Source organism: Eleutherodactylus coqui, chromosome 4, assembly GCF_035609145.1.
Source record: "Eleutherodactylus coqui strain aEleCoq1 chromosome 4, aEleCoq1.hap1, whole genome shotgun sequence".
Lineage (NCBI taxonomy): Eukaryota > Metazoa > Chordata > Amphibia > Anura > Eleutherodactylidae > Eleutherodactylus > Eleutherodactylus coqui.
In genome coordinates, this window is record NC_089840.1 from 98,882,497 (window position 1) to 99,026,675 (window position 144,179).

Sequence of the window (144,179 nt, forward strand, 5' to 3'; positions counted from 1 at the left end):
TGTTAGGATGCCTTTCTCGTGACCCTCGCGTTACACGCATTCTGGTCACTACGGATTACTGGGTGTACACACTGCTCGACCCACGGTATAAGGAGAGCCTTTGCACTCTCATTCCCGAAGAGGAAAGGGGTTCGAGAATGATGCTATACCACAGGGCGCTGGTGGACAAACTGATGGTAAACTTCCCATCCGACAGCGCTAGTGGCAGAAGGCGCAGTTCCGAGGGCCAGGTAGCAGGGGAGGCGCAGAGATCAGGCAGCATGTACAGCGCAGGCAGGGGAACATTCTCCAAGGCCTTTGCCAGCTTTATGGCTCCCCAGCAAGACTGTGTCACCGCTCCCCAGTCACGGCTGAGTCGGCGGGAGCACTGTAAAAGGATGGTGAGGGAGTACGTAGCCGATCGCACGACCGTCCTCCGTGACGCCTCTGCCCCCTACAACTACTGGGTGTCGAAGCTGGACACGTGGCCTGAACTCGCGCTGTATGCCCTGGAGGTGCTTGCTTGTCCTGCGGCTAGCGTCTTGTCAGAGAGTGTGTTTAGTGTGGCTGGGGGAATCATCACGGATAAGTGTACCCACCTGTCAACCGACAGTGCCGACAGGCTTACACTCATCAAGATGAACAAAGCCTGGATTTCCCCAGACTTCTCTTCTGCACCAGCGGACAGCAGCGATACCTAAGCAATACGTAGGCTGCACCCGCGGATGGAAGCATCGTTCTCTCTCACCATCCAAAACGGGGACATTTCTGCTTCATCAATCTGTGTATAATATTCCTCCTCCTCCTCCTCCTGCTCCTCCTCCTAAAACCTCACGTAATCACGCCGAACGGGCAATTTTTCTTAGGGCCACAAGGCTCACTCATATAATTTTTCTAAACAATTTTTATATGTTTCAATGCTCTTAAAAGCGTTGAAACTTTAACTTGAACCAATTTTTCGTTAAACTGGGCTGCCTCCAGGCCTAGTTACCACTTAAGCCACATTAACCAAAGCGATTAATAGGTTTCACCTGCCATCTTGGTTGGGCATAGGCAATTTTTCTGAGGTACATTAGTACTGTTGGTACACCAATTTTTGTGGGCCCTCGCCTACAGTGTAATCCAATTAATTTTTTGCCCACCTGCATTACAGCTGACGTTACATCAGCTGTGTTGGGCAATGCAATGGGATATATTTATGTACCGCCGGTGGGTTCCAGGGAGCCACCCATGCCGTGGGTCCACACGGAGTTGTAACTACATGTGTCCACTTCTAAAGAGCCCCAGTCTGACTGGGGCATGCAGTGTGGGCCGAAGCCCACTTGCATTAAACATGACATTACCTCAGCTGTGATGGGCAATGCAATGGGATATATTTATGTACCGCCGGTGGCTTCCTGGCACCCACCCATGCTGTGGGTCCACAGGGAATTATAAATGCATCTGTTTCCACTTGTAAAGAACCCCAGTCTGACTGGGGCATGCAGTGTGGGCCGAAGCCCACCTGCATTAAGCACGACATTACTACCTCAGCTGTGTTGGGCACTGCAATGGGATATTTCTATGTACCGCCGGTGGCTTCCTGGCACCCACCCATGCTGTGGGTCCACAGGGAATTATAAATGCATCTGTTTCCACTTGTAAAGAACCCCAGTCTGACTGGGGCATGCAGTGTGGGCCGAAGCCCACCTGCATTAAGCACGACATTACTACCTCAGCTGTGTTGGGCAATGCAATGGGATATTTTTGTGTATCGCCGGTGGGTTCCAGGGAGCCACCCATGCTGTCGGTCGACAGGGACTTCACAATAGGGAGTTGTACCTGCCTGTGTCTATGAATTAAAAAGCCCGGTCTGACTGGGGCATGCAGAGACACCTTGACAGAATGAATAGTGTGTGGCACATAGGTTCCCCATTGCTATGCCCACGTGTGCAGCTCCTGATGGCGGTGGCACAGGATTCTATTTCTCATTGCTTCTGTACAGCATTGTGGGCTATCGCCCCGCCCCTTTTAAAGAGGGTCGCTGCCTAGCCGTGCCAACCTCTGCAGTGTGTGCCTGCGGTTCCTCCTCATGGCAGACGCACTTCTAAATAGACATGAGGGTGGTGTGGCATTAGGGCAGCTGAAGGCTGCGCAGGAACAGTTTGGTGTGCGCTGTGGACGCAGGGTCGTGCAGGGGGGGGTTGGACAGCATGTAACCCAGGAGAAGTGGCAGCGGAGTGTCATGCAGGCAGTGATTGTGCTTTGTTGGAGGTAGTGTGGTGCTTAGCTAAGGTATGCCATGCTAATGAGGGCTTTTCAGAAGTAAAAGTTTTTGGGAGGGGGGGGGCCCACTCTTGCCGCTATTGTGGCTTAATAGTGGGACCTGTGAACTTGAGATGCAGCCCAACATGTAGCCCCTCGCCTGCCCTATCCGTTGCTGTGTCGTTCCCATCACTTTCTTGAATTGCCCAGATTTTCACACAAGGAAACCTTAGCGAGCATCGGCGAAATACAAAAATGCTCGGGTCGCCCATTGACTTCAATGGGGTTCGTTACTCGAAACGAACCCTCGAGCATCGCGAAAAGTTCGTCCCGAGTAACGAGCACCCGAGCATTTTGGTGCTCGCTCATCTCTAGTAATGATGCGTCAGATACAGGAATATTACCAAAAATGTCAGCCAAGGTATAGTGTTGGTAGGGGATTGGTCACTCACCTTAGCACCGGGTTGCCACTCTGGAAACTCCAGCCTCTGTCTTTGTTTTTCTGGGATAGCTGAAGCAGAAGAGGCTGCAACCATGATCATCCATCCTCCTCCTCCATCCTTCTCCTCTATCCTGCTCATCAGGTTTCACCAAGGCTGCTCTCTGAACCATGGGGTGCAGGAATGATTGAAACAGTAAGATTTGCATAGAAAGCCTTGCTATTCAAAGGTTGTTCCTTTGTCGCTGCTCTGATACTGGAGAGCTGCCCCTCAAGTACTATCTTGGTCTAACTCTGGAGATGGGGAGAAATATAAATTGATAATCTTCTCCAGCTTAGCAGATGCCTACTTTCCCTCTGCAGCATCCTGGAGATCTAAACAGTAGGTGAGGTCTGTGTATCCTTAGATTTTACAGCTATAAAGTTGCTTTTGGCCCTTGGTGGATCAGGAACTCTGTACTAGGCAACCATTCACTTAAAGGGGTTGTCCCGCGATAGCAAGTGGGGTTATGCACTTCTGTATGGCCATATTAATGCACTTTGTAATATACATCGTGCATTAAATATGAGCCATACAGAAGTTATTCACTTACCTGCTCCGTTGCTGGCGTCCCCGTCGCCATGGTGCCGTCTAATTTCAGCGTCTAATCGCCCGATTAGACGCGCTTGCGCAGATGGGTCTTTTCCCTTCGGCTCGGCAGCAGCGGTGTTCTGGCTCCGCCCCCTTGTACGCGTCATCGCGTAGCTCCGCCCCATCACGTGTGCCGCTTGCAGCCAATCAGGAGGCTGGAATCGGCACACGTGACGGGGCGGAGCTACGCGATGACGCGTACAAGGGGGCGGAGCCAGAACGCCGCTGCTGCCGAGCCGAAGGAAAAAGACCTATTTGCGCAAGCGCGTCTAATCGGGCGATTAGACGCTGAAATTAGACGGCACCATGGCGACGGGGACGCCAGCAACGGAGCAGGTAAGTGAATAACTTCTGTATGGCTCATATTTAATGCACGATGTATATTACAAAGTGCATTAATATGGCCATACAGAAGTGTATAACCCCACTTGCTGCCGTGGGACAACCCCTTTAAGCAAGCAAGCCACACCCCTACCAATCAGTCTATTATCACCTAGGTCACAAAAGGCAATTGTGGTACAAACCCTTTTAAATTTGAAGTGTGAACAGAACAATAGTTGAATTAATGTTTTTAATTTAAGTTGCAGAAAATTTAGTAACCCGAAACCTTAAAAATGATGGTAATTTAGGATAAACAGTTACAAGACATGAAATAGTAGATGAAATAATGTCATTTGCATGACAAGTCCGTTTTGAAAGCATAAAATATCATAACTATGTTTAAGACATAGAAACTAAATGAGCATGCTGTAATTACAGAAACCATACAATTTGCTTTTTCAGTCACAGTGACTTTTACATCGCTTTCAAAAGCAATTCAGTAAGAAAGTACTATAACTATTCATTTCATGCTGCTTAGAACAATGATCTGGTTATACAATAAAAATAACCTTATTATATCATATATTATGACATGAAAAGAACTTTTGTTTAGAAAAAAAACTGTACCTTAACTTATTGTCAGGATCAAAAGCAATCTATTCTTAAAATGATTTACATGTGTTACCCAACAGACAAAAAAAAAGTTTAATAAGTCTATAGGAATAATTATAGGTTAACTAAACCAGGCTAAATATATACATTATTCTAAATACAATGAGCATAAAACATATTCAATTGGAACCACTCACTTAACAATGGATGGATATGTGATGTCATCAAGCACTCCTTCCACATATTTGATGCTCTAGTTTGACTCGGTAACAGTTAATCTTTCTCCAGGGTATCGACTACTGACTGATGCACTGCGGACTATAATGTGTGGATAACATGCTTTTGAGCAAGTTTTTTTTTTATACACTGCTTCTGTTCCCTCTGTCTAGATAATGGACATGTTGCCTGCTCCAGTCACTGAGTTTCCTCTGTCAACACTGACCCCTCGCTTCCTGACAATGTTCAGGCTGTGGTTGAGGTGGTGATCCTAAAGCTTAACCCCATTCTTGCATCAAAAGCAGGCTTCCACAGATGCACCTAGCATACAGAGCATCAGTTCCTGAAAGCATTTATTTTCCTTAAGTTCTATATGGTAGCTGTAGGGCAAGTTTCAAATGGCAATTTGACTGCACATTTATGTTACCATTTGCAAACACTTGACTGCATTTTGGTTGCCATTTATAGCGCAGAGGTTTTTTTTTGAGCAAATGGAAATTCCTCTAAGTGCATTTGCATAGTTTCTCTAGAGACGTAGTCTCCTGGACCTCTAATAATAATAAAAAAATGATAATTTTTGTATAGAGCCAACTTATTCTGCAGCGCTTTTAAGCACGGATGAACGCAGGCAATACTACAATTACATGTGATGTACAATCAACAAATGGGGTGGGGGTGATACAGGAGGAACAAGGATCAGGCAGGGGGGATGACAGGCGGTACGAGAATTACGTATGGAAATCAGTTATTAGGAAGCAAACGGGGAAAAGGCGGTAAGGAGGTGAAGGGGTAGAGGTCATATTCAATAAGCAGGGTGGAAGGTGTGCTGAGCCATAGGGAGGGACAGGGGGACTAGGTCAGAAGATTTGGTATGCCTCCTTGAAGAGGTGCGTTTTTAAGGCACATCTGAAATTTTGTGCATCGGGTATCGTCCGGATGCCTTGGGGTAGAGCGTTCCAGTGGGTGCTGCTCTGGTGAAGTCCTGTAGGCGAGCATGTGAGGTTCGTATTAGAGGGATGTTTAGTCTGTGTGTTAGCGGATCAGAGTGTGCAGACTGAGTTGTGTACAGGTGTTGTGGCACCATGGGGAGCTTTGTGGGGGAGGGGTTTAAATTTAGTTCAGTTGTGGATGGGCAGCCAATGCAGTGTCTGGCATAATACAGAGGCATTTGAGAATCTGCTGGATAGAAAAACGAGCCTACCAGCTGCGTTTAGTATGGATTGGAGAGTCTGGTGCGGGGAAGGCTAATGAAGAGCGAGTTGCAGTAGTCAAGTTGGGAGTGGATTAGGGCGACAACAAGTGTCTTTAATGTGTCCGTTGTGAGAAACGGACTGTTTTTAGCAATATTTCTAAGGTGTAGGTGGCATGTTTTGGCCAGAGATTGGATGTGGGGGGGGGGGGGGGGGTAAAGGAGAGGTCACAGTCCAGTGTGACCTTAAGGCAGTGGGCGTGCTATCTGGGGGTTATGGTGTGGTGCCAGAAAATGGAATGGAGATGTTGAGGGGAAGTCAGTTGAAAGACTGAAAGACGAGAAGGTCAGTTTAAGAGGGGTTAAGTTTGAGAAAACGGGAGGACATAGTATTAGAGACAGCGAACAGTCAATCTATGATATTTTGGAGGAATAGTTCAGAGATGTCACTGGAGGAGGTGTATAGTTGGGTGTCATCAGCATAGAGATGGTTTTGGAGGCTGAGTTAGCAGATGGTTTGTCCAATTGGGGAAAGAAGAGAGGTGTTGCTAAAAAAGAGAAGGGGACCAAGGACCAAGTATTGAAGACCCTGACAGCAAGAGTAAGTGGAGAGGTGATAGAGCCAGTGAATAAGACTCTGAAAGAGCGGTCAGAGAGGTAGAAAGAGAACCAGGAGAGAGCATTGTCCTTTAGGCCGATAAAATGGAACATAGTGAGGAGGAGTTTATGGTCAACAGTGTCAAATGCAACAGAAAGGTTGAGGAGGATTAGTAGGGAGTAGTCACCTCTAGACTTTGCCATCATCAGTTCATTTGATATTTTTGTTAGGCCGGTTTTGGTCGAGTATAGTTGACGGAAGCCAGACTGGAGGAGGTCTAGGAGAGAGTTGTCAGAGATAAAGCGTGTGAGGCGGGAGTAGACCAGGCGTTATAGTAATTCCGAGATGAAGGGGAGGTTTGAGACAGGTCGGTAGTTGACAGCAAGGGTTGTTTTTTTTTTTTTAGCAGAGGGGATCTTATGGAGGGTTTTAATGAGGAGGGGAATGTGCCAGAGGTTAGTGAGAGGTTGCAGATGCTGGTAAAGTGGGTAATGACAGCTGGGGAAAGGGGTCAGGGGAGGGGAGAGGGTCACTAGCACAGGTGGCGGGGCAAGCAGTGGGGAGCAGTCTGGAGACTTCTTCCTGTCATTTGTTCTAAATATAGATAGGGATTGAGTATTAGATGCAATACTGAAGAGATGGGGGTCAGGGCTAGCCATGCAGATTTTGGAGATTTCTTTTCGGATGTTGTCGATTTTATTTTTTTTTCTTTGAAATACTCGGCTAGTTCTCCAGAAGTCAGATCCATCACAGGGACCTGTTCTTTGGGGCTGAGGAGGGAGGGTAGGGTGTCAGAGTTGTTTGGGGTTGTGGGATACTGAGTAGACAAGGGAGGTGAAATTAGACTTTCTCAGCATGGTGAAGGGCTAGGTTATAGGCTTTAAGCATGAATTTGAAGGGGAGGAAGTTTGGGGGCAGCTTTGATTTTCTCCACAGCCGTTCGGCACATCTAGAGAACCACCAAAGGAAGCGCATTAGGGACATGAGCCAAGATTGCCATGATCTGTGGTTGACTGCTTGGGTCACGGGTGATGCCGCTTCACCCAGGGCATATCTGAGGGTGGTGTGGTAGTGTTCGGCTGCCAGGTTAGGGCAGGAGAGGAGAGAGATAGGGGACAGGGAAGACTCGATGGTCTCAATCAAATGATGGGTGCGGACGGTCTGGAGGTTCCTGGAGGTGTGATAGATGGAAGGGTCATGGGAGATGCCAGGGTGCCTGATGGAGAAAGAGAGGAGGTTTTGATCCAAGAGCAGAAGGGGGGAGTTAGTAACACGAGAGGCAGAGCAGAGGCGGAGGAACATTAAATCAAGAGTGTTGCAGTCTCTGTGAGTGGGGGAGTCTGAGAGTCATGATAGGCCAAGGGAGGAGGTGTGAGTTAAAAGCTGGGAGGCAGATGAGTAGCTTCAGTGTATGTAGCTCAGTGAAAAATTTGGTTTGGCAAAAACCCAAAGCTGAGGTGCTTTATTCATGCCAAAGAAAGTTTAGAAAAAAAACTAAAACTAGTATGCGACACTACCTAAGTGTGGTTGTGTTTCAATGGTTTCAATGGATGTAGCTCAGTGTTTAGCACTGCTGCCTTGCAGTGCTGGGGTTCTAGGTTAAAATCTGACCAAGAACAGCATCTACATGGAGTTTTCCAATTGTGAGAAGAAACTCAAAGAACATCTCCATTCAGATTTAAACCTAGTACCCTAGCACTACAAGGTAACTGTAAGGACTGTGGATTTGGAACCACTGTGTCAACCTACCGGTAGGTGATGACCGAGTCAAGCACGGCTGACAGCCGACCCCGGCGCTGGATCTAAGATACCAGATGTACAACCTCATATGAAGATGAGAACTGGGGAAAGTATCTTGCCCTGAGTTGGTAACAGGGAGAGGGAAGACCCTGCCTATAAGCAGGGCTGGCTTCCTGAAAAGAACGACCCAGCGGTCTTCCGCTAGCTGCTGACAGGACAGAACACCTGTAAAACAAAAGACAGAACAATACCGGGGAGTACGGAAACAAGAGAAACAAGCTGACAAGGATAAACAGAAGCAGACTCACAAGGATGACAGAAAGCAGGATACATGAATAGAGGAACAATAAAACCGAGCACGGGAAAATAGCAAATGGCTGCAGGAGCAGCGGCTAAACATGAAGTTATGGAGAAAATCTCACAACAACCTTGAAGCACTGTCTGTAAGACCCAGGTCTGCTTTATAGTGCAGTGATTGGAAAAGGTGCATCAGCTGAGCAGGAGATCCAGAGGCAATAGAAGTGCTGGAAGAGAATAAGTATAAGCTCAGGGAACATGGAGAGCAGCACGATGCCTGTGTCTGCCAGAGGCAGAGCATTTAGTCCGAACAGTGTACATAACAGCAACAGAGCAACAGTAATAGCAACTAAGCTGCATCCATTGAATAAGCACCACCACACTCTTGGTGTTGCATACTAGTTTGTGTTTTTTCTAAAGTTTGGTGAACGAAGCTCCATCCCTATTGCTTTCAATGGGGCTGCAGCCGGCGGTCCCATTGAAAGCAAAGGGCAGCAGGCACCAACCGCAGTGATTTTTGGGGAAGGGCATAAAAAATAAGCAGTTTCCTGAAAATCATCTCTAGCTTGTGTAAAAAATAAAAAAAACACATACTCACCTCTCGGGTGCTGTCAGGGCTCGGCACGTCTAGCTGCTTGGTCCTTGGCACTGCTCTGAAGCTCCTTAGCTCTTTCAGCAGGTGGAGATTTAAAAAGTACAGTGCTGGTGAGCCAAGCGGCTAGACTCGCTGAGCCCCGACAGCTGCAGAGAGTTGAGTGTATTTATTTTTATTTCTTTTTTTACACAATCTAGAGATGATTTTCAGGAAAGGGCTTGTATTTAAAGCCCTTTCCCAAAAATAATTCCAGGGGGTGCCTGCATACCATTGCTTTCAATGCGTCTGCCAGCAGCAGTGGCGGCCCCATTGCAAGCAATGGGAAAACATCGCGATCCTGTGCCCCAGCTGTGGCAGGGGATTCTTTACTCCCCGCAGGGAGTCCCCTTGTCACTGAACACTGACAGTCCTGTCAGTGTTCAGCAATGAGGGGACTCCCCGTGGGGAATATTTACGTGCAGCTTGAACCTATGTGGTACACGCATCTCCTGTCTTTTGCAGATGCACAAATTTGCATGCCTGTAAAACACACACATATGACCACACCATCGGAAAACAATGGTTCTAATAGACGCGTGGTTTTGTGTGCACATACACGCGCACAAATACATGGTCATGTGAACGAGACCTAAGCCAATCAAGATTTGCTATAACTTTTGACAAGTGTTTAAAGATGTGCCAAATTTCTCAGCCAAGATTATATATGGCACATATTTTGACTGCCTGATCTAAATTTGTGTCATCCAACTATTAGACAGGATTAGTAAACTTACACCACTGTGCATAAAATTGTAATATAAACACATCATTTATTTCTTATTATGAAAGGTTAATAAGTGGGGGAACTGCATTATACCCAATTCTTTGAAATTCTCCTATGAACACAATTCCTCCTGCTCGATATATCAACAATGCTCTGAAACTAGTTCAAGGAAACTACAGATAAACAGAATTCCCCATGGAATTCCTGTAGTCTGTCAACAGACTGCAGATTGTTTGACAACAGTTTTGTATCTTGTACTCCCCAAGCAACTACAGAGCACCTTCTACAGCAGGAAAGCAAAAGGGTATTTAGTTTCTGTATAGCTGTTCTTTGTTCTGATCTCTCCTTCTTGCAATAATGGCTAGAAAAAAAAATTATTTAACAATAATGCCATTCTTTAATACATAAACTAGGGATTTGCTAGGGTTAATAAATCGTAATGTCTAAGGCCGCCTGCACACGGGCGGAAATCCCGCGGCGGGATTTCCCGCGGGATTTCCACCACTGAAAGCCTGCATAGGAGTGCATTACAATACGCACTGCTATGCAGACGGCCGCGGTTTGGCCGCGCAAAATCTCGCGCGGCAAACAAACCACGGCATGTCCTATTTTTGTGCGGGGCTCGCAAAGCCTCGCACAGAAACGTCACTCACCCGGCCGCCGGCTCCGGTCTGTGCATGCGCTGGCTGCCCGGCAGCCGGCACATGAAAGAGCCGGGGCCGCCGGGCGCGGGTGAGTACGCGCTCGTCTTTGCAGGCGCTCGGGTCGGGTCCCGCGGCAAGAATTCTCGCCGCCGGATCCGACTCGCTCGTCTGCAGGCGGCCTTAATGTGATTTTCATCCTGTGTAAAAATGGACAATACAACACCAATTGTTTCTATCACGATGGAGAAGTTTCAAGTATTATCCTACATGTGGTATAGGTGTCTATTTTCCTATAAACAGTACTTGCAGTGGTTAGATAGTATTGAATGCAGGCAGCTCCCCTTGTATGAGTGGAAACAAAAATCTTACTGCATTCATCAAGAAATGATGGTACTCCTGTCAATGAATGGCATTATAGCAACTGAGCCTTAACCCCTTAGGGATTGCCGATACCCCTTTTGACTGCCTCACCACCTGGGGTTTACTCCACATGGCCGTCTAACTATGGAATAAAGCCCCAGGGTCTGTGGAGGTGACAGCTCCCTGCTATGGGCTGTGGAAGTAACCTGACAGCCTGGAGTTGTCATGAGGGGTTGCAATATCTGACTCTCGCTTAAGCGATTGCCATTACCAACCGGATTACGGCAATTGCATCAAAGTTAAGGGAAAAAGTTAAATAAAGTTAGTTTCAGCTCCCCTCATATGATTGCCAATGGATAATGGCGATCATGTAAAAGTGAAAAAGTTAATTTCTAGAGATGAGCGAGCATACTCGTCCAAGCTTGATGCTTGTTCGAGTATTAGGGTGCTCGAGATGCTCGTTACTCGAGACGAGCACCACGCGGTGCTCGTCTCGATTAAACGAGCACTGACCATTGAATTCAATGGAGCCGGTAATACAGCCGGCTCCATTGAAAGCAATGGGCTGCCGGCGATCGCACAATGAATTTTCGGGAAGGGCTTAAATATATAAGCCCTTCCCTGCAATTCATCCAGAAATGTGTAAAAATAAAAAAAATATATATACTCACCTGGTCCCAGCAAACGGAGTTCAGCTGCGGCCAGCTGGCAGTTCTCCTGAACTGCTCTCTGTAGTATTCAGCAGCCGGGGATTTAAAATCCCCGCCTGCTGAATGAGGTGCCTCTGATTGGTCACAGCCTGACCAATCAGAGGCAGATCTCACTCACACCCATTAATGAATTCAGCGCAGCTCTCAGCTGAATGACAGCAGTTCAGCACCACAGTGCAGGGGACAGCAGGAGAAGACGCGGCTGTGCCCTGGCAGCTGAAGGGAGGTGAGTATCTATTTTTTTTGTTTTTTAAATCACTTTTAATTCATTTCCAGGGAATGGCTTATATGTAAAGCCCTTCCCTGAAAAAGAATTCAGGTGTGCCAGCGGACCATTGTCTTCAATGGAGTCACCGGCAGCAGCAGCGGCTCCATTGAAGAGAATGCCTGCATTTTTATTCTTTTTTACACTAAAATCTTTCTTTTTCAGGTAAGGGCTTATATTTTTAAGCCCTTCCCGAAAATTCATCCTGCGCCCGCCGGCAGCCCATTGCTTTCAATGGAGCCGGCTGTATTGCCGGCTCCATTGAATTCAATGGGCTAACATTGTTCTGCTCTGCCACAGCTGTTACGATCGTTATGCTGACAGTGTGGGGGGGGGGGGGTCTCACTCTTGCCACTATTGTGGCTTAATAGTGAGACCTCGGAGCCCGAAATGCAGCCCTGCATGTTGCTCCTCGCCTGACCTATCCATTTCTGTGTTTTTTACATGACTTTGGTGATTTGCTAAGATTTTCACAACTGAAAACCTTAGCGGAGCACCAGTTATATACAAAAATGCTCGAGTCGCCCATTGACTTCAATGGGGTTCGTTACTCGAAACGAACTCTCGAGCATCACTGAAAGTTCGACTCGAGTAACGAGCACTTGAGCATTTTGGTGCTCGCTCATCTCTATTAATTTTAACTCACATCACAGATCCTATCTGTGAGGGGAAGTGAAATTACTTAAGGCCTCAGGCGATGTCCCCTGACAGGATCTTTAACCGGACCTTTCCCCAGCTTTGGCACGTGTGCCAGTCATCAAAATAGTGGACGCAAACGCAGAATCTGGGGAGACCTGGGGAATTTAAAATCCCCTTGCTACTGGGTACTAAAAGTAGCAGAGAGTCTGGAACAGTGAGGGAGGGCCACAGTGATCTAATGGATAATGGGGATCATGTAAAAGTTAAATTTTAATCTCCCCTCACTGATGTGATCAGTGAGAAGAGATGACACTTCCTACCAGAGGCCTCCATATTTGAGCACTGATGTGATCCTCCTGTATGGACCTTCCTCGGCTTCTGCGAATATGCCCGCCAGACACATGCGCAGAAGCCGGGGAGGGCCCGGAGGATTTTAAATCTCCTTGCTCCCCGCTACCAAAGGTAGTCGAGAGCCTGGAGCAGTGACCAGTGGTCTTAGGCTGGGTTCACACAGGGCGTATTCCCGTCGGAAATCTCGCGGTTTGGCCGCAGCAAAAATCGCGAGATTTCCGCCGGGAGAACCGCCGCAGAAAAAGCGACAAAAGTAAATAATAAACAGACATGCTGCATCTTTTGAAACCGCAGCTGCGGCGGCCACAGCCGCGGTTTCAGCCGGACTTACTGCAGCGAATTAGCCGTCCTGTGTGGACGAGATTTCTGAGAAATCTCGTCCACATGGCTGGCTAATCCCGAGATTAGCGGCCGCGGCGAAATTCCACGCAGCAAAACCGCGGCAAATCTGCCCTGTGTGAACCCAGCCTTAGAGTGGTCCCTGGTCACGTGATAAAAAGGTAGCGATCTACCCTAAGCCAGTTTTACACAACCGGATAGGAATTGCGGATTCGGCATGTGTTTGATCTGTAGTAATACGCGGTTCAATCAAATGCATTGGATTGCACAATTTCACTCACATTAGTGGGTCTGCATTACATAGTCCACTTGCAGAAAACATAACGCAGCATATTATATTTTATTGCGGATATCCGTGACAGAGCCCATTGTGCCCCATGTTTGTAGATATACCCCAGCCCATAAGCAATTAAATTGTGTATGGGCTGCGGGTACCCGCATCATCACTAAGCGACTGCACGGAAAATACAAACTTTGTACTGCACATGACCACCTGTGTGAGTACGCAGTTATGCGCAGTACATTACACGGTCACATGCAGGGCCATGGCCGGGCTCACAGCTGGGATCGACAGCGGGACTCCTCAAGCGGATTCCACATATGGCTGTGTGAGTCTGGCATTACTCAGATCACAACCTGTGATGCCTATGTAATTTACAAGAAGTCACAGGAAACGCTTGCCATCCTGCAGTTCCAGGAGCAGCTTGTTGAGCGCCTTCTGTGTGAGACCGAAGCACCTTAGTAAGCTTAGAAAGATTCCCAGAGCGTCACTTTAAAAAAAAATAAATCTAATAATTAAAAAATTAAAACACTTTACAGACAATACAAACACAAACAAAAAACAAGTCCACCAAGTGTACATATCCCATAAGTCTCTCTTGTACTGTCTTAGCACATCACTATAGAGTCCTCTGTTTTTCAATCGTCATATATGAGCTTGTTGTAGTCAGTATTGTTTGCTGCTACCTGGAATGTAAGGGTTAATAAAGCAATCTTTCTCTCCTCTTTCTTTTCCCTCCCCACTCCCTCTCCCTCCCAGGACACAGTTAGGCCTTAGTCAGACGGGCGTTTTTTTGCGCGATTTGCGGATCGCATGACGGATGCGCATACGCAAATTGCGTGACCGGTGCCCGAAAATCGCCCGAAAATCTGCTCCTAGCCGCGTTTCATTAGAAACGGGCCGGAGCTGTCCAGCGCATTGCATTCAATGGAGCCGGCAATACAGCGGCTCCATTGAAAGCAATGTGCTGCGGGCGAGTGTGGGATGAATTGTCAGGAAGGGCTTAAATATATAAGCCCTTCCCTGCAATTCATCCAGAAAAGTGTTAAAATAAAAAAAATATACATACTCACCTGCTCCCGGCAGTCGGAGTTCCCGGCGGCCGGCCTGCAGTGGGTGTGAAGGGGGTGTGAGTCAGACCTGCCCCCTGATTGGCTCAGCGCTGAGCCAATCAGGGGGCAGGTCTGACTCACACCCCCTTCACACCCACTGCAGGCCGGTCGCGCTGAACTCCGGCTGCCGTGAGCAGGTGAGTATGTATATATTTTTTATTTTAACACTTTTCTGGATGAATTGCAGGGAAGGGCTTATATATTTAAGCCCTTCCCGACAATTCATCCCACACCCGCCCGCAGCGCATTGCTTTCAATGGAGCCGCTGTATTACCGGCTCCATTGAATTCAATGGGCAAACATCGTTCTTCTCTGCCACAGCTGTTACAGCTGTGGCAGAGAAGAATAATTTGTCTTCTATATGATCTCAATGGGGTCGGCGCTGCTGCCGCCGGCCCCATTGAGCACATATAGAGAAGAGAACAGGAATCGCAGATAGGTGCGATCTGCGATTTCTGTTCTATAATTTATCGGACGAGCGCATAAAAAGCGCTCATGTGTCCGATACCATTGCAAAGCAATGGTTTTTAAAAATCGCCGGACGCATGCGCATGCGCAAATCGCGCAAAAAAACGCCCGTCTGACTAAGGCCTTATTGTGTATTTAAACATTATTCTCTAAGCAAGTCATTATTAAGTAGACCAAAGGCATGCAGCCATTTGAGCCATATATTGTCATATTTCTGTAACATTTTCCTTTTACAATAAATGCTTTTTTCCTGCATTAGAATTTGAGTTGACTTTTTTAAGCTCTGCTAGATCAGGAGGGGTCTCATCCAGCCAGTGCTGCACTATCAATTTTCTGACCCAATATAATCTAGCCACTGTCAGCTTTTCGTTTTCGTCTAGGGGTATATTATTTACATATCCTAAAACACACACTAGCGGGGTAAATTCTAATGTAACTCCATACACACTATGGATCAGACTACATACCCTGGTCCAATATCTTTGCAGTTTGGGACAACACCACATCATATGTACAAGGTCTGCTGTGTGGATCCTACATCCATTACACAGAGGGGTATCTCTCAAACCTATATTATACAAAAACGTTGGAGTGTGATATACTCTATACAACAGGTAGATTTGTGATGGCCTTTGACACTCACTCAAGGACAGTTTGGGAGTAATCTGTAGTTTATTTGTCCACAGTGACTCCTCAATAGGACCAATATCCTCCTCCCATTTACTCCTTGTTGCCAGAGAGTAGCGCAGGTTTATCTGGCCCTGTATACACTAATATATGCAGGATATCTTCCCCTTTGTATTTTCCAAATTCTAGGTCATCAAGGCCCCTCTCCATCTGGAAGGCATGCTGGAGCTGCAGATATTTAAAGAATTGCATGTGCGGCAGACTATGCTCATCATTCAACTGATCAAAGGATTTTATATTCGCTCCTGACACTATCTGAGACAGTCATCTGATCTCCCTATCATTTCACCCTTGAAAGCCCTCTAACTTCTCTAACTCCTGTAACCTCAAGTTGTCCCAAATAGGGGTATAACGTGTAAAACCCTTGAGAGCTTCACTTCTTACACCCTATACCTGCCACTGAGATCAAGAAATACTCCCCAGAGAAGTGGGTTTGCAGCAAGCATGAGAGGAGAAAGGATACCCAGTTTGATTGCGCCATGTGCCCATCCCAATCAGGCATCCATAATTACCCGTTTTCAGACATACCGCACAGTTTACATGATTACTTTTATCTAAGATTTAGGGAGTGCCAAAAAGGAGGAGGGGTGGGGATTATTTTTAGGGAGTCAATTTTTTTTCTGCACAAGTGAGCAATTGGGCCTGGAATTTTTTCAGTTTTGCCCTGAAATCCAATCTGTGTTCCTTCCATTACAGGCCTGGCCGTGTGTCCAGTAAGCCGATTGGAGCTACAATGAGTATGTTTCTGAACATAGGACAAACAGGGGTATCCAGTTTGTGGTGCAAATCTTTATTCATTTGTGTGCTGTACAAAAAATAAACATTTTCTTAAGTGACACACTTGCCAAAAAATGAAAATTGTAATTTTTTGCCTTCTGCTTTGCTTAGATTCAAAAACTGTGGGGTCAAAATATGCAGTACACCACTAGATGCATTTGTTAAAATGAGTTTTCAAAATGGGTTTTTTGTGGGGTTCTCTATCGTTTTGGCCACTCAAGGGCTCTACAAATGTGCAATGGGGTCTAAAACACCTTCAAGCAAAATGTCTGCTCTGAAAGCCAATCTGCTCCTTTCGGTTTGGGCCCTGTTGTGTATACAGACAAAAGATTAAAGCCGTAATTGGTATGTTTCTGGCCACAGGACAAACAGTGGAATCCATTTTGTGGTGAAAGTCTTCATTCATACGTGTTCTGTACAAAAAAAAGTTTTTAAAATGACAATTGCCAAAAAAAGGAAAATTATAATTTTTTTCCTTCTGCTTGGCCTAGATTTATTCAAAAACTGGGTGTCAAAATATGCAATACACTGCTAGATGAATTTGTTAACTTATATAGTTTTGAAAATGGAGTAATTTGTGGGGGGTCTCTGTCGTTTTGGCAGCTCAAGGGCTCTTAAAGTGTGCAATGCGGCCTAAATCACCTTCAAGCAAAATATATGTTCTAAAAGCCACTGGCTGCTCCTTCCAATTTAAGCCCTTTTGTGCGTATAAACAGAAGATTAGTTCTACAGCCTGTATGTTTCTGAATAGGCTAACCAGGGGTATTCATTTTGGGGTGCAAATCCACATTTTCATGTGCACTATAGAAAAAAATTGTTAAATTGTATTAACTCCTGAACAGAAACTATGGGGTCAAAATACTCAACACCCCTCAGTGAATACATTAAGATGTGTATTTTTTTTAAATGCGGTCATTTGTGGGGGTATCTATTATTCTGATACCTATGAACCTTTGTAATCTTGGCTTGATGTAGGAAAACAAAATGTTCCTTAGAATGTTAATAATTAATGTTTAATTTGTAGATCTCCTGAATGGTTAAAAAAAATATTTTTTTTCAATGTGCTTCCAGAATAAAGTAAACAGATGGAAAAATATATCAAAAAATCTGTTCAGTATGTTTGTACATATCTGACATTGCTGTTGAAAATGTTGAAAAAACATTTGGCACTTTTAATAAATAAATAAACTTTTAATAAATAAACACAAATTTTAATTGGTATATTTTTACACCTAAATGAAGTACACTGTGGTGAGAAAACCATGTTAAATGGACATATGTCAGATTTCCAAAATTTGTCCTGTTCATTAAGGCACAAACAAGATGCGTCACTAGTGTTAAAAGGGTTGTTCCACTTTTAGTTTTGCTGTAGAAAGCAGACAGCTCCATACACTGAGCATTAGCCTGGGTGGGTTGTCACTACAGGTTGAATCCTATTGAAGTGAATGAGACTTCAGTACCAACCGAAGCCACTGCACAATGTATAGAGCTGTCTGTTTTCTGTAGCTAGTAATGGGACCAACCCCTTTAATACCAGACACAGCCTATTGACAAGTGTAGTGCTGTTTTGAGAAACAGGTGAGCAGATCTTGTATTTTCTCACATACCACTTTGAATATCACAAAATATAATAGAGTCATGCACATGCTGGGGTTATGCCATGAATGTTTTTGGCTAAAATGCTCTTTATAACCCCCCCCCCCCCCTTAAAAATAACAATTTAAAGCGTGCTGAACTCATTCTGAACTACTTTTCAGTGAAAACAATTACAGTTAATCAAAATCCTAGAGTAGTTAACTGGTACATCTAAATAGAGAAGGTTTTCTACATTTTATCTATGTATCTGTTTGGCTGAACTGTAAACAGTCCTAATTGAAACCACAAAGGCTATAATTGGTAAATGTAACAGTTTCCAAACAATTCTCTCTTACGTAGGGAAACGAATTTAGCTGATTCACTTCCCAAGATATTCCTAATATATTCTTTGTTTCATTATAATTGAATTCAGGACTATCTGTAGTGCATAATAATGCCTTCATTGGTGTTCTTCTACTTATTAGCAGTAATGGTCACTGCATTCACTGTGTATACATGCTATAGATTATCTTTTGCAACAGCAATAAGCATATTTGAATTTAGGTATGCTACAAAGTAAATGTAATCCCATATAAAAAAATCACTTATACATCAAAATTGTTTCAAGAAGCAGGATATAAATCACTAATGGTGGGAGAAGGCTAGGCTTCCTGTGCTAGGGTAGTAAGTATGCCTATACAGCTTCACCAATATGTATGCTGTTTTTTGGGCTACAGATGTTTTCAAAAATATATTAGGGTGCATTCAGACGAGCATGTGCGTACATACGTGTACACATAACCACGCGTCTATTAGAACCATTGGTTCCCTATGGTGTGTTCACATGTCTGTGTTTTGCAGGCGTGCAAATGCATGTATCTGCAAAACATAAAATATTTGTGCACCATAGGTCCGTGGTGTGTGTCAATATTCCCCGCTGGGAGTCCCCTCATCACTGAACACTGACAGCACTGTGACAAGGGGACTCCCTGCTTGGAGTAAAGAATCCCCTGCTACAGCTGTCATAGCCTGTGGCAGAAGATCGCAAAGCTCTCCAATTGATTTCAATGGGGCCACTGCTGCTGGCGGCCCCATTTAAAACAATAGGATGCCTACACCCCCCCAGTGATTTTCGGGGAAGGGCATTAAATATAAGGCCCTTTCCTGAAAATCATTCCTATCTGGTGTAAAAGAAAAAAATATATACTCTCCTCTCCGCCACTGCTGCGGTTCAGGCATGTCTAGCCGCTTGGGTCCCGTCACTGTAATTCCATTTTAGGGGGGGGTCTCTAGGATATGAGACCTCCCTTTCAACTTCTGTGAATGGAATTTAAGCTTTTTTATTCACTCCATTTCTGCACATGTGTTTGGTTCTAATAGATGCGCATCGCAATGCTTTTTAATGGCAGCTGTAACATTTCTGGTAAAATTCGCACCGTTTCAAATAAGGCAGCGGATTTTAAATTGCAAGTAACTGCGGCATTCATGATTTTTTGGATGTGAAATCCATGGATGCTGTGACATCCAGGGGTTTCACCTTGTTGTCAATGGGGCCAGCAGCAGCAGTGCCGACCCCATTGAGAACATACAGTGAAGATTGTGATCATCTGGCACAGCTGTGACAGGATTTCTTCATTTCCGTGGGGAGTCCTTTCATCACTGAACACTGTGAAAGCATTGTCAGTGTCCAGTGGCAAGGGGACTCGCCGTGGGGATGAAGAATTCCCCTGCCATAGCTGTGGCACAGGAGCGGGATGTTCTCCCATTGAAAGCACTGGGCTGCCAGCAACCCCTGCAGTGATTTTCGGGGAAGGGCTTTAAATATAAACCCTTCCCTGAAAATCCCTGCAGGGATTGCCAGCAGCCCATTGCCTCAATGGGGCTGCAGAAGCTCCAGCCCCATTGTAAGTAATGGGAGAACATCGTGCTTCTGTGCCACAACTGTGACAGCTATTACAGGGGAATTCTTCATCCCCGCAGGGAGTCCCCTTGTCACTGAACACTGACATTGCTGTCAGTGTTAAGTGATGAGGGGACTCCCCGTAAAGATGAATAAATCCTCTGCCATAGCTGTAGCAGAGGATTGTGATCTTCTCTGTATGTTGTCAATGGGGCCATAGCCACTGCCGCCCCCAATGACCACAAGGTGAAACCCTTGGATGTGACAGCATCCACGGGCTTCACATCCATGGAATCCCTTGCTGCTTTCACAGCCGCAGCAGGGTAAAGTGGGCACCGCACTTTATGTGTGAATTTTAAAATGCAGCCAAGTGCATTTTTTTCAGAGTGAGGCTGGCTTCGGTCACGCCAATTTCTGTTCGCATGCGTTTTGCGCAAAAAACAAACGTCTGACTGAATCCTTAGAGTGCAGGACCTATTTTTACTCTGCATTTGCACTTTCTCCATTGAGCTGCTCCACAGCTTTGATTAACAACTGTAGTGTGCAACCAATAGACCATATAACTGCCAAACAGAGCTATGGAGTAGCTCAATAGTCAGAGGGAAATAAGTTGAGAACAAAGCCTGCCTCTAGAGCACATGTGGTGATATATGCCCGAAAATAAAAGTTACATGTATCAGTCAGGGTGTACGTCACAGCTTTAGTAAAGGTGTGCTCTAGCCCTGCTCCTGTCATTAGGCATAATTGCTGACATGTCCCCTCTAAATGAGATATTCTATCAGAACAATCAGAATAATGCATATAGACATCATAAAGGTGAATCCTCTGAGACCCTCTTCTATTTGCCATAACACAGAACTGCTGCACAGAGGACTTGGCTTGAGCCTATATTATACATGCATTCCTACTCACATGAATAGGCACTTTATTTTCAATGGTGCAGGAAATTTGCATTTACAGTGCCCTTTGATTGATTTATAGGGGTATGAGCATCCCAGCCCACAGTGATTGCGACTATACCCAGAGTATGGCGAGGCATTGTCCAGAACGGAAAGCCCTTCATTACTAGGGTATTTTCCTCCATCAATGATAAGATACATTTTAGCATTTTCTTTTAGTATAAGTGGGTTTAATAGCTACTTGTTCAAAAACATTTGTTTTTCCTTCTTTTTTCCCCTTGATCTGTAGGATTTTGTCTTTTAACCCCTTTGAAGTAACACTATATGCCAGCTAGCCATATGCATATTGGCACCTAGTGGTAAGCAAGTGTTTAAATGTGTGCAAAAAAACAATGAGTGCTAAAAATCTATCTATATAAGCTGGGATACATAGCTATAGACTGCTCATTTTAGTGATGTAGTATCTCTTAAAAATAGATACATTGATAACTAAATGGAAATGCTCTTTTAAATATATAAAATGTATTGAGGAGACTATTTAAGAGCAAATAAAATAATTGTCGCAAAATAAATTTACAATGAAATAGATTTAATGTCTCCATTTTTACAATATCTTGAATATTAATAACATAATTCATATTTAATGTCTCGTGGTACCACACTAATCGTTATTAAGTTTAACAGCAGGATACTCAGTGTTGTTAAAGATTTCATTTGTAAGAACATACCAAACATTGGCTTTTATTAAATTAAAATTTAATTATATAGATTTCCTTTTATCTTCACTTTCTTTATTTCTTCCATTTATGTCCTTGATATAATATGGAAATGCAGTCTCAGCACAGACACATGTATTCACACACACTATATATAATTATTACATACACACATGTATATCTATCTAGTTAGGTTTATGCACTTTTGTGTGTTATTAACTTAACTTGAAAAACTACAACTCACTTTCAATTTGTTGTCTCGTATATATAATTATATGTTTCCTTTTTTGTGTATTTTAATTTGCTGCCAAAGTCGAGACCTGCTGTCCTGATGTTGCAGTACAAAAGAAGCTTTGTGAGTTTTTAAACAAAGCGCTTCTCCCTTGAGTTTCCTCTTTCTTCTCTCCTAGTCTTGAAGTAACTGTCCAGCTAGATGTAGTATACTAAAGCTACTTAAGGGAATACAATTACATCTAAGTTTCTGGTCAGTATTAAAGCTGACTCATCTGAAATGAAAGACTGAGAAAATGTACAAAAGATCAAACTCATCTGAAAGTTAAGATTATTTTCCTTTGGATTGGTTTCTGGCATTTTATGCTTCAGCCCATTTTTCATGTCTAATGTCTAATATTGTCACTCTGATCCTTTCAGTTTTATTGTGTAAACCATAAAAACAATATCTCTAAAGCAGCAGTCCACAATTAAAGTGTGTATTCTTGTCTTATGCTTTTAATCCATAGAGAAATAGCAAAGAGATTAGATGTATAATAAAACAATGACAGCTGTGCACGCCATGTAAAAAGCTCATTTAAACCTTGTATGTTATAAGAAAGTGACCTTAAAACAATAAACGTACAGTGAGTTGAAATGAACAAACATGGATATCTAGTGTTGAATTTAAACCAAGAAATGGGAAATGTTCTATATTAATGCAAATCATTGTATACCCAATAAATCACCAAGCCCATGAGCTATGTGAAACTGAAAAAACACTTTATAGCTATATGAAACTAATAGATTTAATCCCCTAATAATCAAATAAAAGTTAGAAAAACCTTCTTGAAAATGTATTTTTTTGTTAAAGATTTTTTATTTAGGTTTCAAGAACATATAGTTGGCAAATACAGTATCTTAGATGCCTTAAGTGCATTTTAACTCCTTAGTAACTCACCCAATTGAAGCCTTAGGGCTTATTCAGACGTCCGTATATCGGCCAGGTTTTCACGCCCTGACGATATACGCTGTCCTTCTCTGCAGGAGAAGGAGGTGGGACGGGCCTTAGCTCTGTCCTGTCTCCCCCCCCTCCCATTGCAAACAGTGGCGAGGGGTGGAGAGAGGGTGGAGAGGGGGCGGGAACTCATTGCACTGCTCCAGGACCATCCCGTCTTCTTCCCCTGCAGAGAGGGACAGCGTATATCGTGCGGGTGTAAAAACCCAGCCGATATACGGATGTCTGAATAAGCCCTTAAAGCATCTTTTACACAACAAAAAAAGATATTGCTGCGATTTTTAACGCCATTGTCAATGGGACTTTCTAATGTTAAAAATGCATCGCACAAAATCACAAAGCACAAACTTGGGATGCATTTTAAGCATTTAAAGTCCCATTGACAATCGCGTTAATAAAAAGAAGCAATATTGCAGAATAAAAAAAAACGTAAGTGGGTTTTCAACCTTAAAACTAGTCTGTCCTTCCTAGATGCTGCTGACCAGGAAATGTGACTTCTGCAGCCAATTCCTGGTTATAGAAGATCACTACTTCGGTCAATAATTGGCTGTAGCAGTCATAGGTTCTGGTCAGCAGCAGCCAGGATGGACAGAGTGGTTGTAATGGAATTTAAGTATCATATATACTAGAGTATAAGCTAACTTTTTCAGCACATTTTTTATTCTGAAAAAGCTCCCCTCGGTTTATACTTGAGTGAGGCTCCGCCGTGCACCATTGCTCTCAATGGGGCCGCGGCTGCTGCCGGGGGCCTCATTGAAAGCAATGGTCTGCCAGCAACCCCTGCAGGGATTTTCGGGGAAGGCCTTTAAGTATAAGCTGTTCCCTGAAAATCATCCCTAGTTGTAGTAAAAAATAATTTAAAAAAAATCTATACTTGCCCCTCTGCCGGGGCTCAGGGAAGGGCTTATATTTAAAGCCCTTCCTCAAAAATCACTACGGGGGTGCTGACATCCTAGTGCTTTAAATGGGGTCACTGACAGCAGCATTCCCATTGAAATTAATGGGAGAGCTTCATGATCCTTCGCCACAGCTATGGCAGGGGACTCTTTACTCCCCATATTGAGTCTAATTGTCCTCTTGTATAAGCTTACCCTAGGCTTATACTAGAATCACTAAGTTTTCCCAGTTTTTGTGGTAAACTTTGGTGCCTCGTCGGCTTATATTTGGGTCGGCTTATACTCAAGTATATACAGTAATTGGAAGACCCATTTAAGGACCAGTAGTCATAATTGTGTTATTTTTCAATAACAATATGAAACAGTTTTTTTTAGTGGGATGAGTTGCATTTTTAATGCCACCTTTTAGGGGTTCAGTACATATTATGCATTGAATAACGTTATTTTTTCAGAGGAAATTAAAAGAGCAATTTCATCATTTGGGGGGAGGGGGATTTCGTTTTATAGCTTTTACCATCCAGAATTAATACTATTTAACTTTATTTTATAGGTTATGATTATGATAATACAGACTTTACATAGCTTTTGTTATATTTTTTTCACTTTTGCACCATAAACCCTTTTTGTTTTACATTTTTAACTATGGATTAGAGCTGATGTACTATTTTTTGCTGTTAAGGCTATATGCACATGGATGACTTTAAAGTTGCACCTATTGTTTTTGAGTACAACTCACAGTAGACTACACATGTCGAATGCACGGCACATGTTCATGTGCTGTTTTCATCAGCGAATCCTATAAAAATAGGACACGCTGCATTTTTTTTTTACTTTCTGTTCAAATGAATCACTGCTATTTCTGTCCGTTTTTCAGACTGATTTTTCTGTTAAAAAATCGGACAGAAAACATGTCCATGTGCATGTAGCCTATATCAGATGTTGCGCTAGCATTAACCTTTTTACTGTTAACGATGTATGCAACATATCTTGCCTTTTAGCACTTGTTGCAGCTAGAATAAAAAAAGGTCAAGTTTTGATGCTGGTACAGTATATCAGTTGGGTAAGGGGAATTCAATTACACTGCGCCAAACATGGACAGTACACAAATACAAGCTGTATTGTGTGGCCTTCTGTTCTCACAGATCATGCCTCCCAGGGATTGCGGCTTATTATGTTGTTTGCATTTTTTTTGTTAATATAAAATAAAAGGAAACCCTAAAAGAAAACAAATACAAGCAGTGTGTGTCAGCCAGATCAGATGTTCAAAGTCTCCAGTTCGACCATTACAAATTATTTGCAGACCTTACACAGCCAGTAGTGGGGTTTGGGTAACTCAATTATGCTGCACCAAATGAGACCAGCTCACAAAGAAACAAGCTTAATCTGTAGCCTTCTGTTCTCACATATTGTGCCTCATAGGGATAGTGGTCTATTTAGTTGACCGTGTTTTATTATTCAGCCTCACCCTACTCTCTTCTGTTGCTCTAACTGCCTCTTCCTCCATCTCCCTCCCTGTTCATGCTATAGGCTATGAGCATAGAGAGGAAGTTTTGCGTAGGGACAGAAGCATGCTTACTTCAGGCGTCCCCTCTGTAATTGACAACCAGGCTTCAGGCTTCAGAGCAAGGAGTTGGATGCAAAGTTGGGTGGCCACCATCCCCCCCACCTTCACCGACATTGATATCTACCTCATATTTCAATTTGTCCAAGATCAGCAACCAGGCCTCCATCCCCCAGCTATAGGGGTATAAAAAATGCTTTATTTTTCTGCGTATTTGCGCACCAAAGGTCCCCATATAACTCAATGGGGGCTGCACAAATGCACACGCAATATGTAAGGAGTTGCGTGAAACACTGCAATTCCACTGGAAAAAGAACGCATTGAGAAATAATTAGCCATTGCACACAGCTAACAAACGCTCTGATTGAAAGTGAACATGCCTTGTGGGGGCAAAAAGTACAGTAAGATATGCCAATACTTGCGCAAAAGCCTCATTTAGTGTACAAAAACAAATCACTGAGGCATGTGCAATTGCACTTACACTATTGTGAACCCAGCCTAAAAGCAAATACATTAAGTTTAGCCGTACAAAAAAGATATAGTAAACCATGTGTAACATGAAAATCCTAAACAATCATTGATATAGCAAACACATAAATATTATGTATAAGTATAAACATCATATGTTGATCCGAACATGGATACCACACACCAGATGGTGATTGTACTAAAATAAACCACACTTTAGGGCTCATGCCCACGAGCATGTGTAAAACGTTTTACCATTTTGCAGCCGTACCCTATGATGGTAGAGACCGCATATGGCTGTGTATGGCACTGCGCATGACCGTATCACACGGACAAGAACCTGTGCAGGGTGACTATTTATTTTCTTTAAGTTCCCCACTCTGAAGCAGAGCATATCATACGCAGTCCATACAAGTGCATAGGGCTCGTGTTGCGCATGTATCCAGAGAAATACAGCTATTTGTTTCTCTTGTGTATTGATATAGTGTCTACATGCTGGTGTGCATAGATCAGTGAAAGTCCATTGAGGTACAGGACTCCATTTACCATGTATCATGTGTCCATGCAATGCACATGTGATATACGATGAAAACACAGTCGTGGACATGTGCCCTTACCCAAAGATCGGTTTAATTTGGTTATATGTGTGATAAAAACCAAAGCGGGAAAGCTGTTACCTATAATTCCCTCAATTATGCAATCCCAACAATGTACAATTCACTGAAAACAAATATTGCTAGTGCACTGGCACCCAACATGTGCACTAAATTCTAGGAGTGCTGGGGCCACTAGTGTTCCAACTTGTTCATACGCTCAGACCGAAAATCTGCTGTACTGGTGGAAGTAGTCCCACCATTATAAACAGATATGCTAAAAACCAAAGCAAGAACACTATCAACTATAGTTCCCTCAGTTATGTGATTGCAAAAACATATGCTTTCCCGGGAGCAATTGCTAAAACACCGACACCTTCGCTTGACATACATACTAAAATCTAAAGAGAATTCTGTGTCCTTTAGTGTCTCAATTTGGAGTCCTCTGTGCTGGGGGCAGCAGTTCAACCATAGTGTTAACTAAATAAATTCAATGCTTTACACCCAAATACACAGGTCAAATAGGCTATAAGGCACTGAATAGTATTGATGGCATATAAATTTAGTGATGATGAGGATTGTCCTTTCAGTCGCATTCGACCTGCAGTCACTCTATGGATCAATGTTCTCCACGCATTTCTGTCTTTCACCGCTTCTTTCAGTTCTGCGATTGACATGTTGGTGGTGACCATGATTATATCTAGCCATCTTGTTGTTTGTCGTCCTGATCTTCTCTTTCCACTGACTTTGCCAAGCATCAATACTGTTTCCAGTGAGTTAGTGTGCCAAAAAGTCGCTGTTTATAGAGTGATATAGTAGCACAATCGACATCTTTTGTGTGTGGTAGCCATGTTTTGATCAACAGATGTGTATACACATATAGTATATTTCTATGTGATTGCTATATCATGGAGTGTTTATGAATTTCATACTATGCGTGGATTACTATACCTTTTTTTGTAAGACTATAGTTAATATATTTGGTTATTATGTAACAAATTTGAGATGTTATCACAATGTTGGTGACGATGTGACCTGTTAATTAATGTTCAAGTGTCTGTAATTATGCATTTGCCTTTTTAAACGGCATGTTGGTGGTTCACCTCTGCTAATATCTAAGACCGCAATTACATGCCTGGAACACGTCAGTGAGGTTTTTGTAGTAGTGGTTATCTTTCACTTTTTAGGTTTAATGAATACAGTAGATTTTTAATAATATTTCTAGGTCTCTGGATAAGTGAGAATTCCTTTCAAAGCTGCTGTCTTACCAGGATGGTGAAACAAGTCCGTGCTCTAATGCAGATCTGCAGTGGACTGGTGAGCTGGTTCCTCTTTCTATATTGTCTAGTGGAAACAAACGCCTTCCGCAACCTGATGCTTTGTGCTGATCTAAACTACCAGATTCCCCGTTCCCATTTTTTTACTCAAAAGCTGCTTCTGACCTACACTTCTATGTGAGTGGTAATGTGTCCCTGGCATTGAAGAATGCTCTCAGTGGGTGCACCTGAATACAGACACATGGTCTAGCAAGAATGACCAGGGAAGTTACACATCCTTAACAGCTCATGTGGGGCATGAAACCAAAAGTGGTGGTCCACATTTCATGATACCCCCCAAGACTTGTGGTATATTCCATTATCTTCCTTTATCTCAATGTACCACTGTGAACGCCCTCCACATTGGCACAGATAATCATTTGTGACAAAACCAAGCATCCATATAGCGCTGTATGTGCTAAAAGCCAACATGTCCTAAAACTTTTATGTCCAGGGGAACGCAGCCACATAGCCAAAGAGCTGTTGTTGGCTTTTAAGGCTTAGAATGACATGCGGCTGGTGCTGCACAATTTGAAGCCAAGCATATACATGAGAAACAATGGGGCAAAACCTGCTGGCAGCACTTTTCCTTGGCAATCTCACACATACCTTGCTTCCCTGACCCATGTGATGAACCTGGTAGTGCAGCATTTCCTAAACAATTACCCAGGTTTACATCCACTGCTGGAAAAGGCAAGGAAACTGTACTCCAACTTTCGTCATTCAGCTGCCTCTTGTGTGACGGAAATAGAGGGATAGTTTGGCCTACCACCTAACGGCCTCATCTGTGATTTGCCTACATAGTGGAATTCTATGTTACATGTTCCATAGGCAAAGCCAGCAGCAGAGAGTGATCATGAAGTACCAGATGGTCTATGTCTTTAGCAGGCACTGTATGGAGATGGGTCATTTGACACCTATGTAGTGTCTGCAAATCAAAGATAGTTGTGCCATTTTAGCCTGCTTTGAGGAAGGGTAGAAGACCCATAATTGAATGTTGCAATCCTGTAGAATTTCCCCTTGCAAAATGTATGGCATTGCTTAAAATACAAGACTCACACCTGCTGTATTCCATAGCAAAATCTTTGGTAACCCTACAGCTGTTCTTTGGAGCAGCCCCATGAATGAGTGCTGTGTTCACCTGGCAGAATTTGTCTTGTAAAATTTAGGACATTACTTTTAATACAAGCAGCACACCTGCTGTCTATCTTAGTGCAATTTTTGATCCAGGCCTATGTTGGTCTTTTGTCTTCAGTGACATCCATGTGCTACAATTACCCCTATACCACTGTACACTCTTTTGACCAGTGTTTCTCAGATGTGGGGCTGCATTACCGTGCTATTTGGGGGCCTTTGGCTGCATTGAGGACCTTCTGAAGAGCAAATTATTGAGCCCAATTTTTACACCTATTGACATTAATGGGAGTCAGAATCAAATGTCCAAACTAATGATTATTTTTGTGAAATTGTCCCAATACTGACACAAACCGATTATTCCACTAATTGTTTATCACTACTGAGCAGAATCCTGTGGCTAAGGGTAAACATTCAGAAACAGCTGAATGAGCTTCATACAGTTAGCTTTGCTGTTTCCACAGCTCCCAAGTCACAGAAACAGTGTAGTTTGCTGTACTATGCTTTTTCTGCAACATCCATTAACTTCTATCATAGTTATAGAAAGATCCTAGCAAAGCACACTTGGCTGTGTGCATAAGTTCCGAGTACCCCTAGCCACAGCATTTAGAAAGGCCAGGGGTATTGCCGGCCAGGATGAGAAATAGGTATGGGTGCCAGAGGTGAGACTCGTATCTATCTGACTTTCATGACATATTGTGCAGATGCACCAAGAAAGTCTTGTATTGTTATATCATTTAAAGGGCTTGTCCAGGGGTAGGAAATGTGGCCGCTTTTGTCCAAACACAACAGCACCCTTGTCCATTGGGTTGTGTATGGTATTGCAGCTGAACCCTATTTACGTGAATAGGAGATGAGCTGCAATATCAAACACAATTCATGGTCAACCCCATTTCTAACCCTAGGTCCGTGTCAATATTCCTTGCCGGGAGTCCCCTCATCACTGAACACTGACAGTAAAGAATCCCCTGTCACAGCTGTGGCAGAGGATCGTGAAGCTCTGCAATTGATTTCAAGCTCTCTTTGTCCAGGGGTAGGAAATGTGGCCGCTTTTGTCCAAACACAACAGCACCCTTGTCCATTGGGTTGTGTATGGTATTGCAGCTGAACCCTATTTACGTGAATAGGAGATGAGCTGCAATATCAAACACAATTCATGGTCAACCCCATTTCTAACCCTAGGTCCGTGTCAATATTCCTTGCCGGGAGTCCCCTCATCACTGAACACTGACAGTAAAGAATCCCCTGTCACAGCTGTGGCAGAGGATCGTGAAGCTCTGCAATTGATTTCAAGCTCTCCAATTGATTTTAATAGGGCCACTGCTGCCAGCAGCCCCATTGAAAGCAATAGGATGCCGACAACCCCGCAGTGATTTTCGAAGAAGGGCTTCAAATATAAGCCCTTCCCTGAAAATCATCCCTGGTTTGTGTAAAAAAAAAAAGTATACTCCCTGCTGTGGTCGGGGGTCAGGCTCTTTTACCTGCTTGGGTCCCCGGCAGTGTAGTGAAGTTCTTTCGGCAGGTAGGGATTTCAAATCCCCGCCTGCTAAAGGGCCATATCTGATTGGCTGATCGCTCAGCCAATTACAGGCAACACTCAGCCATTCATTGAATGACAGCTGAGCGCTGCCTGTACTTGGTCACAGTGCTCAGCCAATCACAGGCAGCGCTTGGCCATTCAATGAATGGCTGAACACTGCCTGTGATTGGTTGATCAGTGCTCAGCTGTCATTCAATGAACGACTGAGCGCTCGGCCAATCAGATGCAGCTCTTTCAGCAGGGGGAATTTTAAATCCCCGCCTTCTGAAACAACTTCATTACAGTGACGGAACTCAAGTGACTAGACATGCCTAAGCCCCTGCAACAGGGGTGAGGTAAGTATGTATTTTTCTTTTACACCATATTTATTTATTGTATATTTAAAACCCTTCCCCAAAAATCACTGCAGGGGTTGCCGGCAGACCATTGCTTTCAATGAGGCCTCTGGGAGCAGCAACTGCCCCATTGCAAGCAATGCGTGTTTGTAAACGTACGTGGGTGCGCCGGCTTTGTGCGCACCCATGTACGCACAAGCGCACGCTCATGTGCACGCACCCTTAAGTAAGTGAAAAAAAGTGGTATAAAAGGGGAATTATTCATGCTGCCCACAAGGATATCTAGTGCAAACAAGATAAAATATAAAAAAAATATAAGGACATTTTAGCACTAATTTAATAATAAATGTAGTTAATGAATGCAGTTAGTTTAGTTTGATCAGTAGAATTACTTTACTCCAATAGTAACACTATGGATTACTAAATCAACAATGCTTTTGAACAGAATAATTTCAGAGAATTAAGAGCAAAAATAAGTGATGAATTAAGCTGGATGTTTACAGTAGTTTACTTTCTACATGTATTCCAGCCTGAAATTGGATCAAGCTGTGAACTATGATTTCCTTGCACAATATGAATATCCTGAAAGAGTATTTGCTGAAATGTTTTGATAGCAATGGGATTGCTACTGATGACTTGGTTTTATTCATCTCATCTAAAATAAATGATCTTACAAAGGGTTACGAATGGTCATGCAAACACAACAAAGTTCCAACAATCCCGATGCTCTAGATGGTCACCAATACTACACATCACTATTATTGCATTGCTTATGTACAATTGTTGTGCGTTGATTTTATTAATGCATTTGTAAATTTCATATTATATGATTTTACCTATTAAAAATTATTCTTAGAGTACCTCTCAGGTCTCCTGACATGTCTGTTTTAGTAAATAATTGCATTCCCCATACCAAAGATAATAGCGGACCCTTTACTTAAAACCTTTTACTCTGTTGTTCCTCTAGAAAATGCATAAATAACTAGGTGTTAATTCACTTGTCAACAAGGTATGCCCCATCATACTCTGAAACTAACTGCCTGATCGGTTCTCACAATTTCAGAGTGTGTAGAGATATACCCTGTTGAAAAGAAGAAAAGGCAATGGAAACTCCCAGGATGCATAGAAGATCTATGCACCAAACAGTTGGATATTTTTCAAAAAATAGAATGCCTTAGATTTGCAAAATAAAAATAGGAATAGAAATTAATCAAACCTATTACTTGATCATGTAAAACAGGAATAAACTAAGGGCTGTACAAATTAATTTTTTTACATTTCTGTTCTCCATGCCTAAGAATAGTAAAATATAGTATACTCACTAGAGATGAGCGAACGTACTCGGTAAGGGCGATTTCGCAATCGAGCACCGCGATTTTCGAGTACTTCACTACTCGGGTGAAAAGTACTCGGGTGCGCTGTGGGGCGGGGGGTTGCAGAGGGGAGTGGGGGGAAGAGGGAGAGAGAGAGGGCTCCCCCCTGTTCCCCGCTGCTACCCCCCGCTCCGCCGCGCCCCCCCCCCTGCCCCCCGGCTTTTGCTACACATGAAGACATCAATATTATAGGAACTTTAAGTTATGCTTCTAATGTAAATCATAGTACATCTACAATGCATGACAAAGGCACTATTAGCCTAGATGGCTAAAGATAAAGTATTACTATAAAGGATCTGACTCGTGAAATTAGTTTTTTTGTAATACATTTTCATTGAGCATAAATGATGTATTGTCACAAATACTACCATACAATCTAAAGTAACATAAATATATACAGTAGAATAACCTTGGAGTATAAAAGTATATCTTGCTCAAATTTAAAGATAAAAAAACAAACAAAAAAGACTTGCAATATGTAATTGTTCTGAAATTTACTCTAAAAAGTATAATGACAACATAGGTATTCACAAATTTGTTTGATAAAATATTGTCTGTTCATTTCTTACAGTTTAGGCCTCATTCCCATGAGTGTGTGCTGGTGCATACATAGGTGTACACAAAACAGGCGCACCCACGTATGTGCACAAACACGTGTGAATGCAGGTCCGTGCAGCATTGCCTTCAATCCACGCCTGCTGAAAGTGCTGGTCTGATTGGCTGAGCACTCAGCCAATCACAGGCAGTGCTCAGCCACTCATTAAATGACAGCTGAGCGCTGCCTGGGATTGGTCACAGCACTCAGCCAATCAGCGGTGGCCCCATGGAAAGCAATGGCAGACTATCGTGATCCTCTATCCCAGCTCTAATACAGTGACAGTGCTGTCACAGTGTTCAGTGATGATGGGACTCCTTGGGGGAATATTGACGTGCACCACAGACCTATAGTGCACGCATGTCCCATGTTTTGCAGGTACGTGCGTTTGCACACCTGTAAAACAGACATGTGAACACACCATCGGGAAGCAGTGGTTCAAATAGACGCGTGGTTTTGTGCAGACGTATGTACGCACATAAACACACTCGTCTGAATGAGGCCTTATGGGCATTAAAACCTTATTTACCTTGAACTGCTGCTAAACTATTTTCCATTCTGCAATTATCATTAGCACAATGAATCCACTGGAACAAGGAAGGAACTTCCAAACTTTCCCAATGCTTTGCTTTAAGAGCTTTTGCTGCTACTAGAATTTGAAAGGCGATAGTTTTATTATTTACAGCAAGATCTTCCCCTGTATGCAAAGGTACAGCAGAGCAGTTCCAAAAACGGTTTTCAAAATTCTTTTAAGTAACTGTTCCATTTGGAGCCAAAATTTGTTTATAATGGGAGTATCACCGAGAATCTGCTATAATAGTTCTTTCTCATGAAAGCATCTCGAACAAAGATTAGAACATATTGGGCATAATGACTAGACTAGATGGAGTTAATTACCATTAATATAAAAGTTTTTTTGACAACTCCAAATGACAGACACACGTGGAATGTGACGTTGCTATAGCAAATAACCTATGCTGACCTTCATCACTAACATGTATCGGTACAATTCAATTGAAAAACAAACTGAAATAGTTTAAGCTGCAAAAATAAAAATTGGATAAATGTACACATCCTAAAACTAATACCTTTGTTGATGTACCCATTGAAATTATGACAGCATGCAATCTTTTCGGATAGCTGTCTGTCGGCATTGCACATCGGAACATGGTCATCGTAATCTTTGCCAATCTTCGTAACAAAATCACACCAAATCCATTAGATTGTGATAGCATTAGAGATGAGCGAGCACCAAAATGCTCGGGTGCTCATTACTCGGGACGAACTTTTCGCGATGCTCGAGGGTTCGTTTCGAGTAACGAACCCCATTGAAGTCAATGGGCGACCCGAGCATTTTTGTATTTCGCCGATGCTCGCTAAGGTTTCCTTGTGTGAAAATCTGGGCAATTCAAGAAAGTGATGGGAACGACACAGCAACGGATAGGGCAGGCGAGGGGCTACATGTTGGGCTGCATCTCAAGTTCACAGGTCCCACTATTAAGCCACAATAGCGGCAAGAGTGGGGCCCCCCCCTTCCCAAAAACTTTTACTTCTGAAAAGGCCTCATTAGCATGGCATACCTTTGCTAAGCACCACACTAACTCCAACAAAGCACAATCACTGCCTGCATGACACTCCACTGCCACTTCTCCTGGGTTACATGCTGCCCAACCGCCCCCCTCCCCCCCACAGCGCACACCAAACTGTCCCTGCGCAGCCTTCAGCTGCCCTCATGCCACACCACCCTCATGTCTATTTAGAAGTGCGTATGCCATGACGAGGAACCGCAGGCACACACTGCAGAGGGTTGGCACGGCTAGGCAGCGACCCCCTTTAAAAGGGGCGGGGCGATAGCCCACAATGCTGTACAGAAGCAATGAGAAGTAGAATCCTGTGCCACCGCCATCAGGAGCTGCACATGTGGGCATAGCAATGGGGAACCTATGTGCCACACACTATTCATTCTGTCAAGGTGTCTCTGCATGCCCCAGTCAGACCGGGCTTTTTAATTCATAGACACAGGCAGGTACAACTCCCTATTGTGAAGTCCCTGTCGACCGACAGCATGGGTGGCTCCCTGGAACCCACCGGCGATACACAAAAATATCCCATTGCATTGCCCAACACAGCTGAGGTAGTAATGTCGTGCTTAATGCAGGTGGGCTTCGGCCCACACTGCATGCCCCAGTCTGACTGTGGTTCTTTACAAGTGGAAACAGATGCATTTATAATTCCCTGTGGACCCACAGCATGGGTAGGTGCCAGGAAGCCACCGGCGGTACATAAATATATCCCATTGCATTGCCCAACACAGCTGAGGTAGTAATGTCGTGCTAAATGCAGGTGGGCTTCGGCCCACACTGCATGCCCCAGTCAGACTGGGGTTCTTTAGAAGTGGAAACAGATGCATTTATAATTCCCTGTGGACCCACAGCATGGGTGGCTACCTGGAACCCACCGGCGGTACATAAAAATATCCCATTGCATTGCCCAACACAGCTGAGGTAGTAATTTCGTGCTTAATGCAGGTGGGCTTCGGCCCACACTGCATGCCCCAGTCTGACTGGGGTTCTTTACAAGTGGAAACAGATGCATTTATAATTCCCTGTGGACCCACAGCATGGGTGGGTGCCAGGAAGCCACCGGCGGTACATAAATATATCCCATTGCATTGCCCAACACAGCTGAGGTAGTAATGTCGTGCTTAATGCATGTGGGCTTCGGCCCACACTGCATGCCCCAGTCAGACTGGGGTTCTTTAGAAGTGGAAACAGATGCATTTATAATTCCCTGTGGACCCACAGCATGGGTGGCTCCCTGGAACCCACCGGCGGTACATAAAAATATCCCATTGCATTGCCCAACACAGCTGAGGTAGTAATGTCGTGCTTAATGCAGGTGGGCTTCGGCCCACACTGCATGCCCCAGTCTGACTGGGGTTCTTGAGATGTGGTTTCAGATGCATTTATAATTCTCTGTGGACCCACAGCATGGGTGGGTGCCAGGAAGCCACCGGCGGTACATAAATATATCCCATTGCATTGCCCAACACAGCGGATGTAACGTCAGCTGTAATGCAGGTGGGCTAAAAATTCATTTGATTACACTGTAGGCGAGGGCCCCCAAAAATTGCTGTATCAACAGTACTAATGTACATCAGAAAAATTGGCCATGGCCAACCAAGAGGGCAGGTGAAACCCATTAATCGCTTTGGTTAATGTGGCTTAAGTGGTAACTAGGCCTGGAGGCAGCCCAGTTTAACGAAAAATTGGTTGAAGTTAAAGTTTCAACGCTTTTAAGAGCATTGAAACGTATAAAAATTGTTTAGAAAAATTATATGAGTGAGCCTTGTGGCCCTAAGAAAAATTGCCCGTTCGGCCTGATTACGTCAGGTTTCAGGAGGAGGAGCAGGAGGAGGAGGAGGAGGAATATTATACACAGATTGATGAAGCAGAAATGTCCCCGTTTTGGATGGTGAGAGAGAACGATGCTTCCATCCGCGGGTGCAGCCTACGTATTGCTTAGGTATCGCTGCTGTCCGCTGGTGGAGAAGAGAAGTCTGGGGAAATCCAGGCTTTGTTCATCTTGATGAGTGTAAGCCTGTCGGCACTGTCGGTTGACAGGTGGGTACGCTTATCCGTGATGATTCCCCCAGCCACACTAAACACACTCTCTGACAAGACGCTAGCCGCAGGACAAGCAAGCACCTCCAGGGCATACAGCGCGAGTTCAGGCCACGTGTCCAGCTTCGACACCCAGTAGTTGTAGGTGGCAGAGGCGTCACGGAGGACGGTCGTGCGATCGGCTACGTACTCCCTCACCATCCTTTCACAGTGCTCCCGCCGACTCAGCCTTGACTGGGGAGCGGTGACACAGTCTTGCTGGGGAGCCATAAAGCTGGCAAAGGCCTTGGAGAATGTTCCCCTGCCTGCGCTGTACATGCTGCCTGATCTCTGCGCCTCCCCTGCTACCTGGCCCTCGGAACTGCGCCTTCTGCCACTAGCGCTGTCGGATGGGAAGTTTACCATCAGTTTGTCCACCAGCGCCCTGTGGTATAGCATCATTCTCGAACCCCTTTCCTCTTCGGGAATGAGAGTGCAAAGGCTCTCCTTATACCGTGGGTCGAGCAGTGTGTACACCCAGTAATCCGTAGTGGCCAGAATGCGTGTAACGCGAGGGTCACGAGAAAGGCATCCTAACATGAAGTCAGCCATGTGTGCCAGGGTACCTGTACGCAACACATGGCTGTCTTCACTAGGAAGATCACTTTCAGGATCCTCCTCCTCCTCCTCTTCCTCCTCCTCAGGCCATACACGCTGAAAGGATGACAGGCAAGCAGCATGGGTACCGTCAGCAGTGGGCCAAGATGTCTCTTCCCCCTCCTCCTCATCTTCTTCCTCCTCTTCCTCCTCCTCACCGCGCTGAGATATAGACAGGAGGGTGCTCTGACTATCCAGCGACATACTGTCTTCCCCCGGCTCTGTTTCCGAGCGCAAAGCGTCTGCCTTTATGCTTTGCAGGGAACTTCTCAAGATGCATAGCAGAGGAATGGTGACGCTAATGATTGCAGCATCGCCGCTCACCACCTGGGTAGACTCCTCAAATTTTCCAAGGACCTGGCAGATGGCTGCCAACCAGGCCCACTCTTCTGTAAATAATTGAGGAGGCTGACTCCCACTGCGCCGCGCAAGTTTGAGATGGTATTCCACTATAGCTCTACGCTGCTCATAGAGTCTGGCCAACATGTGGAGCGTAGAGTTCCACTGTGTGGGCACGTCGCACAGCAGTCGGTGCACTGGCAGATTAAACCTATGTTGCAGTGTCCGCAGGGTGGCAGCGTGCGTGTGGGATTTGCGGAAATGTGCGCAGAGCTGGCGCACCTGCGGGAGACGTGGTCGTGCAGGGCTGGTACGGCACATCGGGAAAAGCAGTGGCGACTGGGAACTGAGTAGCGCTGGGCCGCCGCCACCATCGTACCTTTGAAAGCCTCCGTTTCCACAAGCCTATACGGCAGCATCTCTAGGCTGATCAATTTTGCAATGTGCACGTTTAACGCTTGAGCGTGCAGGTGCGTGGCGTCGTACTTGCGCTCAAACTGTGGCACTAGCGACGTCTGGACGCTACGCTGAGAGACATTGCTGGATGGGGCCGAGGACAGCGGAGGTGAGGGTGTGGGTGCAGGCCAGGAGACGGTAGTGCCTGTGTCCTCAGAGGGGGGTTGGATCTCAGTGGCAGGTTGGGGCACAGGGGGAGAGGCAGTGGTGCAAACCGGAGGCGGTGAACGGGCATCGTCCCACCTTGTGGGGTGCTTGGCCATCATATGCCTGCGCATGCTGTTGGTGGTGCCTCCCCAGCTGATCTTGGCGCGACAAAGGTTGCACACCACTGTTCGTCGGTCGTCAGGCGTCTCTGTGAAAAACTGCCACACCGTAGAGCACCTTGACCTGTGCAGGGTGGCATGGCGTGAGGGGGCGCTTTGGGAAACAGTTGGTGGATTATTCGGTCTGGCCCTGCCTCTACCCCTGGACACCGCACTGGCTCGGCCTGTGCCCACAGCCTGACTTGGGCCTCCGCGTCCTCGCCCGCGTCCACGTCCTATAGGCCTACCCCTACCCCTCAGCATGGTGTATTACCAGTGATTTGATTTCCCAGGCAGGAAAGAAAGTGGCGCAAGCCTGCAGTAAAACGTAGCTGGCTGCGTCTGATTTTTTTTAACGTTCTGCACGCAGCACACACGTACCCAGAGCCCTGAGGACTGTCAGAGGCAGGCGAAATAGAATTTTTTCCCTTGTTTTTCAAAAGGACAAGCCACACTGCGTGTATTCAATGAATACTACTAAGTTTAATAACTGTGTTGTGGCCCTGCAAATGTGTCAGAGAACTGCAGTGATGCAAAGTTATTCGCTACAGTAGATCAGGGATTTCCCATGCAGGAAAAAAATTGGCGCAAGCCTGCAGCCAAAATAGAATTTTTTCCCTTGTTTTTCAAAAGGACAAGCCACACTGCGTGTATTCAATGAATACTACTAAGTTTAATAACTGTGTTGTGGCCCTGCAAATGTGTCAGAGAACTGCAGTGATGCAAAGTTATTCGCTACAGTAGATCAGGGATTTCCCATGCAGGAAAAAAATTGGCGCAAGCCTGCAGCCAAAATAGAATTTTTTCCCTTGTTTTTCAAAAGGACAAGCCACACTGCGTGTATTCAATGAATACTACTAAGTTTAATAACTGTGTTGTGGCCCTGCAAATGTGTCAGAGAACTGCAGTGATGCAAAGTTATTCGCTACAGTAGATCAGGGATTTCCCATGCAGGAAAAAAATTGGCGCAAGCCTGCAGCCAAAATAGAATTTTTTCCCTTGTTTTTCAAAAGGACAAGCCACACTGCGTGTATTCAATGAATACTACTAAGTTTAATAACTGTGTTGTGGCCCTGCAAATGTGTCAGAGAACTGCAGTGATGCAAAGTTATTCGCTACAGTAGATCAGGGATTTCCCTTGCAGGAAAAAAATTGGCGCAAGCCTGCAGCCAAAATAGAATTTTTTCCCTTGTTTTTCAAAAGGACAAGCCACACTGCGTGTATTCAATGAATACTACTAAGTTTAATAACTGTGTTGTGGCCCTGCAAATGTGTCAGAGAACTGCAGTGATGCAAAGTTATTCGCTACAGTAGATCAGGGATTTCCCATGCAGGAAAAAAATTGGCGCAAGCCTGCAGCCAAAATAGAATTTTTTCCCTTGTTTTTCAAAAGGACAAGCCACACTGCGTGTATTCAATGAATACTACTAAGTTTAATAACTGTGTTGTGGCCCTGCAAATGTGTCAGAGAACTGCAGTGATGCAAAGTTATTCGCTACAGTAGATCAGGGATTTCCCATGCAGGAAAAAAATTGGCGCAAGCCTGCAGCCAAAATAGAATTTTTTCCCTTGTTTTTCAAAAGGACAAGCCACACTGCGTGTATTTAATGAATACTACTAAGTTTAATAACTGTGTTGTGGCCCTGCAAATGTGTCAGAGAACTGCAGTGATGCAAAGTTATTCGCTACAGTAGATCAGGGATTTCCCATGTAGGAAAAAAATTGGCGCCAGCCTGCAGTAAAACGTAGCTGGCTGCGTCTGATTATTTTTAACGTTCTGCACGCAGCACACACGTACCCAGAGCCCTGAGGATTGTCAGAGGCAGGCGAAATAGAATTTTTTCCCTTGTTTTTCAAAGGACAAGCCACACTGCGTCTATTCAATGAATAATGTATGTCTTCTGGCCCTGCCTACACAATTCTATCCCTGTAGTATTAATGCCGGGTGCAATGGTCTGCACAGCCGGTTTTGAGAAAAAAAAAAAAAAATGCAACACTGCTAACAGCAGCCTGGACAGTACTGCACACGGATAGATGTGGCCCTAGAAAGGACCGTTGGGGTTCTTGAAGCCTACACTCACTGCTAACACTCTCCCTGCCTAACCACCACTTCTGTCCCTATTGCAGGGCGCAATGCTCTGCAGATCCAATTTTGAAAAAAAAAAAAAAATTACAGTGCTAACACAGTACTGCACACTATTAGATGTGGCCCTGAGAAGGACCGTTGGGGTTCTTGAAGCCTACAGTAACTCCTAACGCTCTCCCTACAGCAGCTCCAGCACGATACCACTGTCCCTCAGCTAACTCACAAGGCATCTGAGTTGAGCTGCGGGAGGGGCCGATTTTTATACTCGGGTGACATCTGATCGCCCCAGCCACTCACAGCAGGGGGGTGGTATAGGGCTTGAACGTCACAGGGGGAAGTTGTAATGCCTTCCCTGTCTTTCAATTGGCCAGAAAAGCGCGCTAACGTCTCAGAGAGGAAACTGAAAGTAACCGGAACACCGCGTGGTACTCGTTACGAGTAACGAGCATCCCGAACACCCTGATATTCGCACGAATATCAAGCTCGGACGAGTACGTTCGCTCATCTCTAGATAGCATCTTAAGTACACAGCCCTCTTCAGATCAATACACAGATTTTTAATGGAAATTGGCCACTCCAAAACTCGGATTCTCTCCTGGCAAAACTATTCTTTTGTTGACTTAGAAGTATGCTTTGGGTCGTTGTACTGAAAGGTGTAATTCCTCTTCATCTTCAGCTTTTTTGGCAGAGGCCTGAAGGTTTTGTGCCAAATCAGACTATTTGTAACTGCTCATAATTAAATTCTATATATATATATATATATATATATATATATATATATATATGTAAAATGTGATTGCTACCAGCCTCTATCCAGTTAAAGACAGATATCTTGAATATTAAAAAATATCATCTGCAAGCAAATTTAAAGAATTTTAACAGGAACAATTGACTTAGAGTTTATATACATTTCCATATTGTTACCCCATTCTGAATAGTTACCTATCGCCAAATTGGGTAAAGAGAAACCAAGTGTAGCAAGCCACACTAATACATCAGTAGGAATAGAATTAGTGTTTTTTTCCATATTAACCCAATATATTGTAATGGCACTGGCTTTCCATTGCATCACTTGATCAAAAATTGCAGCATAATAGGATATTTGGGGAAGGCCCAACCCACCTTTAGAAATAGGGAGGTTAAGATTTGCGGCGGCCAGGGGCGGAGCCTGACCGCTGAGGAAGATGGAGTGCTGAGCCCGGAGCTCCGTCGCATCGGCACCCGCGGGAACCCTATACAGCTGCTGCAAGAGGAATTTATGGGGAAGGTCGGCAGAGAAAGGGGGGAGAAGCCCAGAGCACCCCCAGAGCCTACAAGGGACAAGCGGACATGCAGCGGTACCTGAAAGACCGGAGCACCCGCTCTCCCCGCGCTTCCTCCAAGATGGCGCCGGCTGCAGAGATTTCTGCCCCTAAAAGTAAGGAGGGGAAGGATGGGGCTTCTACAGATGGGGAAGAAGGAGAAAGTGTATCGAGGAGCTTCATGAGAGTGCTCTTCTCACAGGCTCTGCATCCAGTCAAGGCAGATCTGGCTGAGATTAAAGATGATTTGTGACAGCTAGGACGCAGAGTAGAAGAGCTAGAGACCACTGCAGCTGCGATCACCTCTCACTCACTTGAGGTTGAAAAAACCCTGAAAGAGCAGCAACTACAAATTAATAAAGCCCTCTTGATGCAAAAGGACATTGAAAATAGAAACAGACGCATTAATGTGCGCATTAAAGGGCTCCCAGAGACCTGGGCTGCAGAGTGCCTACAGAAGGTAACCAGGGAGGTTTTCACCCAGCTGCTGGGAGAAGAGAGAGCCGCTACCATCTGTATTGAGCGAGTTCACAGGGCTCTCAGACCCCCTCCCCCCCCTCAGACCCACCGAGAGACATTATTTGCAAGATTCTATCTTTCCCAGATGCCCTGGAAATTTTGAAAGCAGCAAGGCAAGCAAACGACATTCGCTACGGTGACGCCTCTTTACTCATTTTCCAGGACCTGTCCCCAACTACTCTGGCCAAGCGCAGGCTGATGCGCCCTCTTCTAGATGTCCTGAAAAACAAAGGGATCAAATATGCATGGCTATTCCCCTTTGGCCTGGGGATAACCCACAAGGGCCGCAAGCTAAATATACGGTCCCCTGACGATCTGCATCTTTGTTGGCAACTGTTGGACATTGAACATGTAGATATACCTAGCTGGCTCCCTCTGCCCGACCCGGTGCGACTGCCCACCCTAACAGCAGCAGGGAACTGGCAGCCGGTTACCAACCACAAGTCCCCAAAAGGGAAAAAAAAGAAAACCAGGGAAGAAACTGAAGCGATGGACACTTGAAGGTCTAGGCGGAGTGGTTCTGGACAGTCCATTTAAGCTGCGTGTGATCTAGAACACGCCAATTCTCCTGCCAATGGTTGACGTTCATTCCGGTTCAAGGTTACTGAGTTGAGGAAGGAGAGACGGAGGAGAAGCATCAGGACTCTCTGCAGGTGGCTCCGCTGCCGTTGGAGGAACAGGCGTCTCTCCCCCCCCCCCCACCTCCACTTCAGTGTTTCTCTGCCTCCCCTGTTATACAGGCTAAATATGGCCTAACTTGCTAAGATTCCTCATTCCCCCTAACTCTCTACAATTTGCTAATTTATCCCTTGGAATACTACCCCTTCATTGGAGGGGATCCCCAACCGTGCCTGTCAGGTCAGGCTGACTTAGTTCTTTCGCTGTAACTGAGTACTGCGTTGCAACATCTGGACGCAGTCCGTCCTCCAATTATTGAGATCTTTAGTAATCTTTAGATCCTTATCTCTGAGGGGCAACCTCTGTTGCGCTCTCAGTAAGTACCCAATGGTTCTCTATACCTCCCCTATAAGTATTCCCTATCCCGTCTTTCCTCCCCCTTTCTTGTCCCAACCCCCATTTCACTGACTCGGGTAATTGTGTACAGCAAGTTAATGTCTCTTTTATAGTGTACTTACTCTTCTTCTTATTTCTGCTTCAAGTAACTACTATGAATGATATTAAGGTTACGTCATTCAACGTCTGGGGCCTCAACACGCCAGTCAAACGCCACAACATTGCCTGTTTGGTCAAGAAATACGGGACGAAAATCCTACTGCTACAGGAAACACATTTCAAGGGGAGTAGGTGCTTCACGCTGCCTGGTAAGCAATTTCCACAACACTTTCACGGCACATACACGACCTCCGCCTCTAGGGGAGTCTCAACTCTCTTCCACAAGTCTGTCAATTTTTCCTGCGATTTGCAGTACACAGATGGTGAGGGAAGAGTTTTGCTCCTGAAGGGGAAGCTAGACAACACGCAGATAACCATTGCCAACTTGTATGCACCTAACACAGATCAGGTCCCATGGTTGATCACCCAATTGGACATATTGAAAAATTTTGCAGTAGGTCAAATCATTCTGGGTGGAGATTTGAATTTAATCCTTAACCCTCTCATAGACTCCTCCACTGGCCACTCTCATATACCTCAAACGAGATTACGGAAACTTAATAAAAGCTTACAGGAGCTGGGCCTTGTGGATGTATGGCGCCTACTATACCCCGCAGATAGAGACTATACGTTCTTTTCACAGGTCCACCTAACACATCAAAGACTGGATTATATCTTCGTCTCCCCGGGGCTTTTAAAAGCTCTTCAAGGGGCCCACATAGATGTGATGGCTGCACCAGTCCACACAACACTTCTCCCATTCAAACAGTTGCCTAGAGAGTAGCGTTGGAGACACTGACCGCTTCGTTGTTCGACTCTATAGAAAATCTATCCGCCTTGTCCGCTCAACTGGAAGAATTTTTTCTTATAAATTCCGGGGGGGAGGGGAGTGGACCCACTGTGTGGGAAGCTCATAAGGCCTTTGTTAGGGGCTTACTGATTGCTATGGGTTCCAGAGCCAAGAGGAAATCTCAAAAAGAAATAGATGAAAAATTAACCCAAATAGCCATCCTTGAACAAAAAGTTAAACTCTCCCAAACGAAAACTGCTCTGGGAAAGCTGACGGAATTGAGGAAAGACCTGTTGCCTTGTCTTAATTCCAAATTTAACAAGAAACATTTGTTCTGGAAACATATAATTTATGTCCAGGGCAACAAGGGAAGTAAACTCACGTCCTCACTAATCAAAAAAGCAAGGGCCATAAACACAATTACCGCCATTAAAACACACACGGGGAAAGTATCCATGGACACCAATGAAATCGCTAAAGAGTTCCAACACTATTATTCAGGCCTTTATAATCTCGGTGAACAACTCTCCCCCGAGGATGCCCTGATAGCGAAAAATAGGATCCCTATACCAAGATTAAGTGAAGTAGACGTCAACTCCTTGCTAATCCCAATAACACAATCCGAAATTAAAGAATTAATAGCCTCCTCCCCCCCCAAATAAAAGCCCTGGCCCGGACGGTCTTTCTATGCCTTATTATAAAGCTTTCCAAGACATCCTGATACCCAGACTGACGGATCTATTTAATTCTCTACTTGAGGGGGCCCCTCTCCCCAGACAGGCACAAGAAGCCCATATTACATTAATTCCTAAGGGAAAAAAAAGACTCGGCTCTCTGTAGCAGCTACAGACCCATATCCCTTATAAATCTTGATGTCAATCTCTGGGCCAAGCTCTTGGCCAGGAGGCTCGACAAATTTATACCTGACCTCATTAACGAGGAACAGGCGGACTTCGTAAAAAGAAGGGAGGGCAAGAATAATTGTCGGAGACTCTTACATGCATCGCGTTACGCGCATTCCCATAATATACCTCTGGCATTTGTTGGGACCGACGCTGAAAAAGCATTTTACTGGGTTAACTGGCAGTATATGAAAAGTACCCTTCTAAATTACAACATCCCAGTCATTTTCGTTTCAGCTATCTTTTCCCTATATGCCGCCCCGCATGCCAGAATTAAGGTCAACGACATTCTGTTCCCCCCCCCCCCTTCGAAATTAAAAATGGCACACGTCAAGGGTGCCCACTTTTGCCCTCTCTATTCATCTTGGCTCTGGAGCACCTTTTAGTGCAGATCAGACAGGATCCAGACATAGTGGGCCTAACTGTTGGAGATACCAGTATGTCTACTGCAGCCTTCGCGGATGACATTGTCTTCATCATTACCAACCCAGGGGTGGGACTCCGTAGACTGGTCGAAATATTGAATGCATACGGCGAGTTATCTGATTTTAAAATTAACTTCGATAAGTCTACGGTCTTGAACGTTTCCATTCCACATGCACTCAGCAAAAAATTGTCCAGCTCCTCACTGTTCGCGTGGTCGGAGACAGCGATGGACTATCTTGGAGTCAAAATCCCCAAAAAACTGGAAGACATCTACGCAACCAACTTCGCCCCATTACTAGACCAAGTTAAAAAGCTCGTAAAAGATTATGATCTACCTTGCATATCTTGGTTTGGTAGACGTAATATCCTTAAATCCTATATCCTACCGATCATCCTTTATAAGATTAGAATGTTGCCGATTTATTTACCTCCAAGCTTCTTCAAAACGATCCGCACGGTCTTTGCAGCCTACGTTTGGAGGCAAAGAAGACCTAGATTAGCATATAGTTTAATGGTCAAAAGGAGATCGGAGGGAGGTATAGGTCTACCAAACATATTGGATTATTACCGAGCAGCCCATTTGAATTACTGGATGGACCTGACGCACCCGGTAGGAGACAAGATTCTCCCGAAGCTGGCATTAGCCCACACCAACAGTGGTTCACTGGGGGACCTGTGGTTCCCGGAGAGGAAAAGATACCTAGCAAAGGACTTTTCTCTTCTTCTGAAAAGCCCTTGTGAAGTTTGGGATAAAGTGAGGGAGACTCTGACACCAGGGCCCTCCCCGGTGGTGCCACTAAATTTATTACACAAATATCTGAACCTACCGGGGGACCCTGCCTCCACCTCTGTCTGGAGAAAATTCAATCACCTCACAGTGGGAGATCTTCAGGTGCTGGCCCATCTGCTGGCCGCAGACATTATCCAATCACTCCAGCCGGAATGGTCTCCCTCCTTCTTGGTGAGAGCCACGGTGTCAAGGGTTATCGAGGACTTTCTCAGGACCTATAGATCTACCAGGCTCAAAACCCCTTTTGAACGCTCCTTAATAGATCCCAATCCCAGGGCGCGAAGAATTTCGCAGCTCCGATGCCAATTTATTGTCCCACACGCTATAATTAAACCCGCATTCATTATTTCCTGGGAAAGGGAACTGGGTATCTCGTTGTCGCCAGCGGACATTAAATCAATATTGTCCACATCTTGCGGCCTTTCTCCATGTATTGTAGCCCAGGAATCTCACTATAAATTACTCGTACGCTGGTATAAAACACCACAGTGGCTATCTGCATACAAGTTGGCACCACATGGCAGATGTTGGAGATGTGACGCGAAAGTGGGATCATATCTGCATATCTGGTGGTCCTGCGAGAAAATGGAGACCTTCTGGAGGGGAGTGGGCGTTGTGTTGTGCAAGATCAAACAAAATTTTGTCTTAACGCCTGAGATGGTCTTTTTGTGGAGACCTTCCAAAGCGTTCGATCCGCTGAGAGACAGGTTGGTAGCCCACCTGATAGATGCTAAAGCCTTGAACCCACTGCATTGGCGGGCCGAAGAACTCCCCCCCCCCTACTATCTCCCTGGAAAGAGAAGGTCGATTGGATTTACAATCTTGAAGAGCTGGCGAGCTGGCAGAACAACACACAGGACAAATTCATTATAACTTGGCATCCATGGCGTGATTTGAGGCTCCTAGACGTCTTTTCCCAATAGTCAGTGCAGTTATCACACACCTCCCCACCCACCCTTCCCCTTCCCCTCCTTCCCGTCCCCCGCTTCCCCTAAGAGTTGTAAAACAGGTTTATTAGACTCTGTAGGTTCCCGGAGGGCCCATAAGGACCACTCGGGCTGTAGATACACATTGGCCTATGTGCCTGGACTCGTCATACTTTGCTCTTTTGTGCGATGTCTTTTCTGGGCAGTTGCTACCTGTGTAAAGATTGTTGTATCTTTTGATGCATTACCATACCCTGTACTTATGCAAAAATTCTGAATAAAATCTGATTTAAAAAAAAAAAAAAAAGATTTGCGGCTGCCACACATGGTTTCTGATGCATCCAAATTTGTTCTGAATTTTTTGAAATCTTTGAAGGTAGGTGGTTGGTAAGCATATGGGAATATTTCTAAATATATATAAGACCTTGGGAATCACCATTATAATAGTCGCTATCCTTTCAACCCAAGGTACGTATGATTTAAGAAACTTGGGAGGTTGGAAAATAAAGTTTAAATTCCAAATAGGGCAGATTATCTGAACTTCTATTTGAACAAGAAGGCTGTAGTTTCAAATATGTAAATTCACAGAATCTAGGATTTAGAAACATTTAGTTTGTAATACGACATAACACTGAACTGGTTCAAGAATTCTAAAACTGCTGGAAGCAAATTAACAGGATCAGACAAAGTAATTGTTATCCGCAAACAATCCTATTTTATGTTCGGTATCTCCTATACTAATCCACACTACTACTTTAGCTGTTCTAACCTTTTCAGCTACAGATTTCATCAATAGAGTGAGAATAAATGGGAATAGAGGACACCCTTGACAAGTGCTATTTGATATAGTAAACACATTAGACATATACCCAGAAGTCAATACAGCTGCAGAAGGAAAAGAGTATCGAACCATAAAAGATTTATGGGCTAATCCTGTTATACCAAATTTGTACAACACATCACTTAAGTAGCCTCAATGGACTCAGTCAAAAACGCCTTTTCCGCATTCAATGAAAGAAACAGAAGATGTCCTAACCGCCTCCTACATGACTGAGAATTTTAATGAATTTACATGTGCTATCTGACAGTCTACCCATGACAAAGCCCACTTGATCTCGATGCACCAATGAAGGCAATACAACAGCAAGATGGGAGGCTAGGATTTTGGAATATAATTTCAGATCAGTATTAAAAATATATAATCTTTTTCTGAGAGATGGATGCTGACTAGGGATGAGCGAGTATACTCGCTAAGGCACTACTCGCTCGAGTAATGTGCCTTAGCCGAGTATCTCCCTGCTCGTCCCTAAAGATTCAGGGGCCGCCGCAGCTGACAGGTGAGTTGCGGCAGGGAGTAGGGGAGAGCGGGCGGGAGAGAGGGAGAGAGAGATCTCCCCTCCGTTCCTCCCTGCTCTCCCCCGCAGCTCCCCGCCCCGCGCCGGCCCCCGAATCTGTTTTGATTTTTGTTGGACATAAATGGCTGTAATAATATAGATAATCGAAGTGCACCAGAAAATAACCTCTCCCCTCAAAATAATCATGACTGGATAAGTGAAAATGCTACAGTATTTTTAATAGTTGATTACTCCCCCTTAATTGCAGGAGAGGCAAACACATTAGGATTATGTTATGTTTAAAGCGAAATACATCTGACTGGTTCTAATACGACTCGTAAATACACAAAATGTCCACATTGGGAACTTTTAGCTTTCTACCAAGCTATGAAGCATTTATAAGGACTATTTAGTCCCTTTACCTTAAGTGAGACCATTTGAAATGCCATTTATTTGAGGTCATATAAGCTATGATGCGATTACTCTGTAAGCAGGAGATGGACAAAGAAAGGCCATAAAGTCAATTGCAAATACTCAATGATTTGCAAATGAACAATAAAGACTTGGGGCTTAAACAAACAAGCATGATATGAAATACGCTTGCTCTTATGCAATTTTTGGGGGTACAGTATATTTGCACATGCATGGTTTGCTTACACGGGTGGGGGATTCACCCTGTCATAGTTTAAATTAGCCTAACATGGTGCTAGTGATCGTGGGTATGCGCTGCATACCTACGTGAGCAGATGTGCTTGTTTGCACACCTCCCATAGACCTCTATGGAACCCTTTGGTGCGCAAACATGCACAAGATAGGGCAGATCCTAATTTTTTGTGCCTGCAAAAATAACGGGAGCAAAAAAAGTGAGACTAAACCGATTTATATCAATGGGCTTTATTCTCCACGTTATGCATGCACAAATTTCCCGCGCACAAAATCACAACATATCACGATCATCTCTTTAAGCCATTAGGGTGCTTTCAGATGGGACAATTATTTAAAAAAATGCTAAAAGAAGCAAAAGTGAACTATCATTCAGTCTAAATGCGTGCCAATGACAAAATGATGTAGCATTGTTCATTTTATGCAGGCATAAAAACCATCATTACCTCGTTCACTTATCATTCAGTTTAAACAGCACTCATTTAGTCATTCACATTTGCTTATACAGCGAATGTGAAAGACTGAATGACACTGAATGATGCTTTGAATGAGTCAACACTGCCTCTGCCTCTGCTAAACAGACTGCATGTGTAACGTCCAGTTCATGCAAGAACTCTGAAACTCGGATGGAACACAGAAAACTGCAAACTGGACTCAAGAACAGACGTACCACACACAGAGAGGAGGGGCCCAAACGACATGCATACCTGAAACGTGTACATTCTGTTAAGTAATTCACACTCATAAACTGGCAAAACTCCGGTGGAACTCTGAAACAGCGGACCAAACTCACAGACATACATAACACAGTAATGCCCAAAACATGACCAAGCATACGTGCACACATAAACAGATGAAAATAGATGCGATGCAAAATATTGATTCATATTTTGGCCAAGATACTTAAGCATGTGAGCCCACTTCACAGGTCCTGATTGTCTAGCAGGTACCTACTCTAATGGAACAACTTCCACATGAAACCTGCCTGCAAGCGGGGTGATCGTCCTGACAGGGATGGTCCCACGCTGGAACCTAGGGATCTGTCTAGACCTAAATGACAAACAGAACATAGCAGGACTAAACACAGCTCACACCAACACACCAGGGATTTGTATACAATACCGAACACCATGCACCCCAAACCGGACTTGTCCACACCTCATGTCTTGGCACCCTGCACAGAAATGCAGGAACATGACATTATTTGCACTGAACACACAGAACAGAGGACAGCCCAGCAGCCTCTAGCAGAGGAGTTGGTATATGAGCAGCAGACTGGTGGCGATTGGCTGACTGGAGAAATCCACACCCAGCCAGCTCAATCAACCCCCACCTGTGAGGCTGCACTGCTGAATACCTGTGTAGAACAACAGTTCCTAGCAGCACACCCTAACACCATGAGAGCGAACAAGCTAGTGGTGACGGCATTCGCTTGTTCGCGTGTTTAAAAGAGGATCGGCTTGTCTAAAAGGTCCCTTAATAGAGATGAGTGAGCATACTCGGTAAGGCAATTTACTCGAGAGAGCATTGCCTTCTTCGAGTAACTGCTGGCTCGTCCCTGAAGATTCGGGGGGCGCGGGGGTGAGCGGGGTGTTGCGGAGGGGATCAGGAGGGAGAGAGATATTTAACCCCCCCCACTTACCGCCCCATGCCGCCCCCTGCGGCCCCACCGAATCTTCAGGAACGAGACAGTAGTAGTTACTCGAAAAAGGCGATGCTCTCTCTCTCGAGTAAATCGCCTTACTGAGTATGCTCGCTCATCTCTAACCCTTAGGCCGCCTGCAGATGGCCGGGTCGGATCCGGCTGCGAGAATTCTCGCAGCCGGACCCGACCCGAGCGCCCACAGAGAGCAGCGCGGAACCCACCCACTCCCGCAACTCCGGCTCTTTCATGTGCCAGCTGCCGGGCAGCCGGCGCATGCACAGACCGGAGCCGGCAGCGAGCCCCGCACAGATTTAGAGCATGCCGCGGTTTGTTTTCTGCGCGTGCTTTCGCGCAGACAAACCGCGGCCATCTGCCTAGGATTGCGTATTGTAATGCAATCCTATGCAGGCGTCCAGGGGCGGAAATTCTGCGGGGAATCCCGCCACGGAATTTCCTCCCGTCTGAAGGCGGCCTTAACATAAAAGCAAATAGCATCAAACAATACTAATAAGGTAAACAAACAGTTGAATAAAAAAATGTTTGCATATAAACCATGTTACCCATGCATTGGAGGGGTTAGAAATGAATGTCAAAACTTAATAAATGTGCATGCATCTCCCCTAGGACTACTCACATAAAATGCTAAGTCTTACAAGGAAATAAACATAAAATACCTACTAAAGCAATCTTGCATGTATATCCAAGACCAAAAAGTGAAAAATTAAGCAGGTTACCAGAGGACTAGTTTATAGGGAAACCTGACAGGGAAAAGTCTTAGTCTTCTAAGTTATAAATAAGGCACTTAAAGGGGTTGTCTCGCGAAATCAAGTGGGGTTATACACTTCTGTATGGCCATATTAATGCACTTTGTAATATACATCGTGCATTAAATATGAGCCATACAGAAGTTATTCACTTACCTGCTCCGTTGCTAGCGTCCCCGTCGCCATGGTTCCGTCTAATTTCGGTGTCTTCTTGCTTTTTTAGACGCGCTTGCGCTGTGCAGTCTTCTCCCTTCAGCTCCGCTCGGCAGCATCAGCGTTTTGGCTCTGCCCCCTTGTACGCGTCATCGCGTAGCTCCACCCTCGTCACGTGCCGATTCCAGCCAATCAGGAGGCTGGAACCGGCACACGTCATGGGGCGGAGCTACGCGATGACGCATACAAGGGGGCGGAGCCAAAACGCTGATACTGCCGAGCGGAGCCGAAGGGAGAAGACCGCACAGCGCAAGCGCGTCTAAAAAAGCAAGAAGACACAGAAATTAGACGGCACCATGGCGACGGGGACGCCAGCAACGGAGCAGGTAAGTGAATAACTTCTGTATGGCTCATATTTAGTGCACGATGTATATTACAAAGTGCATTAATATGGCCATACAGAAGTGTATAACCCCACTTGATTTCGCGAGACAACCCCTTTAAGTAGAGGTTTTGTTCACCAAATCATCTTCTTACTTAGGAGAGATCTTTGACCTGGGTGAAGCAGAGGTAAATGATGGATTTCTCAGATTCTATTCCTGGATAGGATTCATGAATTTCGCAGGAGATTTAACAGTGACTTTTATTCTATCCCGTGTTATAATGAATTTCACTAGGCATTTCCATTTGTATGTGATGTTAGAGCTGAGAAATTTTGTAGTGGAACCAAATTCACGTCTACATGCTACAGCGGTTACAGATAAGCCATCAAATATGGTAACTTCTTGGAATCCCTATGGCAAATTCTGTGCTCCTCTAGCTGCCATCATAAATTTATCATTAAGTGATAGAAATGCAAGCATACAATAATGTGTCGTGGACCTGAGATGGGCAGAGATTTTGGTTTAAGTATGCAATGTGCTCTGTCAATCAAGAGATGAATCTGATGTGCAAATGGTAATATCACCACAAAATAATCTAGAAGGATCTCCACAAGGTGCTCATGTTTTATCACTTCTGGAATGCCATGGAATCTCATGATATTGTGGCGGGAAAAATCTTCAACATCTCCCACTTTTAAACACAGAACACTAATACCTTCCTCTAAAGTATTGCTTAGGTTGAATAGTTCCTTATATGCTTCTGAGAACTTTGCCATTTTATCCTCTATGTTAGAGGTATGTTCTACCAAAGCATTAAATTCAACCTGAATGTTCAAAAAAGCAATTTGAATGTCCTTTTGAATAGTAGCTCTTATGTCAGAAAGCACAGCCCTCAGGCTTGGTTCACACAAGAAGGATTTGCTGCGGAATTTCCGCGTGGAGTGTCCACACATGGCTCCTAATCGCATGATTAGCCAGCAAAGTGGATGAGATTTTGCAAAAATCTTGTCCACAAAATACGGCCATATGTTGACCCTTTTTTTTTCCGCAGCAACCTCTCTCCTCACTATGGGGAGAAACGGCCATAGTGGAAATGAAGCCAGTGAAGCCACTCCAAATCCGCAGCTGCGGTTTTCCAGCGGAATTCTCACAGATTTTCGGTGCGGCCAATCTGCGAGAATTCGCTGGAAATCCATCCTGTGTGAACCTAGCTTTAGAGCATCAATCACTGGCAAGGAGAAGGTGAATGCAGACAGAAGGATCTGAGAATGACTGTGATAGTGTTATGCTGCTTGTTTAGTGGGCTAATAACAGGCCTATCAGTGCAAACAGCAGATGCACTAATGCCGCATTTAGACGGGAAAGGCTGTTGGGAAAACTATGCCTGGCAGCTCATCCCGGTGATGCTCGCTCCTGCGCTATTACACAGGAACAAATATTGCTAGCATGGCTGAAAGCGCTGCCGGCATAGAAGCAGAGCGGGCCGGGAGCGCTCACCCCCATTCACTGTAAGCAGACAGCCGTTCAGAAGTAAATGACTACTGTTTACACTGTACCACGTGTTCAGTTTTCTGCATGCAAAAACTGAACGGCTAAATAACTCTTGCTCAGTCGTTCAGTCTCTGCATGCATTTACACGGGATGACTATCGTTCAAACTTCCAGGGTAAGATGAGTAACTGAGCGAGTGACCTCACCGCTAGTTCGGTCGCTCTTTTGCAGCTTGTTTAGACCAGCAGAAGCATTGCTGGCTCATTCAAAGGAGCATCGTTCAGTATCATTCAGGTTTTCACATTCACTATATAGGCAAATGGGAAAGACTGAATGATAAGTGGACGAGCCAACAATGGTTTTTATGCCTGCATAAAATCAACGGCGAGCGAAAAGCGAACAATTCTCATTTGTCATTCAGTCGTTGACTCGTATTTAGACTAAACAATTAACATTCACTTTCACTCATTTGAATGACAATTGTTCCATCTAAGAGCACTGTTACATGTCTGGGGATACTGGAAACACCCTGTTGCAAATAAGAGTCACTTGAAGAGCTGGGCTGCTGTGCAGACACAATGCTAAGGCTCTTAGAGGAGGAAGCTGGTGAGAATTCAAGCGTCACAACTGCATCTTGCCCCCCTACTCCTTGTCTGGGGCCAGTGTGATTTTTTGAATCTGAGTCTAGCAGAGTTGCTCTTCTTTCTTGCCTTCCCCATACTGTCAGAGCTGTACTGGATGTAAGGGAAATCCAAAGAGGCAAACATTCTCACATAGGCTGCTCTTTAGAGTTGGCTTGCCACCCTGGAGCACATAGCTAGCTAAAGTACCAGTTGTTCCATGTGCTGCAGGCCACGCCTCCCTAGAGAAATCAGTTTTATTGTCTAGTTGCTAAATAGACCTAAAATATTTCCTGGTTTTTACATGACCTCAGTGCTTAAATAGAGCCACACAATGATTAAATACATTTTTATCTTGAGTATACATCAGAAAAGCAGCAGAACTTAAATCAATAAACATCTCACCCAGTAGCATTTTGTTTATTGATTTGCAATTGTGGCTCAAATTATCAAAGCATTATGACTTCTAGGATGTTATTATTATGCAGGCTACATTGCTTGCAGCATTTTGTATACAATTTGCTGTATAAGCTGTAGTATTGCCAAATAGTCATATAGATAAATCTTGCAGAGTATGGCAAAATTCTTAAAGGTATATCTGCAAAAAGGATTTGACACGTAAACTGACAATTAACAAACAAATATTTGGCTGACGAGAAAAACAAAGTAGGTTTCTTATTTTATTTGAATGCACTGTATAATTGTATTATGAAAAGTCATGAATGTTTTTAATCATTACTTTGTGTTCTAACGATATCTTAATGACTTACAAAACAGTTTTTAAAGAATTACACCCTGCGGAAGAACCTCGAGCAAAAGTCTAAAGGTTAGAATGAAAAAGGGGACACGAATAAAATGTGCAATTTCTGTTGGCTTTTCCTCTGAATACCTTATCCCTGTTAAGAACACAACACATTTTTTCTTTTCGTTTTGGTTTCTCCTATCCACTTTTAAAAATCATAACTTTTATTTATCCATTAATGTAACTTTTTGAGACCTTGTTTTTTGCGAGGATGAGTTGTATTTTTCAATGGTGTTATTTATTCCCTTAGTGACTACCCGTATGTGTTTTCACATGAAAACAATTGCCAAAAAAATTAAAATCGTAATTTTTTTCCTTCTGATTAGCTTAGATTAATTCATTAATAGAGATGAGCGAATATACTCGTTTCGAGTAATTACTCGATCGAGCACCGCGATTTTCGAGTACTTCCGTACTCGGGTGAAAAGATTCGGGGGGCGCCGGGGGGCGGGGGTAGCAGCGGGGAACAGGGGGGAGCCCTCACTCTCTCCCTCTCCCCCTCACTCCCCGCTGCAACCCCCCACTCACCCACGGCGCCCCCCCCGAATCTTTTTGCCCGAGTACGGAAGTACTCGAAAATCGCGGCGCTCGGGCGAAAAAGGGGCGTGGCCGAGTAGGTTCGCTCATCTCTATTCATTAACTATGGGGTCAAAATACGCAGTACACAGTCTATTGTTTTAGCACCTCAAGGGCTCCACGAGTGGGCAATAGGGCCTGAAATACCTACAAGCAAAATTTCTGTTTTGAAAACCACCAGCTGCTTCTTTCGTTTTGGGCTCTGGTGTGCATACAGAAAAAAGATTAAGGCCACAACACGTATGTTTCTGCAAACAGGACAAACAGGGGTATCTATTCTGTAGTGCAAACCCTCATTTTTATGTGCACTATAGAAAAAAAGCAATCTTTAATATGACATATTGGCAAATATATGAAATTTTATTTTTTTCTTCACTAAATTGCATTTACTACTGAAAAAAAACCTGTGGTGGGAAAATATTCATGACACCCATCAGTGAATACATTAAGGGGTGCATTTTCTAAAATGTGGTCATTAGTAGGGGTATCTATCAATCTGACACCTATGTGCCTTTTAGAGATGAGCGAGCATACTCGTCCGAGCTTGATGCTCGCTCGAGTATTAGGGTGCTCGAGATGCTCGTTATTTGAGACGAGCACCATGCGGTACTCGTCTCGATTAAACGAGCACTGACCATTGAATTCAATGGAGCCGGCAATACAGCCGACTCCATTGAAAGCAATGGGCTGCCGGCGATCGCGGGATGAATTGTCGGGAAGGGGTTAAATATATAAGCCCTTCCCTGCAATTCATCCAGAAATGTGTAAAAATAAAAAATATATATATACTTACCTGGTCCCGGCAGACGAAGTTCAGCGCGGCAGGCTGCAGTTCTCCTGAACTGCTCTAAACAGCTGTGAGTAGTATTCAGCAGCCGGGGATTTAAAATCCACGCCTGCTGAATAAGATGCCTCTGATTGGTCACAGCCTGACCAATCAGAGGCATCCCTCACTCACACCCATTCATGAATTCATGAATGGGTGAGTGAGGGCTGCCTCTGTGACATTACTAATACCAATATTCTTCATTGGTATCCAATGGTTACGGCCTGTAGTTTTAGTTTTACTGGTCAGGTATGCTCAGTGCCTTCAAATTCTGTGATGACAGTCTGTAGAGTCATGAATATGTACTCCTCAGTACGTGGCAATGGGGCATTGTGGGAGATGTAGTTTGTGCGTTCCACAGTGGGGATTTTAAATAATATGGAAATCTGAAGCTGCTTAGAAAGCAGTGGTGGTGCAGGTGAGCAAAAATAGGTACTGAAGTTCAGTTTGATGATTAAGATGGACATTTGGACTAACGTTTGCCTAGTCTCTGAAATACCCATTTTAAAGAACAGCTGGGAAGATACCCCCCCCCCCTCCCCCCCGGAGCATTGTAGGAGAGCAAACGGTCACTGTAGCAAGGTGTCTGCCACAAAGAGGAGCAGTATGCAAGCCATAGCAGCCAGGAAGGGTAAGTTGGCAGCCACAGTTGCCAGTAAACAAGGTTTATATAATAGCTGCATACAGTTGGCATTTATGTGAGACATTTTTTCTTTTTTTCTTTCAGACAGATCTAAACATACAGTAAAATGTATGAACAGTATATCCATAGCACAATGTTATATCCTCATATAATAGATACCACAAGTTCACAATGAACCCCATTGACTTACACTGCTGTCTGTCAGGTTCCTTCATGATGTATGCATTAAGAGTAGAGATGAGCGAACGTACTCGTCCGAGCTTGATGCTCGGGCGAATATTAGCGTGTTCGGGATGCTCGTTACTCGTAACGAGTACCACGCGATGTTCGGGTTACTTTCAGTTTCCTCTCTGAGACGTTAGGGCGCTTTTCTGGCCAATTGAAAGACAGGGAAGGCATTACAACTTCCCCCTGTGACGTTCAAGCCCTATACCACCCCCCTGCTGTGAGTGGCTGGGGAGATCAGATGTCACCCGAGTAAAAAATCACCGCTCTGCTGTAGTTAATAACTCTGCAACCCTGCAGTTCTGTGACACATTTGCAGGGCCAGAAGACATATATTATTGATTGAATATAGTCAGTGGGCCTTTTCTTTAAAAAAAAAAAAAGGGAAACATTCTATTTGGCCTGCCTCTGACAGTCCTCAGCGTTCTGGGTACGTGTGTGGTGGGTGCAGAACGTAAAGAAATCATACGCAGCCAGCTACGTTTAACAGCAGGCTTGCGCCAATTTATTTCCTGCCTGGGAAATCAAATCACTGGTAATACAGCATGCTGAGGGGGGGTAGGGGTAGGCCTAGAGGATGTGGACGCGGCCGAGGACGCGGAGGGCCAAGTGAGGGTGTGGGCACAGGCCGAACTCCTGATCCAGGTGTATCGCAGCCGACTGCTGCGCAATTACGAGAGAGGCACGTTTCTGGCGTCCCCACATTCATCGCACAATTAATGGGTCCACGCGGGAGACCTTTATTAGAAAATGAGCAGTGTGAGCAGGTCCTGTCGTGGATGGCAGAAAGTGCTTTGAGCAACCTATCGTCCACCCACAGTTCTGCGCCGTCCACTGCTGCAAATCTGAATCCTCTGTCTGCTGCTCCTCCTTCCTCCCAGCCTCCTCACTCCACTACAATGACACATGCTCAGGAGCGGGAGCACTCCCAGGAACTGTTCTCGGGCCACTGCTCAGATTGGGCAGCAGTGGTTCCTCTCCCACCAGAGGAGTTTATCGTCACTGATGCACAACCATTGGAAAGTTCCCGGGGTCCGGGGGATGAGGCTGGGGACTTCCGGCAACTGTCTCAAGACCTTTCAGTGGGTGAGGAGGACGATGACGATGAGACACAGTTGTCTATCGGTGAGGTAGTAGTAAGGGCAGTAAGTCCGAGGGAGGAGCGCACAGAGGATTCGGAGGAACAGCAGCAGGACGATGAGGTGACTGACCCCACCTGGTTTGCAACGCCTACTCAGGACAGGTCTTCAGAGGGGGAGGCAAGGGCAGCAGCAGGGCAGGTTGCAAGAGGCAGTGCGGTGGCCAGGGGTAGAGGCAGGGCCAGACCGAATAATCCACCAACTGTTTCCCAAAGCGCCCCCTCGCGCCATGCCACCCTGCAGAGGCCAAGGTGCTCTAAGGTCTGGCAGTTTTTCACAGAGACGCCTGACGACCGACGAACAGTGGTGTGCAACCTTTGTCGCGCCAAGATCAGCCGGGGAGCCACCACCAACAGCCTCACCACCACCAGCATGCGCAGACATATGATGGCCAAGCACCCCACAAGGTGGGACGAAGGCCGTTCACCGCCTCCGGTTTGCACCGCTGCCTCTCCCCCTGTGCCCCAACCTGCCACTGAGATCCAACCCCGCTCTGAGGACACAGGCACTACCGTCTCCTGGCCTGCACCCACACCCTCACCTCCGCTGTCCTCGGCCCAATCCAGCAATGTCTCGCACCGCACCATCCAGCCGTCGCTAGCGCAAGTGTTTGAGCGCAAGCGCAAGTACGCCGCCACGCACCCGCACGCTCAAGCGTTAACCGTCCACATAGCCAAATTTATCAGCCTTGAGATGCTGCCGTATGGGGTTGTGGAAACGGAGTCCTTCAAAAGTATGATGGCGGCGGCGGCCCCGCGCTACTCAGTTCCCAGTCGCCACTACTTTTCCCGATGTGCCGTCCCAGCCCTGCACGACCACGTCTCCCGCAACATTGTACGCGCCCTCACCAACGTGGTTACTGCCAAGGTCCACTTAACAACGGACACGTGGACAAGCACAGGCGGGCAGGGCCACTACATCTCTCTGACGGCACATTGGGTGAATTTAGTGGAGGCTGGGACAGAGTCAGAGCCTGGGACCGCTCACGTCCTACCCACCCCCAGAATTGCGGGCCCCAACTCGGTGGTGGTATCTGCGGCGGTGTATGCTTCCTCCACTAAAGCACCCTCCTCCTCCTCCAACGCAACCTCTGTCTCGCAATCAAGATGTGTCAGCAGCAGCGCGTCGCCAGCAGTCGGTGTCGCGCGTCGTGGCAGCACAGCGGTGGGCAAGCGTCAGCAGGCCGTGCTGAAACTACTCAGCTTAGGAGATAAGAGGCACACGGCCCACGAACTGCTGCAGGGTCTTGCGCCGCTGAGCCTCCAACCGGGCATGGTCGTGTGTGACAACGGGCGTAACCTGGTGGCGGCTCTGCAGCTCGGCAGCCTCACGCACGTGCCATGCCTGGCCCACGTCTTTAATTTGGTGGTTCAGCGCTTTCTGAAAAGCTACCCACGCTTGTCAGACCTGCTCGGAAAGGTGCGCTGGCTCAGCGCACATTTCCGCAAGTCCCACACGGACGCTGCCACCCTGCGGACCCTGCAACATCGGTTTAATCTGCCAGTGCACCGACTGCTGTGCGACGTGCCCACACGGTGGAACTCTACGCTCCACATGTTGGCCAGGCTCTATGAGCAGCGTAGAGCTATAGTGGAATACCAACTCCAACATGGGCGGCGCAGTGGGAGTCAGCCTCCTCAATTATTTTCAGAAGAGTGGGCCTGGTTGGCAGACATCTGCCAGGTCCTTCGAAACTTTGAGCAGTCTACCCAGGTGGTGAGCGGCGATGCTGCAATCATTAGCATCACCATTCCTCTGCTATGCATCTTGAGAAGTTCCCTGCAAAGCATAAAGGCAGACGCTTTGCGCTCGGAAACAGAGCCGGGGGAAGACAGTATGTCGCTGGATAGTCAGAGCACCCTCCTGTCTATATCTCAGCGCGTTCAGGAGGAGGAGGAGGAGCATGAGGAGGATGAGGAGGAGGGGGAAGAGACAGCTTGGCCCACTGCTGACGGTACCCATGCTGCTTGCCTGTCATCCTTTCAGCGTGTATGGCCTGAGGAGGAGGAGGAGGAGGATCCTGAAAGTGATCTTCCTAGTGAAGACAGCCATGTGTTGCGTACAGGTACCCTGGCACACATGGCTGACTTCATGTTAGGATGCCTTTCTCGTGACCCTCGCGTTGCACGCATTCTGGCCACTACGGATTACTGGGTGTACACACTGCTCGACCCACGGTATAAGGAGAACCTTTCCACTCTCATTCCCGAAGAGGAAAGGGGTTCGAGAGTGTTGCTATACCACAGGACCCTGGCGGACAAGCTGATGGTAAAATTCCCATCCGACAGCGCTAGTGGCAGAAGGCGCACTTCCGAGGGCCAGGTAGCAGGGGAGGTGTGGAGATCGAGCAGAATGTACAGCACAGGCAATACAACAGTCTTTAAGGCCCTGGACAGCTTTATGGCTCCCCAGCAAGACTGTATCACCGCTCCCCAGTCAAGGCTGAGTCGGCGGGAGCACTGTAAAAGGATGGTGAGGGAGTACGTAGCCGATCGCACGACCGTCCTCCCTGACGCCTCTGCCACCTACAACTACTGGGTGTCGAAGCTGGACACGTGGCCTGAACTCGCGCTGTATGCCCTGGAGGTGCTTGCTTGTCCTGCGGCTAGCGTCCTGTCAGAGAGGGTGTTTAGCGCGGCTGGGGGAATCATCACACATAAGCGTACCCGCCTGTCAGCCGACAGTGCCGACAGGCTTACACTCATCAAGATGAACAAAGCCTGGATTTCCCCAGACTTCTCTTCTCCACCAGCGGACAGCAGCGATACCTAAGCAATACGTAGGCTGCACCCGCGGATGGAATCATCGTTCTCTCTCACCATCCAAAATGGGGACATTTCTGCTTCATCAATCTGCGTATAATATTCCTCCTCCTCCTCCTCCTGCTCCTCCTCCTGAAACCTCACGTAATCACGCCGAACGGGTAATTTTTCTTAGGGCCACAAGGCTCACTCATATAATCTTTCTTAAAATTTTTTATACGTTTCAGTGCTCTTAAAAGCGTTGAAACTTTAACTTGAACCAATTTTTCGTTAAACTGGGCTGCCTCCAGGCCTAGTTACCACTTAAGCCACATTAACCAAAGCGATTAATGGGTTTCACCTGCCCTCTTGGTTGGCCATGGCCAATTTTTCTGATGTACATTAGTACTGTTGATACAGCAATTTTTGTGGGCCCTCGCCTACAGTGTAATCAAATGAATTTTTTGCCCACCTGCATTACAGCTGACGTTACATCCGCTGTGTTGGGCAATGCAATGGGATATTTTTATGTACCGCCGGTGGCTTCCTGGTACCCACCCATGCTGTGGGTCCACAGAGAATTATAAATGCATCTGTTTCCACTTCTAAAGAACCCCAGTCTGACTGGGGCATGCAGTGTGGGCCGAAGCCCACCTGCATTAAGCACAACATTACTACCTCAGCTGTGTTGGGCAATGCAATGGGATATTTTTATGTACCGCCGGTGGCTTCCTGGCACCCACCCATGCTGTGGGTCCACAGAGAATTATAAATGCATCTGTTTCCACTTCTAAAGAACCCCAGTCAGACTGGGGCATGCAGTGTGGGCCGAAGCCCACCTGCATTAAGCACAACATTACTACCTCAGCTGTGTTGGGCAATGCAATGGGATATTTTTATGTACCGCCGGTGCGTTCCAGGGAGCCACCCATGCTGTCGGTCCACAAGGACTTGTAAATGCATCTGTTTCCACTTCTAAAGAACCCCAGTCAGACTGGGGCATGCAGTGTGGGCCGAAGCCCACCTGCATTAAGCACATTACTATCTCAGCTGTGTTGGGCAATGCAATGGGATATTTTTATGTACCGCCGGTGGCTTCCTGGCACCCACCCATGCTGTGGATCCACAGAGAATTATAAATGTATCAGTTTCCACTTCTAAAGAACCCCAGTCTGACTGGGGCATGCAGTGTGGGCCGAAGCCCACCTGCATTAAGCACAACATTACTACCTCAGCTGTGTTGGGCAATGCAATGGGATATTTTTATGTACCGCCGGTGGGTTCCAGGGAGCCACCCATGCTGTCGGTCCACAGGGACTTGTAAATGCATCTGTTTCCACTTCTAAAGAACCCCAGTCAGACTGGGGCATGCAGTGTGGGCCGAAGCCCACCTGCATTAAGCACAACATTACTATCTCAGCTGTGTTGGGCAATGCAATGGGATATTTTTATGTACCGCCGGTGGCTTCCTGGCACCCACCTATGCTGTGGATCCACAGAGAATTATAAATGCATCTGTTTCCACTTCTAAAGAACCCCAGTCTGACTGGGGCATGCAGTGTGGGCCGAAGCCCACCTGCATTAAGCACAACATTACTACCTCAGCTGTGTTGGGCAATGCAATGGGATATTTTTATGTACCGCCGGTGGGTTCCAGGGAGCCACCCATGCTGTCGGTCCACAGGGACTTGTAAATGCATCTGTTTCCACTTCTAAAGAACCCCAGTCAGACTGGGGCATGCAGTGTGGGCCGAAGCCCACCTGCATTAAGCACAACATTACTACCTCAGCTGTGTTGGGCAATGCAATGGGATATTTTTATGTACCGCCGGTGGCTTCCTGGCACCCACCCATGCTGTGGGTCCACAGAGAATTATAAATGCATCTGTTTCCACTTCTAAAGAACCCCAGTCAGACTGGGGCATGCAGTGTGAGCCGAAGCCCACCTGCATTAAGCACAACATTACTACCTCAGCTGTGTTGGGCAATGCAATGGGGTATTTTTATGTACCGCCGGTGGCTTCCTGGCACCCACCCATGCTGTGGGTCCACAGAATTTATAAATGCATCTGTTTCCACTTCTAAAGAACCCCAGTCAGACTGGGGCATGCAGTGTGGGCCGAAGCCCACCTGCATTAAGCACAACATTACTACCTCAGCTGTGTTGGGCAATGCAATGGGATATTTTTATGTACCGCCGGTGGGTTTCAGGGAGCCACCCATGCTGTCGGTCCACAGGGACTTCACAATAGGGAGTTGTACCTGCCTGTGTCTATGAATTAAAAACCGCGGTCTGACTGGGGCATGCAGACACCTTGACAGAATGAATAGTGTGTGGCACATAGGTTCCCCATTGCTATGCCCACGTGTGCAGCTCCTGATGGCGGTGGCACAGGATTATATTTCTCATTGCTTCTGTACAGCATTGTGGGCTATCGCCTCGCCCCTTTTAAAGAGGGTCGCTGCCTAGCCGTGCCAACCCTCTGCAGTGTGTGCCTGCGGTTCCTCGTCATGGCAGATGCACTTATAAATAGACATGAGGGTGGTGTGGCATGAGGGCAGCTGAAGGCTGCGCAGGGACACTTTTGTGTGCGCTGTGGACACTGGGTCGTGCGGGGGGGTTGGGCAGCATGTAACCCAGGAGAAGTGGCAGCGGAGTGTCATGCAGGCAGTGATTGTGCTTTGTTGGAGGTAGTGTGGTGCTTAGCTAAGGTATTGCTAATGAGGGCTTTTCAGAAGTAAAAGTTGTTGGGGGGGGGGGGCCACTCTTGCCGGTATTGTGGCTTAATAGTGGGACCTGTGAACTTGAGATGCAGCCCAACATGTAGCCCCTCGCCTGCCCTATCTGGTGCTGTGTCGTTCCCATCACTTTCTTGAATTGCCCAGATTTTCACACATGAAAACCTTAGCGAGCATCGGCGAAATACAAAAATGCTCGGGTCGCCCATTGACTTCAATGGGGTTCGTTACTCGAAATGAACCCTCGAGCATCGCGATAATTTCGTCCCGAGTAACGAGCAGCCGAGCATTTTGGTGCTCGCTCATCTCTAATTAAGAGTCCTCTTAAATGGGCTGACTCACATCCAAAAAAAATCATTGCTAAGATGAGTAATTCTTAACAATAATTGTGCTGTGTGGAAGCAGGAGCCAACGGGGTACTGAGCGAGACATCGCTAATTTGCTAGTCGCTTTGTTTCAGATCACCAAAACAGTGGCTAATGAGCAACATCCCACTTGGTGTAAAGAAGCCATCATTCAAGTAGACAGTATTAAGAGATCTCCAATGTGCTCAATCACCATTTCCTAAGTGACTGTCGCTGCTGTGTGAAAGCGCAGGAGCAATAGCCATTGCTGTTGTTCTGTATAAAAGTACCCTTAGGGCTCCTTCACATGGGCGTATGCTTTTTTGTGCATGACTCAGTGCAACACATTTGTGCTGTGAATGAGTATTTTCTGTTCATATCAGCGTATTTTACTGTCCTTTTTTGGCTCACAGGGCATGTTTTTTTTGTGCACTGGACACTACGCCCCACAATGTAACGCAGTGAGTTACAGATGTGCTCTTTCTCCCTCTGAATTGTGCAGCGTATTGTGCATCTCATCGTGCATTATGTGTACCTATGCACCCCCCATAGACTTTTATGGGGAACTTTGCTGCTCAAATGTCCACAAAAGCAGAGAATGGAGCGAATTTGTCTGCACATGCGATCAATGAAATCAATGGGTTCTATTCTCTGTATATTTTGCGTGCAAATTTTGCTCACACAAATACGCACACAATTACACCCATGTACAGGAGCCCTTATATGGGGAGAATATTACTGCATGCATCTGATGTATGCTTGGAATGCAAATGTAAACGGAGTCTAATTCAGTTCATTTTAACCAAGAGTATAATTGGGATTCATAGAATAATTCTTCAGGGAAAAATGTATGAAACCCTAAAATCTGGGTTTATTTCATTTTAATAGTAGTAATATATTCTGTGATACAATTATTTGCAATAAAGGCTATCATCAAGAGTGTGCTCTCAACAATGTGCTGAAAATATATAATTAGGTTGCACAGTGTTACATTAATACTGATTACAACAAAATTGTAGTTGATGCATTTCATCATCCGTCACTGAGCATTGCAATAAGTGTCTCTGAGCTAAAGCAGTGAAAATAGGGCATTACGTGTACTGCTAATGCCATATCCAAAATGCTGCATATTAGAGCTTTAAATGCACAGATAGTAGACTTTTGGCACAATAATGTTCAAGCAAGGAGGTCACACAACTTGATGTGAAACATTCAATATACTTAGTTAGCTATTCCAGGAACACTATCGCTCTATAGTACACCAGGGGCATAGATGGCTATAATGGGTGCAGAGCAAGCAGTTGCATCCAGGTCCTTCCCAATAGGTATACTCAATAGGCTCAGCGCCACTTAAAAATACACCAGTATTATAAATTGCACACAGTACTTAAAGGGGTTGTCCCGCGAAAGCAAGTGGGGGTATACACTTCTGTATGGCCATATTAATGCACTTTGTAATGTACATTGTGCATTAATTATGAGCCATACAGAAGTTATTCACTTACCTGTTCCATTGCTGGCGTCCCCGTCTCCATGGTGCCGTCTAATCTTCAGCGTCTAATCGCCTGATTAGACGCGCTTGCGCAGTCCGGTCTTCTCCCTTCTGAATGGGGCCGCTCGTGCCGGAGAGCGGCTCCTCGTAGCTCCGCCCCGTCACATGTGCCGATTCCAGCCAATCAGGAGGCTGGAATCGGCAATGGACCGCACAGAAGACCTGCGGTCCACCGAGGGTGAAGATCCCGGCGGCCATCTTCACAAGGTAAGTAAGAAGTCACCGGAGCGCGGGGATTCGGGTAAGTACTACCCGTTTTTTTTTTTTTATCCCTGCATTGGGTTTGTCTCGCGCCGAACGGGGGGGGCTATTGAAAAAAAAAAAAAACCCGTTTCGGTGCGGGACAACCCCTTTAAGGGTCACCATTTTAGATTTTTCATTGGGCTCAATGTTTCAAATTATGCCTTTGATTGATAATACACATCTTGTAGCTTGCAGTCATCTTCAACTTTTTGCAGTTTTTTTTACAATTCACCTATGGGTAATGGGCGTCGGTGCATGCAAAAGGGAAACCTGTAGTTTCTTTTTAAAGGTTTAGAAAAAAATTGGCCTATAGACTATCAATATGTGATATCTAGGGGTCTGATCCCCAGCACCTCAAGGGATGAGCAGAATTCTTCAACAATGGAGTATTATGTGGAATTGCAGCCCCCTATGTTTATCCAGGCCCAGTGGCTTGTCACATCACCCCTCCCCTCCACAAATTGGTCACATATTAATGACTTATCCTAAGGATAGGCCATAAATGTTTTATCTTCTCCAGAAAATCCCTTTTGCAGTACACTTTATCTAATGAATAATTGTGGTCCATTAGTGTACACTATTGTAAGTACATAACAATTTTTAACGTGTCAGTGAATTTATACTTGAGTCTCCTTTTTCTATTACAAAGTGCTTCATCTTTGACTTTGACACATTTTTATTTTGGTAACTTCATTGAACTTCACAGATTTGTTTACTCAAAGAAGTTTCATGCTTTATCATAATTGAATTGAAAAATGTTATGCTAGACCCGCAGTTCTCAATTGCTGTACAAATCTGTTGCTAAGATCATAAGATATATCATGGGTTATTTAGATGAAGGATTTCACAATTGTTCTGCTCCGTGTTTGGGATGTGAAAAATTGCCTGAACACCGATGCCATCAAAAAGAATCAATGAATCTGGTATATATGGCAAAGGAAATAGAAAATGGAATAAAAGCACAATTCTGCTCACTTAATAATATAGAAAAATTGTCCTGCTTATTTTTTCCATTCAGGACGCACCTTTTACATGGAAGCTGATGAAAGCAAGCCCTCTTAGGGTGCCCATACACATTGTAGTTGTAGTTGCATGCAAGTCATCAATAATTTCAGCACATGGATGTTTCAATAGAAAGGATAACAAGTCCAGGTGCCACCTTGTAGTTGCGTGTCCATTTCTATAAATGTGGCTCTGCTACCTCTTTTGCCTTTCTATGCCTGTGTCCTAGGTTGAAATCCCATCAAAGATAATATTTCCATGGGCTTTGAAAAACTCTCTCCAGTTGTTACTTGTGGTCAGATTTGAACCTTGAAGTCAGCACTGAAAAGCCTCAGTGCCAACACCACTTGTACTTTCTGCTACAGAGAAGATCAGGAAGAGTAAAGACAACCAGAGCATAAAACATCCAGATGTTGCGAACACACTTTTTCTTTCTTCCCCAGAAGAGAAGATGAAGAATAATAAACACAAATAGAACATATAAACTCCATGCAGATGTTGTCCACAGTCAGTTGTGAACATAGAACCCCCAATGTTATAGTGCTGACTACTGAGCCATCAAGCTTCTTCCTTGTCCTGCTTCTTCTCGATAGATAAGGAGAAAAAGGAGTAGTGCAGCATGGTGGCCTTAAAGTGTTGTTTAACATTTTTTTTTTTAATTAAAAGAAAAAAAATTTGTCAGGCCATGGCCTACAGAGGGCTACAGGCACCAACAGGCTAGCTTTCAAAGTGATCTTGCCTTTTATATGACTGTGGTGCTGGTTGATGACATGCTCATATGTCTTACTGAGCATCCCACGCTCACCTCTAGAGACAAGCAGTGAGTGAGATTCTTGGGAAGTCACATGACTCTGGTATGAGCATCACAATCAAGTAAAAGAATATAATGTAGATGATGAACTTGGCTGCTCACCCCCTTGTCTAACCCTATGGAAGAGTCAGAGATGGACATTAATAACAGCAGGGAGATGTCTGAGAAAACTAATACCAGAGCCAAGCAAGGATACTGGGCTCCACTTCCCCCGGGTTTCAAGAAGGCTCTACTAATGTTCTTAGTTAGCCTCTTATCCTCAAACACCAGTCCATTCTATGAAAAGGGTGCCTGTGTCAGCAATCTTGTACTACCAATGGTGCCTCATCTGAAAGTCTGAGTGTCATGGCTTGAGTCTTTTCTGACTAAGTGTGTCTACAGTTAGTGTGATTGTTCTCAGTAAGAGAAACCAACTAATCTTGTAGATGTGATACCTTTTAATGGCTAACAAAAATACATGATATAGCGAGCTTTTGAACCTCTCAGGGTCCTTACTCAGGTATAACATCATGTATTTTTGTTAGCCAATAAATGGTATCATATCTACTGGATTACTTGGTTTCTCTTACTGAGAACAATCTCACTTTGCTCTACTGGTTAACACTGTACTAAAACTTTTTTTGCTTTGTCCACAGTTAAACTTGGCAACTAGACAGGACAGGAGACAGATATGATAGAAAAGCAACCTTAGCAAACTGCATTTTAACAACATTACCATTCTATTCTCATGTTAGTTCTCTGCTTCAAAACTAACAACCAATGTCCAATTTCATAGTTTTCCATCTACATCAGCCATTTTCTCCTTCCCTCGTCCATGCACAGCTCACATGCACTCTTCACTTTCTTGGGCCTTAGTCACACGAGCGTTTTTTCGCGCGATTTGCGGATCGCATGACGGATGCGCATCCGCAAATCGCGTGACCGGGGCCAAAAAAATCGACCAAAAAATCTGCTCCTAGCCGCGTTTCATTAGAAATGGGCTGGAGCTGTCCAGCGCATTGAATTCAATGGAGCCGGCAATACAGCCGGCTCCATTGAAAGCAATGTGCTGTGGGCGAGCGCGGGATGAATTGTCGGGAAGGGCTTAAATATATAAGCCCTTCCCTGCAATTCATCCAGAAATGTGTAAAAATAATAAAAAAATATATATACTCACCTTGTCCCGGCAGACGGAGTTCAGAGCGGCTGGTCTGCAGTGGGTGTGAAGGGGGTGTGAGTCAGACTTGTCTCTGATTAGCTCAGCGCTGAGCCAATCAGGGGCAAGTCTGACTCACACCCCCTTCACACCCACTGCAGGCCGGCCGCTCTGAACTCCGTCTGCCGGGACAAGGTGTATATATATATTTTTTTTATTTTTACACATTTCTGGATGAATTGCAGGGAAGGGCATATATATTTAAGCCCTTCCCGACAATTCATCCTGCGCTCGCCCGCAGCCCATTGCTTTCAATGGAGCCGGCTGTATTGCCGGCTCCATTGAATTCAATGGGCAAACATCGTTCTTCTCTGCCACAGCTGTTACAGCTGCGGCAGAGAAGAATGATTTGTCTAGTATATGCTCTCAATGGGGTCGGCGCTGCTGCCGCTGGCCCCATTGAGCGCATATAGAGAAGAGAACAGGAATTGCAGATTGCAGATAGGTGCGATCTGCGATTTCTGTTCTATAATTTATCGGACGAGCGCATAAAAAGCGCTCATGTGTCCGATACCATTGCAAAGCAATGGTTTTTAAAAAATCGCCGGACGCATGCGCAAATCGCGCGAAAAAACGCCCATCTGACTAAGGCCTGATACTGTATTAAATCTGATTTCACTGTGAAACATAAAAGCTGCTTCTGAAAATCTCTGAACCATCTGCTCCCCCTCTTTATCCACTTGCTACTAGCTGCGGGGACATTTCTCCTAACTCAATCTTCTATTTCTACTCCAACACCAACTTACCTGCCACACAGACAACCCCCAAATCTGGTTAAAATTTGCTGTGTACCTTCTGTCTTTAAGTATGCACTTTGGAATTATATTTCAGTGTGCAATCAACTTCCTGCCATTCGTTACCACTTCATTACAAACCTGCTGGATCTCACAGAAACAAGAATTCAACAGTTTGACACACTCCCTTGCTGATGTTTCTTATTTTAGTCTACACTTTTCCCATGTGCCCAGACCTAAGAACAGATGTGGCGGAGAAGTAGGCATTCTCCTCCCCTCTATGATGTACCTGTATGTCGCCTAACACATTCCTTTCTTTTGAGGTCCACTGTCCCTGGAAATGGTGGTTGTCTACCACCCCCTGGCCCTCTCCACCTGTTTTTGGATCACTTTACCACTTGGCTCCATTACTACTTATCCTATGAAATTCCAACTCTCATTTTGGGCAACTTCAACATCTCTATTGACAACCCTATCTCCCCATCTGCCTCTGAGATTCTATTACTAACTTTCTCCCTAGGCCTCTCACAGCTTAGTTTCTCCCATGCACAAAGATGGCAATAAGCTTGACTTTGTCTTTCTTTGTCTGTTCTGTCTCTCACTTTGCAAACTTCTCTCTAACTCTCTGATCAGCCATGTGGGCCACACAGTAAACACACTACGAGCTAGAATCAATAAACATAGATGGAACATTCTGAAAGGTTATATGAAACGTGGGGTATCGAGGCACTTTGGCAATTGTCATGACAAAGATGCCTCGCTAATGAAAATAACCCCAATAGAATCAATACCAGAGGGGGCCAGTAAATACTCTATGAAATAAAGAAATGTTTTGTATTTTTATGTTGAACACACTACAGCCAAATGGTCTTAATGAGGTTTTAGAAAAAATTTAATCAGGGCATCTTCCTTCAGAAATAGAATATATATTTCCCCCCCCACATATGTATCTATATATTTGTGTACCCCCCCCCCCCCCCCCTCTAGCTTTAGGGATATATAACATTTTTTTAAATAATCATCATATGATCAGATGGTATTTTATATTGTTCGGAAATGATTTGAGTATTATATATACATTTTATCCTATGACCATCAGCTGGTATCGATTGTGCATTGCTTTTCTTTTATGTATATAATTTTAATGTATTTTATGAATTCCCACTTTTCACAATAGAGTTGATCTATATGTGAAGTTTTTATTGTATTTAATATTGCTTATTATCATAAATATGGTTTAATACATAATACGTTAATGCATATAAATATATGTATATAAAAATTTGTTGCCTTATGTGTTCCCATAAAAAGTTAAAGAATATAGGCTAGATATGGCTTAAAGTTCGCTGAAGCTATATTTAAAGATTCATATGTGAAGTAAGTAAATAACACTCTCCCATCTGCATAATAATCTACCTACAGGTGGCTAAGTAGCGCAAAGGGGCTAAGCTGTTTTTCTCTTGTTTTTTTTATAAGTTACTCAATCTAAACCTCACATTCCCATCTCTAAGATTTTTCAAGAGCAGCACCGGTTCTCTAAAATTCGCTACTTCAGATAATAAGGGTAATTTCGAACACCCACATTTTTAAGCATGCCCTAAAAACATATCTTTTAAGGGAGGCGTACCATCTTTTCTAATCGAATGCTTCTCCATTAACCTGACTTCTAGACTCCCCCTTGGAAACCTGACCTCCTTCTTCCCATTGTATCCCTCACAAATCCTATTGTACTTATTACCTGTTTATATGCATATACCGCTGGTGACAAGCTCATACAGCTTTTTCTATATATATGTAGAGCACACTATCATTTGGCTGAATTGTGCAGAACAAGCTTTTGCATCTCTTGTGTCACCCATATTTTCTTAAGTCTATGAGTTCTTGCGAGCAGGGCCCTCACCCCTTTAGGGCTCCTTCAGATGTGCATGGGTGCACATACACTCATGATAGTGCAATGTATTTCTGTTGTGAAGGGAACAACATTGTAGGCTACCATGCATGCATTGCAGTTTTAAATGTCCTTTTCTGCCTTTGCAAACCTCCATAGACTCCTGCAAAAAATGCATAATGTGACGGACCCAATTGAAACCAAAAAGTCTATTTTCTGCATTTTGCATGCTCAAAAACACCCATGTGCAGGCGCTCTTAGTGCAAACAATTGATTTAATACTGTAATGTCTTATTCTGTGTATCTTCCTTTTGAATTGCAAGGCGCTGCAGAAGATTATTAATAGCAATAATAATAATAATAGGGTAAATTGCATTAAAAGGTTGGTGGTAAAGACTGTCAATCATTTTATAGTCAGAGATTGAAGGGGAGATATGGGGTCCAGGCAAATAGCACAGCGAACTACGGCTTGCTTTATGCTGTTTGCAATTTAAATTGAAGACTATTCTGAATCTGTGCTCGCTCTATAAAGGAAAGATTAAGAGCGGCCAAACACAAGCACATTTGTGGCTGCAATTACGGCCGCAAAACCTGCGCCCACAATGCGCAGCATATAGAATCTATTCACTTTAATGGGTTCCTTCACATGTGGTGTTTTTCCATACATATTTTGAGCTGGGAAAAAAGCACGTGACATGCTCTATTTTTCTGCATAATTGCACACGTAGGCCACCTTCAGCTGACCTGGGTCTAGCGAGTCAGCTGGCCCATTCCCTGGGTCAGCTCACCTGCTTATAAGTAGGCTGCTCTGCCTACTCCTACATGGTGCTCCTTGAACCATGCTAATGTGAGCAGTCTCAGCAGCGCAATAAACTACAGTAAATGGTTTTTTTAATGTGAAATCTAACCATTTTGTGCACAGAAAGATGGGCAAACTATATTGTCGCACTTCAGTCTATTTTTAAGGCTCAATCAGACGCCTCAAAACCTGCATGTATAAAAACGCGTGACTGAAGCTTAAGACACGTTTTTAATTCACATTTGTTGTGTGGTCACAGAATAGTAAAATTTGCACATTAATAGTGCAGTCCCATTGAAAGCACTGGGAGAAGATCGCTATCCCCAGCTGTGGCTGTGACACCTGCAGCAGGGGATTCCTTGGATTTGAAAACTCTGGATGCTGTCACATCCAGGGGTTTAACCTTGCTGTCAATGGGGCCAGCAGCAGCAGTGCCGGCCCCATTAAAAGCAATGGGAGAAGATCGCGCTCCTCTGCCACTGCTGTCACAGCTGTGGCAGGTGATTCCTTCATCCCCGTGGGGAGTCCCTTCATTACTGAACATTGACAGTGCTGTCAGTGTTCAGTGATGAGGGGACTCTCTTCGGAGATGATGGAATCCCCTGCTACAGCTGTGACTGAGTAGCGCAATGCTATCTCATAAGCCCTACCCTTATAATAACCCCTAGCTGCAGGGAAAAAAACAACATCACCTAGAAGCGCTGTCTGGGTCAGGTGTGTCTTCTCCCCTGTTTATTTCTTCTGCCTGTGATTGCTTAAAGCGCTCAGCCAATCAGAGGCAGCACTTCCAGAAGGCGGGGATTTTTCTATCCCCGACTAGAAAAAAAACAAGGAGAGTGCCACAGACCCAGGAAGACGACACGTCTGACCCGGACAGCGCTTCTAGGTGATTTATTATTTTTTTCCCTGCAGCTAGGGATTATTTAAGGGCTTTGACATTGAAATTTCCTACTGTCAAAGTTGCATCGCTTCACACGAAAACTGCATTTTTGTGCAAATCGAAAAATGCTGTCCTACGTTTTGCATGTGCAAATTTTTTGCGCTTGTAAAAAAAGGAACTGTGACCGCTTTCATTGGAAAACATTGGTTATAATAGAGCCATTTTTTAAATGCACCTATACTTATGTGAAAAAAATGCTCCTCTGACTGAGTCCTTAGCATGAAACTGAGCCATTGTGTTCACAAAATAACTGCCAACTTATATTATCATACACTGATTAATTTTTGTGTAAATTACACTATTTTGGGCCTAGTACAACTGAAAATTTATATACACTAAATCACAGATATTAGTAATTTTTTATATTAATTGCACTATTTGGGACTACGGTTATTTGACAATTTAATTTCTATTAATCACACAGACATCAGTCATTTGTTTGTGCTGTTTTTAGCTCAAATTAATTAAATTTCTATCACACAAACATCAGTCATCTGTTGAGTTGCACTGTTTTTGGCTTGTGTATAATCAGAAATAAAAAAATCAGTTTTGTATCCTGCAGATTATAATTGAATAAATAATGAAATTGTATAATACTAATAGTCATAATCCGACCAAATTATTAGAATTGATACAATATTTTCAAACTTTGAATAAAAAGGCAAAAATGTCAGAAGTTGCTGCAAACGTAAATAAACATGTCAACAAACGTAATGGCAGTGCTGAAGGGCAGTATGTGCAACCACAAATCGCCGGTACAGAGCGTAGTTGTGCATAAACAGCTTTCTTTTTTTATCTTGGGCTTTTCAAACTCCACACCATAGTGCAGGAGTTTGAAAAAAACAGCAGGAAGATTGGTCCTGCCCTATCTTTCCGGCACGTAGTTAATACTACGTGCGTGTAAGGTAGGGCAAGACCTATGTTTTCTCTCCCCTACAATTAATGGGCGAGAATTTCAATAGCCATTTATGTGAAACTGTGCTCTGTAGCGGCATGTGTAGCTGCTCATACGGCCGCCAGAAACCATCCTTAGTCCCCATTTACAAACCCCTATCTTTTATTTTCACGGGCATGTCCACATATAAATGTAAACGCACGGCTCTGCTTAAATTGCTAGCTCCACTTCTAGTAGCTAGTTGCCTATGATCCTAGTTCTGCTTACACTGCCTAAGACCCAAGAGCCCTGGCTCTTTTTTTGTCACACTAGAGGGTACATGAGGTACTGCACTTTTAGGCCTTAGTCACACGGGCGTTTTTTCCCACGATTTGCGGATCGCATGACGGATGCACATCTGCAAATTACGTGACCGGGGCCGAAAAATCGCCCGGAAATACTGCTCCTAGCCGCGTTTCAATAGAAACGGGCCGGAGCTGTCCAGCGCATTGAATTGAATGGAGCCGGCAATACAGCCGGCTCCATTGAAAGCAATGCGCTGCGGGCGATCGCGGGATGAATTTTCGGGAAGGGCTTAAATATATAAGCCCTTCCCGGAAATGCATCCAGAAATGTGTAAAAACAAAAAAAAAAAAACTCACCTTGTCCCGGCAGACGGAGTTCAGCCGCGTCCGGCGGCAGTTCTCCTGAACTGCTCAGAGAATGAACTGCCTCTGATTGGTCACAGCCTGACCAATTCATGAATTCATGAATGGGTGTGAGTGAGAGCTGCCCCTGGTTGGTCCCTGCGCTGAGCCAATCAGAGGCAGCACTCACTCACCCATTCATGAATTCATGAATGGGTGTGAGTGAGAGCTGCCTCTGATTGGTCAGGCTGTGACCAATCAGAGGCAGTTCATTCAGCAGGCGGGGATTTTAAATCCCCGGCTGCTGAATACTACTCTGAGCAGTTCAGGAGAACTGCCGCCGGCCGTGGCTGAACTCCGTCTGCCGGGACAAGATGAGTATTTTTTTTTGGTTTGTTTTTAGACATTTCTCGATGAATTTCCCGAAAATTCATCCCGCGCTCGCCGGCAGCCCATTGCTTTCAATGGAGCCGGTTGTATTGCCGGCTCCATTGAATTCAATGGGCAAACATCATTCTTCTCTGCCCCAGCTGTTACAGCTGTGGCAAAGGAGAATGATTTGTCTACTATATATACGGCCCCATTGAACGCATATAGAGAAGAGTACAGGAATCGCAGCTCACAGATAGGTGCGATCTGCGATTTCTGTTCTATAATTTATCGGACGAGCGCATAAAAAGCGCTCATGTGTCCGATACCATTGCAAAGCAATGGTTTTATAAAATCGCCGGACGCATGCGCAAATCGCGCAAAAAACCGCCCGTCTGACTGAGCCCTTAGGGTGCGTTCAGACGAGCGTGTTTTGGTGCGTGCATACGCACACACGAAAACACGCTTGTATTTACAACACTGCATTCCCTATGGTGTGTTCACATGTCCGTACTTTGCAGGTGCGTGCCTGCAAAGATAGGACATGCGTGCACCATAGGGAATGCACGCATTGTTTTCAATGGAGCTGCGGCTGCTGCCGGCGGCTCCATTGAAAACAATGGCCTGCTGGCTCCCTGCATTCCTTTTCAGGGAAGGACTTTACATATAAGCCCTTCCCTGAAAAAGAAAGATTTTAGTGTAAAAAAAATTAAAAATGCAGGCATTCTCTTCAATGGAGCCGCTTCTGCTGCCGGCGGCTCCATTGAAGACAATGGTCTGCTGGCACCACCAAATTGTTTTTTAGGGAAGAGCTTTACATATAGGCTCTTAACTGAAAAGGAAAAATTGTGGTGAAAAAAAAAAATGCAGCCATTCACTTCAATGTAGCCGCTGCTGCTGGCGGCGGCTCTATTGAAGACAATGGTCTGTGGCACACCTGAATTGTTTTCCAGGAAGGGGCTTTACATATAAGCCCTTTCCTGGAAATCAATTAAAAGTGATTTAAAAACAAAAAAAATAGATACTCACCTCCCTTCAGCTGCCGGGGCACAGGGGCGTCTTCTCCTGCTGTCCCCTGCACTGTGGTGCTGAACTGCTGATCTATCAGCAGCTGGGGATTTAAAATCCCCGCCTGCTGAAAGAGCTGAATGTAATTGGCTGAGGTGCTCAGCCAATCACAGGCAGCTCTCACCTGTCATTCATTCGGGGAGAGCTGCTTGTGATAGGCTGAGCACCTCAGCCAATTACATTCAGCTCTTTCAGCCGGCTGCTGATAGATCAGCTGTTCAGCAACACAGTACAGGGGACAGCAGGAGAAGATGTGGCTGTGCCCCGGCAGCTGAAGGGAGGTGAATACCTATTTTTTTTCTTTTTTTTACTATTTTAAATGGCTTTTCAGGGAAGGGCTTATGAAGCCCTTCCCTGAAAAGCCATTGACAGGATGCGGGCAGCAGGATTGAGAATTGAAGAATTCCTTTTGCTGCATCTGCCACAGATGTGGCAGATGTAGCAGCAGGGAATTATTTTAACTAGCGGGGGTGAAGGATACATCTGCCGCATGCGGCAGATGTGTTCTTCATGCCGGCGGGGGTCACAGCAGCGGCGGAGAGGTAAGTTTTTTTTAATTCTTTTTTGGTTTTGCACTAAAATGTTTCTTTTTCAGGGAAGGGCTTATATGTAAAGCCCTTCCCTGGAAAAGAATGCAGGGGACCGGCAGAGCATTGTTTTCAATGGAGCCGCCGACAGCAGCCGCGGCTCCATTGACAACAAGCACGCAGCTGTGTTCACGCGTGCTTTTGCTCGTACCTAGGTGCGGACGTATGTACGCACCTAAGTATGCACCAAAACACGCTCGTCTGAATGAGCCCTTATTGTCATATTACAGAGCCTTATTCTCCTTCTGTTTTCTCATCAAGAATTTAATCACTGTCTGAAGCAAAATTAACTCCTTCCTAAAAAAAAATGTTTGACTATTTTTATTGCTGACTTGAAACCAATTAAATTTTATTTTAAGTACTTGTACGCTTTTTCTTCAAAAACAACATATTGCTTCATCTCCTCTGAAATAAAAAATACAGCAACTTTTACCAGCAGACTTCAATAAAAATAGACCATTATTATTTTTATATTATGTACACAGTCTTGAAGCAGAACTACATACTTCTATAGTGATTGATTTCCAAGAAATCCAGTGCATAGACCATTCTGAAATCATGTGTTACTCAACTCACTCAAACCTGACAAAGGTATCAGATTATACACTGTTTCTTTTTAGACTGTAGCCATGACACCACAAAACACCTAATTTGGTTGAATATTTTTAACTGTTCAAAAAAGTTGTCTCATTTTAATATTTTGACTGAAATACTAATTATAAATGACGAATCCGTAGGAAAAAAACAAAAAAAGAAATTCCACGGCCTTTTGTTGACAGACAGATTTCCAAATACAAAGACAATGTAGATTCAATTACCTTTTCTGGTGTTTTACTGATGGACAAATTTCCAAATATAGGGATATGAATATGCTATATATTCCAGAATATAAAACGTTGAATCTTCAATTACTTTTAAATCTCTACTTAACTCTCCTTTTGTCTTATGAAGGAAAATAAAATTACCCAACTTGTCTTTTGGTAAAACATTAGCATAGCAAATTTTTAGTTATTCCCCTAACCTTGCTACTAATTTCTTTAAAATGTGCCATTTACTCTCACTACTTTGAGGCCTTAGTCACACGGGCATTTTTTCCCGCGATTTGCGGATCGCATGACGGATGCGCATCCGCAAATCACGTGACCGGGGACAAAAAATCGCCCGAAAAAACTGCTATTCATGAATGGGTGAGTGAGAGCTGCCTCTGATTGGTAGGGCTGTGACCAATCAGAGACAGCCCATTCAGCAGGTGGGGATTTTAAATCCCCGGCTGCTGAATACTACACAAAGCAGTTCAGGAGAACTGCCGGCCGGCCGCGCTAAACTCCGTCTGCCGGGACCAGGTGAGTATATATATATTTTTTTGTTTTTACACATTTCTGGATGAATTTCCGGGAAGGGCTTATATTTTTAAGCCCTTCCCGAAAATTCATCGTGCGATCGCTGGCAGCCCATTGCTTTCAATGGAGCCGGCTGTATTGCCGGCTCCATTGAATTCAATGGGCAAACATCATTCTTCTCTGCCACAGCTGTTACAGCTGTGGCAGAGAAGAATGATTTGTCTAGTATATGTTCTCAATGCGGTCGGCGCTGCTGCCGCCGGCCCCATTGAGCGCATATAGAGAAGAGAACAGGAATCGCAGATCGCAGATAGGTGCGATCTGCGATTTCTGTTCTATAATTTATCGGACGAGCGCATAAAAAGCACTCATGTGTCCGATACCATTGCAAAGCAATGGTTTTATAAAATCGCCAGACGCATGCACAAATCGCGCGAAAAAACGCCCGTCTGACTGAGCCCTGAGAATGTTTGATTAGTTCATATTCATCAAAATTAGGCTCTGGGTATCAGGCTAAGGCCTTATTCACACAACAGTATATACACAATTATTTAGGTGCGTCCAAAAATCAGGCAAAAATCGCGACCATCCAAAGCATTGAATTTCAATGTTTTTATTTAAATTAGCAATTTTTAGCTACGCAAATAAAATCTGCCAGCAAAAGTAGAACACTGGAAGCCATTTTCGGTCATTGATTTAATACGCTGTGTCCAAAGATAGGTCTTGCCTGATCTTAGGCCAAGGTAGACTGAAAGCTCCTTTAAAAGGGAGGGGGAGGGAATTTAGCTGCGTTCAACACTGGTTCATTGAGTGCTGCAGTGATTACTAGTGCTTAAATAGAGCCACCTCTCTTTTTCTCAATCACAGCCATTCAATGCGATGGCTGTGATTGGGAAAAGGAGAGGTGGCTCTATTTAAGCATTATCGAAGCATCATCGAACGCTGCAGTGATTTGCTGAGCTGCGGCGCTTGAGAACCAATCAGAGCCAGCACTTCCTGTAGGCGAGATTTTTGAACCCCCTGACCAGGAAGCGCTGGCGAAAGACTACAGACAAGTGCTGCGGAGCTTCAGAAGGAGACGTGCGGTGGCGCGGACAGCGCCTATTAGGTTATGAATTGTTTGGTTTTTTTTTTTTATGTAGCTAGGGGTTATTTTAGGGACAAACAGTAGGACTTTCTACTGTAAAAGTTGCACGTTTTTATGTGATTCAACACAGGAAGGCTCCGTAGGAAAACATGGGCTACAAAATATAGCAAATCTCAGCAATATTCAGCATGCCTCATTTTTTTTTTGCAATGTAGCAGCATACAAAACATTGCTAATGTGAAGGAACCCATAGGAAAGCATAGGCTTCATGTACACGCCATTTGTAGCACTGTCGCATTGTGAGAAAATCATGTGATTTTGTCACCCGTGTGAAAGCAGTCAAAAGCTCAACCCCTCATCTTCCCTTCACAATGACCTATGGAGCATCTTTCTAGGTACGATCTTTAACCTGTGCATAGATGTCATTGACAGACCTTTCACATAAAACAGAAATAAACTCCAGGACACAGCCAAATCTGCATCTGTGGAATTTCACACCAAAATCTGCAGGTCTAACTACGAATTTTGAAAATGTGGAATTGCAAGCAGGTGGTGGTGTCATGTGGTCTATTCTGTCACCTGTGAAAGTCCCTAAATCTTTTCCAGACTACAGGTTGCTATGTCCAATGGAAACATATCTCCTAATTTTAATAACAGCATTTCAAGCAATGAGAACATAGAATAAAAAAAATCTAACATCAAGAAAAATAAAAACACAGAAAAAGTAATGTTTCACTATCTGGGGCTGACATTCCCCTTAAATAAAGATCATTAACTAGCATGATTCTCAAAACAACTGGAGATGAGGAAGCTAAAGAGAAACAGAGAAACATGGTTGGCTTATTCAGTGCATTTACTGTAAAGGAGAATTGTTCAATGTCGAGGAAAATCACCATGTAAAAGAAAAATATTCCTCAATGAGCTGCTGAATACAAAACAGTTCAAATATGATTTAAAGCAGATCATCTAAAACCTTCTGCACTTAGACCTTACATATCTTACTACACTCAATTCCTACAGTTGATTACCATTATACATGTTGCTGTAATGGTTAACAGCCGCAAAACGGGATGAAACAAAACTATTGATTTTAGTGGTTTCGTTTTCACTATCGAGATTCTCATGCGTTAACACAACATGCAAGAAAAGATAGGTCCTGCTCTATCTTTCTTGCACATAGTTTTTCTATCTTTTTTTTACTTGCATGCAACAGCGTGGAGTTTGAATAGTCCATAAAAAAACCCTGATTCATGTGCTAAAATGCTCCATAGCAGCGAGCAAATTAGCACATGCACCTGTCTGTTTAAGCCACCCGTCGCAGATCTGTAAAGCAACTACAAGGACTTTATTAGTAAGATCTTGTTACGCGGCTTATTGTATCTCGTGTCTTGTAAATAAAACAGTAGAGCCTCTACAAATGGGTGTAATATTTTGTCAACATATTGGCTTGCAGGTTGTTTTCTGACACAATTCGACAACCAGGTATGGGTAATGCTTTTTTATAGAGTTTGGGAAGGTAGCTGTTGTAAGGACTGGATTGAAGATACAGTACAGGCAATTTCTGCATTGGAGATTAATTCTCTGTCTTTTGCCTCAGGAAGAAAGGCCCATAATCCCTTCACAAATACTGTTATGGGGTTTTAGCGGAGAATTCCAATTACCCAAAATTCTATTTACCATGCCACAATAATCAAATATATCCATAACATTGATGTTTCCCCCTTTATCAGAGGATTTTAAAACAATGTTGTTGTTGGATTCAAGTGCTTTTAGGGTTCATTCACGTATTGTCACTACATATTACGCACACGTATTTCCTGTGCATAACCCACGGTGAATGGAGGCAATGAACGTCTATGGACTTTGATCCATTCACACCTGCGTTGGAACAGGGGGACATGCGTATAAAATGCAGGAGAAATAAATTGCAGCATGCTCTAGTTCTTCCCTGTTTATGCACAGCCCTTGAAGGCCTGTGCATTGAAACACTGCCGCTTCACAATGTATGAGAAAGGACATCGTTGAATACGGAGCCCCGCTCTGCAAGTGTGGGATTTGAAAAAAAAAGTTATACTGCGCATGTCCGTGACATCATTTTCCCGGGCATGCGCAGTGCCAATCGCAGCCCTACGTGATCTCTGCTGAATCTTCTACATGAAGAGCATATGGGCTGCGATGAGTACATTACGGTCATGTGAACAAGCCCTTATTGTTAATCTCTCTTCAGAGGGAAAATTAGAATGAATCTTGTTTTTGCTAGGTAAAATTTTCATAATTTTATTTCTTACCATTTTAGTAAAGGTCTCTATTTTCCCAAATTGTGAGAAGGGAGGAGTGGTTTTTGATCTATGATATAGGTCAGTGAAAGGTGCTTTGATATTAGAAATTATTTAAACGGATTCATTTTCAAGCGTGTTTTGCATACGTGGAAAATGGTGAGATGCTGCTCTAATTTCCTGCATTTTGAGCAGCTAAGGCCCCATAGAAGTCTACTGTATGTGCGCAAATACACAAAGGGAAGTGTTAAATAAGGCTCATAATGCAGGGAAAAGAACGCATCTGGGACTCATTAGGCTAATTAACCTTTTAATCCATGGAAATGGTGTGTTGCACACATGTGTGAACTGTCCCTGCACGCAAAGTACAGTAATAAACGCAGACACACGCTCCAAAACAACCTCCTCAAATCTCTTCAAATATGTTGTGCTGCAGCAATTGTTTTTGTGCATACTTTCATATGAAGCCACTCTTACACGTGTTCACTGGTGGGGCTATTTTGCAGATTGGTCACATTCACTTCAATGGAGATGAGTACTATACCAAACATAACTCACATACAGGTCTGGCAGTTTTTCTAGTTTTGTTCAACCCTTTTAGCAGTGAATTACTGAAAGCTGAAGTAATTATAAAACTAATACACCTCTGAGGGTATCAGAGGTGTAATCAACAAAACCAATATTGGGCAATAAACTCTTCTACTCTTCAGAAAGATATTCTACAGTAACTGGGATATGTAGTATAAGGACTAATGTACCTCATAGAGCTTTTAAAAGTTCTATTTTAAAATAACGTTACCTTGGAGTCCTTTGATCTTTACTAGAGATGAGCGAGCATACTCGTCCAGCTTGATGCTCGTTCGAGTATTAGGGTGCTCGAGATGCTCGTCTCGATTAAACGATCACTGACCATCGAATTCAATGGAGCCGGCAATACAGCCGGCTCCATTGAAAGCAATGGGCTGCCGGCGAGCACGGGATGAATTGTCGGGAAGGGTTTAAAAATATAAGCCCTTACCTGAAAATCATCCTAAAATGTGTAAAAAGTAAAAAAATATATATACTCACCTTGTCCCGGCAGAACGATGTTGGCTCCATTGAAAGCAATGGGCTGCCGGCGATCGCACAATGAATTTTCGGGAAGGGCTTAAATATATAAGCCCTACCCTGCAATTCATCCAGAAATGTGTAAAAATAAAAAATATATATATATACTCACTAGAGATGAGCGAACACCAAAATGTTCGGGTGTTCGTTATTCGTAACGAACTTCCCGTGATGCTCGAGGGTTCGTTTCGAACAACGAACCCCATTGAAGTCAATGGGCGACCAGAACATTTTTGTATTTCGCCGATGCTCGCTAAGGTTTTCATGTGTGAAAATCTGGGCAATTCAGGAAAGTGATGGGAATGACACAGTGACGGATAGGGCAGGCGAGGGGCTACATGTTGGGCTGCATCTCAAGTTCCCAGGTCCCACTATTAAGCCACAATACCGGCAAGAGTGGGCCCCCCCCCCTCCCAACAACTTTTACTTCTGAAAAGCCCTCATTAGCATGGCATACCTTTGCTAAGCACCACACTACCTCCAACAAAGCACAATCACTGCCTGCATGACACTCCACTGACACTTCTCCTGGGTTACATGCTGCCCAACCGCCCCCCCTCCCCCCCACAGCGCACACCAAAGTGTCCCTGCGCAGCCTTCAGCTGCCCTCATGCCACACCACGCTCATGTCTATTTAGAATTGCGTCTGCCATGACGAGGGACCGCAGGCACACACTGCAGAGGTTGGCACGGCTAGGCAGCGACCCTCTTTAAAAGTGGCGGAGCGATAGCCCACAATGCTGTACAGAAGCAATGAGAAATAGAATCCTGTGCCACCGCCATCAGGAGCTGCACACGTGGGCATAGCAATGGGGAACCTATGTGCCACACACTATTCATTCTGTCAAGGTGTCTGCATGCCCCAGTCAGACCGGGCTTTTTAATTCATAGACACAGGCAGGTACAACTCCCTATTGTGAAGTCCCTGTCGACCCACAGCATGGGTGGCTCCCTGGAACCCACTGGCGGTACACAGAAATATCCCATTGCATTGCCCAACACAGCTGAGGTAGTAATGTCGTGCTTAATGCAGGTGGGCTTCGGCCCACACTGCATGCCCCAGTCTGACTGGGGTTCTTTATAAGTGTACAGATGTAGTAAAAACTCCGTGTGCACCTACAGCATGGGTGGGTGCCAGGAAGCCACCGGCGGTACATAGAAATATCCCATTGCATTGCCCAACACAGCTGAGGTAGTAATGTTGTGCTTAACCCTTTCCAATCCAATTTGTATATGGTTTTCCTAGGGGGCTTACTCTTTTTCTGCTGTTATACAACGGCGCTATATGCTGGCTAAAGCCAGTACTGCATGAGCTGACACGTAGGATAGGCTCCGACAGCAGAGAGGCTGGCAATATACAGTAAGAGAACCCCGACGGACGTCTACCAACAACGGAGCTGTACAGCCTTAAACCCTAATGTCTTCACAGGTCACACAGTGGACTGGAAAGGGTTAATGCAGGTGGGCTTCGGCCCACACTGCATGCCCCAGTCAGACTGGGGTTCTTTACAAGTGGACACATGTAGGTTTAACTCCCTGTGGACCCACTGCCTGGGTGGGTGCCAGGAAGCCACCGGCGGTACATAGAAATATCCCATTGCATTGCCCAACACAGCTGAGGTAGTAATGTCGTGCGTAATGCAGGTGGGCTTCGGCCCACACTGCATGCCCCAGTCAGACTGGGGTTCTTTACAAGTGGACACATGTAGGTTTAACTCCCTGTGGACCCACTGCCTGGGTGGGTGCCAGGAAGCCACCGGCGGTACATAGAAATATCCCATTGCATTGCCCAACACAGCTGAGGTAGTAATGTCGTGCGTAATACAGGTGGGCTTCGGCCCACACTGCATGCCCCAGTCAGACGGGTTCTTTAGAAGTGTACAGAAGTATTAAAAACTCAGTGTGCACCTACAGCATGGGTGGCTCCCTGGAACCCACCGGCGGTACACAAAAATATCCCATTGCATTGCCCAACACAGCTGAGGTAGTAATGTCGTGCGTAATGCAGGTGGGCTTCGGCCCACACTGCATGCCCCAGTCAGACTGGGGTTCTTTACAAGTGGACACATGTAGGTTTAACTCCCTGTGGACCCACTGCCTGGGTGGGTGCCAGGAAGCCACCGGCGGTACATAGAAATATCCCATTGCATTGCCCAACACAGCTGAGGTAGTAATGTCGTGCGTAATACAGGTGGGCTTCGGCCCACACTGCATGCCCCAGTCAGACTGGGGTTCTTTAGAAGTGTACAGATGTATTAAAAACTCCGTGTGCACCTACAGCATGGGTGGCTCCCTGGAACCCACCGGCGGTACACAAAAATATCCCATTGCATTGCCCAACACAGCTGAGGTAACGTCAGCTGTAATGCAGGTGGGCTAAAAATTAATTTGATTACACTGTAGGCGAGGGCCCACAAAAATTGCTGTATCAACAGTACTAATGTACATCCCAAAAATTGGCCATGGCCAGCCAAGAGGGCAGGTGAAACCCATTAATCGCTTTGGTTAATGTGGCTTAAGTGGTAACTAGGCCTGGAGGCAGCCCAGTGTAACGAAAAATTGGTTCAAGTTAAAGTTCCAACGCTTTTAAGCTAATTGAAACTTATAAAAATTGTTCTGAAAAATTATTTGAGTGAGCCTTGTGGCCCTAAGAAAAATTGCCCGTTCAGCGTGATTACGTGAGGTTTCAGGAGGAGGAGCAGGAGGAGGAGGAGGAGGAATATTAGACACAGATTGATGAAGCACAAATGTCCCCGTTTTGGATGGTGAGAGAGAACGTAGCTTCCATCCGCGGGTGCAGCCTACGTATTGCTTACGTATCGCTGCTGTCCGCTGGTGGAGAACAGAAGTCTGGCGAAATCCAGCCTTTGTTCATCTTGATGAGTGTTAGCCTGTCGGCACTGTCGGTTGACAAGCGGCTACGCTTATCGGTGATGATTCCCCCAGCCGCACTAAACACCCTCTCCGACAACACGCTAGCCGCAGGACAAGCAAGCACCTCAAGGGCATACAGGGCTAGTTCAGGCCACGTGTCCAGCTTCGACACCCAGTAGTTGTAGGGGGCAGAGGCGTCACCAAGGATGGTCGTGCGATCCGCTACGTACTCCCTCACCATCCTTTTGCAGTGCTCCCGCCGACTCAGCCGTGACTGGGGAGCGGTGACACAGTCTTGGTGGGGAGCCATAAAGCTGGCCAGGCCCTTAAAGACTGTTGCACTGCCTGGGATGTACATGCTGCTCGATCTACGCACATCCCCTGCAACATGGCCCTCGGAACTGCGCCTTCTGCCACTAGCGCTGTCGGCTGGGAATTTTACCATCAGCTTGTCCGCAAGGGTCCTGTGGTATAGCAACACTCTCGAACCCCTTTCCTCTTCGGGAATCAGAGTGGGCAGGTTCTCCTTATACCGTGGATCGAGCAGTGTGTACACCCAGTAATCCGTAGTGGCCAGAATGCGTGCAACGCGAGGGTCACGAGAAAGGCATCCTAACATGAAGTCAGCCATGTGTGCCAGGGTACCTGTACGCAACACATGGCTGTCTTCACTAGGAAGATCACTTTCAGGATCCTCCTCCTCCTCCTCCTCCTCAGGCCATACACGCTGAAAGGATGACAGGCAATCAGCCGGTGTACCGTCAGCAGCGGGCCAAGCTGTCTCTTCCCCCTCCTCCTCATCCTCCTCATGCTCCTCCTCCTCCTCCTGTACGCGCTGAGAAATAGACAGGAGGGTGCCCTGACTATCCAGCGGCATACTGTCTTCCCCCGCCCCCGTTTCCGAGCGCAAAGCAGCTGCCTTTATGGTTTGCAGGGAATTTCTCAAGATGCATAGCAGAGGAATGGTGACGCTAATGATTGTAGCATCGCCGCTCACCACCTGGGTAGACTCCTCAAAATTACCAAGGACATGGCAGATGTCTGCCAACCAGGCCCACTCTTCTGAAAGGAATTGAGGAGGCTGACTCCCACTGCGCCGCCCATGTTGGAGTTGGTATTCGACTATAGCTCTACGCTGTTCATAGAGCCTGGCCAACATGTGGAGCGTAGAGTTCCACCGTGTGGGCACGTCGCACAGCAGTCGGTGCACTGGCAGCTTAAAGTGATGTTGCAGGGTGGCAGCGTCCGTGTGGGACTTGCGGAAATGTGCGCAGAGCCGGCGCGCCTTTACGAGCAGGTCTGACAAGCGTGGGTAGCTTTTCAGAAACCGCTGAACCACCAAATTAAAGACGTGGGCCAGGCATGGCACGTGCGTGAGGCTGCCGAGCTGCAGAGCCGCCACCAGGTTACGGCCGTTGTCACACACGACCATGCCCGGTTGGAGGCTCAGCGGCGCAAGCCAGCGGTCGGTCTGCTGTGTCAGACCCTGCAGCAGTTCGTGGGCCGTGTGCCTCTTATCGCCTAAGCTGAGTAGTTTCAGCACGGCCTGCTGACGCTTGCCCACCGCTGTGCTGCCACACCGCGCGACACCGACTGCTGGCGACATGCTGCTGCTAATACATCTTGATTGTGAGACAGAGGAGGAGGAGGAGGAGGAGGGTGCTTTAGTGGAGGAAGCATACACCTCCGCAGATACCAGCACCGAGCTGGGGCCCGCAATTCTGGGGGTGGGTAGGACGTGAGCGGTCCCAGGCTCTGACTCTGTCCCAGCCTCCACTAAATTCACCCAATGTGCCGTCAGGGAGATGTAGTGGCCCTGCCCGCCTGTGCTTGTCCACGTGTCCGTAGTTAAGTGGACCGTGGCAGTAACCGCGTTGGTGAGGGCGCGCACAATGTTGCGGGAGACGTGGTCGTGCAGGGCTGGGACGGCACATCGGGAAAAGTAGTGGCGACTGGGAACTGAGTAGCGCGGGGCCGCCGCCTCCATGATACTTTTGAAGGACTCCGTTTCCACAACCCTATACGGCAGCATCTCAAGGCTGATGAATTTTGCGATGCGGACGGTTAACGTTTGAGCGTGCGGGTGCGTGGCGGCGTACTTGCGCTTGCGCTCGAACACTTGCGCAAGCGACGGCTGAACGGTGCGCTGAACTACACTGCTGGATGGGGCCGAGGACAGCGGAGATGAGGGTGTGGGTGCAGGCCATGAGACGGTAGTGCCTGTGTCCTGAGAGGGGGGTTGCATCTCAGTGGCAGGTTGGGGCACAGGGGGAGAGGCAGGGGTGCAAACCGGAGGCGGTGAACGGCCTTTGTCCCACCTTGCGGGGTGCTTGGCCATCATATGTCTGCGCATGGTGGTGGTGGTGAGGCTGTTGGTGTTGGCTCCCCCCGGCTGAGCTTTGCGCGACAAAGGTTGCACACCACTGTTCGTCGGTCGTCAGGCGTCTCTGTGAAAAACTGCCAGACCTTAGAGCACCTCGGCCTCCGCAGGGTGGCATGGCGCGAGGGGGCGCTTTGGGAAACACTTGGTGGATTATTCGGTCTGGCCCTGCCTCTACCCCTGGCCACTGCACTGCCTCTTGCAACCTGCCCTGCTGATGCCCTTGACTCCCCCTCTGAAGACCTGTCCTCCTGAGTAAGCGTTGCACACCAGGTGGGGTCAGTCACCTCATCGTCCTGCTGCTCTTCCTCCGAATCCTCTGTGCGCTGCTCCCTGGGACTTACTGCCCTTACTACTACCTCACTGCAAGACAACTGTGTCTGATCGTCATCGTCCTCCTCACCCACAGAAAGTTGTTGAGACAGTTGGCGGAAGTCCCCAGCCTCTTCCCCCGGACCCCGGGAACTTTCGAATGGTTGGGCATCAGTGACGATAAACTCCTCTGGTGGGAGAGGAACCGCTGCTGCCCAATCTAAGCAGGGGCCCGAGAACAGTTCCTGGGAGTGTTCCCGCTCCTGAGCAGGTGTCATTGTAGTGGAGTGAGGAGGCTGGGAGGAAGGAGGAGCAGCAGACAGAGGATTCGGATTGGCAGCAGTGGACGGCGCAGAACTGCGGGTAGACGATAGGTTGCTCGAAGCACTTTCTGCCATCCAGGACAGGACCTGCTCACACTGCTCATTTTCTAATAACCGTCTCCCGCGTGGACCCATTAATTGGGCGATGAATGTGGGGACGCCAGAAACGTGCCTCTCTCCTAATCGCGCAGCAGACAGCTGCGACACACCTGGATCAGGAGCTTGGCCTGTGCCCACACCCTCACTTGGCCCTCCGCGTCCTCGGCCACGTCCACGTCCTCTAGGCTTACCCCTACCCCTCAGCATGCTGTATTACCAGTGATTAGATTTCCCAGGCAGGAAATAAATTGGCGCAAGACTGCAGGCCAAATATAATTTTTGCCCTTTTTGGAAAACGAAAGGCCCCACTGCCTCTAGTGAATGAATTATCTAAGTTTAATAACTGTGCTGTGTCCCTGCTTATGTGTCACAGAACGTGAGGGTAGCAGAGTTATTAACTGTGGCAGAGCAGGTATTTTTTTTTCCCAATTAAGGAAAGCAAATGGCGAAGCCAGCAGTAAAGCGTAGCTGGGTGCGTATGATTTAGCAATGTTTTTCACGCAGCTCACACGTCTCCACAGGCGTAAGGACGGACACAGGCTGGACAAATAGATTTCTTTTCAGTTTTTTCCCACCAACAGGCAGCACTGCGTATATTCAATGAACCTGAGAAGTTTAATAACTGTGCTGTGTCCCTGCTTATGTGTCACAGAACGTGAGGGTAGCAGAGTTATTATAACTCTTGGAGAGCAGGTATTTTTTTTCCCAATTAAGGAAAGCAAATGGCGAAGCCAGCAGTAAAGCGTAGCTGGCTGCGTATGATTTAGCAATGTTTTTCACGCAGCTCACACGTCTCCACAGGCGTAAGGACGGACACAGGCTGGACAAATAGATTTCTTTTCAGTTTTTTCCCACCAACAGGCAGCACTGCGTATATTCAATGAACCTGAGAAGTTTAATAACTGTGCTGTGTCCCTGCTTATGTGTCACAGAACGTGAGGGTAGCAGAGTTATTATAACTCTTGGAGAGCAGGTATTTTTTTTCCCAATTAAGGAAAGCAAATGGCGAAGCCAGCAGTAAAGCGTAGCTGGGTGCGTATGATTTAGCAATGTTTTTCACGCAGCTCACACGTCTCCACAGGCGTAAGGACGGACACAGGCTGGACAAATAGATTTCTTTTCAGTTTTTTCCCACCAACAGGCAGCACTGCGTATATTCAATGAACCTGAAAAGTTTAATAACTGTGCTGTGTCCCTGCTTTTGTGTCACAGAACGTGAGGGTAGCAGAGTTATTATAACTCTTGGAGAGCAGGTATTTTTTTTCCCAATTAAGGAAAGCAAATGGCGAAGCCAGCAGTAAAGCGTAGCTGGCTGCGTATGATTTAGCAATGTTTTTCACGCAGCTCACACGTCTCCACAGGCGTAAGGACGGACACAGGCTGGACAAATAGATTTCTTTTCAGTTTTTTCCCACCAACAGGCAGCACTGCGTATATTCAATGAACCTGAGAAGTTTAATAACTGTGCTGTGTCCCTGCTTATGTGTCACAGAACGTGAGGGTAGCAGAGTTATTATAACTCTTGGAGAGCAGGTATTTTTTTTCCCAATTAAGGAAAGCAAATGGCGAAGCCAGCAGTAAAGCGTAGCTGGCTGCGTATGATTTAGCAATGTTTTTCACGCAGCTCACACGTCTCCACAGGCGTAAGGACGGACACAGGCTGGACAAATAGATTTCTTTTCAGTTTTTTCCCACCAACAGGCAGCACTGCGTATATTCAATGAACCTGAGAAGTTTAATAACTGTGCTGTGTCCCTGCTTATGTGTCACAGAACGTGAGGGTAGCAGAGTTATTATAACTCTTGGAGAGCAGGTATTTTTTTTCCCAATTAAGGAAAGCAAATGGCGAAGCCAGCAGTAAAGCGTAGCTGGCTGCGTATGATTTAGCAATGTTTTTCACGCAGCTCACACGTCTCCACAGGCGTAAGGACGGACACAGGCTGGACAAATAGATTTCTTTTCAGTTTTTTCCCACCAACAGGCAGCACTGCGTATATTCAATGAACCTGAGAAGTTTAATAACTGTGCTGTGTCCCTGCTTATGTGTCACAGAACGTGAGGGTAGCAGAGTTATTATAACTCTTGGAGAGCAGGTATTTTTTTTCCCAATTAAGGAAAGCAAATGGCGAACCCAGCAGTAAAGCGTAGCTGGCTGCGTATGATTTAGCAATGTTTTTCACGCAGCTCACACGTGTCCACCGCCCATAAGGACGGACAGAGGCTGGACAAATAGATTTGTTTTCAGTTTTTTCCCACCAACAGGCAGCACTGCGTATATTCTATGAATAATAACTGTGTTGTGGCCCTGCCTATACAATTCTTTCCCTGCAGTATCAATGGAGGGTGGAATGCTCTGCAGAGGCGATTTTGAGAAGCCCAAAAAAAATGCAGCACAGCCAACAGCAGCCTGGACAGTACTGCACACGGATAAATATGGCCCTAGAAAGGACCGTTGAGGTTCTTGAAGGCTACACTCACTCCTAACACTCTCCCTGCCTATGCAGCACTTCTGTCCCTAATGCCAGGTGCAACGGTCTGCAGAGGCGATTTTGAGAAAAAAAAAATCCCACTGCTAACAGCAGCCAACACACAGCTATCAGTGGCCCTAATAAGGACCTTTGGGGGGTCTTGAAGCCTACACTAACTACCAATTCTTTCCCTACAGCAGCTCCAGTATAAACAGCACTGTCCCTCATCTAACTCACACCGCATCTGAGGCGAGCCGCGGGAGGGGCCGACTTTTATATTAGGCGAACACCTGATCTCGCCAGCCACTCACAGCAGGGGGGTGGTATAGGGCTTAAACGTTGCAGGGGGAAGTTGTAATGCCTTCCCTGTCTTTCAATTGGCCAGAAAAGCGCGCTAACGTCTCAGGGAAGGAAGTGAAAGTAACCAGAACACCGCATGGTGTTCGTCACGAATAACGAACATCCCGAACACCCTAATATTCGCACGAATATCAAGCTCGGACGAACGCGTTCGCTCATCTCTAATACTCACCTGGTCCCAGCAGACGGAGTTCAGCTGCGGCCAGCTGGCAGTTCTCTGAACTGCTCTCTGTAGTATTCAGCAGCCGGGGATTTAAAATCCCTGCCTGCTGAATGAGCTGCCTCTGATTGGTCACAGCCTGACCAATCAGAGGCAGATCTCACTCACACCCATTCATGAATTCATGAATGGGTGAGTGACTGCTGCCTTTGATTGGCTCAGCGTAGCTCTCAGATGAATGACAGCAGTTCAGCACCACAGTGCAGGGGACAGCAGGAGAAGACGGGGCTGTGCCCCGGCAGCTGAAGGGAGGTGAGTATCTATTTTTTTTGTTTTTTAAATCACTTTTAATTCATTTCCAGGGAATGGCTTATATGTAAAGCCCTTCCCTGAAAAAGAATTCAGGTGTGCCAGCGGACCATTGTCTTCAATGGAGTCGCCGGCAGCAGCAGCGGCTCCATTGAAGAGAATGCCTGCATTTTTATTCTTTTTTACACTAAAATCTTTCTTTTTCAGGTAAGGGCTTATATTTTTAAGCCCTTCCGAAAATTCATCCCTCGCTCGCCGGCAGCCCATTGCTTTCAATGGAGCCGGCTGTATTGCCGGCTCCATTGAATTCAATGGGCTAACACCGTTCTTCTCTGCCACAGCTGTTACAGCCGTGGCAGAGGAGAACGATCTTAATGCTGACATAATTTAATTTTTTTTATTTTTACACATTTTAGGATGATTTTCAGGTAAGGGCTTATATTTTTAAGCCCTTCCCGAAAATTCATCCCGCGCTCGCCGGCAGCCCATTGCTTTCAATTCAATGGGCTAACATCGTTCTTCTCTGCCACAGCTGTTACAGCTGTGGCAGAGGAGAACGATCGTTATGCTGACAGTGTGGGGGGGGGGGGGGGGGGTCTCAGTCTTGCCACTATTGTGGCTTAATAGTTAGACCTCGGAGCCCGAAATGCAGCCCTGCATGTTGCTCCTCGCCTGCCCTATCCATTTCTGTGTTTTTTACATGACTTTGGTGATTTGCTAAGATTTTAACAAATGAAAACCTTAGCGGAGAACCAGTCATGTACAAAAATGCTCGAGTCGCCCATTGACTTCAATGGGGTTCGTTACTCGAAACGAACTCTCGAGCATCACTGAAAGTGCGATTCGAGTAACGAGCACTCGAGCATTTTGGTGCTCGCTCATCTCTAATCTTTACGCATCAACTGTTATTCACTGAAAAAGCCAAAAATACAATACCTGAAGGTCTGCAAAGCAGACACGGTCGCCATAGGCACGATCGCCATAAGGCAGGCACAATCGCCACCGGCACAATCGCCGTAGGGCAGGCGCAATGGCCTTAAGCCCTGAAGATATGTAGTCAGCCAGACAATAATGTGTGGAGGAGCAGCTTGTTCCTGGCAGGCTAATATGCAGTCACCCACTCAACCCAGCCCAAATTGGGGAGGAGTGACTGCATATACTAATAGCCTGCACATGTGAACGATACCAAAGATGTCAGCCATAGATGGGTGGTGACCCACCATACAGGATATCAACCCTGGCTGATATGACAGCGGGTTGCCCTGTATCTCCAAGGTGGGCCACACTGGCTGACAATTTGGGCTGGGTTGAGTGGGTGACTGCATATTAGCCTGCCAGGAACAAGCTGCTCCTCCACACATTATTGTCTGGCTGACTACATATCTTCAGGGCTTAAGGCCATTGCGCCTGCCCTACGGCGATTGTGCCGTTGGCGATTGTGCCTGCCTTATGGCGATCGTGCCTATGGCGACCGTGTCTGCTTTGCAGACCTTCAGGTATTGTATTTTTGGCTTTTTCAGTGAATATGTGTTTTTTTTTTCTTTTTCCTCACCTCTGTGATTTTACGCATCAACTGGGCCTACTGATCACAGATCTCCTTGAAGACTTCTAATAGCCTTAGAATTTATATTAGGAGTAAAATTTTCAATACATAATTAAAGGAGTTGTCCAGTTACCAGGCAACATCCCTTTAATAGCATTCTCTGTAGTAAAACAACAAACTGAGCAGTACTTACCCCTCCTCCACTGCTGGAATCCAGCGCTGCTGCCCCACCGTGGTCCCAGTGCCTACTGTGACAGCTGACATCACTGAGAATGAGCAGAGATGCTGTAGTTTGAATGACTGCTGCAGTCACCTGACTTCTGGTGATGTCAGCTCTTTTAGGAGATACTATGACCATAGTGGAGCTGCAGTTCCGGATCCCCATTGCAGCTGAGGAGTAAGTACTACTCAGTTTGATATTTTAATATAGTTGAGCACTATAAAAGGGATGTTTTCCAGTAACCGGACAGCCCCTTTAATAATAGCACTAACATGTCCAAATAATTCTAACTTTTAACCTATTGTATTAAGACAAGGTTACTTCATTGTAAAACAAATTTTTAAAAAATTACCAACCATTAAAAACAAAATAGAAGGATAAGGAAGGGAAGAGGATAAAGGAGGAAGGTTGTCCGTGTTGGTGATTGAGTACTGGGAAATGACTAATCCAAGTTATCTAAAGCTTTAAGTAAAGTTTTACTTTTGAGTCTGTGGGTATTTCGGCCAGGGATATCATTTTATTTATGTATATTATTATTTAAAGTGTATACATTACTTAAAAATGTATAAAGCCTCCTGCTAATATATAGGTCTAAAATTGCAACCTTTTTGTCTTTGAAATTGACAGAAATATAAAGGCTATATAAGAGCATAAGCACTTAGCTGTATTATGGCTCTGTAGAGAACTTTACTTACTTATGCCCTCAATTTCCAATTTCATATGTAGATATATGAAGGTTGATTCTTTTGGATTTATACTGAAGTGAGGAGATTCTGTATTAAGAATTCATTCTCCCCTAGAAGTATTACTTTGAGTGGAGAATACATTTGTAACATGGTTCTGTATAAAGCCATAGGGGATTCTAGGTACAGCCATAAAGGCTCTATGCACAAGACTTGCAGAAATTCAATTGCTTCCCTCTGAAACGGCCCAATTCAGATGAATGGAGATGATTTTCAGTCTTATCAAATCTGCTTCGTGTTAAAATATGTAAAATTGCAAGTCTGAAGTATTAGTAATTTTCACAATGTACTGTGTTTTTTTTTTTACAATCTATATTTTAAATGCACTTGTTATTTTTGCGGTATGACCCTTTTATCAGCTGGCCTCAGCATAGGTGATGATTTTTTGAATGGGGCTTCTCCAGTGTCCCCCAAATGAATGGAGCTCTGGTTACATATTCATACTACCATACCAATCATCTCTGAGAATCCTGAAGCTAACAGAGTACAAAGTCTTCGCCATCTGAAGCAGTCTCATAGAGATGAACAGAGCTATAGTGCGCACAAGTAACCAGTGCTCTTTATTCAAGAACCATTGAGATGTCATTCTCCTTTGACTCCATCGATTAGACTCTACCACTAATGATTGGAACCCCACATAACAGATATCCTGTGGCTAGGTGACTAGTTATTCTTGTGGGACAATCCCTTTAATTATCATGCGACATGAAAATGATTTCATACAAACATTCTATTACAAACTATTATTGTAACTATTATTTGAGAGAAATGAGACATTAAAGTCTTGATTATTCTCTTTAATTTATTATTCACTGCAATACTAGGATTGCAATTTACATGCTTGATGTAAAGTGTTTTAGAACTGTATCAGCATTTTTAACACAAAGCATTAACACTGCTGAAAAGTGTTCCACGTGTATTGTACAAAGCATTAAAATTGTAAAAAAGACGTTAATTCAAATGCATTTCACAATTCTTAAACGAGAAAGATTATTGGCTTCACTGAGTCCATTCTTTTTCTGCTTACTTTCTTTCCTATATATGTTAAGATAATTCTCATCGCTTTGCTTATTTTTTATTTCAAATCTTTGAAAAAATATTTTTTTTTGTTATTTCAAATATTTGAGAAAAATATGAATTCCTCAGTAAAGTTCCTTTCCCATGGCCAAATCTACCAAGCACGGTGGCCTTGCCATCGGCCCGTCAGCTTAAGCGTCTTGGCCAAAATGCAGAACTAACACCAGCATTTTATTAGTGTGTATCAGTATTTCCTTTATGCAGTTTGCTGTAGACATCTGGGAGAGCTCAAGATGTCAGCCAGTGCGGCCCACTGTGGAGATACAGGGCAACCCACTACTATGTCAGTGTAAGTTGTAATCCTGTATGGTGGGACGTACTCATCCATTGGCTGGCTCATATGGTATCGTTCACATTGCAGACTAGGCTCGTCTGCAGTCACTCCTCCCCAATCTGGCCTGGGTTGAGTGGGTGGCTGCATATTAGTCAGCTTTTTCTATCTATAGTCCGGCTTACTGCATTTTATTAGGGTCTACTGCGATTGTGCCAGCCTTATGGCAATTGTACCTGCTCAGCACCTTATCGGGTACTGCATTGTTGGCTCTTTTCCAGTAAATAATGCTTTTATTTTCCCTCTTACCTCTGTGATTGCAATCTACCAAATGAGCATTCATATAAATTTATACATTCACGATTATTGCCCTGTGTAAATATGGCAGTGATGTGCTGACTAGAGATGAGCGAGCATACTCGTCCGAGCTTGATGCTCGTTCGAGTATTAGGGTGCTCGAGATGCTCGTTACTCGAGACGAGCACCACGCGGTACTCGTCTCGATTAAACGAGCACTGACCATTGAATTCAATGGAGCCGGCAATACAGCCGGCTCTATTGAAAGCAATGGGCTGCCGGCGTACGCGGGATGAATTGTTGGGAAGAGCTTAAATATATAAGCCCTTCCCTGCAATTCATCTAGAAATGTGTAAAAATAAAAAATATATATATACTCACCTGGTCCCGGCAGAACGATGTTAGCCCATTGAACTCAATGTAGCCGGCAATACAGCCGACTCCATTGAAAGCAATGGGCTGCCGGCGATCGCGGGATGAATTGTCGGGAAGGGGTTAAATATACAAGCCCTTCCCTGCAATTCTTCCAGAAATGTGTAAAAATAAAAAATATATATATACTTACCTGGTCCCGGCAGACGGAGTTCAGCGCGGCAGGCTGCAGTTCTCCTGAACTGCTCTAAACAGCTGTGAGTAGTATTCAGCAGCCGGGGATTTAAAATCCCCGCCTGCTGAATGAGATGCCTCTGATTGGTCACAGCCTGACCAATCAGAGGCATCCCTCACTCACACCCATTCATGAATTCATGAATGGGTGAGTGAGGGCTGCCTCTGATTGGCTCTGCCTCAGCTGTAACAGCTGTGGCAGAGAAGAACGATGTTTGCCCATTGAATTCAATGGAGCCGGCAATACAGCCGGCTCCATTGAAAGCAATGCACTGCCAGCGATCGCGGGATGAATTGTCGGGAAGGGCTTAAATATATAAGCCCTTCCCTGCAATTCATCCAGAAATGTGTAGAAATAAAAAATATATATATACTCACCTTGCCCCGGCAGACGGAGTTCAGCGCGGCCGGCCTGCAGTGGGTGTGAGTGGGTGTGAGTGAGAGCTGCCCCTGATTGGCTCAGCGCTGAGCCAATCAGAGGCAGCTCTCACTCACACCCATTCATGAATTCATGAATGATTGGCTCAGCGCTGAGCCAATCAGAGGCAGCTCTCACTCACACCCATTCATGAATTCATGAATGGGTGTGAGTGATCACACCAATTCATGAATTCATGAATGGGTGTGAGTGAGAGCTGCCTCTGATTGGCTCAGCGCTGAGCCAATCAGGGGCAGCTCTCACTCACACCCACTCACATCCACTGCAGGCCAGCCGCGCTGAACTCCGTCTGCCGGGACAAGGTGAGTATATATATTTTTTTTATTTTTACACATTTCTGGAGAAATTGCAGGGAAGTGCTTATATATTTAAGCCCTTCCCGACAATTTATCCCGCGATCGCCCGCAGCGCATTGCTTTCAATGGAGCCAGCTGTATTGCCGGCTCCATTGAATTCAATGCGCTGGACAGCTCCGGTCCGTTTCTATTGAAACGCGGCTAGGAGCAGTTTTTTCGGGCGATTTTTTGGCCCCGGTCATGCGATTTGCGGATGCACATCCGTCATGTGATCCGCAAATCGCGGGAAAAAACGCCCGTGTGACTAAGGCCTTATACATAATATACACTAAACTAAGCTATATTTAGTTCAATTAAAGTAGCTGTCTCATCTAACTATTCTATATACCCATAATTTATGGCATATGAACATCGCAGACAGGGTAAAACAGCAAACAAGAACACCACAATATGGTCTAAGGCCTCATGTCCACAGGGAAAATCAGGCCCGCTACGGATTCTCCATGGAGAATCTGTAGCGGGTTCCTCCTGCCCCACGGACATGAGGGATGAAAATAGCAATTACTCACCTCTCCGCACGCTCTGAATCTTCCCTTCTTCATGACTTCATCTTCTCTCCGTCGCGGACGGATCTTTTTTCTTCGGCCCGGCGGATGTGCACGGCACGTCGGTTGCGTGCCGCGTGCATGCGCCCGCCCGAAAAAAAAAGATCCAGCTGCGACGAAGAGAAGATGAAGCGGCGAAGACGGGAAGATCCAGAGCAGGTGAGTATATTCTGATTTTGGTCTACCGCGGATCCGGACGGCTTCCATAGGCTTCAATAGAAGCCTGCGGGAGCCGTCCCTGCGGGAAACCCGCACGGAAGTGGAGCATGGTCCAGATTTTTTCATGCTCCATTTTTTAAAAATCACTTTTATTAACCATCCGCGGGTATTTATCTACCCGTGGGTGGTCAATGCATCCCTATGGGGTGCGGATCCGCATGCGGGTGATCCGCTGCAGATTTAAAATAATCTTTTGCCCGTGGACATGAGGCCTTAATCATAATGTTGCAGAATCCATATAATGCACCACACTAAAGCTAAGGTCCCTTAACAGCTCTCACATGCATGTGGCTGTGATTATTACAAGTAGTCAATTGGATCATATGAGTCACATGTAAATCTGGTTATTGGGGGACAGAAGAAATCATTTTTAAGAATGCCTGGTGACATCACAGACATGCACAGTGCTAGGGAATTGCAAACATCAAATGGAAGCTAAGAGTCACCGACAGGACATGAGATCCATGGACCTTAAGTACAATGTATCAAGCAGTTAGTTCAAGAGTACACAGACAAGTGTGATAGATTTCTAGGAGTTTGTGAATTAATGGCCTTTATGATTTTAATGCATGTCCATAATCTATTAACTGGTGCTGATAATGTGATATTTATGCTTGAAAATAGGTTAACCTGTAGCAAAAATTTCACTCTATTTTTTTTATGGGAAAGTGAACACAATTGGAGCAAAGATATGCTGGCTTTGATCTGCTATTTTGCATGGATCATAGAGCCAGAGTCAGCTCGGACAGTTGCTCAGTAAGATCATCACTCATAATGGCAGACCCAGCCCATCCCAGAAATAACAGCAACACTAAATAGGAAAAGAAAACTTTCCCAGGTGATTTCACCTGTAAGCTAAATTTTCAAGGAGGCATACTTGTCAGACTTCCCTCATTCATTTGGGCAGCCTGTTTGTTTATACAGTCAGATACATCATTGGCTCATTCAAACGAGAAATCATTCAGTCATTCACTTTCACTGTATAAGTGACTGAGAACGACTGAACAAGTGCTATTTAAACTGAACAATAGGTAAACAGGCCAACAATTTTTATACCGTATATACCGGCGTATAAGGCGACGGGGCGTATAAGACGACCCCCCAACTTTCACCTTATACGCCGGTAATACAGTGGAGAAAAAAAAAAATCATTACTCACCTCCTCCGGCGTTCTGTCGCGCTCCGGCAGGATGTCGCTCGCTCCTCGTCCCCGGCGCAGCATTGCTTTCTGAATGCGGGGCTTGAAATCCCCGCCTCCAGAAAGCTAATACACACGCCGTCAGCCAGTTACAGCCATTCAATGACATCATTGAATGGCTGTGATTGGCTAAAACACACGTGGCTTCAGCCAATCACACTATTCAATGACATCATTGAATGGGTGTGATTGCTAACACACGTGCGCCTTCAGCCAATCACAGCCATTCAATGCTGTCATTGAATGGCTGTAACTGGCTGACGGCGTGTGTATTAGCTTTCTGGAGGCGGGGATTTCAAGCCCCGCATTCAGAAAGCAATGCTGCGCCGGGGACGAGGAGCGAGCGACATCCTGCCGGAGCGCGACAGAACGCCGGGGGAGGTGAGTAATACTATTATTTCAATAAAAAGAAATTGTTTAAAGCTCAAAAAAAAAAAAAAAAGATTCGGGTGCCGTCAGGAGCCGGGAGCAGCGGGGGAGAGCGGGGAGGAACGGGGGGGGGGAGATCTCTCCCCGCTCCCCCCTGCTCACTCCTGCAACTGACCGCTCACCCCCGCCGGCACCCGAATCTTTTGGAGGAGCGGGCAGGTACTCGCAAAAGGCAATACTCGTCTCTAATGATGACGCATTCTCTTTAATTAAAACTTAAATCAAAATTCTTAGCCAGAGGTCTCTTAATAGGTTTGACTCATTTGTTGACCTAGAAATTCAAATCTTGACCAGCTATGAGATGCTGTAGAGTTCCATTATAATTTATGCTAGTTAATTATACAATTTGCATCAAATTGCCCCGTACCTTTCATAAGAAAGTAAAAGGGCTATGTTTTTTTACTGCTATATTTGCATCCCATGGATCATTAACTGAATATTAGTATCACTTGATTGTTTGCTATGGTTCTTAAATGCTCTCCTGGCTTAGACCATCCACTTTATCCTAACTACAAATTCAGGGCTTTTTCACACGTGCGTATATCGGCCGCCATTTTCATGGCTGGACGATATACGCCACCATCTGAGGCATAAAAACTCATTAACAGGTGCACAAATCTAACATTTGTGTGTCCGTTCAGATGACATGGGCCCGACGCATATGTGCCGAGGCAGCCATGCCATTGCCCCTTCCCCTGCTGGCTCACCACCGCTCTCCTCCCCTTTGGCTGTTTGCAATGGAAGGTGGTGGAGCTAGGCTCCCACCTCCTCCCTGCCCCTTGTCTGCAGCCAGCAATGGAAGGAGGCAGGATGGGAAAGTGCTTAGCTCCACCCCACCCCAACCCCTCCCATTGCAATCAGCCAGAGGGGAGGAGAGAAGAGGGAGGGAGCTAAGCTCCCTCCCTCCTCCCTTCTTTGGCCGCTGTCATTGGCTCCCATAGGAGTCCATGCAGCAGCCCACATATTTCGGCCCGAAAGATAGTTCAGGGCTATCTTTTGGGCCCAACGTAAAAGCGCCCAGCATTATATTGGCTGGCCGGATGCTTTTATGTCGTGGGAATATGGATGCTAGAGTTTAATTATATTTAGCAGAAAATATTTTTAAAAAGTCTGATTATAAAAATATACAGAACTCGATGACCTCTGAAGAAAAATTATACTGTGTATAATACAGTTCACCATTTCATCATCTCCATTTTGTCATGTCAGCTTACAAAGCTCGGTCAAGCAAGAGAATGTTAATTGATTGTAACACAAGACTAGTAAATCTGTGAAAGTTTGCTTGAACAATGTTCAGCATTTCAGCCTCTTGACCTGCTCAGTGTAGCACCAGGTAGAATTAATTTAGTTTATTCACCAGGGCTTTATATAATAGGAAAACTCATTTGCATATTGTTGGTTCCTGCATTGTTTATTTCATTTTTGTGTGTAATTATTAGCAAAATAATGTTTAACTCATTAAACATGCATCACAATAAAGCTTTCTTTAATTTCTTAAATTCTCTTCCTTTTTAGAAGTAAAGCTAGTTGTTCAACCACCTCACTCTAGGATTCAGTTTGCTGCCCTGGTCCTTTATCTATGTTCTCTGACAGCACAAAATGGCTTGTCGGAGCCCCTCTGACCTTCAGCACCTAGGGCGCATGCCTTGCCATTCTACCTTCCCTTAGGTACACTAATGGGGGTGTCAGGCAAGTTGGCTGTATGCAAATTGCTAACTAATGTATATGGCCATTATACATGCTTGGGGTGGCAAGCAACAAAGTGACACTTGTTGGTTTCCTATGAATCGTACTATTAATATAATGTTTACATTGAGATGTCTGCATAGAGATATCCAGAAATGTATTATAATGCACCACATATATGAAAGGGAAATTGCAATAGTTACAGTTGATATAATTAATACATTAAAGTACTATATCTGATGTACCCCTTACATCGGCTTATTTAGTGGGCAGTGTTTTCTTGCTATAAACCAAAACTAAAGAAAAAGGAAAAAAAACAAATGCACATCCGCATATTAGCAGCCTCAAACATCATTCAAAGTCACCGATACGGCCACTACCAATTATTTGCAGACCTTACACAGCTAGCGGTGGGGTTTGGGGAATTCAATTATGCTGCACCAAACAGGGACAGATAATAAAGATACAAGTTTTAATTTGTGCTCTTCTGTACTCACATCTTGCCTCCCAGGGATTGCGGCCGATTTAGTTGATGATGATTTTTTTGTTAATGTAAAACAAAGAAATCCAAGCAAGAAAAAAAGCAAATACACAAAGTTTGTGTTAGTGGCCTCAGAGATTACTCAAAGATGGCCACTATGAATTATGAGCAGACCTTACACAACCAGGAGTGGGGTTTGAGAAAGATGCAAGCTATACTCTGTGGCTTTCAGTTCTTACATATTGTGATTTTCAGTTTGCAGCCTATTTAGCATGTCAGCGGCCTCAGATGTCATTCAAAGTCACCAGTTGAGCCATTACAAATTATTTGCAGGCCTTACACAGCTAGCAGTGGTGTTCCGAAAACTAAAGAGTTAGCTGATAAGTTACATAAAACTGCACTAAAGAGTAAACAAAGATCCTGTAGGAGGTGAGGCAAGCTTGTTACCATTCCTTAGGAGTGGTTCTGCCCATGTGTTACATCTACAGCACACAGAACAGATCATAGAGTTGATGACACAGCGTGCCTCAAGTACCACCACCTCCTCTTCCTCCCAGGCCCATAGCAGTAAATCTGCCTTAGTCAGCCACGATCATCCCCCCTCTACGTCACCCCATGCCAAATCCCCCACAAACTCTGAAGCAGATCATATAGATCAGTCTGTGGGGCTGTTTGATAATTCAGTATCATAACTGTCAATGGGGAAAACCACGCAATCAGAGGGAGAAAACCAACACATTGAATGTACAAATACCCAACCATTTTTTCCTCCAAAGAGGAAGATGCTGTGTCAGTGCACATGGTCAGCCATCCACAGACAATGTGTTCTTAAGGGAAGCAGAAATAGAGGTTCAAGCTCCCGATGCTCACTGTGACATAGAGTCCACTTAGGAGGAGAAGAACAATGAAGACGAGGTGAAAGAGGATGACAGACTCTATCAAAAATGAAGAGACAGGGAGAATCACTATAGCAGCTCGCAAATGGAAGAGGAAGAGGCAGATGTTGAGGGTAGCACCCTAACAAGTCATCAAGTAGAGTGTCAGAGAAAAACAAAAGAGCAATTCCACCACCCCCAGCAACAACAGGGCCACAGCTAGGTCTGCTCACAGGACTTGCGCAGCCTGGGCATTCTTTGAAACTGCAAGTGATGATAAGAGTGGTCATCTGTACGATCTCTGGTAAGAACTTAAAATGTATGAAGAATATAAAAAAACCACAACACAACATGTATGGGGCAATAGTACGCCTCTTGCCATTAACAATTAGGCTACAAGTTTGAGAGCCAAAAATGGGAAACTGGAATAAATGTGGGGAAAAAGTGGTTGTAGGCGCAATTCCTTTTCTGAAGAGGCACAAGACATGTTTCTAAGCTCAACTCCTCTGTTTTTAGAACTAATCAAGCATAACAGATGCGTTTCGGAGGGCTTGCGCTACTTTCTCGGTATTTTAGCTGGGGACACACTGTACATATTATGGGGAATATGTTTGACATAGAAGAGTAATTATATAAAAATAGAATTTTATGATAAAAAAAAAAGTAATTTATAAGAAGTAAGAAGTAGAAGAATAAAGAACACAATCAAACAAACAATTAAATTACCTAATTATTCCTAACTATTTAATTGTTACTTAGCTTTCAATTTAAAAATTGGGCAAATTCTAGGTTCATATTTATAGCAATATAATTAGATGCATGGAAAGAATATATTAAATATTTTTCATCATGGTATAATAACAGGAGTTTTTTACTACAAGTAAAATACATATAAAACATAAATTTATTCAAAATTAGTTTTAAATTAAAACATTGAAATAATCACGATAATGGCTCAGCCAGACAAGCATTTTTTTCACGCATGAATAGGTGTGTGTAAAAAAATGACTCTATTAGAACCAATGATTTCCAATGAAAGCAGTCACATGTCTGTTTTTTTACAAGCTCTAAAAATGTGCACCTGCAAAAGAGAACAGCATTTTTTACTTTGCACAAAAATGCAGTTTTCGTGCAATTCAATTCAACTTTGAAAGTAGGAAATCCTACTGTCAAAGCTCTTAAATAAGCCCTAGTTACAGGGAAAAAATAAAAAAAGAACACATCACCTAGAAGCACTGTCTGCCTCTGGTGTGTGTTCTCCTTGGGTCACCAGCACTTTTTCTTTTTCTTCCAGCCGGGTATTGAAAAACCCCTACCTCCTGGAAGTGCTGCCTCTGATTGGCTGAGCACTGTGACCAATCACAGCCATTCCTCAATGAATGGCTGTGATTGGTCAAAGCACTCAGCCAATCAGAGGCAGCAGTTCCAGGAAGCAAAGATTTTTCAATCTCTGGCCAGAGGAAAATGGAGCACAGTGCCAGGGACCCAGGAATAGGACTCAGCAGAGCCCCGGACAGCGCTTCTAGGTGATGTATTACTTTTTTTTCCCTGCAGCTAGTGCTTATTTTCAGGGTAAGGCTTATATTTAAAGCCCCTCCTCCCTCCCCTCCAAAAATCCCTGCGGGGGTTGCCTTCAGCCCATTGCTTTCAATGCGACGGCAGCAGTACTATCACAGTGTTCAGTGATGAGCGGGCTTCCCATGGAGATGAAGGAATCCTCTGCCACAGCTGTCACAGCAGTGGCAGAGGAGGGTGATCGTCTGCCTATGTTCTCAATGGGTCGGTGCTGCTGCTGCTGCCGGCCCAATTGACAACAAGGTGAAACCCCTGGATGTGACAGCATCCGGAGTTTCACATCCAATAAATCCCCTGCTGCAGTTGCCACAGCTGCAGCAGGGAATAGCGATCTGCTCCCATTACTTTCAATGGGGCTGCACTATATATGTGCAAATTTGACCATCATGTGACTGCACAACAAGTGCAAATTAAAAAATGGTTCTTCTTTACATGGGTTCTGCAGTTTTTCTTTTCCACGCGCCTATACATGCGTGAAAAATGTGCTCATCTGACAGAGCCCTAAAGGCATAAATATATGGTAAAAAGACAAAATATGCAAAAAATGTGATATATAAAGTTGAGCCATCACCACCCTCATTGACCTTGACATCTACTCCATATTCAAGCATGTTCCAGGTCAAAAGTCAGCCCACCATCCCACAGCTATGGAAACACCAAAAAATATACCAACCTAACCATCCACATCCACAAACACAGAGCCTGAGTGCAATTATTGCACAGCTGCTTACGATAGAAATGCTGCCTTTAAGTCTACAGGACACAAATTCCTCTTGCAACATGATGCTCCAGATTCTTAGCCACCATTTGCTTCTCTCAAAAGCTATCCTTGCCATTACAAATTTTTAGGAGGCATATAGTGTCCCCCAGATGTGCAATTTTTCGGGATTTGGCTTTATTGGAGTCCTTCTGATGAGCAAAACAATGAACCTTATTTTTACTCCCATTGACTTTTAATTGGATTTGGCATTGACTGTCCTGGTCCACAATGATTTTCATGAAATCGCCCAAATAGTGACATGAATCAATTATTCCACTAATCGCTTATCACTGTTCATGATCTTCAATAAATCTCTGTTGTACTTTAAAAATACTGGAATTACCTTTAATATAGGCTACATAAATCCATCCATCAATTTACTAAGGTGTTCTTTAACCCCTTAGTGTCTGAAATAATGGTTCACAAGGAAAGGGGAAAGATGGATTTTTGCACTTTTGAAGGGAATAGAATATTGGACGTGTGGTAAAGGGAAGCTTAAAGAAATCAATTTCTTAGGAAGAACCAGAGACAACTACTACTTCAAAACCTCCAGCATATATGCTCTAAGATCCTCAGTACGATTGCTAGTAAATTGATAGTAAGTCCTGGTGTCATTTAACATTTTCAAGATTTCCATCTCATATAGGTTATTATTATCTAAAACTACTATAGAGCCACTCTTGACAGATGATCACAGAGTGATATGTTTGTTGCTTCTTTTGTTTGAAATCAGAACTCCGATTCGGAAGTCTTCTCAACTATTACTCAACTAACAGTATAAAATTATCAATTTCTGGAATACAGGATTTCATAGGGTAGGATTAAGGATTAGGAACTCTTTTGGCCACAATATCATTACAATCAACTGTTAAAAGATGTGCCATGAAAGCCCTTCCAATTCTCCTCAATTCTAAGCAAGCACATGCAAAACATTGCAATGCTACTATTCACATTCTAAGGGCTCGGTCACACGGGCGTTTTTTGGTCCGATCTGCAGACGCACTTCCGATCTGCAGATATATAGACCCAATGCATCCCAATGGGAGCAGGCACATGTCCGGTTTTTATGCGGATGTGCAATAAATTATAGGACACAACAATTCGCAGATCGCGCCTATCTGCATAATGCGAATTGTTGTGTTCTATATATGCGCTCAATGGGGCCGGCGGCAGCAGCGCTGTAACAGCTGTGGCAGAGAAGAACGATGTTCGTCCATTGAAAGCAATAGGCTGCCGGCAAGCGCTGCATGAATTTTCGGGGAAGGGCTTAAAAGATAAGCCCTTCCCTGAAAAGCATCCTGAAAATGTGTAAAAATAATAAAAAAATGTATACTCACCTTTTTGCTGCAGCCGGAGTTTCGGCTGGCAGTTCTCCTGAACTGCTCTCTATAGTATTCAGCAGGCGGGGATTTAAAATCCCCGCCTGCTGAATGGGCTGTCTCTGATTGGTCACAGCCCTCACCAATCAGAGTAAGCTCTCACTCACCCATTCATGAATTCATAATTGGGTGAGTGAGTGCTGCCTCTGATTGGCTGAGCGCAGGGACTAGAGATGAGCGAGCACCAAAATGCTCGGGTGCTCGTTGCTCGAGTCGAACTTTCCGTGATGCTCAAGAGTTCGTTTCGAGTAAAGAACCCGATTGAAGTCAATGGGCGATGCTCGCTAAGGTTTTCATTTGTGCAAATTTTCAAAACCCACGAAAGTGATGGAAACAACCAGATACGGATAGGGCAGGCGAGGGGCAACATGCTAGGCTGCATCTCATGCACCCGGGTCCCACTAATAAGCCACAATAGTGGCAAGAGGGAGCCCCCCCCCCTAACAATTTAAACTTCAGACAAACCCTCATTAGCAAGGCACACCTTAGCTAAGCACCACACTACCTCCAACCAAGCACAAGCACTGCCTGCGGGACACACCGCTGCCTCTTCTCCTGGGTTACATGCTGCCCAACCCCGCGCAAGACCCTGCGTCCGCAGCACACACAAAAGTGTCCCTGCACAGCCTTCAGCTGCCCTCATGCCACACGCTGGCTGCATAGCCACACCACCCTCATGTCTATTTATAAGTGCGACTGCCATGAGGAGGAACCGGAGGCACACACTGCAGAGGGTTGGCAGGGCCAGGTAGCGACCCTCTTTAAAAGGGGCGGGGCGATAGCCCACAATGCTGTAGAGAATCGACGGGAAATTGACGTTCGATCTTCATTCCAATCCTGTGCCACCTCCGTCAGGAGCTGCAAACGTGGGCATGAGTTACATAGCTATGGGGAATCCATGTGCCCACACTGTATTCATTCTGTCTAGGTGTCGCATAGCTCAATCGACACCGCAAGGGGAAAGCCATCTGCACTCTGCCCCCTACCCAAGTCAGTCAGTGTCTTTGTGCCAGACAGGTCAAACACCGCGATGGGAACTAAGTGTGCACCAACAGCATTGGTGGGTCCTGTTGCAGCAGTATAGACAGACCCCAGTAACATTTCAGTTGCAGCAGTATAGACAGACCCCAGTAACATTTCAGTTGTAGCAGTATAGACAGACCCCAGTAACATTTCAGTTGCAGCAGTATAGACAGACCCCAGTAACAGTTCAGTTGTAGCAGTATAGACAGACCCCAGTAACATTTCAGTTGCAGCAGTAAGACAGACCCCAGTAACATTTCAGTTGCAGCAGTATAGACAGACCCCAGTAACATTTCAGTTACAGCAGTATAAGCAGATCCCAGTAACATTTCCCGTGCAGCAGTATAGACAGACCCCAGTAACATTTCAGTTGCAGCAGTATAGACAGACCCCAGTAACATTTCAGTTGTAGCAGTATAGACAGACCCCAGTAACATTTCAGTTGCAGCAGTATAGACAGACCCCAGTAACATTTCAGTTGCAGCAGTATAGACAGACCCCAGTAACATTTCAGTTGTAGCAGTATAGACAGACCCCAGTAACATTTCAGTTGCAGCAGTATAGACAGACCCCAGTAACATTTCAGTTGCAGCAGTATAGACAGACCCCAGTAACATTTCAGTTGTAGCAGTATAGACAGACCCCAGTAACATTTCAGTTGCAGCAGTATAGACAGACACATTTCAGTTGCAGCAGTATAGACAGACCCCAGTAACATTTCAGTTACAGCAGTATAAGCAGATCCCAGTAACATTTCCCGTGCAGCAGTATAGACAGACCCCAGTAACATTTCAGTTGCAGCAGTATAGGCAGAGCCCAGTAACATTTCAGTTGCAGCAGTATAGAGAGACCCCAGTAACATTTCAGTTGTAGCAGTATAGACAGACCCCAGTAACATTTCAGTTGCAGCAGTATAGACAGACCCCAGTAACATTTCAGTTGCAGCAGTATAGACAGACCCTAGTAACATTTCAGTTGCAGCAGTATAGGCAGAGCCCAGTAACATTTCAGTTGCAGCAGTATAGACAGACCCCAGTAACATTTCAGTTGCAGCAGTATAGACAGACCCCAGTAACATTTCAGTTGCAGCAGTATAGACAGACCCTAGTAACATTTCAGTTGCAGCAGTATATGCAGAGCCCTGTAACATTTCAGTTGCAGCAGTATAGGCTGAGTCCACCAACATTTCAGATGCAGCAATATAGGCAGAGCCCAGTAACATTTCAGTAGTAACAGTATAGGCAGAGCCTAGTATTAGTAACATTTCAGTTGTAACAGCATAGACAGACCCCAGTAACATTTCCGTAGCAGCAGTATAGGCAGAGCCCAGTATTAGTAACATTTCAGTAGTAACAGTATAGACAGACCACAGTAACATTTCAGGAGCAGAAGTATATGCAGACCGAACTAACATTTCTGTCGCAGAAGTATAGGCAGACCCCTGTAGCATTACTGTGGCAAAAGTATAGGCAGGCAGACCCGAGTTACATTTTTGTAGCAAGAGTGTAGGCCAACCCCTGACACATTGGTGTACCTTGAGTGTAAGCGAAGGCCAGAAAAATTACTTGGATTACAGTGTTGGCGATGGCCAAAAAAATTTCTGTACCAACAGTACAAATGTACCTCAGAAAAATTGCTCAATCGAGAGGGCAGGTGAAACCCATTAATAGTTTAGCTTACTGTGGCTTAATTTGTAACAGACCCTGGAGGCAGCCCTCCTAAAAAATTTGGTTCATGTTGAAGTTTCAATGCTTTAGTTTGAAACGTAGAAATATTGTTTGAAAAAAGTTATATAAGCCTTTTGGGCCGCAGAAAAATTGGCAGTTCAGCATGATGACAGGATGTTTCGGGAGGAGGAGCAGGAGGAGGAGGACTAGTATCATACACAGATTGACAAAGGTAAATGTCCCTTTTTTTAAGGTGATAGAGAACAATGCTTGCAATGTTTAGGTAACGCTGCTCTCCGCTGGTGGAGAAGAGAAGTCTGGGGAAATCCAGGCTTTGTTCATCTTTATGAGTGTAAGCATGTCGCCACTGTCAGTTGACAGGTGGGTACGCTTATCCGTGATGATTCCTCAAGCTGCACTAAACAGCCTCTCTGACAAGACACTAGCGGCCGGGCAAGCAAGCACCTCCAGGGCATACAGCGCGAGTTCAGGCCACGTGTCCAGCTTTGACATCTAGTAGTTGTACGGAGCAGAGTCGTCACGGAGGACGGTGGTACGATTGACTACGTACTCCATCACCATCTTTTTACAATGCTCCCTCCGACTCAGTCTTGACTAGGGAGTGGTGACAGAGTCTTGCTGGGGAGCCATAAAGCTGGCAAAGGCGTTGGAGAGTGTTCCCCTGCCTGCGCTAAACATGCTGCCTGATCTCCGCGCCTCCCCTGCTACTTAGCCCTTGGAACTGTGCCTTCTGCCACTAGCGCTGTCAGATGGGAAGTTTACCATCAGTTTGTCCACCAGGGCGCTGTGGTATTGCATCACTCTCGAACCCCTTTCCTCTTCGGGAATGAGAGTCAAAAGGTTCTCCTTATACCGTGGGTCGAGCAGTGTGTGCACCCAGTAATCCGTGGTGGCCAGAATGCGTCAAACGTGAGGGTCACGAGAAAGGCATCCTAACATGAAGTCAGCCATGTGTACCAGGGTACCTGTACACAACACATCGCTGTCCCCACTAGGAAGATCACTTTCTGGATCCTCCTCCTCGTCCACAGGCCATACACGCTGAACAGATGAGAGGCAAGCAGGATGGGTACCCCCTGCAGTGGGCCCAGCTGTCTCTTCCCCCTCCTCCACCTCAGGCTCCTCCCCCTCCTCCTTCTCCTCCAAAACGCGCTGAGATATAGGCAGGAGGGTGCTCTGACTATCCAGCGACATACTGTCTTTCCCTATCTTCTGCTACGACCGCAAAGCGTCAGCCTTTATGCTTTGCAGGGAACTTCTCAGCAGGCATAGCAGAGGAATGGTGATACGAATGATTGCAGCATCGCTGCTCACCATCTGGGTAGACTGCTCAAAGTTTCCAAGGACCTGGCAGATATCTGCCATCCATTCCCACTCCTCTGTAAAGAATTAAGGAGGCTGACTCCCACTATGTTGGAGTTGGTATTCCACTATAGCTCTACGCTGCTCATAGAGCCTGGCCAACGTGTGGAGCGTAGAGTTCCACCGTGTGGGCACGTCGCACAGCAGTCGGTGCACTGGCAGATTAAAGCGATGTTGCAGGGTCCGCAGGGTGGCAGCATCTGTGTTGGACTGGCGAAAATGTGCGCTGACCCGGCGCACCTTGCCGAGGAGGTCTGACAAGCGTGGGTAGTTTTTCAGAAACCGCTGAACAACGAAATTAAAGACGCGGGCCAGGCATGGCACGTTCGTGAGGCTGCCGAGCTGCCGAGCCGCCACCAGGTTACGGCTGTTGTCCCACACGACCATGCCCGGTTGGAGGCTCAGCGGCGAAAGCCAGCGGTCGCTCTGCTCTGTCAGACCATGCAACAGTTCGTGGGCCATGTGCCTCTTCTCTCCTAAGCTGATTAGTTTCAGCACGGCCGGCTGACGCTTGCCCACTGCTGTGCTGCCGCGCCATGCGATACCCACTGCTGGCAACATGCTGCTAACACATATTAATTGCGATGTAGAGGTTGCGTAGGAGGAGGAGGGGGAAGTTTTAGTAGAGGTGGCACACAGCGCAGCAGATGCCAGCACCGAGCTGGGGTCCGCTATTCTGGGTGTGGGTAGGACGTGAGCGGTCCCAGGCTCTGACTCAGTCCCAGCCTCCACTAAATTCACCCAACGTGCCATCAGGGAGATATAGTGGCCCTGACCGCCTGTGCTTGTCCACATGTCCGTTGTTAAGTGGACCTTCCCAGTAACCACGTTGGTGAGGGCCCATACAATGTTGCTGGAGACGTAGCCGTGCAGGGCTGGGACGGCACACCGTGAAAAATAGTGGCGACTGGGGACCGAGTAGGGCGGAGCTGCCACCTCCATCATGTTTTTGAAAGCCTCCGTTTCCACAAGCCTGTACGGCAGCATCTCCAGGCTGATCAGTTTGGCAATGTGCACATTTAAAGCTTGAGCGTGCGGGTGCGTGGCGGCGTATTTGCGCTTTCGCTCCAACGCTTGTGCTAGCGACAGCTGGACACTGCACTGAGAGACATTGCTGGATGGGCCCATGGACAGCGGAGGTGAGGGTGTTGGTGCAGACCGGGAGACGCTTGTGCCTGTGTCCTGAGAGGGGGGTTGGATCTCAGTGGCAGATTGGGGCACAGGGGGAGAGGCAGTGGTGCAACCTGTAGGCGGTGAACGTCCTTCGTCCCACCTTGTGGGGTACTTGGCCATCATATGCCAGCGCATGCTGGTGGTGGTGAGGCTGGTAGTGGTGGCTCCCCGGCTGATCTTGGCACGACAAAGGTTGCACACCACTGTCCGTCGGTCATCCGCGCTCTCAGTGAAAAACTGCCACACGTTTGAGCACCTAGGCCTCTGCACGGTGACTTGGCGCGAGGGGGTGCTTTTGGAAACAGTTGGGGGATTATTCGCTCTGGCCCTGCCTCTACCCCTGGCCACCCCACTGCCTCTTCCAACCTGTCCTGCTGCTGCACTTACCTCCCCCTCTGAAAACCTGTCCTCAGTTGGCTTTTCAAACCAGGTGGGGTCAGTCACTTCATCGTCCAGCGGCTCTTCCTCTGAATCCTCTGTGCGCTCCTCCCTCGGACTTATGGCCCTTACTACTGCCCCACTGATAGACAACTGTGTCTTGTCATCATCATCAACCTCCTCACCCACTGAAAGCTCTTGAGACAGCTGCCGGAAGTCCCCAGCCTCATCACCCGGACCCCGGGAATTTTCCAAAGGTTGAGCATCGGTCACGACAAACTCCTCAGTTGGGAGAGGAAACATTTTTTCCCAATCAGGGCAGGGGTCCGAGAACAGTTCCTTGGAGTCTGCCTGATCATCAGAATGTGTCATTTTCATGGAGTGAGGAGGCTGGGAGGAAGGAGGAGCAGCAGCGAGTGGATTCAGAGTTGCAGCAGTGGACGGTGTAGAAGACAGGTTGCTGGAGACATTGCTAGATGCACTTTCTGCCATCCACGACAGGACCTGCTCACACTGCTCATTTTGTAATAAAGGTCTACGACGTGGACCCAAAAATTGTGATATGAAGCTGGGACCCCAGAAAGTTTCCTCTCTTCTCCTCCCGCAGCAGCTGGCAGCGATTCACCTGGACCAGGAACTCGGCCTATGCTCACACCCTCACTGGGAACTCCACGTCCTCGCCCGGCTCCACGTCCACGTCCTCTAGCCCTACCCCTACCCCTCAACATGGTGGATTACGAATAGAGCAGACACAGAGCGGTGTAAACATTTTTTGAATTATTGGCGTGCAGTTGGAGGGAGACAGCGCTTATATTACGCAAACTGCAGCCAGAAAAAAATAATACGGAAGCCTGCAAGCAGGCACAGCTGTGCAATATGCAATAGTGATGCACCTAAACTGACAGCAGCCACCCAGTGAAATGCAGAGGGTCACAGCTAGCCGTAAGAATTTTTTTTTTTTTTAAATTTTTGGGAAATGCAATGCAGGCTATATAGAGTGCATCTGACTTTCCCTCTAACCAGGGCCGTCGCCATCCGCTGTGCGTGCAGTTGACGGAAGACACACAGCGGTGTAAACAATTTTGGAATTATTGGCGTGCAGTTGGAGGGAAACAGCGCTTATGTTACACAAACTGCACCCAGGACAAAAAATAATACGGAAACCTGCAAGCAGGCCTAGCTGTGCAATATGCAATAGTGATGCACCTAAACTGACAGCAGCCACGCAGTGAAATGCAGAGGGTCACAGCTAGCCATCAGAAGTTTTTTTTTTTAGTTTTTGGGAAATGCAATGCAGGCTATATATTGTGCATCTGACTTTCCCTCTAACCGGGGGCTGTCGACGTCCACTGTGCGTGCAGTTGACGGCAGACACACAGCAGTGTAAAAAATTTGGGAATTATTGTGCAGTTGGAGGGAAACAGCGCTTATGTTACGCAAACTGCACCCAGGAAAAAAAATATTAAGGAAGCCTGCAAGCAGGCCTAGCTGTGCAATAGTGAGGTACTAGAACTGCCAGCAGCCACAGAGTTAAATGCACGCTGTCACAGATAGCCATAAGCAGGAGCTTTTTTGGGGTACTTGTTGACAGGATTCTACAGTAGCACTGTCCCTGCCTCACCAATACTGCCCCTATACTCTGAATAATTGGCTGCAGACTGAGAACGCAATACTCTGCAGAGCCCAAGATGAAAAAAAAAATGGTGCAAAACTGCTCCTAGCAGCCACAACAGTAATGCACACAGTAAGATGTGGCCCTAAGAAGGACCATTGGGGTTCTTGGACACAGGATTCCACACTACCCACTGTCCCTGCCTGACCAATACCGCCCCTATACTACGTAGTACAGACTGCAGCCTGAGAACGCTATAGCCTGCACGCCCGATATAAAAAAAAAATGAGCAAAACAGCTCCCAGCAGCCACAACACTAATGCACATGGTCAGATGTGGCCCTAAGAAGGACCCTTGGGGTTCTTGAAGACGCCGACACTCTAACTATAGCACCAGCTACACCCTCCCTAATCTCTGCCAGTGTGTGTCTGAGGCGAGTAGCGGGCGGGAAAGCTTTAAATACTCGGCGGTCACTTGATCTCGCCAGCCACTAACTGCAGGAAGGGGGTGGGATAGGGCTGGAACGTCACAGGAGGAAGTTGTAATGCCTTCCCTGCATGTCTATTGGCTAGAAAATGGCGCTAAACTTTCAGGGAAGGAAATGGAATTGACTTGAGTAACGCATGGTGCTCGTCTCGAGTAACGAGCATCTCGAACACCCTAACACTTGAACAAGCATCAAGCTCGGACGAGTATGCTCGCTCATCTCTAGCAGGGACCAATCAGAGGCAGCTCTCAGCTATTGAATGACAGCTGAGAGCTGCCTCTGATTGGTCCCTGCGCTCAGCCAATCAGAGGCAGCACTCACCCATTCATGAATTCATGAATGGGTGAATGAGAGCTGCCTCTGATTGGTGAGGGCTGTGACCAATCAGAGGCAGCCCATTCAGCAGGGATTTTAAATCCCCGCCTGCTGAATACTACAGAGAGCAGTTCAGGAGAACTGCCGGCCAGATGCGGCTGAACTCCGGCTGCAGCAAAAAGGTAAGTATACATATTTTTTTTATTTTTACACATTTTTAGGATGCTTTTCAGGGAAGGGCTTATCTTTTAAGCCCTTCCCCAAAAATTCATACAGCGCTTGCCGGCAGCCCATTGCTTTCAATGGAGCCGGCTGTATTGCCGGCTCCATTGAGTTCAATGGGCGAACATCGTTCTCCTCTGCCACAGCTGTGCCAGAGCTGTGGCAGAGGATAGCGGGCAGCGCTCCTTTGATCGGGCCCTTTCGCTAAAAACGCTGCTAGGTGCAGATTTTTCAGCGAATCGTCGGCCCCGGTCACGCGATTTGCAGATGCGCATCCGTTATGCAATCCGCAAATCGCGGGAAAAAACGCCTGTGTGACTGAGGCCTAAGGGCTCAGTCACACGGGCACTTTTAAGCAGTATATACTCATGTAAAAATCGGACCAACAAAAGATAGAACTTTTTTTTTACGCGCGTAAAAACGCACGCGTGGCTGAGACCAAACTGCGCATTTAAAAAATTCCCTTTTTTTTCATTTGTAAAAATGAATTAATTTATAAATTTTATAATAAAAATACTACTTTATGATTACTACTCCATGCGTATTCACAGAAATTAATGTGTCATGTGTATGATATTTATTTGGATCTATGTCCCACAAACTCACAATTGCACTCAATGTTATATGAAGAAATTCCCCCTCTTTTTACTCACCCACACGTAGCGTATATTCATGAATCTGGGGGCTAATGACATATAATTAATCATATGTTAGTGATTTTAAAAGAAACATTATGGTAAATAAATTTAGAATGGAAATAGATTCAATTACCATGTGTGTTGATTACATATGTCAGTATATGTATAACAGGTCTGATCTAAAATTTAGAGTCTTTGGAGTTCTCGTGTCCAGCTCTAGAATCCAAAATGCCTCTGTTATTTTTCACTATTTCTATACTGAAAAAAGAAAAACTATTCATATTATCCCCGTAATGACTTATGAAATGATTAACCACACTGGAACTGCCGCTGTTATTTTCGAGATGTTTCTCACATGTTCCATAATTCTAGTGCAGTTTTTCCTTGATGTGCATCCCATATATGACAAATTACATTGTGTACAGTGTATGTTGTATATTTTTCATGTGGAGCTGCAATTGACGAAGCTAGATATGTCAAATCTTTTTCTCATGTCAGAGATATGAATATCCTTCTTTTTTTAGGCAAATTGGCATCCATTACATTTGTTCTTAGCACATTTAAAAAAAATTATTTGGTGACCACTGACCAGTGTTCCTTGTGGGGAGTGCTTGAAAAAATGCTTGATAGTTTATTCCCTATTCTATTTTTTGGGCACATAATATGTACCTTTATCTAAAATAATTTTCAGGTCCTCGTCTTGTTTTAGAATAGGCAAGATATTAAAGAAGAGTTTTTTATGTTATTGAATTCCTTACTGAAAGCTGTTGCAAAAGTTAGTGTATCCCCATTGGATTTCTTTGTATTTTTTATTTCTTAAGGTTTCCCTATCCATTGCATTGACCCTTTTCCTGGCTCTCTCAAAAGTCTTGGCATTATATCCTTTCTGTTTTTAACCTGAGATATACACCCCTCTCAGCAACAATGTAACTGTCTTCATTAGTGCATGCTCTCCTAGCTCTGACTAGTTCTCCCACTGGGATCGCCTATATGGTATGAGAAGGGTGTCAACTGTTTGCTAGCAGAATGGTATTGCCAGCATTGTGTTTGCGGTGCAGGGAAATATTTACCCTATGTTGCTATACATCACCCCTAAGATGGAGATCTAAAAATTAGATCTTCACAGGGTCATGCAAACCAACAAACCTGAGATTGGCTTTTTTACATTTATTAATAATGATTGCAGAGATGTCATTCAAAACATAATCCGACACCCCAGGCCTTTTTGACCATTTGTGCATTCTTGTCCTGTACCAAAATTATGTCATCTATATATCTTGCATACCACACCACACAGTGCAGAAAAGGATTAGAATATGAAAAACTGGTATGCTTCTCCCACCAGGCTACAAACAAGTTTGCCATGGTGGGGGAAAACTTGGAGCCAAATGAGGCTCCCACAATCTGTAAATAAGACACACCACCAAACAAAAAATAGTTGTGTTTAAGTAGAAATTTGACAATATAGATTATGCAAATGGTCACAAAATTCACTGTATTTATTTAAATAAAATATTAGTGCCTGTAATGCCGTGTGGTGTGGTGTGCGAGAGTGGAGACATGTGACATCATGTCACCCGTTCATATTGGTCATACCATCAAAAATTGTCCAACTGTTGGATAACACTTTTACTGTCATTGAGAAATCCAGGTGTTCTCAGCACTAGAGGTTGTAGGGCTTGGTCAATCCATGTGCTCAACCTTTCGCTCAGGAAACCGATACCCGACGTAATCAGATGCATGGGTGGGGGGGATGACATTCTTATTTTTTTGGGAGGCCATAAAAGACAGCTGTTGGATTCTGAGTGGACATTAAGGATAAATAAACGTAAAGAAGCATGACCGTGTGAAACTAAACCAAAGCACCACTGTGCATAACAAACAAACTAAACCAAAATGAGGAAGTCTCTCCCTAAACAAAACCCCTTATCCCAGGAGCAAACCTTGCCTAACTGGCAGGTCAATAACTCTGATAAGTGCGGATCCACACATGTAGCTAGGTCACTGATAAATCCCTACCAGGGAGCCCTGAATACCATAAGCAATGCAAGGTAAACAATTGTGGCATTTATCTGTAGCAGCAGACTGCAGCAGGGAAATGGAGCCCCAATGACAGGCTGTGCTTCTCATAGCAGACCCAGGAGTAGACTAAAATTGACCAGCACTGAGGTCAATTCTAGAACAGCTAATATAGGGCTGGTCCAGTAGAGACAGGTGAGAACTGACATCACTCACCCAACACCATGCCCTTCAGCCCTAGGAAAGGCAGAGCCACTGCTAACACCTGGTTCAGCCTTAAAGAAAAGGGGAAGATCTCAGAACAGCTGTAAAAACAGCATTAGTTAGATTTTCTAGAACCAAATATTTTGGCTCCTTCTCAGATATCACCCTAAGACTCAAGCCTTTCTTTAACAGGTTTTGTAGTTTGATAGAAAACAGCCAGGTGGGATCCTCATTCATTCTTCTGTATGTTGTGGAATCATCCAAGATAATGTGAATTAATTTAGCATATAGCACAGAATCCAGGATGACAATGCTCCCACCATTTTCAGACTACCTAATTATAAGGTTGTCATTCTCCATCAAACTATCCAATTCCTTGCGTTCCCCAGCTGTTAGATTCTTCAAGTTTCTCCTTTTATATTTCCTACTTTGTGTTTCTTTGTATAGGTTCTTTAATTCTCTATCTATTGTATGTTGGAAATCCTCAATGGCTCTCGACCTGGATGCCAAAGGAAAGAAACCTGGATTTGCTACTATTATATGTAGTCTGTCGCATTTTCCCAAGGAGACATTGTTTTCTTCTTCTAATGCCTGTAAATCCAGTAGAGCAGTCATCTCCAATAAGCTTTTTCCAGAAAAAATATTCTGTGTTCTTTCATTTTCTGATTGTACTTTCTCCATTTTTTCCTCGTTTTTCTTATCCTGAAAATATGTTTTGACAACTAATGTCCTAACAAACTTGTTTAGATCAAGAATCTTTTTTTATGTGCAGTTAGAATGTGAATAGTAGCATACCAATGTTTTGCATGTGCTTACTTGGAATAGAGGAGAATTGGAATGGGGATAAAAAAACCATAGATTTGTCTATAAATGAAATATTTATTTCCATTCCCATTTTTACTGCCACTCGCATTTATCTGTATTGTTGACACACTATTGAGAAAAGTGTAGCAATAAATCAAGGTCTAACTTAAGCCAATAATTTTATATACTAACAAAATATAATATAATACATAAAAAAAGAGTATAATGAAATGACACACAACATTGACCTGAAAGGCTTTAACAGCATGCATGGGCTCATAGATATTCAACCTTTTTGACTACTCAGTAGTACGCAATAATGTTTTTTCATGCACTCAATTAGGACAGGATGTGAATAGTAACACAGTAATGCCTTATATGCGTCCATTACGAATAGAGTAGAGTTGAAAAAGGTTTTCATGGGTGTAAAAGAAATAACAGAGGATTCAGTAAGAAAATATAATAAAAAAAAAAATCTCAAATAAACTATTAGAGCACAAAATGTCCAGAGTGAGCAGGGATATGTATTGGAAAATAAGATGCAGTGATTTAACCCAATATTCCCAAGTGCTCTGTCATCCACTTCTCAACTAAAAAGAAACCGATTGCTGTAACATCTAATAAGTAGACATGATGTTTAATATGAGATTTAGTAATGTATGTTTCTTTCTAGATATATTTTAACATATTTATTGAAAACTTGCAACTAACCTGGGCATGAATGAATAGAATGTGGATCCACCCAGAAATTAGTCTGCAACCAGCACAAGTAATCAAGTTGTACATCTGTTTATTTTTTAGACTTTTTGTTATATAAGACCGTCTTTGTCAGTGTGTGCATAGCTGATGAAAAAGGCCGCAGGACGAGCTAAAATGCGTCTAGCGCCTTGATATCCGTTTACGTTTATACAATATCATTTATATATTGCTATTCCGCTAAAGCTGACTGTTTTCTTCTGGTCTGGGCTCCGTCTATTATCATCGCCTGGCTTTGGGGTCCCCGCTATAGAGGATGAGCTCTATTTTTTCTTACCTCACTTACATGAGGTTTATTAGCTAGATGTTGGAGATTGATTAATGTAACTTGTTCCTCTAAATTAAACATGGTATATTAATACGCTCAGCAAAATTGCACTCAATCCTTCCCCTCAGACATATCAGATTGTATATGTTGTTGTACCTCCAAGAGTTAAATCTTGGTTTCAGTATCATCTTCTTGATTATTTAGAAAATGTTTTTTGATGGTAAGAAAAGTATATCGATCTGAAGATAATACACATGTTGACAGATTGATACATTGTGACTAGGGTCTATTTTGAATATTTCCTCCTCTGTATTTAATATCTTTGACCTCTGCCTCCTGTGCTTTTCCCATGCCCTTCTGGTACTTTTGCTGCAGTTGGCATGCTCCATAAAAAACCTTTGATTTTTTTTTATTTGTTGCTAAATAATAGAGGAACCCATTGGGTGGTGCCACTGAGGTGTACTGGGCCCATTTCCATCAGAAGTGTCATTTCTATTAACTGTGGAGTCCACATCAGATGATAAAAATGAACATGATGACTTTGTTTATAACTTTTATTTTTCCTTCTTAATTTTCTCTAGTACTCCTTCTCATTGAGTACTTGCCAGGTGTAAAACATATCAGAATGATAAGTTCCTGAAAGTGAATATAAATTTCTTGACCTCTATAATATAGTTTGCCAGTTTTTCAATGTTTTTAGTCTCTCGTGCAAAATTAGAACCTGCTTGTGTTTGGCATATATCTAGATTGACTCACAAATATCCTTTATTGGCTTCTCCAGCTCTTCTAATTAACTGATAATGGCATAAACATTCGTAAGAGTCAAAGAGGATACAGAGATGTTGTTCCACTCTATAAAAAATTGTTCACTAAATATTGTAGTAGGCGTCTTCCTGAGTTTCAGACCCCTAGCAACCATATTCTTATTAATGTATAATTGTAAGGTAGTACCATTCCTAATAATTACAAGTACATTACCTAACAGGCACTGTCTACTCTGCTGCACGTCCCCTCCAGCAGTTCCGCTGCACTTGTCTGTAGTCTACAACCAGTGCTTCCTGGTCAGGGGGTTCAAAAATCTCATCTCCAGGAAGCGTTGGCTCTGATTGGTTCTTCAGCACTGCAGCTCAGCCAATCACATACATTTAATGCGATGGCTGTGATTGATTCGAGCGCTGCAGTGATTGGCTGAGCCACAGTGCTCAAAAACCAATCTTACCCAGCGCTTCCTGGAGGCAGGATTTTTGAACCCCTTCATCAGGAAGCACTAGCTGAAAACTACAGCAAGTGTGCCAGAGCTTTGGGAGGAGAAGTGCAGCTGAGTGGACAGTGCCTGTTAGGTAACGCATTGTTTTGCTTTTATTTAATGCATCATATTTTAAGGACAAACAGTAGGACTTCCTACTGTAAAAGTTACATTGCACCGCATAAAAACTGCATTTTAGTGTGATGCACTGCAACAGAAAGGAAGGCTCCATAGGGAAACATTGGCTACAAAACATTGCAAATCATGGCTGTATAGAGCATGCCACAATTTTTTTTTTCTCTCGCAATGTAGCAGTCTACAAAATATTGCTAATATGAAGGAACCCATTGGAAAGCAAGTAGCACTATCGCAATGTGAGAAAATCACGTGATTTTGTCGCCAGTGTGAAAGCGGCCTAAGAATGTGGGCTTATAAAGGCTAAGTTTGAGAGCACAATAACTGTCATGCAACTTAGACAGCAGACAAAGCTATCAAATCCTAGGTACTGAGCATACTGTATGTACATAACTATGAAGGAACTATAAGCCAAAAGTGCTACAATCACAACTGCCCAAGAACTTTGACATCAGCCAGATTTATTATATCGTAAGCATATGACTTCAAATCAAAGAAGAGAACACTGCACATAAGCTTGCATATATATCAACAAATCAATATATATAAGAATGCCATATATGTAAGAATTAGAGATGAGCGAGCATAATCGTCCGAGCTTGATGCTCGTTCGAGTATTAGAGTGTTCGAGATGCTCATTACTCGAGACGAGCACCACGAGGTGTTCGACTCAATTCCATTTCCTTCCCTGAAAGATTTGCACCATTTTCTGGCCAATAGAAACGCAGGGAAGGCATTACAACTTCCTCCTGTGACGTTCCAGCCCTATCCTACCCCCCTGCAGTGAGTGGCTGGCGAGATCAAGTAACCCCCGAGTATTTAAATCACCGCGGCTCACATCAGACACACGCTGGCAGAGATTAGGGACAGTGCTGCTGCTGCTGTTGCTGGTTTAGGGAGAGTGTTAGCGTCTACAAGAACCCCAATGGTCCTTCTTAGGGCCACAGCTCACCTAGTGCACTACTGTTGTGGGTGCTGGGAGCAGTTTAGCCTTTTTTTTTTTTGCTATATCGGGTGTGCAGCCCCATTACAGCTATAGCGTTCTCAGGCTGCAGTCTGTACTAAGTAGTATAGGGGAAGTATTGGTGAGGCAGGGGCAGTGGTAGTGTGGAATCCTGTCTACCTGTGCATTTAACTCCGTGGTTGCTGGGAGTTGTAGTACCTCAGCATTGCACTGCAAGGCCTCAGTTCAGCCTTCAGTGTCATTTTTTGCTGGGGGCAGTTAGTGTGACGTAAGCGCTCTCTGCCTCCAAGTGTACGTTTAAAAAGCACTAACATTTTTCTCCGCTCTGTGTTACCACACAGCTTCCGGTGCAGTGTACGGTGCCAGACAGCCATAGAGGGAGAGTCCAATACACGCTCCATTGCCTGCATTGCATTGGAGAAAAACTAATTTTAAAAAAGGAATCCTTTTTTACGTCTGCTTGTAACCCAGTGCACATTACTGCGTGGCCTGTGGGACTTGAGGTGAATCTCAACTGCATAGTGCACAGCTAGTCCTGCTTGCATCCTTCCTTATAATTTAGCTCAGGCTTCTTTTTGCGTTGTATAACCGTTGGCAGGCACCAACTGCGCGGCAATAATTCAAAAAAATGTTTACACCGCTCAGTGTCTGTTCGATTCTTAATCCACCATGATGAAGGGTAGGGGTAGGGGTAGGGTTAGAGGACGTGGACGCGGGCGAGGACGCGGAGTTCCAAGTGAGGATGTGGGTATAGGCCGAGTTCCTGGTCCAGGCGAATCACAGCCGGCTGCTGCGGGAGTAGGAGAGAGGACAGTTTCTGGGGTCCCCAGCTTCATATCACAATTTTTGGGTCCACGTCATAGACCTTTATTAAAAACCGAGCAGTGTGAGCAGGTCCTGTCGTGGATGGCAGAAAGTGCATCCAGCAGTCTATCGACCACCCAGTCTTCTACGCCGTCCACTGCTGCAACTCTGAATCCTCTGGCTGCTGCTCCTCCTTCCTTCGAGCCTCCTCACTCCATGAAAATGACACATTCTGAGGAGCAGGCAGACTCCCAGGAACTGTTATCGGGCCCCTGCCCAGATTGGGCAACAATGGTTCCTCTCCCACCGGAGGAGTTTGTCGTGACCGATGCCCAACCTTTGGAAAGTTCCCGGGGTCTGGGAGATGAGGCTAGGGACTTCCGGCAACTGTCTCAAAGCTTTCAGTGGGTGAGGAGGACGATGACGATGATACACAGTTGTCTATCATTGAGGTAGTAGTGAGGGCAGTAAGTTCGAGGAAGGAGCACACAGAGGATTCGGAGGAAGAGCCGCTGGACGATGAGGTGACTGACCCCACCTGGTGTGATAAGCCAACTGAGGACAGGTCTTCAGAGGGGTAGGCAATTGCAGCCGTAGGACAGGTTGGAAGAGGCAGTGGGGTGGCCAGGGGTAGAGGCAGGGCCAGAGCGAATAATCCACCAGCTGTTTCCCAAAGCACCCCCTCGCGCCAAGCCACCGTGCAGAGGCCAAGGTGCTCTAAGGTGTGGCAGTTTTTCACTGAGACCGCGGACAACCGGCAAACAGTGGTTTGCAACCTTTGTCGCGCCAAGATCAGCTGCGGAGCCACCACCACCAGCATGCGCTGGCATATGATGGCCAAGCACCCCACAAGGTGGGACGAAGACCGTTCACCGCCTCTGGCTTGCGTCACTGCCTCTCCCCCTGGGCCCCAACCTGCCACTGAGATCCAACCCACCTCTCACGACACAGGCAAGAGCGTCTCCTGGCCTGGACCCACACCCTCACCTCCGCTGTCCTCGGCCCCATCCAGCAATGTCTCTCAGCGCAGCGTCCAGCTGTCGCTAAGAGAATCATTGGAGCAAAAGCGCAAATACGCCGCCATGCACCCGCACGCTCAAGCTTTAAATGTCCACATAGCCAAATTGATCAGCCTGGAGATGCTCCCCTACAGGTTTGTGGAAAGTGAGGCTTTCAAAAACATGATGGCGGCAGCAGCCCTGAGCTACTCTGTCCCCAGTCTACACTATTTTTCACGGTGTGCAGTCCCAGCCCTGCACGACCACGTCTCACGCAACATTGTACGCGCCCTCACCAACTCGGTTACTGGTAAGATCCACTTAACAACGGACACGTGGACAAGCACAGGTGTGCAGGGCCACTGTATCTCCCTGATGGCACATTGGGTGAATTTAGTGGAGGCTGGGACAGAGTCAGAGCCTGGGACCGCTGATGTCCTACCCACCCCCAGAATTGCGGGCCCCAGATCGGTGCTGATATCTGCGGTGGTGTATGCCACCTCCACTAAACCTTCCTCCTCCTCCTCCAACGCAACCTCTACCTCACAATCAAGAGGTGTCAGCAGCAGCACGTCACCAGCAGTCGGTGTTGTGCGGTGCGGCAGCACAGCGGTGGGCAAGCGTCAGCAGGCTGTGATGAAACTACTCAGCTTATGAGAGAAGAGACACACGGCTCACGAACTGTTGCAGGGTCTGACAGAGCAGACCGACCGCTGGCTTTCGCCACTGAGCCAGCAACTGGGCATGGTCGTGTGTGACAACGGCCGTAACCTGGTGGCGGCTCTGCTGCTCGGCAGCCTCACGCACGTGCCATGCCTGGCCCACGTCTTTAATTTGGTGGTTCAGCAGTTTCTGAAAGGCTACCCACACATTTGTCAGACCTCCTCGGCAAGGTGCGCCGTGTCAGCGCACATTTCCGCGAGTCCAACATGGGCGCTGCCACCCTGCGGACCCTGCAACATCGCTTTATCTGCTAGTGCACCGACTGCTTTGCGACGTGCCCACACGGTGGAACTCTATGCTCCACATGTTGTCCCGGCTGTATGAGCAGCGTAGAGCTATAGTGGAATACCAACTCCAACATGGGTGGCGTAGTGGGAGTCAGCCTCCTCAATTCTTTACAGAGGAGTGGGCCTGGATGGCAGAAATCTGCCAGGTCCTTGGAAACTTTGAGGAGTCTACCCAGATGGTGGTGATGCTGCAATCATTAGCATCACCATTCCCCTGCTATGCCTGTTGAGAAGTTCCCTGCAAAGCATAAAGGCTGACGCTTTGCGGTCGGAAACGGAGGCGGGGGAAGACAGTATGTCGCTGGATAGTCAGAGCACCCTCATGTCTATATCTCAGCGCGCTGAGGAGGAGGAGGAGGGGGAGGAGCCTGAGGAGGAAGAGACAGCTGGGCCCACTGCTGAAGGTACCCATGCTGCTTGCCTCTCATCCATTCAGCGTGTATGGCCTGAGGAGGAGGATCCTCAAAGTGATCTTCCTAGTGAGGACAGCCATATGTTGCGTACAGGTACCCTGGCACACATGGCTGTCTTTATGTTAGCATGCCTTTCTCGTGACCCTCGCGTTAGACGCATTCTGGCCACTACGGATTACTGGGTGTACACACTGCTTGACCCACAGTATAAGGAGAACCTTTTCACTCTCATTCCCGAAGAATGCTTTAAAAAATATGTGTTAATAGTTTTTGGGTCAATTGAGAAAATAACAGGTGAATGAACAAAAGAGAAATCTAAATCAAATCAATATTTGGTGTGACCAGCCTTTGCCTTGAAAACAGCATCAATTAATCTAGGTACACTTGCACGCAGTTTTTGAAGGAACATGGCGGAAGGGATGATTCAAACAACTTGGAGAGCTAACCATAGATCTTCTGTGGATGTTGACTTGCTCAAATCTTTCTGGCTCTTCATATAATTCATGAAAGACTCGATGATGTTCAGGTCAGGACCCCCCAGAGCCCTGATCTCAACATCATTCAGTGTTTCTGAAATTACATGAAGAGACAGTAAGACTTGAGTTCCTATATTTTCATGCATTGTAGAGTTGTTTGGTCTTGTTTCTGTATTAAAGGTATGAGTTATTGGCCCCAATTCTTCCATTCTGGACAGACTTCTCTATACAGTAGATAGTTATACCTTGATTCCACCAGTTTCTGCCAGTTGTGAGCTGATGGCACTGCTGAGTATCTTTCGATTTCAAAAGGAAGTAAGCATTATATGTCTTTCATCTGCTGCAATAAGTTTTCTTGGCTGATTACTGCATCTATGGTCCTTAATGTTGCCCTTTTTGTGCTCCTTCAAAAGAGCTTGAATAACTTGAAACACCAGTTTGCTTTGAAGTCTTTGCTTGGGAAAGACCTTGATAATGCAGTATAACCACCTTGTGTCTTGTTGCTGTGCTCTGGCTTTCCATGTGTATGACTTGTGTCATGAAACTGTCTTCCACAACCTCACCTATACAGCAGAGTTTGCCTGTGCTTCACTCAGTTTAAAGCCTCTTACACAGAGGTTTCTGTCTCAGCTAATGACTGTTTCAATCTGCATATGAATATGATCATTATCATTTGTATGGTATAATTGTTTAATCTTCTACCTTCCAATTACCTTACAAAATCCCAAACTTTGTGCAATTGTACCTAGAAGAAATGATACTGTTTTGAAGGCAAAGGGTGGCCACACCAAATATTGCTTTGATTTAGATTTCACTTGTAAAATGTATATATATATATATATATATATATATATAATTAGTGTGAAATACTATCATAATATGCAAAATATACAATCACATTTTTAAAAACCATACATTGTTTCAGAAATTACTAAGCTACATACACTCATTGTTAAAAAAAATCAAGCATGGAATGAAACTTCATATGTGTGATTGCAACATTCATATGAGTGATTTACAATATCAGAGCAAGAGGAAAATTTACTGCAAAAAACTGAACACTTGAAGGAAGGCTCTAATACCCTGTTGTACCGCCTCTAGCTTGGATGCAAGATGTGATACAGGTGGGCATAGAGGCATGCACGTTCCATATGTATCCTGCGGCATATTGGTCCACATTTGCTGTAACTTAGCTAACTGATCTGGAAAGTTTTGCGACCCAGATGGTACCATGCATGTTCTATTGGTGATAAAGCCAGTGATTGGGCAGGCCACAGAAGTGTGGAAGTGTCATGGAGGTATGCCTGTGACACCCTTGCTTTGTGCTGACGGTATTATCCTGTGGGAAATCGCCTTCTGGAAGCCCTGCTATGAGGCAACATGTGACTACAAGATGCCCTGAACATATCACTGAGTCCCTCATACCACTACTAGCGGTAACTTACTGTCATATGCGATGGCCCCCACAGACCATCACACCAGCAGTGGGGACAGTGTGCCACTCTACAGCAAAAACAGGATTGAGGTGCTCACACCCGAGTCTCCAGAAATGAACTCGGCCATCTTCTGAACCTAAACGAAACGTGGATTGATTGCGGAAGACAACTCAGTTCCACTCCATAGCAGTCCAGTTTTGTTGTTCATGACAACATTGTAAATAGAGGCAATGGTGGGTGGATGTAAAAGACAGTACACATAATAAGCACCGTGGGACCAAATGTCCTAAAGCCAAGCACCTGTAAATAGTTCTGACAGACACGGGCCTGTAACAATGCCACCTGTCTCTGGATGCCAGACAACAAAAGAGTTGGAGCTGCTCGTGCTTGTTGGACAATTACACAGTCCTTTCTTCTGATGGTCTGTCAAGAGTGTCTTGAGTCTGGTCACCTTGTGTGTGTGCTATCATGTATCCACTTGTTTCAATAACTCCTAAAACTCAGACTAGGTCACGGTCAATTTCTTGATATGACCATTCAGCTTCTCACATTCCAATAATGTGCCTCTTCTCAAATTCTATTAACTTGGAAAAATGTTTTTGATTGCATCATAAAGGCATGACTAGCAGTCAACAAGCTCTACACAAGTGGAGAAAGAAGTCCACTCCACACAATCGGCCTCCAAAAGACTTTTTATAGGCAAAGGGTGTAACCACATTTAGGATCATGCCATAACTCTAAGCATTTGTTTATCTGTCCGAGATTTAATAGCATGCCGAGTTTTGCAGCAAAAACACAACTCTACTCTTCCTTAGTCAGACCTCTTCTGGAATACTATGTCCAGTTCTGGGCACCCCACTTTAAAAAAGACATAGACAAACTGGGGCAAGTTCAGAGAAGAGTTAGCAAGACGGCGAGCGGTCTGCAAATCATGTCCTATGAGGAACGGTTAAAGGATCTGGGAATGTTTAGCTTGCAAAAAAGAAGGCTGAGAGGAGTCTTAATAGCTGTCTACAAATATCTGAAGGGCTATCACAGTGCATAGGGATCAGCCCTATTCTCATTTGCACAAGAAAAGACTAGAAGCAATGAGATGAAACTGAAATGGAGGAGACACAGATTAGATATTCAAAATAACTTTCTGACAGTGAGGGTAATCAATGAGTGGAACAGGTTCCCATGGGAGGTGGTGAGTACTCTTTCAGTGGGAGTGTTTAAACAAAGGCTGGACAAATATCTGCCTGCGATGATTTAGTGAATCCTGCACTGAGCAGGGAGTTTGACCAGATGACCGTGGAGGTCACTTCAACCTCTACCATTCTATGATTCGTTGATACTTGGTTCTTGATTTTGTTTTTTTACAAAGAGTGTATTACAACAATGTTAAAATAATGGTAATGAAGATGATGACAAACTATGTCATATGACAGGTAAGTATACATATAGAATCAGATAAAACCTGAGAGGGTAAACCCTTCATTCAGACTACACAGACTGAGACTATTCAAATGAAAAATCTAGGAATTGTCTTACCTTCCTTCCTGTAGCAAAGTTGCCATGTCTAAGATCTGATTTCACTTGACATATTTCCTGAAATGTGATGGCTTTGATAATGCCATTATAATGAGGTGGGGGGGCAAACTTAGTTTGCAAGTTAAGGTCCATTTACACGAAAGATGATCGCTCAAAATTTGTCAGAAACTGATGAATTTGAGCAATCATTTTGCATTAAGTACTAATGGGCTAATCAGCCCACTAGTGTGGTGGAAGTCCAGTATTCCTATATTTTGGATCGGTGGGCCTTGGCAGTAGACAGTTATCAATTTAACATTCTGTATACATACTTCTGTCTTGCTACAAATATAGTTCATGACAGTTGTGCAATAAGTACTTCCTACATATGAAAGTATCTGTTTTTCATAACTCTGCTGACAAAGATGGAATTTAGCCCGTAACCAACATGTATAAATATATTTGACTGTCCAGCTGCATGCACTAATACGGAACTAGGAATCAGACATGGACAACCGCAGAAATTACCCAAGCAATTTTACTGGAAACGTATGCAAATAACATGGGAGGTTTGTGCAATTTATAGTTCATGATGTAACATCCAATCATATCGAAGGAACCCCACGTGGCTCCAAGACAACCCACTCATTTCATCCACCACCTGATGGCCAATCACAGATGACCGGAGGATGGAAGAATTGCAAGATGCTTATCCAATAATTAAACAATACGTTGTATGCATGTAATCTTTGACCTGCCCAGATGGGCGGATTTGTTAAACTCTTAAAATAGGCTACACGCCGATCATTAAAGTTAGAATTGAGGAAGCTATGCATGCTGAACCTCGTGTCAGTGTGAAAAACTTCTTATGCGCATTATCAATTCAGAATTAATATGGAAGGGTGTAAACATTCCAAATTGAGTAAGCCGTGATTCCGCAAAGGAATTCTACGACAGTGGCGCCCAACGTGGGGCCCGTACGGGGAGTGATCGATGGGTTCCATAGAGCTTGGACAGGAGACACGGACATATGCGACCTTGGACTTGGTGGGCCCAATGAAAAATCTTCAGAACACGGTAAGATAAATTAATTATCTATACCTGTGTGGCTAAGTTCAGACTCGCCTATGTGCCGTGCCAAGGCCAAGTGATTTGGAACCAAACGACAGGTATTTATAAGTCTCGATCACTCGATAAGAACCTGTCATAAGATATAAAGGAATGTTTACATGCCTGTTGTCTTGAGAGTACTAGTTAATTGGTGACATCAATAGCTGCCCCCGGGAGGGCCTGTACGGGGTGTTTCCACTCCTGAGGGAGGAGGGAGCCGTTCAGGTGGCCTGTCGCAGAGACTCAGCAGTCCTGAGGCCCGTTTGGAGGGCCCAGGGAGGGAGAGACTGCCAGAGAAAAGTCTGATATGGGATTTCCGCTCCTGCTAGGCCTGCTTGTAGGGTCCGGGAGAAGGGAGCTATCAGACAGTATCCCGAGGGGCAGTGAGACTAAGCCAGCCGTACTGGTGCTCTGTCTATTTGTGTGTGTCCACAAATATTTGTTTATTGTTTAAATGTCCACGAGTAGATCCCTCCGTCTGAGGGTAGATTGATAAACTGTATAGCGACTGAAATGCTAGAGACTCTAGGGCGGGGCATATTTATATTGTGCCTGGCGTCTGAGGAGACTTCTATAATCTTAAATCTGGCAGCCATGATTGAAATTGAAAGGCACCGATGTTAATTCTTACACCCTCCAGAAAAGTGTGGAAGGGGTGGAGAGTCAAGTTATCATTGATTAATCAAGCAATCTTTCTGTGTGTCCTACCTATATAAAGTTAGTGTGCTTGTTTGTTGTGTAGAGCTAATCCTGCTGAGTTGTTATATAGGAATAGTTTGTTTGTTGGTCATATAGAAGTAGTATCAGTCCTGCTCAACTGTGCCCGTAATTGTTTAGAGAGAAAAAAAAAAAAAGCTGCAAACTTCATTTAAAAAGAGGAAGTGGAACTCTTAATAGAAGCGGAGCAATTCTTGTGTTGTAACATTTGTTAGTTATTTAACTAATATTGGATGTTAAAACTACTAGTATGTCTTGTTATGGAATCTAATCTTTGTCATACGCCCGTCATAAATGTAAAAAGTTATATGCCACTCACATCCTGAGGGGGCTCTTAAGAATACAGACTGCGTAGCCCCACCATGCCCACAAGAAAATACATCTATGTTTGCCAAGTCCCCAACAGCGTACATGTTAGCAGACCCCCCTCCCCAATTCAATTGTAACCACATACAATGTTAGGTGGTCACCGCTGTGACCGTAAGGTTACAACATAAGATTTATGCATTAGGCGTTAGAATTTCCCTAAGAAAAGAGGAAGAGAAGGTGGGCTGCAATGGCGTCTGTATTAATATACGCCAAAGACGCCAGTTTAGTGATTAAAGAGAATTGCAGTACATTACCAATCATATGGAGATGCCCGGCATCTAAGACTGCATCTGCCCAGTCGCTGGAAGTCTGGGACAAAAACTGTTGTAATCCTCTCGCTAGGCTGTCACGGGAGGGAGAGATTCTAAAAAGAGGAAGTTACTTGCCCTGTAGTCCCAGCACAAGTAACGTATATTCACAGACAATATAAAACAAATAAATAAACTACAGGGAGTAAGAAACGGTAGAGAAGCCAAGGAAGAGGAAACAAGCAGGTAACGATAAGGCCAGGTATCCACAGGAGGAACGGGGCAGATTGACCCGTAATTTGTAAAATGTAAATTGTGTGGTGCATAAGACTTTATCTTTATTGGGTTGTGATGTGTACCCAAGGACTGCCAAACATTGAATGAGGGAATAAGGAAGTAAGTGATTAGCCACACTCAGAGGGGTGGAGCTAGATGATGCAAGAACACGTCTCTTATCCAAGGAGGGGGTAAGAATCATAGATAGCCAGAAGAAAAAGTTTTTTTGTTTTCCCTCCTGTCTCAAACTCAGCTTTCCACGGTTCCTGACAAATTATGGGACACCCACAAGACAGGCATAGGGAAATTGAATGTATCGACCATGATAATATATACGAGACCCAGATACACACCCCTGGGTCAAACAGTATCCCCCTAGATAATAAAAAAAAAAAAAAAAAAGGGGGTGAAGGGTCAGCCACACATGTTAGGTGCTGTGTGCTGATGCTTTGGAAAAAACTGCCAACCGGCCACAATTTCACTGTTAATTTCTCTTGCAGAAGGCTGTAAGGCCTGGAGGCCTCCAAAGACTAACCAAGTTCTGCAGGCCATACCTGTACATACACCCGTTGCCAAATTCCGCACCTTTCTGGGCCTTGTTTCATACTGCCGCCTATATGACAGTATTGACACAAAAGCACGAAGGACAACCACAGCCATGAGGGTGGATCCAGTGACTTGAGGAGCTCCCTCATCTGCTTGTGCGGTGGCAGCAGTACAGGCAATGGTTGACAAATCTTCTAAGTTGGTATTGGACTACCCCCTAGTGGTCCACACCCCAAATGACACCCAGAACATACTCATGCAAGTGCAACCCAAGCACTTATCTCTGGCCTATTAGATCCGACTACAATGTGCTCTTTCCATGCCTCCCCCAATATTGCTCTGGGCTTCCCAATGTTGTAATACCTTGAATCCGGCTACTCTTCTTTTAATCAGGTATTCCTGGGGGGGAGGGGAGGCATAGGTGATTTGAGTATGGCGGATCAGCTATTTTTTAAATAGCATTATTGTAGTGATGTACACACTGTTAATGATGCATATTTTGAGTTTTCTTTTGTAGATGGTATCAGGGTGAGGATTGATGATTCCGAACCAGATATGCAGAGGTCACACAACAAGATGTCCTAAACGCAGAAGCTCTGCCTCCGCATGTCTCAGGGCAAGAAGCGGAACCGGAGGCCCTCACTGGGGCGTGTGGAGTGGTAGAAGGTAAGACGGCAACTCTTTACACTGACTCCTGGAATGCATTTGGCATAGCTCATGATTATGGCCCAATATGGAAGGCCAGACAGCTTGTTATCTCAGTAGGACAGCCAATTAAGAATGGTGCAGCGGTGCAGAGTCTCATGGAAACCCTACTACTACTACCTGGCAATGGAGAATCCACACCGATTTCTACAACGGAGAAGCGAGAGATGACACCCTCGCCGACAACACAGCAAAGGCAGCGGCCCTCAAGCCGTGGAAGAAAGAAGAATAGATACTGACAGCATGAGTCAGTGATAAGACTTTGGACTTTGATAAAACCTTTGGACTTTGATAAGACTTTGGACTTTGATATGTCAAGGACTTTACAGTTACAAGTCAACGAGGAAAGAAAGCAGATGGGCTAAAATACGGGAGCGACAGCACAGGACGGCGTATGGCGAACAATCAACAGAACTTGCCTACAGAGGTCCCTGTTCCCCATGATGGCCCAACTGGTACGCAGAATCAGAAGCAGCGATGACGGCGACACTGAACAAGAATGGGTGACACCTAGGTTCTCCGTAGCTGCTGCATCATTTGTCCAGTTAGCATGATCTTTGCCATATGCGAGTCCGGACAGAAGTAAGGTGGCCATATAACACTTGCCTTGACCACTCTACCCATTTCAGAGATTGCCAATTTGACCACATTCAGCTCACACCTGTTGGGGAGTATGAACATGTGCTTGTTGTTGCTCGAGTCTTTTTCAGGTTGGAGGCCCACCCTGATACTAAGGTAAATGAGCAGATAACCACACAGAAATACATGAATGAGGTAATCTGCAGATATGGGGTACCAGAAGTGATTGAGTCGAACAAAGGTACACACTTCACAGGTGAAATAATGCAACACATCATGTCTGTTTTGGGTATATTTCAGGCTTTTCACACACCCTACCATCCACGGAGTAGTGGGAAAGTAGATACAAAAGGCAATAGAGAAAATGGGTAAATTTTGAATTGAGTGTCTTTCATTAGTTTTTCTTTTTCCCAGGAGGGTACATGCCACAGTAGCTGAATTTGGGGAATGATTTTCTTGTTAATTTTGTCATAGGTCTCTCCAAGGAATTGTTAGTAATGCATTCTGCAGTCTCTGCTTTTCCCCAGGTCCTACAGATGAGTGTCACAATCTAAAACCAGGTGACAGGGTCTATGTGGAAAAGTTTAAGAGAGAAACCCTGTTTGAATGTCCCTACCAGATGTTGTTCACCACCCCAACTGCAGTCAAGCTCAAAGGAAAGCCCACTTGGACCCACTTGGATCCACACTTCGCACTGAAAAAACTAATGATCCTGCATATCCTTTACATGCTATAATGTGGTACAATTCCTCTAACACACACCTTTGACTACTGTACACTAGCCCCCTGTTTCAGAACAAATTAATACAATCAAATGTGCAATATGAAGCCTACACTGAGGGTGAGAATCCAACACTGCATCGTGCTAAGAGAGACGTTGACACTCAAGGTGGTAACTTTGATCCACATGTACACATAGATGTAATAGGAGTGCCAAGGGGGAAGCGAGATTAATTTAATTCTAGAGATCAGGTTAAAGCAGGTTTTGATTCCTCATTTGCTTTGTCACTGTTAGTAATAATGTAGATTGGATGAATTATATCTATTACAATCAGCAGAGGTTTGTAAACTACACCAGAGATGCTTTGCAAGGGTTAGCTGACCAGTTAGGGCCCACTGCATCCATGGCGTTCCAAAATAGAGTGGCCGTGGATATGATTTTCGCAGAAAGAGGTGGGGTATGTAATTTCCTGTACGTGTATTCTCCCTTTAATGTGACCAATGTTTCCCTTGTTTGAAAAAGATGAAGAGCCAGTTCCTATAATGCCAACCAGGTACGTTACCAGAAGAATGGAGAAATGTACCAGTACTGCGCCTGCCTCAGTCTCATAAGATGGACTGTCAGTGGACTTCCCATTTGCCTAGGGAAAGTGCAGAAGACCTTAGGTTCCGGCGAGGGCACACCCTGTGGGGTGTTAACTCGTACAGATAGAGGGTATGGATGCCCGGAAATAAGCCCAGGGAATCCATGGCCTCCTTCTGAGGTGAGGTAGGGATCCCTCCCCTTTTAGGAGTAGGGACTTACGGGCAGTGGGAAAACCCTGACGCAAGGGTGAGGCGACCTGGACGTGTTCACCATTAGGACTATCTCCAGGAGGGACAATGGTGTGGGTGAAGATTAGGGAGTCCCACGCCGTGCGTACCTGTGCACACTACTAGTATGTACTTCTAGTACATTAGAGTGAGAGGAGAGGCTCCTGGTGATAGTTTTGACCCACACATGTACGTTGACGTCATAAGACAGCCAAGGGGGGTACCTGACGAGTTTTTAAAAAAATTTTTCCTGATTTATTATGGTAAATAAAATGTTGACCAGATTAATTATGTTTATTATAATTAACAGCGGTTTATAAATTATACTAGAGACGCCTTATAGGGACTAGTCGACCAATAGGACCTACCTCGACTATGACTTTTCAAAATAGAATGGCACTAGGTACGATTTTAGCCAAAAAAGGGAGTGTCTGTAAGATGATAGGGGAGACTTGTACCTACATTCCAGACAAAACGTGACCCGCAGGTAAAAACGCAGTTGCCATTAGGAAGCTGACCGCACTAACTAAAAAGAGCTAACCTTAGTCTGGTTTCCTCAGTAAGGTACCTAACAAGAGAAGGAAAAATATATATATAAAATAAGTTTTGAAACATTGTGTATTTAGAACACTGTGATAGGTTTTCGCTAAGATTTTGCTTTATTTTATCTGCAGTGCACTCTGCTTATGTCCACGCAACATGCCGGTGTTACAACGCCCCTGGTCCTGTTACCTTGCCGCCTCTGGAAAAGGGAAGTGGGAATAATCAGCTTGTAGCTCTTTCCTTCCAGACTAATATATATGATCATGCACTTACTAATGAGACAGGGGTTCAGTCATGTTGATCAGTAATTAGATAGTCCTGATTTTGCACTCTTGTTGATGAATCGAGGTAACGTCAAGAAGGCGGGGTTCTATACAAGTTATGCAGTGTTTACCTGAGATAGTAAAAGTCGCACCTCTCCTAACCTAATTATGGTTGTCACCTTTATAGTCATTCTAATTTCTGTTTGTCGTTGCATACAGTGTATTCCGACCCTGATGACTGCCTGGTCCACCTGTCCCACTACGACGTCCAACAAAAAGCCCACTGTCAGCGCAACCGTCGTCATCATGGATCCAGAATGTGATGATGTCGAACCATCCTATACCCCCATGGCAGTAGTAGGCCCAGTCGTCTACAAAACAATGCGAGTCTAGGGTCAGCGGTGGGGGATTGGGGTGGGACGGAGCAGGGCGAGTTTAGTGAAACAGATAGTTTCAAGGGGGGTCTGTGGTGGAAGTCCAGTATTCCTATATTTTGGATCGGTGGGCCTTGGCAGTAGACAGTTATCAATTTAACATTCTGTATACATACTTCTGTCTTGCTACAAATATAGTTCATGACAGTTGTGCAATAAGTACTTCCTACATATGAAAGTATCTGTTTTTCATAACTCTGCTGACAAAGATGGAATTTAGCCCGTAACCAACATGTATAAATATATTTGACTGTCCAGCTGCATGCACTAATACGGAACTAGGAATCAGACATGGACAACCGCAGAAATTACCCAAGCAATTTTACTGGAAACGTATGCAAATAACATGGGAGGTTTGTGCAATTTATAGTTCATGATGTAACATCCAATCATATCGAAGGAACCCCACGTGGCTCCAAGACAACCCACTCATTTCATCCACCACCTGATGGCCAATCACAGATGACCGGAGGATGGAAGAATTGCAAGATGCTTATCCAATAATTAAACAATACGTTGTATGCATGTAATCTTTGACCTGCCCAGATGGGCGGATTTGTTAAACTCTTAAAATAGGCTACACGCCGATCATTAAAGTTAGAATTGAGGAAGCTATGCATGCTGAACCTCGTGTCAGTGTGAAAAACTTCTTATGCGCATTATCAATTCAGAATTAATATGGAAGGGTGTAAACATTCCAAATTGAGTAAGCCGTGATTCCGCAAAGGAATTCTACGACACTAGTAGCTAAGTAGTTGCATTTGTATGTATTTAGAGAAGAGCGGGTTTTCTGTTCTCTAGATGCATCACTTTTAGAGAAGAGCGAGCGTACTGAGTAAGGACAGATACTCGAGCGAGCAGGCACCCGAATCTTTGCGAGCAGGCAGGTACTCGGTCCTTACCGAGTACGCTTTCTCATCTCTAATCACTTTTGTTTGGACGCTCCTGTGAATAAGCCCTTACATTATTGTTAACCAGTGTAAAATGCCCTTCTACCACACATTTATTCGTATTTGTTAATTCACACAAAAGCTGTACAGTATATATTTAGAGGTGCATTTATTTTAAATTAAAACCCCATTTAAATACCACCTGACAAATCTAACATCAGTTTGAAAAACCTATATTCGTTTTACCTTGAATGTCATAACTGAAATGTAGCTCTTGCTGTTTATAGTAAGCCTACCCAAATGCAAGCTCCAAAGATGCAGGTATATTACTAAAGAATCATTATCTTATATAAAACTTCACAGGGCTATGAATGTGTATGTAGCAACATATCAAACGGCGAGACATGAAAATTACTATGGTAATTACAAAAAAACACATTGTAGTTTCATTTTATCCTGAAAATTACTTAAAATTCTATTATGATTTTAAACAAATTGTATAATACAAGTGAGGAAAAATGAGTCTCATGTTTTGAACAATACGTTATTTGTGATTTTTCATAAGAACTGCACGAAAACCTACTATAACTGTAACCCACTGTGCACAAAATAAACAGTGCTACCTTGGTGTAAAGCACATATTTAGACAGGATTCTATTCCCCCCCCCCCCCCCCCATAAACTTGGGGTAACTACTCCAATTGTTACAACTGCCTCATTGTCAGGCTGCTAGAACAACCCAAAGTGTAAAATATAAATGTAATGGCTCGCCGGCCATGTCAGAGAATAGGGACCAGGGTCACATCATGGTGTCAGCTTCAGCCAACGTGATCCTCACACTGGAACACATACGTTTTGGTGCTAGATGCCAATGGGGAGACTTCTCTGCTGGTGTGTGAATACATTGTTTGACTAGGAAGTGTATATCCCAGCCAGCCAATCAGCATTAGTTTGCATACATTTATTCCGATTCCTGCTCACAGAAGACACCAGGTTATACCCGGGGAGTTAATTCCCGGCCCTGATCTGCCTCCATTCACTCAGCGCAGAGACGAAGACAGTGATGCTCATTCCTGTACAAAACCACAGGAACAATTATTGCTGGGATGAGCTGTAGGGCACCATGTAAAAGCACTCTTAGGGCTCGGTGAGACGAGCATGTAATTCCGCGCTGTTTAGCAACGCACAGCACTCACTGCTAATAGGAACCAATAGGTTCTTATAGAAGCGTTCACATGGAGGTTGTTGAGTGTGTGAAACTCCATGCACTAAGCAAAAGATAGAACTGCGAGTGCAATCTCGCATGTCGGCTCCGTGGTGCCAGGAAAGATGGGACATGCTTGTCTGACTGAACCCTAAGTCTGAACGTGTGTTTGGTCTAGTCGGATACTGTCAAGTTCAGTCTGGTGCCTCAATTCGGATAAGTCTATCTACTGATACATTTTTTCTCTAAAGTAGTATTTCATCTGTTCTCCTAGATATTTTAGTGCTGATATTTGCATATCATCTAACTGCTGTCACATTTTATGGTGTCATATAGAAGGAGCCAGGGTTGCCAACAGGTTACCAATGTTTGAGTACTCCACTCTTAGTGGCACTGACCCTGAACCAATAGGTCAGATTCCGTGCCACTATTCCATATTTTTAATTTTCTTTTATACTTTTTTGTGTTATCCACATTTGTAGTTTGTGTGTATATCCATTGTTTAGAGACATAAAGTTACATACTGCTCACATGTAACAATAAATTATTATTCCCTAAGGGCTTAGTTACACGGGCAGTCTGACAACTGTGTTTGCGATCCGCATCTGTATAGACCCAATGCTTTGCAATGGGAGCGGTTATGTGCAAATTCTTCATGCACAAAAATGCATGTGGTGAAAATTATTGGACACAACGATTCGCAGAATGCATGTAACTGCGTTCTGTGGCAAATCGGTGTCCTGTGTATGTGCGCTCAATGTTCCCGGCAGCAGCAGTGCCGACCCCATTGGTAACATATACTGAAGATCGTGATCCTCTGCCACAGCTGTCACAGAGGAGCGGGATGTTCTCTTATTGAATTTAATGGAGCCGGCAATACAGCCGGCTCCATTGAAAGCAATGGGCTGCTGGCAAGCGCTGTAGTAATTTTTTGGGAAGGGCTTCAAATATAAGCCCTTTCCAATAAACTATCCTAAAAAAGTGTAAAAAATAAGAAAAAAATCAATGCTCACCTCTCTACTGCTGCCGGGGCTCAATAGCTGAGATCTGCCTCTGATTACAGTGCTCAGCCAATCAGAGGCAGCCCATTCAGTAGGCAGGGATTTTAAATCCCATCCTGTTGAATACTACTGAGAGCAGTTCAGGAGAAGAGCCGGCTGGACGCGGCTGAGCCCTGGCAGCTGCAGAGAGGGGAGTATAGATTTTTTTTTTACACTTTTTTAGGATGGTTTTCAGGGAAGGGCTTATATTTGAAGCCCTTCCCCAAAAATTACTACAGCGCTTGCCGGCAGCCTATTGCTCTTAATGGAGCCAGCTATATTGCCGGCTCCATTGAATTCAATGGGAGAACATCGCGCTTCTCTGTGACAGCTGTGGCAGAAGATAGCAGGCAGCGTTCTTTTTGAGGGTCAAAACACCCGTGTGACCGAGCCCTTTTCTGCGGATAAACGCTGCTAGCAGCATTTTCTTTTCCCCCGTGCCGCCGGCTTTGGTCATGCAATTTTTTTTAACTCATTGGTTATGCACACAAAAAATCATGCGACTAAATGCCCATGTGACCGAGCCCCAACAGTCACATTAAAACAGAAAAACCTTTCCAAAAATGCCAGTTTTTTTTAACCTGTTTTGAGTAAATATACAGTAGCAGAGGCAAAGTTTAGGTGCTTTTAGTGTGTTATAACCTCATAATAACGATTTTAGTCTTATGGACCAATTCATTTTTTGAGAGCTTGTTTTTTGTATAATATATTATTTTTTTAATAACACCACTTAGGGGAATATATAATGTATTGAATGATCTTTATTATTTCGTTTGGCGGGTGGATGAAAAAAAGCTGTAATTTTGACAGTTTTATTGATAAATTATTACAGTGTTCACCATGTGGCAAGATTCAAATTTTTTATATATATTAAAATTATGATTATGGCAATACCAAATATATGCAATTTTTGGTCTTATCGCTCTCTACACTTCCTTGGTCAAACCTCATTTGGAATACTGTGTCCATTTCTGAGCAGTCCCAATTTTTTGTGTTGGACTAATATATCTGTATATAAATATAAGTTCAGAGATCTGAGCTATTTTGGTTGTATCGGTAGAACCTACTAAATATTAGTTCTTCATGGCTGAATAGTGTGTAAATAATAGATTCCTTTCCAGTATCCTGGAGTACATTAGAGAGAAGCATGATTGTATGTTCAGAGCACATACTGGGTTTTTAGACTGCAAACAGTGAGCAGAAGCTTTATCAACCTAATGTACATATTGTAGGATATTTTAAATTAAGACAGAATTATTAAATTTTAGGCAGGCTATGGAGCACAGAAATATGCTTGAAACAGGGTACATAGCTCTGAAACTAAATTGATTTGAAAATTTCTATACTGTTTTATTATACGGAAGTTGACCAATAAATTATCTACTAACTACTTAAAATGTATATGTTTGCAGCCAAAATGCGGATGGAAGCAGAACTTTAAAGGGGTATTGTTGGACCATTGGTACCATTGATGATGACTAGAGATGAGTGAGCACCAAAATGCTTGGGTGCTCGTTACTCGAGACGAAATTTTCGCGATGCTCGAGGGTTCGTTTCGAGTAACGAACCCCATTGAAGTCAATGGGGTTCGTTTCGAATAACGAACCCCATTGAAGTCAATGGGCGACTCGAGCATTTTTGTATATCGACGATGCTCGCTAAGGTTTTCATTTGTGAAAATCTGTGCAATTCAAGAAAGTGATGGGAACGACACAGCAACGGATAGGGCAGGCGAGGGGCTACATGTTGGGCTGCATCTCAAGTTCCCAGGTCCCACTATTAAGCCACAATAGTGGCAAGAGTGCCCCCCCTCCCAACAATTTTTACTTCTGAAAAGCCCTCATTAGCAATGCATATCTTAGCTAAGCACCACACTACCTCCAACAAAGCACAATCACTGCCTGCATGACACTCCGCTGCCACTTCTCCTGGGATACATGCTGCCCAACCCCCCCGCATGACCCAGCGTCCACAGCACACACAAAAGAGTCCCTGCGCAGCCTTCAACTGCCCTCATGCCACACGCTGGCCTCATAGCCACACCACCCTCATGTCTATTTATAAGTGCATCTGTCATGAGGAGGAACCGCAAGCACACACTGCAGAGGGTTGGCACGGCCAGGCAGCGACCCTCTTTAAAAGGGGCGGGGCGATAGCCCATAATGCTGTACAGAAGCAATGAGAAATATAATCCTGTGCCACCTCCATCAGGAGCTGCACACGTGGGCATAGCAATGGGGAACCCATGTGCCACACACTATTCATTCTGTCAAGGTGTCTGCATGCCCCAGTCAGACCGGGGTTTTTTATAAATAGTCACAGGCAGGGACAACTCCGCAATGGGAATTCCGTGTGCACCCACAGCATGGCTGGCTCCCTGGAACCCACCGGCTGTACTAAAATAAATCCCATTGCATTGCCCATCACAGCTAAGGTAACGTCAGGTTTAATGCAGGTGGGCTTCGGCCCACACTGCATGCCCCAGTCAGACTGGGGTTCTTTAGAAGTGGACACATGCAGTTACAACTCCGTGTGGACCGACAGCATGGGTGGGTCCCAGGAAGCCAACGGCGGTACATAAATATATCCCATTGCATTGCCCATCACAGCTGAGGTAACGTCAGGTTTAATGCAGGTGGTCTTCGGCCCACACTGCATGCCCCAGTCAGACCGGGGTTTTTAATACATAGACACTGGCAGGTACAAATCCCTAATGTGAAGTCCCTGTGGACCCACAGCATGGGTGGCTCCCTGGAACCCAATGGCGGTACATAAATAAATCCCATTGCATTGCCCATCACAGCTGAGGTAACGTCAGGTATAATGCAGGTGGGCTGCGGCCCACACTGTGTGCCCCAGTCAGACTGGGGTTCTTTAGAAGTGGACACATGCAGTTACAACTCCGTGTGGACCGACAGCATGGGTGGGTCCCAGGAAGCCACCGGCGGTACATGAATATATCCCATTGCAGTGCCCAGCACAGCTGAGGTAACGTCAGGTTTAATGCAGGTGGTCTTCGGCCCACGCTGCATGCCCCAGTCTGACCGGGGTTTTTAATACATAGACACTGGCAGGTACAAATCCCTAATGTGAAGTCCCTGTGGACCCACAGCATGGGTGGCTTCCTGGAACCCACCGGCGGTACATAAATAAATCCCATTGCATTGCCCATCACAGCTGAGGTAACGTCAGGTATAATGCAGGTGGGCTGCGGCCCACACTGTGTGCCCCAGTCAGACTGGGGTTCTTTAGAAGTGGACACATGTAGTTACAACTCCGCGTGGACCGACAGCATGGGTGGCTCCCTGGAACCCACCGGCGGTACATAAATAAATCCCATTGCATTGCCCATCACAGCTGAGGTAACGTCAGGTTTAATGCAGGTGGGCTTCAGCTCACACTGCATGCCCCAGTCAGACTGGGGTTCTTTAGAAGTGTACACATGCAGTTACAACTCCGTGTGGACCGACAGCATGGGTGGGTCCCTGGAACCCACCGGCGGTACATAAATATATCCCATTGCAGTGCCCGGCACAGCTGAGGTAACGTCAGCTGTAATGCAGGTGGGCTTCGGCCCACACTGCATGCCCCAGTCAGACTGGGGTTCTTTAGAAGTGGACACATGCAGTTACAACTCCGTGTGGACCGACAGCATGGGTAGCTCCCTGGAACCCACCGGCGGTACATAAATATATCCCATTGCAGTGCCCAGCACAACTGAGGTAACGTCAGCTTTAATGCAGGTGGGTTAAAAATTACTAGGATTACAATGTAGGCGAGGGCCCAAAAAAATTGGTGTACCAACAGTACAAATGTACTTTAGAAAAATTGCCCATGCCCAACCAAGAGGGCAGGTGAAACCCATTAATCACTTTGGTTAATGTGGCTTAATTTGTAACTAGGCCTGTAGGCGGCCCAGTTAAAATAAAAATTGGTTCAGGTGCAAGTTTCAATGTTTTATTGAATTGAGAATTGAAACGTATAAACATTGTTTACAAAAGTTATATGACTGAGCCTTGTGGGCCTAACAAAAATTGCCCGTTCGGCGTGATTACGTGAGGTTTCAGGAGGAGGAGCAGAAGGACGAGGATGAATATAATACACAGATTGATGAAGCTAAAAGGTCCCCATTTTTTATGGTGATAGAGAACGATGCTTCCATCCGCGGGTGCAGCCTACGTATTGTTTAGGTATCGCTGCTGTCCGCTGGTGGAGAAGAGAACTCTGGGGAAATCCAGGCTTTGTTCATCTTTATGATTGTAAGCCTGTCGGCACTGTCAGTTGACAGGCGGGTACGCTTATCCGTGATGATTCCCCCAGCCGCACTAAACACCCTCTCTGACAAGACGCTAGCCGCAGGACAAGCAAGCACCTCCAGGGCATACAGCGCGAGTTCAGGCCACGTGTCCAGCTTCGACACCCAGTAGTTGTAGGGGGCAGAGGCGTCACGGAGGACGGTCGTGCGATCGGCTACGTACTCCCTCACCATCCTTTTACAGTGCTCCCGCCGACTCAGCCTTGACTGGGGAGTGGTGACACAGTCTTGCTGGGGAGCCATAAAGCTGTCAAAGGCCTTGGATAGTGTTCCCCTGCCTGTGCTGTACATGCTGCCTGATCTCCGCGCCTCCCCTGCTACCTGGCCCTCGGAACTGCGCCTTCTGCCACTAGCGCTGTCGGATGGGAATTTTACCATCAGTTTGTCCGCCAGGGTCCTGTGGTATAGCATCACTCTCGAACCACTTTCCTCTTCGGGTATAAGAGTGGAAAGGTTCTCCTTATACCGTGGGTCGAGCAGTGTGTGCACCCAGTAATCCGTAGTGGCCAGAATGCGTGTAACGCGAGGGTCACGAGAAAGGCATCCTAACATGAAGTCAGCCATGTGTGCCAGGGTACCTGTACGCAACACATGGCTGTCCTCACTAGGAAGAACCCTTTTCAGGATCCTCCTCCTCCTCCTCAGGCCATACACGCTGAAAGAATGACAGGCAAGCAGCATGGGTACCGTCAGCAGTGGGCCAAGTTGTCTCTTCCCCCTCCTCCTCATACTCCTCCCCCTCCTCCTCCTCAACGCGCTGAGATATAGACATGAGGGTGCTCTGACTATCCAGCGACATACTGTCTTCCCCCGCCTCTGTTTCCGAGCACAAAGCGTCTGCCTTTATGCTTTGCAGGGAACTTCTCAAGAGGCATAGCAGAGGAATGGTGACGCTAATGATTGCAGCATCCCCGCTCACCATCTGGGTAGACTTCTCAAAGTTTCCAAGGACCTGGCAGATGTCTGCCAACCAGGCCCACTCTTCTGTAAAGAATTGAGGAGGCTGACTCCCATAACGCCGCCTATGTTGGAGTTGGTATTCCACTATAGCTCTACGCTGCTCATAGAGCCTGGCCAACATGTGGAGCGTAGAGTTCCACCGTGTGGGCACGTCGCACAGCAGTCGGTACACTGGCAGGTTAAACCGATGTTGCAAGGTGCGCAGGGTGGCAGCGTCCGTCTTGGACTTGAGGAAATGTGCGCTGAGCCGGCGCACCTTTCCGAGCAGGTCTGACAAGCGTGGGTAGCTTTTCAGAAAGCGCTGAACCACCAAATTAA